This window comes from Antechinus flavipes, chromosome 4 (genome assembly GCF_016432865.1).
Source record: "Antechinus flavipes isolate AdamAnt ecotype Samford, QLD, Australia chromosome 4, AdamAnt_v2, whole genome shotgun sequence".
NCBI classification, from domain to species: domain Eukaryota; kingdom Metazoa; phylum Chordata; class Mammalia; order Dasyuromorphia; family Dasyuridae; genus Antechinus; species Antechinus flavipes.
The window spans coordinates 101,782,601-101,926,779 of NC_067401.1; the positions used below are offsets into that span (position 1 = coordinate 101,782,601).

Consider the following 144,179-nt stretch of genomic DNA (forward strand, 5'->3'; position numbering starts at 1 on the left):
ATCTCTTTGGGATATAAGTCCAGTAGAAACACTGATGGGTCAAAGGGTATGCACAGTTGGATAGCCCTTTGGGTATAGTTGCAGATTACTCTCCAGAATGGTTGGATCCATTCACAATTCCACCAACAATGTGTCAGTGTCCCAGTTTTCCCGCACTAACTTTTTTAGGGTGCTAAGTCCCTTTCAGGATTTAGCCTGTCAGCTAAGAGTCTTCCCCAACCTTTTCACTGGATAATTGTGAGTTCCATTGAGGAACTTGTCTTACATAAGTTCTCCCATCTCTATTCCATATTTACCATTCCAGGTGTCTATGGTATGCCTTCATTTTGTCTTTAATATCTTTTCTAAATAAATCTACCTTTTCCCAAAGAGAATACCATTGTGAATTCTTCACATGACTAAACCCCAGTTTTTGGTGCTTAACATTATCTGTCTACATCACCCATATCATTTTGGTCCTGAAATCCCATATCTTTTGAGAGGGCTTTAGTAACAATAACCGCTGACATTTATAGGTCACTTTAAACTTTGCAAACATCCTACATGCATTTCCTCATTTGCTCTTTAAAGCAGCCCTGTGAGGTAAATATTACTGGTGTGAGTATCCCAGTTATAGATGAGGAAACTAAGGCTGAGAGAGCTTAAGTGATCTGCCTGCATGACCACTGGCCCAGGCAAAGAATATGCTGAAGGACAGGGTGATATCTCATGTTATCTGATGTCAGGTGGCTGTGATCACAGATGGTGTCTGTGAAACCATTTTGGAAAGTTTCCATTTCTCCTCTTTTATTGCTAAACTTCTGGGAGAAGTAGCAATCAATGCCCTTACTTCCTCAACACCCACTTGTTCCTTAGCCCACTGCAATGACTTCTGACTTCTGTTGAAACTCCTCTCTCTAAGGTCTCCAAAGGCCCCTAACCTGAAAGGTAATGGCCACTTGTCACCGCTCATTCTCCTTGACTTTTCTTTAGTTGGACAGTTTCTGCTTCTCCCTTAGCTTCCACAGGACAGGATCATAGGACTTAGGTTTGGAAGGAACTTTGCAGATCATTTATTTCACCTAAGAGGAGACTGGGACCAAAGGTTAAAGGGATTTGTTTAGTTACAAAGATAACAAATAGCAAAGTATAACCTGAACCGGTTGTAGCTCTTTCATCTACAACATATCCATTAATATTCTTCTACCTCCTCTCTACTACAAAAAGAGAGCTGGCTCCTCTTCTTCTTCTAAGCTCCTACATCTGGACATTGAACAGGCCTCTTCTTTCCCTCTACCCTCCTTCTTTTGAAAATCTCATATACATCCATGGCTTCAATTATCATCTGGATTATAGATAGGTAATAATAGTAGGTAATTCCAAAATCTGCATTTCTAATCCTGACCTCTCCATTAAACTCTATCTCAACAGCCTGACACTTCAAATTCAACTTATAAAAATCTGAACTTATCATCCTGGAGAAAAAAACAAAAAACAAAACCCAGTGCTTCCTACTGACTTCCCTATTTCTGTTGATGACACTGCCATCCTCCTAGTCACTCCAGCTTGACTCTTTGTCATCTTTGACCGTTCCTTCTCCTTTACCATATTCAACCAGTTGCCCAATCCTTTCAAATTCATCTCTGAAATATCTCTTGCTTCTCCTTCCTTTCAAATCTTTCTACTACTACCACCGTGTTCCCCTATATTGTCTTTCTTTACTCCATTTTACCATCCATTCTTTGTATCAATTCCAAAATAATCTTCCTAATACACAAATCTGATTATGCCCTCAAAAAAAAAAAACACAAAATCAAAACAAACAACAAACCTTCAATGGTCCCCCGTTGCTTCCAGAATAAGTATAATGTTTTTAACCTTGTCATTTGAAGCCTCTCGTATTTACTCTAGCATTTTTTTTTTACATTATTTTCCTTTACATATATTTTATTCCAGGAAAAGTGATCTGTTTGCTATTCCCTAATCTCATTCTGTAATCTCCTACCTCTGTAGACTTATATATGTAGTCCTTTATGTTTGGATGTATTCCCCACATATATATATGTCTTACCTACTGAAATCCTTTTCATCTGTCATGAAATATATGACCTCTCAATCACTGATTTTATTCTCATTTAAATAATAATAATAATAACATATAGCTAATTATTATATATATATGAGACTATATGTCTCATCTTCCTACTTATAAGTTCTTTGGGGATAGGCAATATGCCATTTTTAATTGTTAAACTGAATTGTATTAATTTAAATTAAAATGCAGGAACAGGCATTAAGCAAATTACAATGTATGACATGATTTTTCAGTGACTCCCACCAGTCTAGGCAAAAATTACAAAGAAGGCAAAAACCGTGTAGAGCAGCTTCTCCCCTATCTTACTTCTCCACTTCTTCAGTTCCCTCTCCCCAAACTCTCCACCTCAACCTTTCAAGCTTTACTATAGACTATAAAGAGGGTATAGAGGGAAAGAAGAGGCCTGTGCAATGTCCAGATGTAGAAGCCTGGAAGAAGAAGAGACAGGTCTCTTTGTAGAAGTAGAAAGGAAGTAGAAGAATAGTAATGGGTATGTTGTAGATGAAAAAGCCACAACCTGTTCAAGTTACACTTTGCTATTTGTTATCTCTGTGACTAAGTAAATGCCTTTAACCTTTGGTCCCAGTCTCCTTTTAGGTGAAATAATGATCTGCAAAGTTCTTTCCAAACCTAAATCCTATGATCCTGTCCTGTGGAAGCTAAGGGAGGAGCAGAAACTGTCCAACTAAAGAAAAGTCAAGGAGGATGAGGAGTGACAAGTGGCCATTAGCTTTCAAGGTTAGGTCATATGCTGGAGCTCTATTATAACACTTCTAAAACTCCACAATTCTTTTAGGCATGCCCTCTCAAATCATGTCAAAAGTGTTTCAAATGCTTTAATGGCTACCCCAAATTAAATTCCCAAGTGCCTCATTCTCACCAAAATTCACAGTAGGGAGGAGATAACTACTAAGTTTAATATTCCTGTATTTTGTGACAGCATTTTTATTTATTTAATTTTGAATTTAACAAATAACAAAGAAAATGAGCCTTTCCACATGTATAGTTAAACAGAATAAAAAAGATTATATAGTGAAAGTGAACTACAGGTCTTTATTAGGTACAACTTCCATTTCTTTTTTAAATATAGTATATAATAAATTCCATGTGCAACTTTAAAGCTAATCTACTTGCCTGGGATTCTGTTGGGCTAGTATTTTTATAAATGAGCAATTCTTAACTCACATGAATGACTAATCTGAGAAATAAAGGGGGGAAACATATTATATGTAGGATAACCTTCTTCCTAAAGCTGAAACCTAAAGCTCTTCCACCCCACACTCTATGCAATTATACAGAACGACTTTAGGATGCTTTATATCATATCTTATTTCCACATTTAATGTGGGTGCTATCAAAGCTTATGTACATGAGATTACACATGTAATATGCCCAAAGAGGTGTCAGCACTCTGGTACCCCATTTTTTAAAGGTCACCAGTCTAGAGCATACAGATAAAAGATATTGCAGTATTACTGTTATTATCATTTGGTACTAATTTTTTTGGTACTAATTTTACTCAAGGGCACCAGGTTTGGATTACTACATAAAGTATTTTGTTTGGCAAGGATGAATGATTTAAATAAGAATCCTTAATGTCTTTAAGTTTCTATAAAATGAAGGAAATAGAGAAGATGACGTCTCAGGTTCCCTTTCAGCCCTAAATAATATTCTATTTCAGACACTGGGAGGTATAACAGAATGACTTAAAGCCAGAAGTGAGGCAAGGGATGAAGTATTTATCAAAGCAATCTTGCAAGGGGAAATTTCCACTCAATCTTTAAATGACAGTGGAAGATCAGTATGTAGGAAACAACACTTTTCTGCCAAATGAACTTGAAATCAACATATGAGAAAGAAGGTTGCTAGCCAAACACGAGAGAGTTTAGGTCAATGTCCAAAGAAAATTGAATCGTTTCTTTACAAATCATATTTCAACAAGGAAACCAAGCTAAAAACAAGTTATTACATTTTGTATTTAAAAGACAGTAAGAAAAAACGGAATAAGGAGATTTAAAAACCCATTTTGATAATTCTTTTAGAAGTAAAAGCAAAAATGTTAAAGGGAGATTTATTTGATCATCTCTGACTACACAGTTTGTTTTTCAACTTTAAAAAAGAAAGTAAAACCAGAAAATAAAATATATTAAAAACAGGATTAAAGGAAAATGTCTCAGATAAAATAATTCTTGAATATAAATGCTACTAAGTGCAGAGCTATTGAGAGAGACAGTCCTTATTAGAACCAAATGGAAAGGAGATTTACTGATAAATTTCAAATTTAAAAAGAAGATGGGCAATTACTGTGTCACCTATCTAAAAATCCATCCATAATGCTAGGCCTAATTTAATACAGAATATTATTACATCAAGTACATGTGGCTACTGTTAGACAAATCAATATGAATATGAGGAAGACACTCTCTTCTAGACATTGTAAATAAACTATAAAGATTGTCATTTGATATTGAAGTACTTCCTACAATTGTTACTACTCTTTTTCATGATAGAACTACAACAGAGTTTATTTTTAACTTGTAGATGGTGCCATATAAACAATCACTCCAACAAATATTTTCTCATCAATGGCTTTGTGGCCAGATTTCTCAAGCCTCTTTTTCACTTTTGTTCCAGATCCTCCTACCTCAAACTATTTCTCTAAGACCCTTTGATCATATAAGATACACCTTTACTTTCTGAACCTTGAGAAAACATATCTGACCATTTTTCTTCTCTCTCACATGCACTATAACATGCTTTATACTTTCCATTTATGGTAAGAGCCTTTCTACATTTTAAATTTTTGGTACAGTGGTATTAAAAAAGGTGAATATTTAAAATAGTATTTTAGCTCTCACCAAGAGCTAAATTTAGTGTGACTTCTACAAGAGGCACAAAACTTCTGGCTTTAATTTTATTGCTAATGACTTTGATACTCTATTCATTAATTTTTCCCCAAAACAGAAAAAGTGGTTAGCAGGACTCTTTAACCCAGTTGTATCAGGCAAGGTCCAAAGGGAAAGTAGAGGCAAAAGAATCAAAGGGTTATCTTTCTTCCCTTTCCACCCTCTCTCACAAAAGAGAGAAAGAGAGAAAAAAAGAGAAGGAGGAGAAAAAGGAAGACTAGGAGAGGAAGAAAGAGAAAAAGAGGGAGGGAAGGAAGGAGGGAAGGAGAAAGAGAGGAAAAAAGAGAGAGAGAAAGGTGTAGGTGAGAAGGAACTCCTTGGGTAAAAAGATGGCATATATTGCAGCAATGTGGTAAAATGCAAACAGTGCTAGAAGGGAAATCAATAAGTCTGTGTTTACATCCCAACTCCTACACTTAATAGCTCTGTGACAATGAGCATATCACTTAACACATCTGAAACTCAGTTTTCTCATCTGTAAAATGTTGATAGTAATACCTGCATTACTTTCTTCACAATGAGGCTGTTGGGCCGACTACACTTTGTAATCTAAAGCACTCTATAAATGAAGAAGCATTAAATAAATATGAATTTTGGAAAGTGGAAAACTATATAAATATTATTCTTACAAACAAAACAAGTTTGTCAGGAGTTTTTAAAAAAAGGAAAGAAATACCAAGTACTAATTCCCTACATTATTATTGTAATAAGTAAAATTCTCTCACTAGCCAAAGATGCACTTCTCATTTTCCCTACTTTAATTACAAAATGGGTATTGATAAAAAACCTGACTTGCTGTTAAATTATTTATATCCTGCTAAGTGGTTTGATTTCATTGGGACCAGGAGGTCCCAAAATCTACTTCCCAAACACCTTTTTGATGTTAAACATAAAAGCAATATATATAGGATGTGAGGCTCTGAGGGAGTTTACCTGAATTAAGTTTTGTGACTTAAGAAAGGCCTACAAAGAGCCAACAAGATAGCTCAGTGGATACTAGCACTGGGCCTGGAGTTAAGAAGACCTGAATTCAAATTTAATCTCAAGATACATACTAGCTATATGACTCTGGGCAAGTCACTTAACCCTGTTTGCCTCAGTTTCCTAAACAAATCAAATCTGTCAAATGGGTAGAAGGAAATGGCAAATCACTCCAATATCTTTGCCAAGAAAACCCCAAATGGGGTCACAAGAAGTTGGATATGAGTGAAACTACCTAAAAAAAAAAGGTAGTAGATGACAGTTTTCTTCCCCTCCCCCCTCGCCCCCTCACACACACCCCCTCCCCCAGTGAACTCTACCTAAGCTTACCCTCTTCTTCCTCCCTCTGCTCCCAAACTGAGTTTATCTTTTAAGGTTTATTTAAGATTCCCGACGCTTGTTTTTTCCAAGTTTCTCTTCCCTCCTTATCTTCATCCCTTTATCCCAAAAGAAAGAAGTTTGTAAAACTAATCATTAAGAGAGTAGCAGGAGGGACTTGGAGAATAGGCTGCTGTAGTAGGAGGATTTAAGGAGGAATTTCAGATAACTAGACAGAGCAAATTGAAATAAAGAAGAAAAACAAAGTTGATAAATTCATGAGAACAAAGAAAGGAAGTTTAGGATATACCAGATGAATTCTTAATCTTTTCTGGTATGAGGGACCTTTTTACCAGATGGAAAAGCTTAGAGATAGCAAACATAAATAAATGTTTAAAAAAAGATTCCAGAAGGTACTATAGAATTCAGGAAATTAAGATTTTATTTTTAGTGACACTGGGTTTTAATCACTCACCTAAGTATCAAAATAATCACACACCATCTTGCAAAAAGCTTTAGAAGACTGATTAAAATTTGATGTGTGAAAAAAGTCAACCACTTGAGAGGAAAAGGAATTAACAAAACTGAAAGAAACCTAACAATGACAGCTGTCCTTCAGTGATTATAAAGGACTGGTTAGATACAGTGAGGAAAAGCATTTAAGAACCTGGATGGACCTTCCTGTGATCTTAGTCAAATCACATAGCCTCTCTGATCTCCCTTCTCATTTGTGAAATGATGCAACCTGAATTAGATGGCCTCTGATCCTATGATCTTAAGACCTGGATCCAAACCGTCCAAATCACCTAATAGCCCCAGTGACCTTTGGTCAATAAGAGAAGATTGCCAAAACACACACACACACACACACACACACACACACACACACACACACACACACACGGAAACCAAGCTGTATCTTGTCAAAGACCCATAACAGGAGTATTTTTAATACCCAAGTATTTCATACTGCCATCAGTGATAGGTCATTCCGAAAAACTATATTTTAAGATATTAGAATGTAAGCTCTTTAAGGACAGGGACTATGTTTTATTTTTCTTTGTATCCCCCACCCTTAACACACTGTTTGGCACATAGAAAGCATGCAATAAATCCTCTGCAGCCTGTCCAAAGCACCATATAAACATTAACTATTATTATCTGCTCATGCTCATCTCTATTCTGTCTGTCTCCGCTTCTGCTAACGATAAGGATATCAGATCGGATAGTCCAACCCTCTTATTTTCTAGATGAAGTAAGTAAGTAAGGGAGTTTATAAGGCTTGCCCAAAGAGAGAATCAGGCTTCAGATCATCATCTTCTATCTAGAATCTAATCTACTTTTCACTATACTACACTTCCTCACAAGTCTAACCTCCCCAATCCAATCAATTAGTTTTTAATTACACATTTCCTATGTGCTAGATTCTAATACAGACCCCAGTAGCATCCACAGTTACCACTTCACCCCAGACTAATTGCTCTGAGGCATCATAACCTTTTCATATTTTTTATCTATTTCTTTTTCTTGTGACTTCCTAGAAAAGTAATTCTCCTATCAGTTTCCTCACTAAGTTGCCAGCTTCTTGTTGAAGACTTCCCATCTACTAAATACTATCTTTCCTGAGTATAAAAGAGCTAAGATTTATTCCTATTACAGTGTCTACTTCATATACACAGTGACAGTATAAATAACAAGTAAATATCTTGTTATTCATCCTTTGTTTTCTAAGAGGACCAATGACATCACTTGTGATAAACTGGATTTAAATGAGGCAGAGTTCACAAAGTTATCAGCTTTATTCCCTCTACATGAGCTATCAAAGTCCAGTGGCAAGACAAAAGTTAGAAAAACTTGTGATGGCTCAAGATGCAGTGGATAACCTCAGCAGTAGTTGGGACAAATTGTTTTTATCCTCTCATTGCACCAGAGGAAGTCTTCACATTCTTGGAGTAGACATCTCCTAACTCACTGATGATTCCAAGCTCTTAGATTATCTTCAACCTGGTTTAGCTCCTCTGCCCAGACAGTTTTACTGTACATGCTACAGCTTCTTGGAGACAGTAAGTGTCTATTCTACGATGAAACATAAAGTTACACAACTTGATTTTGGATATATTTCATATTTATATATCAATATCTATTTGGCCAGATTTAAACTGTAAATACTTAGAGAAGACAAAATGGACCTGCTTCATCTTGCTGTTATAGTAAATGTTAAACAAATATTATCTCATAGTGGTGACAATGACAAAGAAAAAACTGTCCTATGTCCTGCAGGAATAATTCTTGTTTTCTTATAATAAGATTCCAAGGATTTAATTATCTTATCTATACAGATGATTCTGATCTCTATATAGTCAGCCCTAATATTTCTCCTGAGAGAGGTAGTGGTCCCACACTACTAAACTAATCATATTCAAAACAGAACTTAGTATCTTTCCCTTTAAACTTATTCTTCATTCTAACTTTCTTACATCTGTCCAAAGAACCACCATCTTTCCAGTCACTCAAGCCTAGGATGTATGTGTGCTACTAAGTATGTTAAGTTGATGAGGTTTCAAATGAGTTGAGAAAAACTGAGCATAAAGCTTCAGATCAAAGAAAGAGAATTATTGAATTGATTCCTGTCACTTTTGGAAGAGATACTTGAACAGAAGACACTCCAGAGAAGGAAAGCATCTTTGGAATAGATGCTCTTGTTATTTGACCTTCATTCTCAAAGATCAGGGAAGTGATGCCATGACAGGCAAGTGAACTGGATTTGAGTGAGAAAGGTCACCAGGCTTACTCTCTCCTCCTGAGCCATCTGGGTCCAGTGGCCAGACATAGATCAGAACGATTGGTCTTTTCTTTCTAAGGTCTTTAACAGGTCTCAAACTTTGGAAGGGCAGCTTATATGGGAAGCTAGCCCATGCATGCCTCTGGTCTTGCTTGAAATTTTAGGGACTGATAGAATGGACCTTATTTGGTGAGATTGTTCTTGCTTTCCTGGTTTAAAGTGAGTTTTCCAAATGAAGAGTTTATTCACACATATATTCTTTGCCATATTTTTTCCAATTTCTACTTGGATAAGTAGATTTACTCACCTTTTGCTATTTGTGATGAGTATTTGGTAAAAAGCTGGTACATATGTCAATGCTGTAAAATTACCCATACATATAACTTGTAAATAAAAGGCTATAAAAAAAAAAAAAGCTAGTAAATATAAGGTAAGGGCTATGGGGGGGGGAGGGCGACAACCAGAAAAGTGACTTTCTTTTAAACCCACACCCATATGCCTGATATTTGAGAGGATAGCAGATTAAGATGATTCTAGCCAGATCTTTCACTTGGAGGCTAAAGGAGAAATTTGTCTCAGACTTTGCCTGTCCCTTTCTCCAGCTAGCTTTGGGATGTTGCGGACATAACCTTCTGCAGAGGAAGGCTAGCCCACAGATCACATCTCTTCTACGTGCGGACATAGATTACATCAGTAAACTCCAATAGCTCCCTAAACAACTTAGCCCCAACCTAACATTCTAGCCTTACACATGGTGGCCTCCAAGTCATTCTAAACTGGATAGCTTTTGTTACACACACATCACTCTACTTTTGCGCTTGCCAAAACTTCCTCTTCGCAGTTGCCTCTTGGAATCCCTAATTTACCCTATTATTCAGTTTAAGTTCAGTAAAACAGAAGAAAACCTTCTAGGACAGGTTTCTCTGGATTCCTTTCCCCATTGGCTAGGTCCTTTTCCACCAAAATCATTTTGTATCTCTACGATTTTAATATAACCATATACGAACATGTTGCTTCTCCTCCATTACCCCCTTTTCCCCCCAATATAAAATCCTTGATAGGAGCTTTTTTATTTGTTATCTTTTTTATTCCCAATGCAGAACATGGTGCCCGGCTCACTGTAGACAATACTAGCGTGTATCTTTCTGCTACAAACGAAGCGCAGCTGCATGACTTCCAGAGCAGCACGTTAAAGGCCAAAATGAGAAAAAAATTTGAGTGCCCCCCGTCAATGCAAAATATACGGGATAGAAAGTGGAAGCAGACGGGGTCCCTACCCTGATACTTGCAAGTATTTTTTGAGTACCTCAGTCAATGGAAAATAAACAGGAAATTGTGGATCACGGTAGGATTCCTGACCTCATCTTGCACATTTTTTTTTAAGTTTCCCCCAAAAAACAAAGCATACGGGATACAAAGTGGGCCAAGGCGACATCTCTGCCTTCACCTAGCACAAGCCTTCTCACCCAAGCATTTTCCCAAGAGGAGGCTGGTAATTCTTCCTAGTCTCCGCGTCCGTCACCCACTTAAGGGTGTCCCTCTCTCTTAGGACTCCACCTCTAACTTCACACACCTGGAGCTTCCGCCCGGGGCTCAAGGCGGGTGCAACCCGCTCCCCCCTCCCGGGTCTCCCACAGACTGCCGGCCCCGGATGGAGTTCCGCGCACGTGCTCTTTGTTTTGGTGATCCTAAGCTTTCGCGCGCCGCCTCCTGGCTCGCCTGCTCCTGGTGCGCAGGCGCTAGAGAGGGTGGGAGGTCGGGTTCCCCCAGCTCAAGGGCTCCGAGTACTACCTTCCTTCCACCCGCCCTCTCCTTTCCTCCTCTTCTCCTCCCCTCCTCCCCGCCCCAACCAGTCCCCTCCCCTCCCCGCTCGCTCTCTCTAGGGGAGGGAGGGCGGAGAGGTAGGTGGGTGGGCAGTGTGCGCCTGCGCGGAACCCCGCGGTCCGGTCCTGAGCAGGAGCGGCTCTGGGGTGGCTGGCGGTTGCCGTGGGGACCCGGCCGCGCCCCTCCTTCCCCGCCCACCCCACTCCACCCTACCAGTTCCTCCCCAGCCCCGGGTAGATCTTGCTCTCGCTGACTGACCCCTGCTCCTCCTCTCTCTTTCCTCCCCCCACCCCCCGGCCCCCGAGCTGCAGCCGGAGACCGGGGGAAGAGGCGGCGCCCGCTTCCCAAGATGTCGCAGACGGCCATGTCCGAGACCTACGGTACGGGGAGGCCGGGGGAGCGAGGGGCGCATCCTTAGCCCGGGCCGGGGCCTCCGCGTCGTTGGGGACGTTAACGGCCGCTACAGGAACCGTCCCCCCACTCCTAGATCGGCTCTGTTGCGAGGGTTAGGCAGGGGCGGCGGGTGGCTGTGCTGAGGGAGCCCTGGGCCTGGGGGCGTCGGAGGGGACCCTCCCGGACTGCACAGCGTCTTGCGGGGCGGGAGAGGCTCTCCCCAGAGAAGCTCCGGAGTCGAGGCGAGAGACTGGGAGCCCGGGGCTTAAGAAGGGGTGGGCTGTCCACCCACAGCGGCGCTCCCCGATTTTGCATCCCCGGGCGCGAGCGGTTTTCCCGAATTTCCCTGATGAGGAGTTTTTAAGTTTACCTCTAGTTTTGCTCTTGGCCTCGTGGCTCCCCCAGGTGTTGAAAAGCCAGTCTAGGATTCATATTCTCAACTGGTGCTGTTAGTTTGCCCAGCAGGATACCTGCGGGGGACTTAATGGGCCGGGAATCCTGTACCCTCGGCTAGTCAGGAAGAATGAATCTACCTACCTCCCCCCATTTGTACAATGGCTTGCATCCTCATCCTTGTGAACAGTCTTTCCTTACTCATAAACTTTGATCTGTTTTCTCCAAGTCTCTAAGGTCAGCCAACAATGTTCTATTTCAATTGTGCATCTTGAATGAATCGATCTCTTGGGTTTTAGCCACCTGTTCTGGTAGATCGTTATACTTTGGGATTCGGATTTTGGTCACCATAGAGAAAAAGATGTTTAAAAGTGAAGAATTTGCTACGATAAATTAGTCGGGGGGGGGGGGAATCTGTTCTGGAATGAGTATATTGTTTCATAGGATTATTAGGTTAATCTTGATGAAATGGCAGCTTTCCTAGTTATCGAGATGTTTTTAATTTGCTACATGATGTTTGATATAGGCATTCTTCCTTAAATCCAATAGTTCTCCGTATTAGTTTCTGCAGTTAGAGGTTGTGACTGGGTGATCCACTTTTGTCTTGATGACAGACTGGTTGTAGATTCCACAAGTAAGCTCTGGCTTTTTTTTTTTTTTTTTTTTTTTTTTTTTTTGCCAACTAGCATTGATTGGTTCTGTAATTTTTACCACCCTTTCTGTGGAACTATAGGACTGAGAGCCCTTTGGTATTTTTATGTTTTGTGGATCATAAGATTTAGACCTGGAAACCTAACATCTACTCCAAATCCCTCTTTTTACAGAAGAGGGAACTGAAGCCCAGAGAATTTTAAGTAAATTGCCCAAGTTCACGTGTTAAGCCTCAGAAGTGGTATGTGAACTAAAGTCCTTTATCTGGTTTTTTTTTAACCTCGTAGCCAATCAAAATATTTTCTTCATTTAGAAACCCATCTCTTGATAATAGCTGGATTAGTTCTTTGCAGACACAGAGGAAAGAATTCACTATATTGGAGGGATCTTTTATGCAGGATTTACAGAAAAACATGGACAAGAATTGCAAGTGTAGGTTGTGTTTTTGAATGGACAAAATCTTTTCTCTCAGAATAGTCTTAGCTTAGTTCCCTTTAATTCTAAGTACTACATTTTTATTGAATTGGGTCAAAGGATTTTAGTAATAAGAAAGTCAACGTGAAATAATGTAAATTATGAATGATTTAGTGAAGCAAAGATGAAGGGAGTTTCCAGAGGAAATGCAAGGTTTATTTTTATCTTAAATAAAAATTGAATGCAGTACGTCAAATATAACTATTTTATATCTGTTCCTTTACACCAGTCACGTTTAATTGAATTCACACTTAATGTTTGCTGTTTAAATTATGTACAAATCTTTCATTTTATATTCATATTTTCCTTATCTACCAGTTCTTTATAATCTATAATTTATTATTCCTGTTTGCTTTTTTACATTAGAAAAATGAATTTTGAAAGGGAAAATAAGATGGTTGAAAATATTATCTGGAAAGTGGAAGTAAAAAATGTTTAAAATCCTGCCTTGATTTAATATTTCCCTTATTGCCATAGTTCTGAGCAATGAAAGTGGAGCTTATTATAGATCTAGAGATGGAAGAAACCCATCCTTTTATTTTACAGATAAGGAAACTGAGACTCTGAAGAGGTTAAATGATTTGCTTCAGGTTTCTAGAGGTTGTAAGCTTCAGAAGTGCTTACTAGGATCTAAGTGCATTTACTGTGTGCCAAACAGTATGCTAATTTCTGGGCATACAAAGAAAGGTTAAAAAAAAAAAAAAAAAAAACCAGTTCCTGCTCTCAAGAAGCTCATAATCTAATGAGGAAGTTACAGTATACAAACAGCTAGGTATATACAAGGATAAAACAGGATAAAATGGCAGTTTTCCCATAAGAAAGGCACCGAGGTTAAGGAGGATTGGAAAAGTTTCTGAGAGAAGCCAGGGAACCTGGAGGTGGAGTTGAGAAGGAAGAAAGTTCCAAATACTGGGAGTAGCCAGTGAAAGCACTCAGTTATATGGGAATGGAGAAAGTAATATGATCAAAATATGAATATTATCAATTTGACAGATGTGTGGGGATATAATGAAGTGGGGAGAGACTTGGGGCAGAGAGACCAACCAGCAGGCTATTGCAGTAGTTCAGGCATGAGATGATAAAGGCCTATATCAGGATAATGGTAGTGGTGGAAAATAAAACGGGGTATATATTATATTAGAGATGTTAGGAAAATAAAATGGACAAGCCTTGGTAATTGATTTCGGATATGGGGAGGGGTAGTGAGAGTGAATGAAGAGTTAAGGATAGCATCTTAGGTTGTGAACCTAGATGATGGTGATACATCACCTTCAGCAATAAGAAGAAAGTTAGGGAAAGGGGGTGCATTTGGGGGAAAAGACAGATGATAATTGAACCCAGGGGAATTAATGAGATCACTAAGTAAAACATTATGGAGGAAGAAGAGAAGAGGGCCCAGAACAGAACTTTGAGGGATGCCCACATGAGTTGGGGGAGTGGGGGGGGAGGGGGAAGGGACATGATGAAGAAATAGCTAAGGAAATTGAAAAGGAACTATAAGGTAAGAAGAAACTAGTAGAGAGTAAGATCACACAGCAACTTAAAAAAGAAGAGTCTCAAGGAGAAGAGGTTGACTGAGGTGTCAGAAGCTACAGAAGTCAGAAAAGATGAAGATGGAGAGAAAGATAAGGAAAAAGTTTCAGTTGATTGATGGAAGCCAAGTTACAAATAGTTCAGATGACAATTGTAAACAACATTCTCAAAGAATTCAGCCACAAGAGAGGAGAGAATATGGAATGGTAACTATCAGTGATCCATGGATCAAGTGAGTTTTTTTTGTTTTTGAGAATGAGGGGATAGCATGTTTGTAGGCAGGAAGAAAGCAATGAGTGGAGAGAAACCATTATTAGTAAGAGTGGGTACTGTTGGTTGGGCCAATCTGCTGGAGAAGATGGGACGGAATGGGAAGCATTTAAATGTAGAGAGCTTTGCCTTGGCAAGAAAAAGGACCACAGCTTCATTGTGAGATAGGGTGAAGGGGGAGGTATTGGCAGAAAGCATCCAAGTGACATAAGTTGCTGAACAGAGAAGAAGAGGATCTTTTGGCTAATGACCTCAGTTTTTTCACTGAAATACAAAAAAAGTATTCTCAGCTGAAAGGGTGAGGAAAGGAAAAGCCATGGGATTTTGAGGGGGGATGAAAAAATTGGAAAAAGCTGTTTTGGTGACTGATAGTGTAAATTGATTGAAGAGGGAGAGTCATCTTGACATAATGGATTATCTTCCCATAGTGACACCCAATTGAGATTATGCAACAAATTATAGATCACCCATTCAATATGGTTTCCTGATTTTCTCTGACTTTGTTCACTATCTTGTGAATGGGAGAGAAAGCAGTAGCCAGTAGGAAGAGTAATCCAAGTCTGAGAGTAAGCAGTAAAGATCTTCAATAGTATAAAGTACAAAATAGACAAAAGACTCAAAAAGAAAATATCAGAATACAGTGTAAAATGGTCAGAATGGGAAAGGGAAGAGTGTATAACTAGCGTAAGATGACTTGGGGAAAACTGAGGAAGGGGGAGATTGGAAGTCATGGTCAGGAAGAATAAGGTTTGGAGTTGCACAGTAAAGGCAGAGATATAATGACAACATGATCAAATAAGGAATTTCAAAATTCATGAATATGTATATGGCACATTTGTAGATGATAGCAAGATCAAAGGTGTGGCCATTTTTTTATGTAGCTGTAGTGGCATGAAAGAGTAAGTCCTAGGAATTAGTAAACTGAGGAATTTGGAAGTTTTGAATTGTTTGCTTTTTCTTTCTCCTGATTTTTCCTCTTTTGGTCTGAGTTTTCTTATACAACATGACAATAGAAATATGTTTAAAAGGATTGCACATATTTAACCTATATCAGATTTCTTGCTGTCTTGGGGAAAGGGAAGAAAAATTCGGACCACAAAATCTTACAAAAATTAATGTTGAAAGCTGTTTTTACATTTATAATATTACAGTGTTATGAAATATTTGGTACCAACATTATTGAGGGGGAAAAATAGTCCCTTCCCTCAAAGAGTTTACAATCTGCTGGAAAAAAAACAGCACATGAGGTTGCTAGAAAAGGGGATGGGAAAAGCCACTCTGTTTGGAGATGGCCTGGAAGTGGCATGGTAGCTTGATTCTTGCCCAGGTAAATTGAAAGCTCACCAATCTTTGTTCTACATCTTAGAAATAGTATTTAAAGTTCTGTGGAGAAATGAGGTTGATGCCAGAGTTTAGGCAGCATGGCATGGCCTTGGTCAAGAAGGATATATGTATGATGTAAGTGTATTGCAAATTATTTTAGCTAATATATTTATTTTCTCTTTTCTGTGAAATGAGAATATTCACAAACTTCATAATAGGATTTTTTGTGCAAAATAAAATAATTTTGTTTACAGTGTCTGTATTTAGATATATATTTCATTTTTCAATTTTACTCTTTTAGTAGCCTGCAATAGTGGTGATTGTTTTAGAAGTCAGTGCAATTACTGTTAATTAAAAGAGCAATAGTCAACAAGTATTAAATGCTCACTATGTAGAAAGTATTATATTAAGCACTGAGTATTCAAAAAAAGATTAAAAAAAGAGAAAAGGTCCCTGTCCTCAAGGAGCACATATTCCAATGGGAAGAGACTGTGTTCAGATATATGTACATATATAAAGTATATACATCAGAGTTGAAAGGCAATCTGATGGAAGGCCCTAGCAGTTTATGAAGGGAACAGAGAATGGATGACCATTGGATCTGTCTTGAAGGAAGGAGAACATTGAAAGAGCTGGGGAATAAACAGTGTAAAGGTATAGTCAGGAGATGGAATATAGTGAGAGAAGGATAGCAAGAAGGCAGGTATTGGTGGATTGTAAAGTATTGGAGGTGAGTGAAGTATAAGGATCCAGGAGGATAAGGAAGCCAGATTGTAAAGGGTTTAAAATGCCAAAGAGGTCATTTTCTATTTGATCCTAGAGGTAATTGGGAGCCACTCGATTTGATAAAGAGGGTGATGTAGTCTTGAAATGCTAGAGTTGATGTGTGACAGAACCTTGATCTGGATATTGGATTAAATCTGTGATTTAATTGGCGTAGAGCAGAAGTGTCAAACAGGCCACCACAGCCCAGCATTCCAGAGTGCTTTCTAGAACCAGATTACAACATAATTGGGAAATAACTAACAAAATAAATAAAAATACAATAAAACACAGATAACGTGTGACTTTCTAAGTCAATATGCTAGAGAAATCTGAAACTTTCGGAGCACCAAGAAGTAAAATAATATGCCCAGTCATACAACCAGGATGGAATTCCGATCATGCACTTTCAGAAACCAGTTCTCTATCAACTTTCATGTTGCCTCTCTGGTCTGAATATAATTAGCCTAAAATAAAGGTCATTAATTAACGTTAACCAACAGGGAAAAAAAAGTTGTGGAGTTTATGAGATTGTAGAGTTAAGAGTTAAAAAGGGATTTAGAGTTTATTCTAAACCAATCTCTTTATTTTGCAGATAAAGAGGGCTAATGATAGAAATAAAAGAGAATAAACATTTATATAGCATGGGCTTTGTGCCACATTCTGTGCTTTTTAATAATGATCTCATTTAGTCTTAACAATCCTGCAATGTAGGCACTCTTATTATCCCCATTTTATAGTTGAAGAAACAGAGGGAAGCAGGAGGTTATGAAACTTGTCCACAGTCAAATGTAGTTATGATAGCTGTCCAAGACCAGATATGAACTCAGGTCTTCTTGACTCCAGACCTAACATTTCATCCACTGCACAGTCAGCTGCCTAGATTTCCCATCATTAAGTGCTAGGATTTGAACATAGTTCTCAGAGTTCAAATCCAGTGTTCTTTCACTATATCATCATGATGTTAAGATTCAGCGGGTAAGTAGTCTTAATTTTGCCAAAAGCCTTGAGACGGGACTTTTTCTAGGAGCATTAATACTCTAGAGATCCAGAGGGATCCTGATTGTTGTTGGATAATCTTTGATCCCTACACCCAAAAGGCAAATAATAGAATCATAGATCTTAGATGTTGAAGAGATGTTATATGAGATCATCTGATTTTTATTGAGATAAAGTGTCTAGAAAGGAGCCAGTAAGAACAAGATTGGAGTAATTGGGGAATTTAAAAGTATCTAGGTATTTTGAGGCTTCTAGCAAACTCAGCTGTATAGTTATCCCTTCCACATCTGACTTACCCTGTTACCGTTTCAATATATCATGGATCATATAAGAAATTAAATAGGAATTTTTTGAGAGTTTTACAGAAGCTGCAGATAATGCAGATGACACAGGGCCTATGTCCAAAGACTTAACCCAAATTTTACAATAAGGTACTGTAAAAACACCCCTTAAAAGAAAAAAATTTAGACTTCTCTGGTACAAAGAGAGAGCCAAAAATGTTCAATGGATTTTCCAGATCGAGGGGGCCCAGTGCTCCTAATTCTTCTCTCTCCCCCCCTTCCCCAAGCAATGTGGAAGGGATAACTGTAGTTACACTTTATTTAGAGTTTGCTACTTATGGGAATGTGTGAAAGAAATGTTTGTTGCTACTATAGTTTCTGATCCTGATTTGTTTTTTGTGACCTGTTTTTATAATTGTTAAGTTTTACTAACATTTTGACTATTCTTGGGGATTTTACCAATTCATCTCAACAAACATTTATTGTCTATTGTGGAAGGGGGTCTATTGTTTTCCTCAATGTAAGAAACTTAATGTAGGTGCTTTCTGCAGAACCTTGATTGAACCTTCTCTGTGATTTAAGTCTTAGAGAATTGCTTGAAGCCTACAAAATTTAAGTTATTTGCCAAAAGTCACATAGCTAGTATCAAAGATGAGTTCTTCCTGTCTTCAAGCACAGCACTTTATCTACTATGCCACTGCAAAAAATTATCTTTTTAAAATGTGTGATTGAGTTGAGTATTAAATATGTAAGTCGGTGCATATTTGTTACAATTGTCCTGGGCCTTGAAAGCAGGGATTGAGGAAGGCACTTTATTTTGAAAAAATCACATAGGCATAGAGACCAACTTGAGCATATGTTATGTAGAATAACAAAAAGACTTGTTTGACTAGTGTGAAAGGTGTTATAGGAGAACGCTCCCTGGATGATTATGAAGATGATCATCTTCCTGAGACATGTTTCCAAAGCATAACAAAGAATCCTGAGGAAGAGCCTAGGTAACAGTTAAAGGAAACTCCTCTGCAGGAACTTCTCCCAACAGATCTAGAAAATGTACAACATTGAATCCAGGTGAGGGAATCCAGAAAAAGTCACAGTGCATTCTTTGTTCACTTCGGCATAGGGGACACAGAGACTTGCATACATTGGGAAGTGCATGCGACAAGAAGTATGCAACACCCAGGGCGAAAGAAGATATCAGACATCCAGACCTACACTGCGATTAGGATCAGGTACCAACTGGTAACTTTGTCGTTCACATCTTAGTCCCTAGTTGCAGATCAGTGACAAGAAGAGCTGTGTGTACCACAATGGCATTCCCAGCAGGGAGACCCTGGGCACCATACTTTGGGCAATGTAAAGGGAAAAGGATTAGTTCAAAAGCCAGTAAGTGTGCAGCAACAAAATAGCTCAGACCTTAGGCATAAAGTAAAGTCTAACTTCCAACTTCTAGGTTAACCTGCAGAGGAATAATCAGGTGAAGAATTCTGGTCCAAAAGGGAACCTATAGTTTTGCCACTATGAGGCAACAGAACTTTCTAGCTAGCAAATAGGAATAGACTACAGGAACTCAGACAAGTCCCCTGCCTGTCCCTGAGAGCCTAGAACAGTGTAACACTTAATACTGCAAGAAGGCAGCAACAGAACTAGCCCAAACTTCCCTCCAGAAATGAGACAACCCAGGTGCCCTAATATTAAGTCCAAATTCTGGAAGTAGGTTGGAAGAAGGATCAAGCAAACAAAACTACCATAAAGTGCTCACAATGGCAGGGATATTCAAAACATAAACACAGAAGAGAATGACTCCAAAACCTCTGTAAGTATTGCCTTAGAGAAAAAAATAGCTTGATCACAAAATAAGATAGGCAAAAGAAGGTCATAGCAGAATAGGATATATATTAGGAAGGTAGACTTTATAGGAAATCTAGGAACTATTGGAGGTGCAGCATGAGTATTAGAAGGTAGCTCAAAGGATGGAGAATTAGAAGTGACAGAGGAAATAGATAAAAATATATCACAAGCCTAGCACAGAGGTATGATATAGTAGTGATGGGTGAGGGTGGGGTGGTTGGTTATATAAACATTAGCTTGATCTTTCTGTCAGAAAAAGAGGAGCCTTAAGGATAAAATTTCATCCTTCAGTGTTGGAGGAAGTATCAAGAGGAATTCCATTCTGATTCTGATTTTCAGATGGAGTAACTGGATGCTGGGGTGGAACTTAGGAGAATCTTTAGAAAAAAGTGGCTGCTTCATCTTAAAAGTTCATGATAAAGTAGGAGAGGAAATCTGAACATGGTCTGGCATTCGTTCTAGCTTTAGGAAAAAATATTTCATAGGTACAGAGGAAAGACATGTACAATTTCATGAATAAAAGTACTTTAAGGGAAGTCAAATGAAGGTAGATTGGAGATGTTCAAGAATGACATTCTGAAGACATAAAAGGAAACAACTTCTTGGAAGAAAAATAAAATTTTTCCTAAGATACCAATGTTAATGAAGAAAGAACTCCTGAATCAATTTAGATATTTAAAAATATACAGAAAATGGGAAAAGGACAATTAAAATAGAAGATGAATATAACAATAGCATAATCCTGTAAAAATAGTGTCAAAAGTAGCTGGGACTAGCCAAAAAAAAAAAAATTCTAAGAATGAGAACAAGGTTTTGATGCTTTGGTTGTTAGTTAGGAAAAAACATAAAAAAAGAGGATCAGATGGGAATGAGGCCATGATAATTGACTATGAAGAGATTGCTGAGCTGCTACTCTTTGTTTTTCTATGTAAAGGAAAGTGACTTTTTCACTGCAAATGACAAAAATGACTAACAGTGAGTTGATACTCCAAGTAAAGAAACAACACATAGTTCCCCTAATGAATTTGTCACCTGGCAGTATAAACTACATTTTTTCAGGTCCTGTAAAAACTAATAGATATGATTGCTGACTCATCAGTTACTCTAGATAAATCTGGGAGAACATAAGAGTTAACAACATTAGAAAAGGGCAAATGTTCAGACTTAAAAAAAAAAAAAAGAAAGAATCAAACTTTAGAAGCAATGAGCTTAGCTTCTAGGAAAAATTCTTGAATAGATCATTGAGAAGGTTTTTGATAAAGGGAAACAGTGATTATGAAAAGCCAGCATGGCAGCATCATGCCAGGTTAAATTAATTTCATTTTTTGATAAAATTTCTAAACTAATAGATGAAGAAAATACTGTAGCAGCAGTATACCTATATCAAAAAAAAAAAAAAACTTTTGAAAAATTCACTAATACTATTCTCATGGAGAGATGGATTAAGTGATAATAATCAGATAGATTCTGTTCAGTGTCTACATGGTAAGAAAAATCCAGTACCCCAAGGATTTGTACTTGGACTTGTGCTGTTTAACATTTTTATCAATGATTTGCATAAAGGCATAGATGATATGCTTATCAAATTGCAAATGATATGTAACTTAGAATCATGGCTAATACACTAGATAACCCTGCCAGATTAAGCATCAGAGTGAATCAATTAAGATGAAATTCAAAAGGGATAAATGTAGAAATCTTGTACAGAAATCAGCTTGACAAGTACGAAATGGAAGAGGCATAGTTAAGAAGTATTTTTAAGAAGTATTTTTTCCTGAAAAAGATCCAAGAGTTCTGTTGAATTGCAAGGTCAATATGAGTCAGCAGTGTGATATGACAACCAAAAAGGCCACTGTGATATAAAACTGCATTAAAGGGAGCATAACTTCCTAGAATAGGGAATAAATAGTCTACTGTACTGGGCTCTTCAAACCTCATCTGGAATATTGTATTCAGTACTAAGTTTCGCAGTTTAATAAGGACATTAGCAACTGGAGAGAATTAAGGATTATAAAAGTTCTTGAGCTCAAGCTTTGAGAATTAAAAGAACTGGATATATTTAGCTTGGAGAAACAAAAAAGGGGCCAGAGCTGAGAGCACACAAATTTTTTCAAGTATTTGAAAGCTGTCATATGGAGAAGGAATGAAAGCTGTTCCTCTTAAGCCTATAGGACAGTATCAGAAACAATGGATGGAAGTTAGCAGAGATCAGTTTAGGCTTAATATCAGAAAAACTTCCTAACAATCAAAACAAACCTTACAATTGCCTAAATAGATCACATGGAAGAGCGGTGGGCCAGATCTGATCCCCAAGGATTCTGTAATTAGCTAGTCAGAATATGGAAAGATGGGTTTCATCCTACCCTCTTCAGGATAACCAATGGTATTGCTCATTTCCCTCACAACCATACCTACCCTCATTTATCAGCAGTACCTTTCATCCTTCTATTGCATAGTTCCCAACTTGTCTCTTCAGTGTGAAACACTGGCCCCTCAGAGCAATTATAACCTAACCCCAGTTTAGTACCATGCAGGTACCCATCATTGACAAAATTTGCCTTATACCCCAACCTCTCCCCTCCCTTTCAATCACCCCATGACTACAATAGGTGCTAAGTACAGAAGAGCCCCCTACATCCACTCTATTCATTTAGGATGAGCAGCAGCTTTCAGATCTCATTAAATTATCTTCCTTCTGCCCTCCGGTTGTCCCCTCTTGGAAATATGCCAGTTACCCATCATGGGGGAACACCAGTGTTCCAGTCACTCCAGTTCACAACCTTAATTTCATATGGAACTTTTTATATTTCAATAGCTCACATATCCTGTCAGTTGCCAAATTTTGTCTTTTCTACCTCCACATCTCTTTTTCTATTCAGTTCATACCTAAACTTTGCAATAGTTTCTTTAATGGTCTCTCTGCCTCAAGCTCTCTCCTCTCCTACACATAATGCTCACACAATCCTTCCAGCTGCCAAAGTGATTTTTCCTAATGCACATATATAACCTTGTTATTCCTTTACTCAAATTCCAGTTTCCTTATTTACTCTAGTATCATACAATATTTCCTCTTTATCTTATTTTTATGTTTGATAATATATATAAATATTAGTACAGTAGTATGTGTATATAATTTGTAAATATGTATATTTTAGGAGATGCATACTCTAGATTTTTTTTTTAACAGATAAGGTACTATCAAAAAAGTGGCAACCACTAGACTAAAAGACAAAAGACATAGTTCTATTCCTGACTCATCAATTGATTTGTTGAGCAATTACCTTTTCGAATCTTAGTATTTACAACTTTGAAAGAAAGTAATAACCAATACTTGACTGAGGTTTATATCACAACATTTATCACATATGCTGTCCCTGTCAAGCTTGGAAAGCGTCACTTTTCAGTGTCTAATGAGGATGGTTCTGAGAGTTGCAGACTGGAGAAAGTAGTGTGAACTCTTAGCAGGACTGTTGAAGAACAGTGGATTTTATCTTGTATTACTGTTTCTCATGGTGTGAAAATTAATTAGATTGTATTTTAGCAAAGAAAATGGTAGTGTCTTTTCAGTTAAAGGTAATGTTAGCTACTTTTTCTTTAGGAACACATCATATTTTATACTACCTGTTAAAAAGCTAAGGAGTTGAATTTGCCAAGATTCAACACTAATGGCTAGAACTGAGGCAATGTTTTGGAAAGCATGTGCTTGAGAAACTTTTGAAGTGAAGAAAACAGATGATGCTATTTGAATTGCTTCTTCTAGAATTAATTTACTGAACTTATTATGTATCTGATATCTATAGCAGAAAATGTAACATTGATAAGCTTCTATTAAAGATATAAAATCTGTCCTTTTTTTCCAACAGCACGTTATTTAAATGATACACTGAGTCAGACTAAGCCCAGAAATGAACTATGACCCAAGTGCTGGAAAAACACACAATATATTTGCTTTTAGAGAACTAAAAATAGAGGTTAAATATTAAAATATATGTGTGTATACATATACACATATATAACTAAATTATCAGTGTATTTTAGGAAATCTTAAAAGATAAACTGTTTTAATTTAATTATCCTATTAACAGAACATTTGGTGCAATAAATAATAAAATATAAAATAAAAGGCTAAAAGGATTCTAATTCCAAAATCATAAATTTAGCATGGAAAAGAATTTAAAGGACAGATTGTCTTAACCCCTTACCTTTGAAAGGAGAGAAAAGAGACAAATTTTTTCCTTTAAAGTCTCTCAAATAAATGAAGTTTTGGTTATTACAAATAAATCTATGATGTTACTGTTGTATTATTCTAAGTTTAGCTTGCCATTTGTTGTGGGCTAGATCTAGCACACCCAAAATTAAATCTAGACATTAGAATATAATGAGCCACTTCTGAACCATAAATTGGAGGTGGAGAAGGTGGCAAGTTTTGCCACAATTGGATTGGAAGTCATCCCTACAGAAGCAGTGGGAATTGCAAAACTTCTAGTATTTTGATTTCATAAAGGCTGAGTTTTTTCTAACGTCCTCTATTAACCAGGTCTTGAGGATGGCTTCCTTGTTTCCTCAAAGGGAAGCTACATAAATCACTAAGTATTTCTTAAGTACTAACTATATACCTAGCACTGTGATAAGTTCTGGGGATAAAAAGAAAGGCCAAAAAAAAAAAAATGTCCAAGTCAAATGGAGGAGACAATATGCAAACAACCATGTACAAACAAGATATAGATAGGATAAATTAGAATCTCAGAGGGAAGTCACTAAGATTAAGGAGGACTGAAAAAAGCTTCTTGCCAAAGGTGGAACTTTTAAGACTTGAAGGATGCTGGAGAAGCCAGGAGGCAGGGATGAAGAGGGAGACAGCTCCAGGAATGTAGGCAGTGAAACATTCAATTAAAAGATGAAATGTTGTATTCAGAGAACATCCAGGCTAGTGTCACTGAATCACAGAGAACATGGAGGGAAGTGAAGGTGTAGGAAGACTGGAAAGGTAAGGCCATATCATGAAATGCTTTAAAAGCCAAAAGATTTATATTTGATCTTGGAGGTAATGGGGACTCTGGCATTTAATTTGGGGGCAGAAGGGAGGGTGGCAGGTGATGCAGGGTCAGATCTGTGCTTTAGGAAGATCAATTTGACAATTGAGTGGAAGAAAGACTGAAGTGAAGAGAGACTTGAGGCAAGAAGATAAATCATAAAGCATTTGGAATAGTCCTGATGTAAAATGATGAACACCTACACCAGAGTCAGGATAGATAGCATCAGAGAACAGAAGGGAGCATGTATGAGAGATGTTACAAATGGGTGAAAAGAGAGTGAGAAATCAAGGATAGCACCTACGTTGTGAGCCTAAATGATGGTGCTGCTCAGTAATAGCGAAGTTAGGGAAGAGAGGAGTGTTGGAGGAAAAGCCCATGAGTTCAGTGGTAGAGATGTTTCTTCATATCATTCATATGATGTTCCACATTCCTCTCCTTGGTGGTAAGATCCCCTAAATACTTCAGAGGCACCCTTCTGCCATTAAAATGACTTGAGAATAACTCTAGTCTTGGGCAGAATCCTAGTATAGGTAACACTAAAAGAAGATTTTAATACAAATAAAAAGATTTTTTTAAAAGTCCTTTATAAGTATATACCTCACAGGATAGGTAATGTCAAATAAAATTCAGAATAGATGTCTTCATGTAAATACAACCAGAGTAAACAAGAACATCTGATCCGGTGACAATAACTGCAATGCTTTTGGAACAGCGGTGCTCTTCTCAGGTTTGAGTGATCTCTTAGCAATCTTGTGATAGCGATAGCAAGGTTGTTGCTATTGACAGCCTGTGCTACTACTCAGAGTTCCAGTATTCCCTGACCCAACAATCAGAACCTCCCCCTTGTGAAACCATCAGGGAGTATGGTACCAAATTTGGACCCTCTTTAAAGGCCTTTACCAAGAAACTATCTTATTAATGGAGCTTAGATAAAAATTTCCTTTATCTTCACCCAGGGACTTGATTACCCATTTTGAATTTGAATTCCCATTCACCATAATTATGTTAATTTTGCCTCTTTACCACTAAAAAGCAAAGCACCTCCCAATAATTCCATGCCTTGGTTCTCTAGACTTTTTTTTTAATACGAACTTTTTGAGAGGAAAGGAAGCTGCCAATAAAGGGGAACCTGAATAATTCCCCCACATTACATGTAGTGGGAAGAGAGGAAGGATACAAAGTGGAAAGTGAGTCAACAGAGAAAACTGAATAAAGAACAGATGGGGAAAGTTCTCTGGAATTGTATCCTTATTAGATGATGCTACCTGAAAGACCAGATTCAGGATACCCTAGTCAGGGAGCTGTTCTTATGCTAGCATTGGTCTATCAGAAACAGCTTCTAGAATATGACTCATTTCTTGATAACTGGGGTATAATGATGAAGCTTTCTTTTCCAGAGTTCAGCCTAGCACCTGAGTATGATACAAGAAATATAATGTCACTAAATGTAATAATGATACATCCAATCTCAGTCTTACTACACAGTAAAGGGAGTCCTAAGTAGAGGCAGCAGTGCATTGGGAATATGGTCTCTAGATATGTTCTGTAGAAGTTTTTGACAGTGGCTGATGTAGTAGTGGTAGATTTATCTAATTCTGATCTCACATCCTGAATAAAACCATCAACTAGAGTGAAGACAAACCTCTTGCCCTGAAATGGAAAAAAGGTCAGAGTAGTTAATTTGCCAGAGACAAACTGAGAAACGTATGAGATTATACCATACTGATTTTCAAAGGTGAATGCCCTGATTGACACAAAGAATATCATCCTTAGAGAGTGTATAGTTACTTGCCTATCAAAACATAACATCATAGCCCCCACATTCAGATTGATCCAGTTCCCAATCTCTGGCATTCTCATAAAAGCATTAGTCTTATCATTATATTCAGCAGGGAGACTTCCGGTTAAGATGGCGGAGAGGAGGCACAAAGCTGCATAAGCTCCACGCTTTCTCTCACTATCTACTTCATTACAAGCCTCTGAATCAATGCTTGACTGAAAAAAAACCCACAAATAGTTACTAAGAGAAGCCATCCTTGAGATCCGCCAAGAAAGGTCTGTCTTTACTGGAGGGCTGGGATGGTTTTAGATCGGGCGCAGGCGGCGGGCAGCGGCAGTGAGAGCACGGGAGCAGAGCTGAGAGGGGGTGGGGAGTGATCGTAGCCGTTTCTGCGGGGAGAGCTTCGCTACAGGTTTGGATACTTTACTCCAGCAGCAAGTCAGCAGCCCAGCAGAGAAGCTAAAAACACCAGGGGTGAAGAATACAACCCCAAACAGCTGGAGTCTCTCGGGACCTGGCCGCCCCGCCCTAACCCTAACCCTAAATGCTCAACACAGTCTTGCTAGTGCCTCACTGCTGCCCCCTGCAGTCTGTAGAGGAAGCTCGATAACACACCCAGCCCCTCCCCCAAAGAAAGACTCCAGTTTTTTCTGTTTTTCTTTGGTAGTTTGTCTCTGATTATTAGACAGAATGAGCAAGAAGCTGAAGAGGACTTTAACCCTTGACAGCTTCTATACAGATAGAGAGCAGACTCTAAATCCTGAGGAGACTAAAAACAGGCAGTCCCCAGGTGAATCCCCAAAGGAGGAGATCATCTGTTCCTCAGCACAGATGAACCTCATAGAAGTGATTAAAAAGGCTCTCACAAGGGAGCTAGAAGAAAAATGGGGAAAGCAGAGTGAGGCTTGGGAAAAGGAGAGGGAGGCTTGGCAAAAGAGCCTGGAGAAAGTTAAAGAGAGAGTGGATAAAGAAGTAAAATCCTTGAAAAATAGGATTAGTGAACTGGAAACAGAAAACAGCTCTCTAAAAAAACAAAATTGGCGAAATGGAAAAAAATTCCACAGAACAAAAGAACTCAATTGGACAATTAGAAAAAGATTTTAAAAAAGTGAGTGAAGAGAATACTTCACTGAAAATCAGAATTGAACAAGTGGAATTGAATGACTCGAGGAGACAAGAAGAATCAGTCAAGCAAATCCAAAAAAATCAAACAATGGAGAAAAATGTGAAATACCTTCTGGGGAAGACAACAGACCTGGAAAACAGATCCAGGAGAGACAATCTGAGAATCATTGGACTCCCAGAAAAACATGATGAAAAAAAGAGCCTGGACACTATTTTCCAGGAAATTATCAAAGAGAACTGCCCAGAAGTCATAGGAACAGAGGAAAAAATAAACATTGAAAGGATTCATCAATCACCCACTGAAAGGGATCCTAAAATCAAAACACCAAGGAATATAGTGGCCAAATGCCAGAACCCTCAGATGAAGGAAAAAATATTGCAAGTGGCAAGAAAAACCCAATTCAAGTATCAAGGAGCCACAATAAGGATCACCCAGGATCTGGCAACATCCACATTAAAAGATTGAAGGGCCTGGAATATGATATTCCGAAAGGCTAAGGAACTTGGTATGCAACCAAAAATAACTTACCCAGCGAGAATGAGCATCTTTTTCCAGGGAAGAAGATCGACATTCAACGAAGTAAGCGAATTTCATCTATTTCTGATGAAAAAACCAGAACTTAACAAAAAGTTTGATCTACAAATATAGAACTCAAGAGAAATCTAAAAAGGTAAAGATTAATCTTGGGAACTATATTTTGACTATATAGATGTATAAAGAATACATGTATACCTTGTTCTAGAAATTGATGTGGAAAGGACATTGTACCAGAAAAAGGGTAAAGTGGGGGTAGTACATCTCATGAAGAGGTATATTCAGCAGGGAGCATATGATGTCTTTGATGGGCATTAACAAGCCCTATTTTAAAATTATACCATGAGAGACATAAAATTTCTTGAATTGAGCCTCACTTTAACAAAGTGAGAGTTTAATTGTCCAGTACTGTTCTTTCTAAGATATAGCCACTCCATCCAAACCTATAACCATAGTCCAGAAATCAGTATAAATAAAAATCCAATGGAATTTATCCTCATTAGCCATTGTTATGATTCATTAGCTTGCTATTTAAACTTCTTATGCAACTCCCAAATTTCCTTAGTAATCAAAGCTCATACACCCTCTTAAATCCCCATGGAAGATGTCATTGCCTGGTAAATAGCATACTGAAAAGTAATAATGATTGACTAAACTTTCTTACCCACCCTGTCCTCTACTAGTTCCTAATCTTCATTTTTACTCCAATTCTTATTTTCTTCTCTTATATTCCTGATTTTAGCAAAATATAAGGCATTCTCTCCTAAATCTCTGCATCAGATAATCTGGATTCCTATATGCATCCTATCAATCACTGCCCCCCCATTAGCATTGCCCTTTTCACCTGTACTGTTACTAGATCTTTAAGCATTTCCTCTGCCTTAAAACATGGTCATTAAAAATGAAAACATTCACTTCTACGAATTCTAATCACCAAATATTTGAAGATATTTTATCTTAATATTCCTTGTTGGAGATCCAGATTTTGTAAAACTGTTTATAAGAGCCATGGGATGCTAAATGTTGTTTCCCCTTTTACCTATTAAGGGAGCTACATCTACTAGGCATTTTGGAGTTGTTATATCTACTAAGAGGGTTTCCCCTTAATGACATTAGCCACAAAGTATAGGCACTTCCTTACCTAGGAATCCAATCACCCTAGATTCCTTCTCCATTATCCTTTCTCCACCCCCACCCCCCACCTTATTCAGTGAATTTAACCATGGGTAATTAAGAACTATCTCCACAAACACCAGATATTTTGGGTCAGGCCTGCCTTAGGCCAAGTATGAAGCATAAAATACATTGAAAATAGTTGCATTTATGATAGGGATAAAAAGAATACAATTCTTAGTTAAATATAATTAAAACACTACCTCCTTCAATGATTTTCTAGCAATCAGTGCAATCAGTAATACTAGGAAAGAGTTCCCTCCCTTTAAGAGCAACTAGAATTCTAACATTTCTAGAATCTTGATTGCACATAGACTGTTTTTTTGTTTGTTTTGTTTTGGTTTGGGTTTTTGGTTTGGGTTTTTTTTTTTTTTTTTTTTTTTTTAATGCCCCTGGCTCCCTAGAGCAAGTCCCAAAGATGGCCTTCTTCCTTACAGGAAGCTATCCCATCTTATGTAAAAATGTGTTTTTATCATACCGTTATTATTAGAAGCAATGTTGCTTTAGTTCTTACTATGGTAAAAGGAACTTTGGTCTTGAATTCAAAAAACTGCATTAAAATCTTAAATAACTCTGGTCACAACTTTTATGAGCCTCACTTTCCTATTTTTTTTAAAAGGATAGTAATTATACTTTTTTCTTCATAGATGTGAGGGAAGTACTTTGTCAACTTGTAAATAGATGTGGGCATTGTGAAATTGCCAACCCCAGAATTCTTCCTTTCAGATGTTTTTAAATTCTTATCTATTCTGCTTTAAACAATTTTCTTGGTATAACCTAGATGGCTGTAAACTGACCTCCCCAATGCTACTGTAAACTGGCCACCCCATTGCAACCCAAAACAATTTAAATATAACTGAAAAATGTTTAACAAAATAAATAAAAATATTGTACAATAGATAGTTAATTGATGGTTTTCTAGGTAAATAGCCAACCTGCTGGAATCTATTTTAATGTTTCTTTTTTTAAGTTTGATATCACTGAATTAAGACTACCTTTCCCTTTTTAAGAAAATAATTGCCTGTAGAAAGCCAGAACTCTGGAGAAGTATACTTGAAACAAGGTGTTAACTTAGTGAAATTGAGGAGATCGTGGTTCTCTAGTTCACATATATATACTTAGTACTTAGCATGGTGATATAATGGTTCTCACATAAAAGATCACACATAATCAATATGTTTTAATGATGTAATTACACTAAGGCATATAAAGGGCTAACAAGGACTGGAAGATAGACATTCTATCTTTGACTATCCTCGTGGTGGCCTTCCTGCCTCCTGCCCTATGAGAGAGACTGGTTGAAACTGGCAGACTGGAAGAATGCTAGAAAAGCCTGGATCAGAATGAGACTGGGTCAGACTATGACAGACACAGACTATGTAAGAGACAATAAAGACTTTAGATTCTGTTCGGGTTCATTCTGGTGATGTTTATCCTGCTGAGACCAAGGCCTGTCCAGAGGACCTCCAGAAAGCTAGCTGGAACATTACAATTGTCTACTTAACCTCCCCTCCCCAAGGGGCTTGGTTATCAGAACAGTCCAATGTGGATTTCGTTGATCTTTTTCCTAATCTCCAAGGTAATTTGTTCTATTCCCAGTCTGGAAACTGGGATATGAAGGAGCAAGCCCTGTACCCTTAGAATTGCTAAAACAGCTTCTGGGGAGAGTAATTTTTTCCTTAGGAATAGAACAAGGGACTTTTTCTCTTTGTCTCTAAGGCTTTTAGCTTATTTTGCAATTGTTACAGAATCCTAATTTGAATCACCTTGCCCACTAAGCTTCTTGTGTACCTTGAAGTCAAAAATATGTCACACCTAATTCATAATAAACTTTATTCTTTTTTTGCTCGTTTCCAACAAAACTTGGTGCTCTGATCTGGCGACCAGTATCCATATCTTCATCTTAATCCTGTCACATATTAAAAACTGCAAGAATTCCATTTTTTATATTCAAGACAAAGAAAATGTACAAATTCAAGACTAATGTACCTTGTTAGGTATGGAAGTATGTAGTAAGGACAACCTAATCCCAGACCAAATGGTGCCTAAACTTTCTAACTTAAAAGATACTCATCTTCCCTTCCTCACTCCTACAACTACATGCCCCTCTTTCTTACAGTCAGAATGGCTCCCACCATTGGTCCTTTTGGGCACTTTCAGACAGGTTTCTTGATTCATACTACAATCTAAAACTTATTCTCAGCAAATGAGGAGGTCTGCTTTCTTCCTAACAACCACCGTCTAGCTTTTCTCTTTCCCTTGCCTTCCTCAATCATATATTTATAGCTAGAAGAGATATTAGAGATCTAGTTAAATCCCATCATTTTAGAAAAGAGGAAAATGAGATCCAAAAATATTGAGCAACTTGCCCAAGATCAAGCAGGTCATAAACAAAACCAAGATTAAAACCCAGTCCCTAAACTCCAGATTAATTTCCTTTCTCTTTAGGTGGGGGTGAGAGGGGCAGAGAAGTGGGAGAAATACTTGGGTGAAGACATGTACATGTCTATACACAAATGTATTTTTTCCTACCAGGAAGAAGTATGAATTTCAGAGATTCAAATGAGTTTGTATATTTATTTTAATGTATTATAATATATCCTGCCACTGCCTTCCAAGGTAGGTCACAGGCATGGCCACCTGCCCTTACTATACAGCCTCTCTTAGAGGAAGGCATAGTACAGCGCAGGAACAGTGACTTTGGAGTCAGTGGACATGGGTGCTTAACACCTTGTGACTGAAAGGTCAGTAATCTCCATGGAGCTGACTTCCATCTCTCAAATGGTCTGGTTTGCCCAGCTGACCTCTAAAGCCCCTTCTATCTCTAAGTCTGTGTTGTTGTTCTCTGTAATCCTGATTCCACAGCCAAGGTTGGAAAAAGGGAAAGAAGAGGAAGATCCAAGTGGGGCACATGTTTTTAGCATTCCAAGTCAGACCAAATGCAATTACTATAGAAACATTCTAAAGGGATTTAAAGGAATACTTTTCCATCTTCTCTTTTGGAGAAAATTACCACCTAAGTATCCCTCATGCTAAAAAAGTCGTGATATGAATAAAAATGGATGGTGATGCAGAGCCATAGGAAGAATGGAAAGTGGCTATGCCTGTATCTTTTTCTCTTTCTCCTGTCTTCCCTTCCTCCATATATGTGAGAAGTATAGGGCCTTGTAATTGAATAGGGAGACCCTAGACTTAACTGAATTAGCCTAGGTTTGATAGAGTTAAATTAAGGGAAAAGTGAGGTTTATACCTTCCAAATAGAACCTAGAACCTCAGTTCTCTTTTTCTCTGCTTTCTTCCCAGAAATCTAGAGCCCTCATTCTACCTTCTATTCTAAATCCCTCCACCATAGTCAGGGTTGTTCTCTTGTTCAACAGTTTCCCCTTTTTACCTGCCTTTTTAAATTGTATCTCCAGAATTTAGCATGGTGCTTGAAGGCACATAGTGAGTAATATGTAAATACTTTTTCATTTATTCGTAGCTGATCCCCAAAAGACCTCTTAAAATTGCTGTGGCTACATACATAGCCACAAATTAAAAATCCTAAGTGAAATGGATGGTTTAAAAAAATTGTTGAAAACTAGCATAATATAAAATTGATAATTTGCCCTATATTTACCTTTATTTCAGGCCTATTTTGATTTCTAAGATCCTACCTACAAAGTGAAGTTACGGGATAATTTTTTTTTTCTGATATACTATTTCATTTTCATCCCTTCCTTTCTCACATTGACCCTGATCCTAATTTATCTCATTATCTTTTTTCTAGACTATTGTAGCAACCTCCCAACTGCTATCCCTGTCTCTAGATTCTCCCCTTTTGAAACTGTCCTTTGTAGACCTTTCCAAATAATCTCCCTAATGCACACCTTTCACAATAATCTCCCTAGTTCACTTTTACTCAGCCCTTCAAAGCTTTTAGTGGCTCCCTATTGCCTAACTAATAAAATATGAATTCCTTACCCTATTGATAGAGCCCTTCTTACCCTAGTTGATAGCATTTCTAATAGTATGTTAAATAGAAGTGGTGACTGAGCACTCTTCTTTTGTTCCTATTCCTAGGTAGCATTTAAGGCTCTTTATAATAGTACTCCATCTTGATGTTTAGAATTTATTTCATACTACTCTCCTTCATTCTGTGCTCCACCCAAATTGTTCTCATCCTTTGCTGCCCCTGTACCTCTGTGCATTGGTTCTGGCCGTTCTATCCTTTACACTTAACACATTCTGTCTTATATTTCTCATATATATATATTTAAACCTCTTAAGTTGTACTCTTATGGAAGCTATGAATTTCATTTTTCATCTTTGTAACACTAAGATCTAGCACAATGCCTTGCATATAGTGATGCTTAATAAATGTTGAATAGAATTTTTAAAAACTTTCTAAGTATAATCTTTATATTCCATTAAATATTTCTAAACTTGGGGATAAGATATCCCCAATCATAAGGCAAGTATGATATTTATTTTTTAAATTTGACACAATACAAAAAAGTTTTAGATTTCATATAAATTAAATAATTTATATTTTTTGGATTCAAATTTAAAGGTTACTCATAAACAGATTTCACCTTATTTATATTGAAAAAAAAAGGCCCATGTAATGATTAAATCATATGAATGAATTGTTTTTAAGCTTTTAAATTTATTTATTTTACTCATTCCTAATGTTCCACTTACATGGGGTATCTTGAATAAAGTTTGACCCATTAATGTAGATAAAAAAGTCTAAAATGTTAGCAAATACAGAAATATTTTCTAAATATTTAAAAAGCAATAGTTCATAGGGACAAAGAATACTAATCAAATTCCCCCAAAGTATTTGATGGACATCATCTATTCACCGTTTAAAATCCTTTAAATATAATGATGAAAGCACTTCTTAACATAATAAAGACTAAGTTCAAACTAGCTTTGTTCTTGATAAAGATAGTGACATTTCCCTTTAAAACAGGAACAAAAACAAGAATGCTCAGCCATTTCTATTTAACATGCTATTGGAAATGCTATCAATTGGAATGAGAATTTTTTTTTTTTCAATGAGGGACATAGGAAAGAAAACTATTTAAAGCATCCTTAACCGGTTAACAGAAGGTATGCCAAGAAAATCTAAGGAAATCAATAGATTTTACTAGATAATGAATTCACCAAATTGTAGTTCATAAGATAAATAATCAGTTACCTTCCTACCAATTGAAAACTAACAGCTAGAAGATATAATTTTTAAACCCCCATTTATAATAGCAACAAGCACTAAAATCATTAATATTAGCATAAAATGTGAAGAAGAATATAAAAATTTCATGACAAAAATAAAGTTCAAATGGAGAGATTTAAATTTGCTCTATTTGTATTAAAGATATTCTTCAGGTTAGTTTATATATTTGATACAATATTAATTAAAATTTTCATTAGGATTATTTATAGAATTAGATAAAATAATAAAATGTATGTGTTATAATGAACAGGCAAGAATGTCAAAATGAAAAAAAAAGGTAACAGGAGTTTACTCTAATAGACCTTAACATTTATATAATAGAGCAATGATTTTCAAAAAATAGATGGACTAGGACAGAGTTTCCAATATTTGATCCAAGCATATGTAAAAACTTGGCCTGATAAAATATGTGAAACTCTCACTCCCCGCTGATTGCCTTACCTGCCATTTATTTCATCTTATTCTTAGTTTCCTCTCTAGCCACCTCTTAACACCACAGCAGGATTCTATTCCCACTGCCTGATACCCTGGGTCTACCCCAACTTGAGGCCAAACTTCTATATCATGAATTAATGTTTTCCCTCTCTGTTATACTTTCTATCCATCCCAGTAATTCTTAACCCACATCTGTCATCTTGTACATTCTATTCTCTATCCCCTTTGTCCTCAAAGCCACACCTACACAACAATAACAGTATTGTCCCCATCTAAAGCTACTGAACCTTCTTCTGCCCTGCTCCATAGGTAACAAACTTGCTTTCATTTTTCCTTTCCATCTTCTTGCACTCACTGAAATCTAGTTTCTTCCTTGTCATGACTTCTTTAGCCATTCTTTCCAGCATTGTTACCCTTTCATACCCTAAACAGTGGTCATAGTGGGGGAGTTGACTCTTATTATCACTTACAGATTCTTCCATTTACTACTCATCACTTAATAACTGCTCCTCTTTTAAAGTTCATTTACTCTCTACCATCAACTCAGAATTCTGGTAACTATTATCTGCTCATTCCAGGACACTATCCCTCCTTCCTCAGTGAATTAGGTGACAGGCTCACAGTCTTTCTCTCTTCTCCAGTTATTGGCCCTTCTTCAAGAACACTTCAGCATACATATTGATATTCCTTCCAGAAGTTCTTCAATTAATTCATTTTTCTGTGATTTATTTCTTCAGGCTACCTCAGCTACACAGAGATGATCATTGATGCCTTTTGATCTTACCATCTCTCACCAGTGTTCCACTGCCATGTTCATGAACTCTGAAATTCTTTATCTGATCATAATCTGTTACTATTCCAACTCTTCCTCTTTGCAAACCCAATCCTACTCTTTACCTTTACTTTGACCTCTAGGGACTCTTACCTTTCAGTTCTTTTCCACACTATCATCCTTGCACTGGCTATCCATTCTTCCTTTCCTCCTCATGCATTTGTTGATCTAATTCATCTGTCTGATGTCTTCTCTCCAGTCCCTTGCCTTGATATATCATTGATCTTTTCCTTCCAATCCTCAGCTCTAGATCACATGCACTATCTATTGCTTTCACTTTTTTACTGAATGAAACTGGAGAAAATAACAAAACCATGCAGGACCCACTACAAATTTTATTATTTATTATTAATTGTGTCATCACAGTAGCAAGGTAACCCTTTTGTATCTTCCCATTCAGTTAACCCACCTGTCATAATAGCTTTTCCAGACTTTTTCATCCCTTTGCCCATCAAGTGAGATAAGTAATGAAGCACTTAACACAGTATTTGGTATGTAGTAGGCACTATATTAATGCTTATTCCCTTCCCTCTTTTCAGACCTCCCATGACTATTCCTACCTACACTTTCTTAGCTGATAATCTTGCCTTGTATTTCACTGAAATAATTGAGGCCTTTTCACAAAAACTCCCTCTTCTCCCCTCCTATTCATTTAATATCATTCAGATACCTATTTCTTCTATCTCCTTTGATCAGTGGAATAGGTTAGGTTCAAAGGTCAAAACAATAACTTTAATAATCTAGTGTTTGACAAACAAGACCCCAGGTTTTGGGATAAGAATTTACTATTTGACAAAAATTGCTGGGAAAATTGGAAATTAGTATGAAGATGTGGCTCTTGTCCCTAGAAGAGAAAAATCTTCTGCATATACAAGTGATATCATTCCATCCTGTTCACACCAGCAGACTAAATCATCATTCCTACTCTTCCACTAATTTTCCCCATCTGTTGTCTACTTCTGTTCTGTCTGCAAACATGTCTCCTCATTCTCAGAAAACCTTTACTTGACCCATCCTCTCCAAACTGTCAAGCTATATTCTTTCCTCCTTTTTAAATAACTAAACTCCTTGAGAAGGCATTCTTCAATCAGTGCCTCTACTTGATGTCTCCTTCTCTTCTGAATACTCCAATCTGACTTCCAAGCTCATTAGTCACCTAAAACTTTCTCCAAAGTTACCATTGATCTTTTAACTGCCAATTCTAATGGCCCTTTTCAGTGCTCTTGTGTCTGTCCTATCTAACTACTTAGAGTAGAGTAACTACTTAGTCTTTGTAGGATCTTCATCTGAATCCTGCTTTCTAATAATAATGGTTTCCCCAAGGCTCTGTACTGGGCCTTCATCCTTTCTCTGTATACATTTTTGCTTGGTGATCTCTTTTAGTTCCCTTAGATTTACTGTTAATCTTTATGCAGAAGATTCTCAGATTTACTTCGCCTGCCCCAACCTTTTTCCTGACTTTCAGTCTCATATCACCAGTTGCCTATCAGACATATCAAATTGAATGTACTATAAATACTTAAAACTTAATGTGTCCAAATGTATTTGTGTCCATGATCTTCCTTCCCACCAATCCTTTTTATCGCTTCCTAATTTGCCTATTAATCTTGAATGTATGACCATTCTTTTTCTAGCATTTTATTTTCAAAATATATACAAGGATAATTTTCATCATTCATCCCTACAAAACCCTGTATGTACTCTTAATTTTTTCCCTCTCTTCCCCTACTTTCTCCCCCAATTGGCAAGTGATCCAATATATGTTGAACATGTGCAATTCCTCTGTACATATTTCCACAAATATCATGCTGCTCCAAAAAAATCAGCTCAAAAAGGGAAAAAAATGAGAAAGAAAACAAAATACAAGCAAATAACAACAAAAAGAGTGAAAATACCATGTTATGATCCACATTCAGTTCCTACAATCCTTTTTCTGAATGCAGATGGCTTTCATCACAAGACCATTGGAATTGGCCTGAATCATCTCATTGTTGACAAGAACCATGTCCATCAGAACTGATTGTTTAATCTTGCTATATTGCCAGCTCATTTCACTTAGCATCAGTTTATGTAAGTCTTCTGGGCCTTTCTGATATCATCCTGCTGATCATTTCTTATAGAACAATAATGTTCCATAACATTCATATATTATAACTTGTTCAGCCAACATCCAGCATCCTCTTAGTTTCCAGTTTTTTGCCACTACATAATGGGCTGTCACAAACATTTTTGTACATGTGGGTCCCTTTCCCTCCTTTAAGATCTCTTTAGGATATAAGCCCAGTAGAAACACGGCTAGATCAAAGGGTATGTAGAGTTTGATAGCCCTTTGGGCATAGTTCCAAATTGCTCTCCAGAATGATTGGATCCGTTCACAGTTCCACCAACAATGTCTCAGTGTTCATTTTTCCACATTCCTTCCAACATTCATCATTGTCTTTCCCTGTCGTTTTAGCCAATCTGAGAAGTATATATTGGTATCTTAAGAGTTGTCTTAATTTGCATTTTTCTGACCAATAATGATTTAGAGCTCTTTTTCATATAACTAGAAATGGTTTTAGTTTCTTCATCTGAAAATTGCCTGTTCATATCCTTTGACCATTTATCATTTAGAGAATGGCTTTGAATTCTTATAAATTTGAATCAATTCTCTACATATTTTAGAAATGAGGCCTTTATCAGAACCCTTGAATGTTAAATTTTTTCCAGTTTATTGCTTCCCTTCTAATTTTGTCTGCATTGGTTTTGTTTGTACAAAAACTTTTAACTTAATATAATCAAAATTATCCATTTTGCATTCAGTAATGATCTCTAGTTCTTCTTTGGCCACAAATTCCTTCCTTCTCCACAGATCTGAGAGGTAAACTATCCTTTGTTCTTCTAATATCACTCTTTATTTTTAAATCATGAATCCATTTTGATCTTATCTTGGTATAGGGTGTTAAATGTGGATCAATGCCTAGTTTCTGCCCACATATGACGATTCTTTTAGACAGGCAACCTGTCTTGACCCTCCCTCCCTATATTTAAACATTTGCCAAGTCTTGAACATTTGGTTTTCATGAAATCTTCTCAATGCATTCCCTTTCCTCCTCTGACATTGCCACTACTCTTGTTTAGGTCCTCATATCTTACATTAAATTACAATAAAGCCCTCTGGTGGGCTTCCCTTTCCATGGCTCTCCACTCCTAGCCATCTTTTACACAGCTCTTAAATGTTTTCCCTAAAGCAGAAATATGTCTATATCATCTTCCTATTCAATAAATTCCAATGGTTCCCAATTATTTCCAAGATCAAGGATAAAAATCCTCTGTTTGATTTTTAAAACCCTTTATAACATGTGGAGCCTACGGGATTATCCATTGATTATCTCTTGTTCTTGTTATGTGACAGCTTACCTCTTTTTTCTGATCTTATATCTTTTTAAAATTATTATATCTTTTATTTCTATTATTATAAATTCTTCACTGGTAGTGTGTTTTAGCCATGTGCTTCTCTATTATCTTGTGAATGACCTCCAGCTTTAGTTTTTTGGAGCTTGTGATATTATCTCATTTCTCATGTCTCTAGAAGAACATTGATTTTTTTTAAATGGGTGTTTATTTCAGGAAGAAGTATAAGGTCCTTAAGAGCATTGTAATTTTCCCAAGTGCTATCTAGCCCTGGGATCAGTTCCTTTTCCATTTGCATGATCCTTTTAAAATATGAATATTGATAGAATTGCCACTGTGTGGGTTATTTAAATGAATATCCAAAAGTATTAACTTCAGTTGATTGATCATTTCATACAAATAATTCTGGAAACTCAAAGGTTGTTAGTAGAGAGCAAAATATATATACCATGCTAAAAAAGCTTCAAGAGTGGTCCTGGCAACAGATTTTCTGCTTTCCAAGGACCAACATGTCTAAATATGTACATGTTGTTCACCAGTATGCAACTCTTTTAATTAATAAATTCTTAGGCCAAGACAACCCATAAAATTAAAAAAAATATATGATAGGATAGAAAATCTTTAAATTCCATTAGAATTATAGCCCTCTAAATAGGAGATACTTAATGACCACAAGTGGATTAATGCTAGTGGACCTGAGCCATATCAGTCTTGACCTTCTTGTTATACATGAAATAAGAAATATATGAAATAACTAAAATGTAGTTAAATGAAAGCATACTGATAGGATTTCTTTATAGACACCTATAAAGGAGTTGACAGGTTTATTTTTGGTTTTTTGTACAAACAAAAACAAGATTAAATATCACTTAACACATGGAGATTTGTTGTCATAAAGGATTTAAAATAAGCATTTATAAAAAGACCACCATGAAAATAATAATTGCAGCTTTTGCATCATCTGTTATAGAGAATGAGGAGGGAGAGAAATTTTATGATGAACTTAGATTACAATACATACCAATACATACTTTAATACTCAGAAATTTTGAGACAAAGATGAAATCAATGAGAAAAACATTGGAAAAATGGGTTAGGAGCAAGAAATGACTATAAAGATTTGTAAACTATATAAAAGCATGTGTGTATGTGTGTTTGTGTGTGTGTATGTGTATTTCATGAATACTTTCTTCAAGAAGAGAGATGGAGGTTCTAAGCATGATAAACACCAAAGAAATCACTAAAAATGAATGGTTATATATTTTTTTAACATTCTTTTTTAAAATTATTACAGATTTTTATTGACAAAACATATACATGGGTAATTTTTCCACATTGCCCCTTACAAACACTTCTGTTCCAGCTTTTCCCCTCCTTCCCGCCATCCCCATCTCTAGATGGCAAGCAGTCCCATACATGTTAAACATATTTGGTTGAATTCTTATAGACAAGAAATTTAATGGACACTGATAATGGGAATATGTGATCAGACCATTGATTTGTTTTTCTGAGGAGAAAGGTTAGTCTGGCATGGCCTGATCTTAACTTTTTGGATCTCTTTTTCCAATTGATTGACTTTTAATAATTTCTTGATTTATTTAAATTGCTCTTATTTCCCCCTAGTTTTTTTCAGTCTCTCTTAATTTGATTTTTGAAGTACTTTTTAAGGCCTTCCAAGAAGAGCTTTGGACTGTAAAAGCTTTCCACTGTAAAAGCTTGGTATTTCTTTTTCTTTTCTTTTTTTTAACATTTGTTTTTAAGATTTTTGAGTTAGGAGATCATTGTACACAGCAACAGCAATATTATACGAAGATCAATTCTGATGGCCATAGCTCTTTTCAACAATGAGATGATTCAGACCAGTTCCGATGATCTTGTGATGAAGAGAGCCCCCTGTACCCAAAGAGAGGACTGTGGGAACTGAGTGTGGATCCCAACATAGCATTTTCACTCTTTTTGTTGTTGTTTGCTTGCATTTTATTTTCTTTCTCATTTTTTTTCTTTTTGATTTGATTTTTCTTGTGCAGCAAGAGAATTGTATAAATACATATGCATATAATTGGATTTAACATTTTTTTTAACCATGTTTAACATATATTAGATTACTTGCTATCTAGGGGAAGAGGTGGAGGGAGGGGGAGGGCGGTATTGGAACACAAGGTTTTGCAAGGGTTAATGTTGGAAAATTAAAAAGCTTTCATTAAAAAAATAAAAGAGAGACAGAAGTAGAGAATGCTTTGATCTTTATTCAGACACAGTCAGTTCCTTCTCTGGATATGGATAGGATTACTCATCATAAGTCCTTCAGAGTAGTTGTGGATAATTGTACTCCTGCGAACAACAAAGTAATTTACAGCTGGTCATCCCAGTACATTGCTTTTTATATACAGTATATTTCTTTGTTTGTGGAGGACTTTCCACAGTTTTTTTTTTTTTTCCCGAGAGCATCCTTCTCATAATTTCCCAGAGAACAATAATATTCTATCAAAGAAACTTGCTTTGAAATTTTTTTTACAATTACTATTGCAAATGGTATCTCCCCTCCCATTTATTCTCTCTCTCCTTTCACCCTGTCCCTCCTTAAAAGTGATTTGCTATTGACCACTCCCTCCCCAATATGCTCTCTCTTTTATCACCTTCTCCCTCTTCCCAAATCCCATCCCCCTCCTATTTTCCTTCAGGCTAAGATAGATTTCTATACTTTTATTGAGTATGTATGTTATTTCCTATTTGAGCCAATTCTAATCAGAGTAAGGTTTACTCACTCCCTCTCTCCTTCCCTTCTTTTTTTCAATTTTTTAAATTTGAGTGGTAGAAGGGAGAATAATAATAATAATAATAATAAGTAATAGTCATCATAGTAATAATAGTAATAAAAAGATCAGAAAAAAAGGATAAGGAATTTAAAAAAATATGTAGAGAACAAAAAGAAGTTCAGAGGGATATAAATAGGACTTCTTTAAAACAAACATGTTAAATCTGTTATATGTTTTAATCAATCAACAAATATTCAGAGCAGATAATCTGCATTATTCTACTTATCCCTTTCTCTTTCTCCCTGTATATTCTTCTCTAACCTCTTAATTTTATCATCTTTTTTTTAAAAAGATATAATCCTTTCATATTCAACTTACACCCATATCTTATGTATATATTCCTGACATCATAACATGCTAATGAATTACAAGTATCATGCTTCCATATAGGAATATAAACAGATAAATCTTAAGTCCCTTACTGTATCACTTAACTGATTACTTTCTTATGCTTCTTCAGAGTTCTATATTTGAAAATCACATTTTCCATTCAGATCTGGTCTTTTCATCACAGATGCTTGAAAATCTTGTGTTTCATTGAATAACCATTTTTTTCTCTGATACTATACTCAGTTTTGCTGGGTAGGTGATTCTTGGTTGCAATCCCAGCTCCACTGCTCTCCAGAATATCTTATTCCAAGCCCTCCAGTCCTTTAATGTAGAAGTTGCTAAGTCTTGTGTTATCCTGACTGTGGCTCCATTATACTTGAATTGTTTCTAGATACTTGCAGTATTTTCTCTTTGAATTGGGAGTTGGCTATAATATTTGACTATAATATTCCTGGGAGTTTTTATTTTGGGATCTCTTTCAGAAGGTAATCGGTGAATTCTTTCAATTTCTATTTTACCTTCAGATTCTAGAACATCAGGACAAATTTCCTTGATAACTTCTTGAAAGATGAGATATCCAGGCTCTTTTTTTGATCATGATTTCATCTATTTTCAGGTCAGTTATTTTTCCAATGAGATATATCATCTTTTTTTCATTTTTCATTTTTTCAGTCTTGCTTTATTGTATCTTGATTTTCACAGAGTTATTAGTTTCCATTGGCTCTATTCTATTTTTAAGAAATTATTTTCCTCAGTGAGCTTTTGTAGCTCCTTTCCCAATTGACCAATTTTGCTTTTTAAAGCATTTTTCTCCTAATTAGCTTTTTGTATTTCCTTTTGTACCTATTTCAATTCTTTCCCTAATTTTACCTCTTATCTCTCTTGATTTTCAAAGTCCCTTTTGAGCTTTTTCATGGCCTAAGCCCAATTCTTATTTTTCTTGGAGGCTTTGGATATAGAAACTTTGACTTTGTTATCATTTTCTGAGTGTGTATTTTGATCCTCTTTATTACCATAATAACTTTCAATGGTCAGAAACTTTTTTTTTGTTTTCTGCTCATTTTCCTACCTATTAGTCAGCTTTTAACTCTTGGTTCACTTAGGACTCTGTTTCCAAGATGGAGGGGACACTATCCCAAGCTTTAGGGAGTTTATAGATCTGTTTTCAGAGGTCTTTGTAGTAATCTGACCACAAGCCCTTTTTTCTTCCCTGGAGCTCTTAGGTATATTCTTGCCCCACAGTAAGTGTAAGTTCTCGTGTGCTGGCCTAGCTTGGGGCTCTACTGACCTATCGAGTACTCCCTGGTGTTCCCAGGCTGAGAGGTACAGAAACTCCCAGCACTGCTGCTGATTCAGAGGTTCCCCCCTTTGCTGATGCTGGGGTCCAACCAGAGCTGGGACTGAGCCTGCGCCTACATGTCCTGCCCCAGGACACTCATAGACCTTTTCTGCTGAGCTTCTAATATGCCATCGACTGAAATATTCTGCTCTTGCCTTTCTGGGTGTTCTGATGTTCGAAAATTTGTTGTAGAGTCATTATTTAAAAGAATTTGGAGCAGTTTGAGGGAGAAGTTGGACAAATTCCTGCCTTTACTCCACCATCTTGACTCCGCCTCCCGATGGATATTTCTCTTTGAAGTTGTGACTTTTTTAGCTTCATTCTTTATCTAAATATGAGCTCAGATCTTTTCTATTCCTTTAGTACCGTCTATAACTGGGTTTCCTTTGCTTACTCATTTTTATTTTTATTTTGTTTAGTTTTTTCTTTTTAGCCCCTTGTTATCAGATTCTAGTTCTGAGGTATAGAGAATAGTGCCCAGGTCTCAGTTCCTCCATTCTGTTATTTTTTGAGCTTTGTCCTGGAGACCCAAACTCAGGCACTTCTCTCTACCCCTTAGCCACAGGCTGGAGCCCCCAGCTATGCAGTCTTGAAAATGTTCTTGCTCCCTGAAGCAAATTTCAGCTCTCTCCTCTGCTCTGGAGTAGAAACCAAAGACTGACTAACCTGTTGGACTCACCTGTCCAATCACACACACTATCTATGAGAGAGTTCCTGTGGCCAAGGCTGCAGCGCTACTTACCCTGCTGCTCTCAGGGCTACTTGTTTGTTGATTCAGTGGAATCCGCCTGGAGATTTTTGCCCATCAGGGAAGCCAAATCTCTCCCTCTGGAGATTGAGTCCTGGGGTTCTCTCAAGCTATATAGGAGGACAATTGCTTATCACTACTTTATTTCTGCCATTCTGTGACACTTTAAGGCAATATTCTGTCTTTCTTTGCGAAGAAAATTTGGAGAACCGGGAGTTTTCTGACCTATTCCACCATCTCTCCACACACCTTAGCAATGGGCCTGTCTTGTCTACACTTCTGTCCAAAAATCTGAGTAGGCTAGTAAATTCCAGGTGTGTCCATATTGTTCTCTTAAGAGAAATCTCATTTTTCTTGTTCATTGGAATTATTTTCTATTGTTTCTTCAGAATATGATCTACCATCCCTTTTGTGCGGACTTCTATATCACTTGGGTCATTGACTTTTACATATTTTTCCTCTAAACTCCTTATGATAAGCTTTTCCAGAGTTCAAGATGAATATCAGGCTATAACCAGATTTCGTCTCTTTTCTCACAAATTCCAAGAAGTAATGGTCACTTGAAGGAACTTAAATTGTATTGTATGCACTTATTACCCACATGTTCACAATAAGTTAAATATAAAGTAGATGCTAAGTTTTATTTTAAAAAATTTCAGGAAGAAAGCACCAGCAACTAGAAGGATCAGAAAAGGCCTCACTTAAACAGTGGCATCTGAATTTTGCTTTAAAGGATGCTAAAGACACTAAGAAGTGGAGGTGAGAAGGGGATACATTCCATACATGGAGTATCACCTGTGCAAAGGCATGTAGAAAAGCTACAAAATGTTAGAGGAGAGGGCAACAACCATCAAGCCAATTTGACAGGAATGAAGAATGAGTGAAAAAGAGTAATATGAATTGAAACTGGAACTTGTGTAAACCAGATTTAAAAGGACTAGAGATGCCACACTTAATATTGTATATTTTTTCCCTAGAAATATGTAGCTACAGAAAATTTTTAAGTAGAGGGCAAACCAAGTCAGATTTGTCATTTTAAGAGATAGTTTTAATTGAGTGGACTTTGGCAGGAATTCCTGTGTGGCCAAGAGAATGCTCTTGCACTGTTTTGATTTTTGTTTTTCATGATAGTTATGTTACCATGAATTCTTTGTTAACTTTTTTTTTTTTCTTTGTTAACTTTTTTTTGTTGTTTGTCCGTTCCATATAGAGTGTTAATTTGTTTGGAAGGTGGTTTTAGAGAGAAGTAGATTTATCTCGAAACTTCTTAGTTGCCAGCCTTACCAATAATGTGTAAAATTAACAAACAATGCAGTATATTAAAAAAAAAAAGTCATCTTGTGTGCTACATTTATTAAATTTTATTCAGATTTCATCATTTTCCACAATGTTTGAGTTTTAAAAAGTTAGAATTAAACCTCATTCACATTTTCCCCTTTTAATTTGATTTCATTCTATATAGTCATATCAAAAAAACAAATTGATAAAATAATTTTCTCATGTCATCCTTTTTGTCTTTTAGATTTTTTATTTAAGTTCCTGGTAATTGGAAATGCAGGAACTGGCAAATCGTGCTTACTTCATCAGTTTATTGAAAAGAAATGTAAGTGATTATCTTTATATCACCTGTTCACATATGTGCATAAGTTTGTGTTTTATGCTGTTTTCTGACAAGTATTTTATTCATATATATTGAAATTAGAACATTCAGAATATTTTCCTGGAACCATCGTTGTGATCTAAAAGGGATTGTGTTTTGATTTTCTTTTAAATTGCATGAAAAAAGAAATTTGATTTCTGATATTTGTTGTGACCTTTGATTTATGACTTACAAAGTAAATGTTATAATTCTCTAAGTAAAGATTCATAAGACAAAATTGTGTTGAACACATATAATAAGGTATTTATTTCATATGTATTGTAGATAATTACATTTTAGAGTTGGATTGAGATAAACAGATGTGGGAGAGAATATTGTATTTTGGCCCTATCTGGCTAAGTTTTATAGAAGAATGGAATTTTAGAAGATTGGAATCTTGTAATGGTGGTTTGGGGAGATAGGTAAAGATGTGATATATTTGGTAAAAATTGATGATAATTCAAAGAGAGAGAGGGTATGTATTAAAAAATTGGGTTCTGTTTTTTAAAATGAGTAGGAGTTGTAGGCTGACTGCAGCTTTGTTAAGTTGGTTTAGTCTTTGGGAAATAGCTTTGAAACTTAACATTAGAAAATTTTTTCCTTGATCTTGCCACTTAAAAAAAATAACAGAAAAATAATTTAATAGTAAACTTGATAGAAATGGCATCTCCAGTGAATATATCCAAAATTTCCTGAATTACCACAACTTCCTCTGCAAATCAAACAAACATCTCAAGATATATTTTTGCTTCCCAAACCATTAATTTTGGGAGCCCCTCAAGGCTCACTCATGAGCATCTAATTTTCTCCTTTTGTATTCATTTCAGAGCAGTTACTAGTTATGCTACTTCAGCTTTCATATGAGTATGGATTATTCTCAGATTTCTGATCTACAAAGGAGGTTTAAAAATATCTTTGCAAGATGTCACATCTTGTTGGTTCACATGCATGTTCAGTTTGAGAATATCTAAATAAATTGTTCAATAAACAAAGAATTGAGTTAGAGTCAGCTATCTCAAACCTAGACTTGCTAACAAGTAATGATTCAGTTTGGCCAAAATAATGTTAAGGAAAAGATAGATCAAATCTTTGAAGGAGTACCAACTGTATATTCTTTTTTAAAGCATAGCAGAACCTTGATAAATTTTATTGATTGTTTAATTTTATCAGCAATCCTGTTGCCTGATTTTTGATACTTAATTTAAAATGTGGGAACAGAACTTATTTTGAGAATAATGAATAAGTAACACCAATTTTGTGTACATGGAATGAACTTAATGAAATAATGTGAAATATTTCTTTTTTTGTGAAACCTGAAAAGTATGTTTTCTAAGTGTCCTAAATTTAATTTTTTTGTCTTTGTTCTCTTCTTTTTTTAGTCAAAGATGATTCAAATCACACTATAGGTGTGGAATTTGGTTCAAAAATAATAAATGTAGGTGGAAAATATGTAAAATTACAGATATGGGATACAGCAGGACAAGAACGATTCAGGTATTTAAAATTTTTATTTTAAAGTGATTTTTTTTTTTGGTTAGAATTAAAACCATTACTTTTCTTTACCAATCACAAATATATAATCAGCTGTATTCTTTGAATGCGTAGTTAACTTCCTTGAAACAAGTTTAGAAATTTCCATCTTAAAGAAACTATTTTAACTTTTAAAAAATTCCTGGGGTGGAAATCGCAAAAATACTGAAGTTATTTGCCTTTTCTTTCTCCAGCTTATTTTAGATGAGGATGAGAAATGAGGGTTAAGTGACTTGCCCAAGGTCACAGAGCTAGGAAGTATCTGAAATTAAATTTGAACTCAAGAAGAGTTTTTTTTGACACCAGGGCCGAGATTTAGAGAGCATCTAATTCAAATTCCTTATTTTATAAATAGCCCAAGTTCCATAGCGAGTAAATGTTAAAGCTGGGATTTTGAGGTCATATCCTTTAACTCTGAATTCAGCCCTTTCCCCAGTGTTCCATGTTATTACTTTCTTAATTCAAATAAAGTTTTATTTACTTTTATTATTAATCCTTTCTTCTTCTTTATTAGAATCATTGTTTTCTTATTTCCTCTTTTTTCAAAACGTGAACAAAAACTTGGGAAAAGTGGGTTGTCAATATTGAGACCATTAAGTTCATAGTTTCAACAAGTATTGAGCCAGAAAATTCAGCTAATTTTTAATTTTATTAAACAAAACTATCAATCAAATTATTTAATCAAGACACTGGTCTTGAAAGTGTTAGTCCAAGTCTGTGGGTTTTTTGTTTTTGTTTTTTGTTTGTTTATTTTTTTAGCCTCCACTAAAATCCTATTCTAGTGTTTCATCATGACAAATGATCTTCATTCTGGAAGATGTTAGTAAAATAAAATGTAACTTTTCTCACTTGCTGCCAAGCTGAAAAACTTTTGGGTACAGATTCATTAACAAAATATTCAATGGTAGACTATATCTCTACTGTCTGAGGACCAGAATTAGCCATGATGGAATCTCCTTAGTAATGAGTTCTTCAGCCATAACCACTCTTAAAGACCCCCTGTTAAGTTGTACTTGAGTTTCAGTCATCATCAATGAAGAGAATAACTCAGACTAATAAAACCACAGAATCTTGGAGCATTAAAGTAAGCTTTAAAAAAAAAACTGTCAAATTTAATATAGTATTTGAAGATGAAATATATTATTACTAAATAATTGCAACCTAACATGGCTATAATTGTATTGCTGAAATTGGGACATAGTATTTAAAAGTAATACTACTTATTTTTGACTAAAGAAACAATAGAAGATAGAAGTTTTCTAAAGTATTTCCAAGATAAATCTTTTAATATGGGTCAAATGATTTTAATCAAGGACATAACTAATACATTTGGTAAAAACGAATTATATGAAAAAACATAATAATCCAAATGGTTCTTTTCCCAGAAATCATTAATACATTAAAATACGACATCTTGGGGGCTTACATTTTTGCCATAATGTAATGCAGACTTATCAACTATAGATTATGGAATTTTTTAATGAAAATAATTTTAGTCATTAAAAGAAAAGTTTTTTAATGTTGAAGATATTGTCATTCTTTGTAGCATCTAATTTCAGCAGATATTATTCTTTTATTTCTAGAATATTTAAAATGTATTTTCTACTACTTAAAAGCATATCAAAAGTATCTTTTCTAACATTTCCTGGCATATATTTTGCCTAACTAACTATTTATATTAGTAGTTTATTAATCTATTGAGTTTTTAAAAAGTGTATTGTATCATTTGTCATTGCTGAACTTATATACCATATATATAATAATATACCATTTCTTCAAATTCTTTTTTATATGTTAGCATAAAAATAACTAACCAGACTTTCTAAACTAATGTCCTTTACAAGTTTAATAAATATTTTATTTATAAGTTAAAAATGTCATATAGAAACAGTTATCAGAAAAATGTTTATTTCCTTTATTGGAGCCTATTGATAATTAATCTTTTGATTTTCATATAAAGAGGTATAAGAAAATATGAGAAGGGAGAGATAACTTTCATCTGACATGATTTGTGGAAGGCTTTGTAGAGATGAAGATTTCTAGAGAAGTTTAAAGGAAGAGTACAATTTTAGGAAGCCAAGAGCTAAAGGGAGTATATTCCAGACATAATAAATAGCCACCTTGCAGCTATTGAGACAAAATAAGATTGGTGGAGATTAGGGAACAACTAAGTGTAAGAAAAGTCAAGAGATCTAGTAGAACAAAATAAAAATGTAAAAGTAAGGTTGTTTAGAGCCAGCCGAATTTTATTAGATCTCAAAAACCAGAAAAAGAAATGTTTATTTTAACCTATAGGCAGTAAGGAACCAGTGAATATTTTTTGAGAAGAGAAAAATAGTGATACTTGTGTGATATGGAAGTTTATTTTTGACAATTGTTTTAAGTATCGGATTAGAGTGTGAAAAGATTAGAGTTAGGAAGACCACTGGGAAGCTATTATAATGGGCCAATTGAGAAGTGAGGGCCTTTAGAATAATGGTGGCAAGGTGAGCAAAAAGGACAGAACAGATAAGACAGAAATTGTGCTGATAGAAAAGACAGTGATAATTGGATGTGACAAAAAGGGAAGAATCCAAGACAACTCTAAGGTTCCAATCTTAGGTGATGGGGAAAAAGGTGTCACCAACCAAAATAAGGAAGCTAGGGATAAGAAACAGCTTTTAATAAAGGAATGATGGGTAATACTCCTGCATGTGATTTAGTTTGTGTCTTTCCTTTTTGGAAAGTATTACAATTACAGATAAGGGACTTTTCCCTCTCTCTTCTTGTAAAAACAGCTTAATTCTTATGACATGCAGAAATAATGGGTACAAAGTTTAGCCTGTTTTTTTAATTGTCATAGCTCTGGTTATTTTAAGAGAAGCTTTGAATAAGATACTTTTTTCCTACCTTCCCACATCTCCATTTTCTACATTACTGTACTTTTTGGATGTGAGGAAGAAAAGTCACAGATAATTCTGAGGTATCAAGCCTAAATTAACTGAGATTGTGCTATCACCAAATAGAATTAGCGAAGATTGAAAAAGAAGAGGCTTTTGGGAGAAGATGGCCACTATTCTCAAATGTAATTTCTGGTCCTATATTGCTATGACTTCTGTAATTCACAGGCATCCCAGAACTAGTAATAGGGAAGACCAAAATCAAACATTGAATCAATCATTGGTCGTAGCCAATAATATGAGCTTTTCCAGTCCTAAATTAACATTAAAATCACTTTCTTTTGGATATGAGACAGATTTCTTTAAAAGAGATTGAGGAAGTGAGTCTTATTTTAGCTGATTAATTTGATTACTAATGTTCATCATAAGGCTAATCAAATTTTGAAAGTCTACAATTTACGTCTCTGCTTGAAGTTAAGAAACTAATATTTCTTGCTCTTTGCCTAAGTACAATGTCTTCTGCTCATTTTAGAAGGCATTTCAATCGATCTGACATAGTTTGTTTTTAACAAGAAAAACATCTTGGTTATTATTAATAATTCTCATGATGTTTTTAAAATTGGCATTATTTCCAGCACTTGCCATCATTAGAGTAAGGTTTCTTTCCCATTTTTCAAGGTATGCATTACTCTAGCTCTTTGTCTTCAAAAAACTTCAGAAGCTTAGATGTAGCTTCTTGAAATACCTAGCTGCTTTGAAGTAGCTTTCTATTTCATAAACTAGAGCGAATAGGGAGGCTAATTAGCTCTCCCAATGTAGATAACACATGCATTGATTCGCTTTTTGTAGTTTATATCTTTATAATTTATAGTTCCCAGAGGTAAAAGGGATACTTTTTTCTTTCATTAGAAACATCTTATTTAGAAGAATGTAGTGAAAAGGAGGGAGAATAGAATAAATGAAGGGAAATACAGTTAGCAATAGTAATTGTAAAAGGAATTTCAAAGCTAGCTTCTGATAAGGCCTCATTTCTTAAACAGAGAGAACTGAGTCAAATTTAATTAAAAAAAAAAAAAGCCATGCCTCAGTTCATAAAGAATCACAAAATATGATATATGCCCAAAGGGCTGTAAATTCATGCTAACCTTTTGATCTAACAATACCACTACCAAGCATGAATCCCAAAAGAGATTTTTTTTTAAAAGGAAAAGGACCTATATGTTTAAAAATATTTATAGCAGCTCTCTTCTCAGGGCAAAAAATTGGAAATTTAGGGGATGCCCATCAAATGGAGGAATGGCTGAATAAATTGTGGTATGTGATTATGATGGAATATTTGTGTTCTGTGGGAAATAATGAGCAGGATGCTCTCAGAAAAAAACCTTGCAAAGTCCTTTATGAACTCAAGAAAATTGTAATAGTAATGTTCTGGGATGATCAGCTGTAAATTAAGTTTGCTATTCTCAACAATACTCTGACTTCTCTGAGGGATTTAGGATGAAAAATCCTACCCACACTCAGAGAAGGAACTGATTGTGTCTGAATACAGATTAAGGCATTCTCTCCCTGTCTCTGTCTTTATCTCTGTTTCTCTCTCCTTCTCCCTCTCCCTCCCTTCCTCCTTCCTTCCTTCTCCCTCTCCCTTCCTCTTTTTCTTCTTCCCTCCCTCCCTCTCTCTTTTTGCAAGGTGGGAGAGCTATGTTTTCTTTGACAACATAACTTTTATGAAAATGTTTTGTATAGCTTCACACATGGTTTCTTAAGAGGAGTTGGAGGTGGAGATAAGGGAAAGAATCAGGAACTCAAAAGTTTTTTTAAAAAATAAATTTTGTTTTAAACATAACTAGGGGAAAATATTAAATTAATTGGTTAATTAATTAATTAAAAAAGAAGAGTAGTGAAAAATCTTTTGAATCTATTGATAAAGCCAATCTAATTTTTTCAGGTCTGTGACAAGAAGTTACTATAGAGGTGCAGCAGGAGCTCTATTGGTCTATGACATTACCAGGTAATACAAACTTTACTTATAGGAAAAAAAACTAATCTTCATGTTCTGCTTCCTGTAGTCTGAAATTATGCATTTTTAGTTTAAGGAATTTGTGATTCTTTTTTTTTTTTTCCACTTCAATTTGCATGATTTGGAGCTTAATAAGTATACTTGACTCTTCTCTGTGGTCTTTGGTAAGTTACATTACCTTTTGATATCTGTGCCGTCCTATGAAATATAACATTATTTCAGAATGCATAGTATTCTCTGAATTTCTATTCATAAAATGCATTTAGGTTCATATACATGTGCTTCTAGATGAGAAAAGTGAACAATTTAAAAAATTCATTTCTTAACATGCTATTTTATGGTTTCCATAAGTACTCAAAAAATTGACAAGTTATGCCTTATGAATAGTTTCCTAACAATAAATATCCTCCTTTGAGAATTGATTTATTGAGGGTGCTTATAGAACAGAATGGGTACTTGATTGCTGCAGGAAGTGGACTCTTGTCATTCACTTACCACAATTTGCTTTCTGAGTCAGGCACGCTGCAATAAAACAATTAATAATGTAGTTAAGACTCCTTACTTTTCAGTACCAATCAGAGAAGGTAGTATACCTGCCCAAATAACTGTACTTAAAAGGAGACAATTAAATATGATTGTTTAAATCAATTTTTAGCATAGAATTGATTATTTGTATGGAATTTTTTCGCCCAGACTGGGACTTATATTAGCATATTTGCAAAAAAAAAAAAAAAAAAAAAAAAAAAGCATTGAAATGAAAAAAAATCAGATCCTTAATGCTAAAAGGATCAGTTGCATTAATTGATACAAAAATCTTCTTGGGTTTTTTTAATTTTTCTTAAATTTCCAGTCTTTCTTTAAATCTAGTAACTTATGAACCAGATTCTCCCCTTAAATGCACAACTTCTTATTGTTTTATATTATTCTTGATAACGATTGAAACTGGTTAGTGATGACAAAATGTTAACATACCAGATTTTCTTTTTCCTTTTTGTTTTAACAAATTCTTGTTATGAGTTCACTGATTGTTTTGGGGATATTGTTGTGATAAGGATATTGAATAACTAAAACATTTCTAAATGAATAAACATTTTTAAAATTGTTAATAATTTGTTTGATTTAAACATTTAATAGTTTGATTTAAATTAAATTATATTTTACAGACTGTAATGTATTTTATCATCTTATATCTTGCAGCCGAGAAACCTATAATGCACTTACTAATTGGTTGACAGATGCAAGAATGCTAGCAAGTCAAAATATTGTTATAATACTCTGTGGGAACAAAAAAGATTTAGATGCAGATCGTGAAGTTACTTTCTTAGAAGCTTCCAGGTTTGCCCAAGAAAATGGTAGGGGAACTATTAAATCTCATTTCATTTCCATGTTATTTTTTTATTAATATGATATGTTTGAATACACTTTAATTATTTTATTATATTTTAACTATTTTTATTATATTTTATTATATATAAGTTTTTACTATATTATTGAAAATGTAAGAAAAGGAGACAAAATTCCTGACTCCAGTGCTTTACTGCATAGTATCAGAATCTAAAAGAAACTCATTAACAACTAGGAGGATGGAAAAAGGGAAATGCTCAACCAGCCTGTGTATTGCTGTTTGTGAACAAATCTGATAAAGTATTTGATGGGAAGATAATAATATAGAATGAGTGAAAAGATACCTTGAGTTTGGATATTCTGAGCCGAGTTTGAATGTTGAGATGGGGTTAAAGCTGATTTGCATCTACAATAAGTCTGACATTGATTTATATGGTAAGCCCTCAAGAGGGGGCTATCACCAGACTACCTACCTAAGAAAGGGTAAACTGGCTCAGATATAGAATGGAGCAGGTCAGAGCTTTCATCCCAGTCATCAGGGAGTTGGACCTCTGGATGGTCTCTCTGTACTTCCAGCCTGTGAGATATAGGAAGCCCTAGTCTTAAAAACAGACAAAAATCCTAAGCACTGGAGACAGAAATGGAAAAGACAGTTCCTGCTCTTAAGGAGTTCATATTCTAATAGGGAAAATCAACACACAGAAGGGATGTCAGCTGTAAATCAAATGAGAGGGCCCCATGATCTTTTATGGTGCAGCAGCAAAACAGGTGGTAATGCATCTTCCTCAGTGTTATTTTCAGTAATAAACCATATCCATTCCTGGTGCTAAACCATTAAACAGGAGCTTCATTAGCTTTCTTTTTTTGTCTTTAGTAGTTGTGGCTATTGAGAAGGCAGGAACTGAAACCCAGACTGAAGCTGCTATTTTGTCACATCTCCAAAAGGGTTAATTTCCTGGATGATAGTTGTAGGACATGGGACTGGAAGTACAGCCAGTGGTTTGGGGGACAGCTATTTCCAAGTCTCTTTGACATATCTGCTAGTCCCTGGCAATTAATCAGCAAATGATATTGGTAGTAACAAGAATGATGTTCTCAACAAAGACTGTTCTCAGTGGTAACTGCACAAGGCTGGTGGCCTGTTTTTCCCAGGTTTCTTGTACTAGGTAGGGTACTAGACTTTCTCCATTGAGATTTAAAAGGAGGTGTGGTAATCAAGGTGGTGATTATATAACCTTCCCTGACAAGGTTAAGAAAAGAACAGGAAGGAACAGGAGAAGAGGAATCAGATGTCCAATCTAGCCCTCTTAGATCTGGATTCTATACATTGATTTATAAAAAGGATATGCTTCAGGACCTCAATTTACTCATTTCCAGGTTATACTAAAAACCCCTCCTCACTCTTTCTGCTGCACATCTCTTCCTGAAACCCTTTAATATTTGAATTGTGAAATATATTCTACATCACTGAAGTAAATATTGAAATCAGTGGTGACTGACTGATGAAGAAGGAAAAAATCTCACTCTTCTCAACCACTGAGTTAGGTGCTAGATTATCTAGCCTAACAATGGGATCTTTATCAGAAAGTATAGGGATATATGAAGCAGGTTGATGATGATAAATAATAAAGTAAAAAATAAGTAAAAAGTAAAGCAGTATTTTAGGTAATTATTTCTTACTAATTGAAGTCATAGGGTGATAGCTTGAGAAGTGGAAGAGACCTTAGAAATTAGCCCAGCTCCATCTTGCAGATATGAAAACAAGGTCACACTAGGTAATATAATGGCAGAGTAGAAATTTAAATCTTGATCCTTTGACTCCAAATCCATTCATGGTTTTCAGTACACCAAGAATGACTTTTGGCACTCTATTGACTACAAATATAATAAGTGAATACCATGTTTGAAACAACCATTAATGGTGAGATAAGGAATCTATGCTATCTTGAGAAATAAAAACTGTTGTACTATATGTACTAAATTCTCTATTTTCAGGATTTTCTTACACAAGACCTAAAAGAAAAATAAGTTTATTATTAAAGTTATTTGATAATTTTGACTATGTTGTTGCTTACTTCAGGTCAACTAGATTGTGAAATTAGTATAATTTGTTGGTTAATTTTGTCACCAAATTCTTATGTGTTAACCAGAGGTGATAGGGGCTTCTTTTTTATTATGTTCATAATACAATAGCAAAAAAAAAAATTGCACTAAAATATTTTTATGCTTGGATAATTTTAAATATTAGATCAGAAATTACCTTTCTGTTGTTCTTTTTAAGAGTATATCATATCTATTTGATAGTAGCTCAGCAAGTACCACTATTCTAATTTAGAGCTTATATTTTGTTTTTGTTACATCAAATATAGAGCTTATGTTTTTGGAAACAAGCGCACTAACAGGGGAGAATGTAGAAGAAGCCTTTGTTCAATGTGCAAGAAAAATACTCAATAAAATTGAATCAGGTAAAAACTTTTCTGTTAATATTGTTTGACAAATTTTGCTCTGTGACTCTCTTATTACAAAGTTACATATTATGTAGACATGTGTATATGTAAAATACATGTACATCATTATATATATGATATGAAAGCATTGCTTATCAATATTTTCAGGAGAAATTTAGGCAAACTGTACTCACATAGGATGTTAAAGAAAAATTGATATTAATTAGTTAAATGTATAGGATTTTGATCCTAATTCCTTTTTTGTTCTTATAAGAGGTGCTTTAACTTTCAGCTGTAGTAAAGAGGGAATAAGCCTCCTCAATTGTGGAGAAAAGTAATAGCATTATACTCCGTATCTCCATACAGATGATAGATTCAGGATATGGGATGAAATCTGTTTTGGACATGACTAATAAGAGACATTTGTTCATTTGACTATGCAGATGTCTGTTATAAGGATTTTCTTTTTTTTTTTTTAATAGGTAATGGGGAGATAGAAAATAAAATTTTATCACGTTTCTTTAATTTTAAATTTTTAAAAATAAAATATTGGCATTAAGTCAAAAATCTTTGAGGTTTTGTTTTTTGGATTGGTTGGTTGGTGGGGTTTTTTTTGCTTTTCTTTTGTTTTTTTACTTCAGAGCTTTCTCTATACTTGTTGGATAGAAGAAGAAAATAATTTGGTATATTCTTTCATCAAGACTGATTCTATTAAAACTAGTTAAACTAGTTAAAATTGGTTAACTCTATTAAAACTATTCTGTTAAACTATATGGCAGTTTTATGTCAGGGAACAATTTCAGGAAAATCATTTTGTGATCGTCAAGAAGTTGCACATTATATATGATGAAAGCTGTTTCTAACTGGGAGGCCATGCTTGTATGTATGTGTGAATGTGAATGTGTGTGGCTGGGTAGAGATGTAGATAGATAAAGATACAGATAGATAGCTATCATATTAGGTCTAACTTCTGACCTATGAGGCTACCCTACCTGTATTTCAGACTTAACTTATTGATCATTATTTATTGCTTCATTCAAATCAAACTAAAAATAACTCAGATTTAGCCTACTGAATCTGTATTCATTTTCCATAAAACCATGATCTCTTTTAAACTGGTACTTTTGAATAGATGTCCTATTCAACCTTTGTAATTAAAACTACCCATAGTTGTCCATTCAGCTTTTGTAATTAAATCTTAAAACCAGAAATTTTATCTGGAGTTAGTGATATTAGTGTATACATGTAATTTTAATCTTACTCATTCATATTATAAAAATAAGCACTTACATTAGTTTAATGCTAAATGACTTTGAACACAAAATATGAAATTTTGTATAGGATATTTTATTGCTTTACTAGTCCATTCTTAGATCAAATCACTTTGTTATTTTATGATATCTTTGAAAATTAATTCCTTCTGGATGATTAAATAGAATCTTAATATCATCTTTGTATATAAATATGTAAAGAGAAAATCGGGGATTCTTAAGTGTTATTGATAAGATGTTAAGTGAATAAATAAGTCATTACAGAAATATAATTAGTGTTATTCCTTTTATGTCAGAGACTTTGCTTTATCAAAATCATTCTCTTTCTCCTCCCTTCCTCTTTCTTTCTTCTCAGTCTGTCTCCATTTCTCCTTGCTTTCCTTCTCCCTTCTCTTTGACCCCTGTCTAATCAATTGCCGTAGAATCCTATTGGTTTAGTTTCCACAGTAATTCTTATATCGGCACTTCTTTCCACACCCAGTGTCAATACCATAAGTATTTCAAGACCGTATTACTTTTCATCTGGTTTTTTGCAATTGTAATTGCAATTGCAATTAACTGGTTTCTTTGCCTCCAATTCCTTCCCTCTCCAATTCATCCTTGTTATATTTGCCAGTATAATCTTTTTAATACACAGATTTCGTAATTTCAGCTTCCTCAAAAATCTTCAATAGCTCTCTATTGACTAGGAAACAAAATAGAGACTTCTTAAAAACTAGCATTCAAAGTCTCCACGATTTGCCTCCAATTTTCTCTTCCAGTGTTATTTCAAAGTAGCCCTCTAGCAAAATTGGGCCACTTGTCATTTTTAAATTTCATTCTACCCTCTCCCCACCTCCATTGGTTTCTACATATTACTTCCCATGCTTGGAATGCGCTCCCCTCACATCTCTTCCAGTTGAAATCTTTCTTAAATTGTTCTCCCTTCTCCCCAAGCTAGAAAGAATTCCTTCCTCCTGAACTCTTTTATGCCATTATATTTGATCCTGCTCTTAAGCATTTAGTAATATTATAATTTGTATAATAATTATTTGTGTACATGTTTTCTCCCAATTCTTCATAGTTTATAGAAAGTATATGAGGGATTGTGTTGCTTTATCACTTTTGAATCTGCAAGATTAAAATACGATTGCGTTTTAAAAATTTTTTACAACAAATATTGGTTGATCCTCAGGTGAACTGGATCCAGAAAGAATGGGCTCAGGTATTCAGTATGGTGATGCTGCCTTAAGACAGCTCAGATCACCACGTCGTGCACAAGCCCAAAGTGCTCAAGAGTGTGGCTGTTAAAATTTTTGACAATATAGAAAACTAAGGTAAGCTTTGGCAAGAAAATAACTTTACTCATGCTTTTGATGTTTTAACTTTAATCTATTTACAAGCTATATATCTCTATATAGTTGACTGCTTATGAGTATGTTATGACTTCTACAGCTAAAATGTGAAAAAGAAGTCACATAGTAGAGAGCTTAGAGAGTCTCACCTCTGCCACTCAGCTACATTCAGCCAATCTTTCCACCTGTTTGTGCCTCAGCTATTAAAGAGGAGGTTAAACTAAGTAACCTCCAAGATTTCTTCCAGCTCTGTCTCTGTGATCTTGTGCTCCTATTCTGGTAGAAATATATCTTAAATGTGTGGGAAATTTATTTGCCTATTTCTATTTCCCCAAGTTAAAAAAGGGGGGGGGGGGGGGGAAATCTTCCCTGATGCTTTGTCCTAGAAATTTAGCATCAACATTTTATATTTTTTAAAATAAGCATTTTTAAACATTTTTGATTTACATACTATACAAAAACTTTGGGGTTTTTTGTGATTTTCACTAAATAGTGAATCTTATATTTTAATTTCAAGTCATAAATTGTTCTGAAAAATCTACTTAAGCCAATTGATATCTTTGTCGTAAAACACAAATTTATTTTATGTCTCATGGGCTAATGAAAATCTGGTAAGATCAAATATCTTCAGCAAAAAGAAACCTTGTGTATATAGTGTTAAATGGAAATCACATAATTTTTTTTATCAAAAACTTTCCCTTTTTCTTTCCTATTGGCCACAATTTCTTCATATTTAGTTCTTGCTATGGGACACATGCTAATCAAAATCTGTTTTAAATGCATAGTCATGATTTGTTTTGTTCTTAATGTTTTCTAGCTCTATATACAAATGATATTTGGGAAGCAACTGATGAAGCTTCAAGGTTCTGCCGTTTTTATCACGATCTTTCCACTCTGTGTCTGAAGTAGACCATTGCTGGGGGAAAAATAAAAGTACTTCAAGGTGTTATGCAAGATAGTCAATATGGCACAGCAGATTATATAATAAATCTAATTCAATGGACAATACAATTAGATGTATACATAGATGTAAAAATTTTCTGTTCTACATTTTCCCTTTCACTTTTCATTTAAACATTGCTGTATCCTGCCTGTATATACTGTAGTGCAGTAAGTTTCCAAAGCATGGTGTATGATGTACGATATAATAGAATGTTGCACTAAATGCAGTTTAATATTTTTTTTAATCATATGAGCTAAAATTTGTTAATTGTGAGGAGTGCTTTTTATCATCATGTTTGTGTTGTATTGCACATTTGGTTATATTTATGACCTGAAATACAAGCTATTGGCATTAATGGCCAGTGCATTTCCTATTTAATTTTTTTGCCACATGCTACACAATGTTTACGTGATTTACACTTGAAATACAAGGTCATTACTTTAAAGTTCACTAATATAAAACAATAAAATTGGAAAATGATTTTTCCATTGAAAATGTACCTGTACAGGTTTCTGTTGGTTTTTGAAGTATTTTCCACTTAGCCAAACAAAAATATCATACTCCTTTGAACTCTTCATTTATGTTTCCAGACTGCTCTTTTTTTTCCATCTAGCTTAATGACTAAAATCTGAATCATTTTCTTGGTTTGGGAGTTGGTTGGTTTGTTTAATTAATACCATAGCATCAGTGTCCCTACTTTGTTATGTTATTATATCTTTATAAAACTATTACACTGGGCTAATTTAAAGAAATTTTTATAGTTTCCCCAGATATTTAAGCTTATACTCTCCTTTTTTTTTTTCTTTCATGGCATGCATTTAAAATCATAGTGAATGGTATATGATGAGTTATCTGTGTATCTCAGGTATGAGTCAAAAACTACATCATACAAACATACATGAGTTCAAGCTAAGATGCCTTATTGCAATTATCACATTTCTGTGGTTTTTATCCATAGCATTATCAAAGTGTAAATTATATTTTTATTTTCAAAAAAAATAGTTCTAACATTTTAATATATAATTTTAAAGGAATCTGCATATATATGTTTATATAGGTATATATTCATTGGAATATTTCTTTATAGTTAAATGGAATATTATTTAAATCTGGTACTAAAGTACAAAAAGTATTCATCTTATATACTTCTTGTTCTTAATTTCTCAGGTGACTTTTCCTTCTTGTTAAGTTATTGATAGTAGCCACTCAGTTAATCTCAGTTGATCTTTGTCACCCACCATGCTGATTTAATAAGGAATAGAGATTGAGGATGTTTAACTTAACAAAGCAGTAGTGGTTTAAGTGAAGGAATCATTGTGTATTTTTTTAGGCATTTTTGCTTTTAGTGCCTTCATAATCTTGTTTTGAATAATCCATAAACTGAATAAGATTCTCAGTTTAATATATTTCTTGACAATTTAAGTGAAATAAATTTCAAAAGTATTCTTTTCCTTTCACCCCTCACTTTTGAAGGATCTGTCAACTTGGATTCACTAATTTTTAGGTAGCTGTTTGCATGGAATTATAAATGTATTTGACAAGATCTTAAGTGGGGGGAAGAGGAACAAGAACTTTTGGTTTTGATTAAACTTAAAACTTTGGGGTGGAAAGTAGACTGTATTGCTAAACCTTGGCTACTACGTGCCTCATTGCAACAATAAGTGTTTCTAGCAAACTAAGCCAGGGTGATTTTCATTAAGAACTTTTGCTACTGAGAAGCAGGAATAGGAGAGAGAAATTGTTCTGAGTTACTTTATTCCAGTTATTGAATACTGGTTATGAAACTATCAAGAAGCATTTGCTTCTGGATTATTTAAATGGTAGCAGGATTAAAATCTTAAGAATTCTTGGGGAAAAAATTCTGAGATCTGTTTGGAATTCAAATTGTGGATTAATTTTTTAAATTTACTTTTTCATTGGTAAAATAAATCTTAATACAGGAATCTTATAATTTTGCTTCAAAGAAATGTATAGTTGTCATGTAGGATAAATTTGGACTCTTAGAAACTTTGCTAAGAAACCACTATTTTTATATAATGGTATTCCAGCATTCAAATAATGGAATTAGAAACTCAGATCATGTACTTCATACAGCAGTATACTGCATCTATTTTCTGTCTAGGTCAAAAGATTCATGTGAATTCTGAACTCATTCTGTATCAACAAGTATTTTATTTTATTTTTTTGCTAATATAACTATTCTCATAAACAGCTAAATGTTCTCCTTGGTTACTCTGTAACTTTTCCTTTGGATTAACATGTAGTGAAGGAATTCATGCCAATAGTGGTCCTGCCACAATTACAATGAAGCACTCAGCATCCTCCCTCTAAGGCTAGAAAACACTTCTCAGTGATGTAAATGTAGATAGGAATATTTTCTAATACAATTGTTACAAAACTAAGAACTAAAATACTTCTCCTCCCTTATCTTGCTATTAAAAAAGGCTAATTTTTCAGTCACAGAACTGAAGGAAAATTTGTCTTTTTAAAAAGTAAGACATTAGTATTGGTGGCCCAGTAATTAAATAGTAATGGCATTTCATGAAAACCTACATGGTTCAAATGTTTTGTATTTAAGTCATTTATATTCTTAGTGAATGCCATTTTTGCCTAATTTTCCCTTGACCCCTGTATAATAAGTAATAACTTGTTAGAATATTGTCTTGTGTTTCTTGTCTCTTGTAATTACTATATTTTGTATTTTATTTATAAAGGAATTTTGTAATGGTATTGCATGTATCTTGAACATGTGCTTGTTCAGCCAGTTTTAAGAGTTCAGTCGTAATGAGTCGTAAACTCATTAGATTCACCAGAACATTTGGTCAGATTCTAGGATTACCACTCTATGGATACTCATAATATAGTTTATTATTTTCCAGGCTTAAATGCACAAATGATTCCTCTTTATGCTGATCAACACTAAAACATTTGTGGAGAATATGCCATATTTTTCAGTCCTAGAAAGTTTTTATGAATTTTGAATAGTACTGGAACAGTCATTCATATACTTTGTACTGGACCCACTGCAAGAAAAACAGAACATCTGAGGCATCTTAAGTGTTTCCACTGAGTTAAAAAAAAAAAAAGTCTCCTGAAATAAGGCAGGCACAAAGAAAGACAGCACGAGAGAGCCACATTTCACCCAAATAATAGAGACGCCTTTTTAAAAATAATTTCAGTTTATCTTCTTTCCACAAGTTAAGGCTCTGAGATATAAACTTCAAAATAAAGTTGGTATTTGCAGTTAGGATATCTTATAAGAGAGGGAAAATCAAGCTGTTCATCTAATTAGTTCAGTGCTCCAAATAGTCTGAGAAGTTAGATCCAAAAAAGTTTGATTCTTCACTTGGCAATTTTCATATCATCATTTAAAAAGAACTGACAAAAAAAATTGCATCTGCTTATAGCCCTAAATCATTTAAAAAATATTTTATTGCTATCTTTTTGCTTCATATCACCTTGAGTACTTCCATCAATGGGGATTCACTACCTCACACAGAAGGCTTGCCTCCCTTAGATTAGGGCTTTTAACATTTAGAATGAAGTTTCATATAAAATATGAAATGAGATAGCCTTAATTTCACATTTGTACATTTTAAATTTGTTTTTAATTTAATTGGGCCATATCTATGAAGCTATCAATATAAGAAGCTCTATGTGGGGTACTTGACCTGACCAGGCCTGAGAGACTGAGTGACTTGCCCAGGGTCTCATTGCCAATGTACCAAAGGCAGAATTATTCCAAGACTAGCTCCCTGTCCACCACACATCTGCTGGATCTTAATTGAATCATATGCACTATCCTGATAGTTTATGGCACTTTTTGAATGATATTAATCCAGCTCTTAAATAAAGGATATTTTATAGACTTGTTAGAAATGACGGGCTTATTGAGACAGAGGCCAAAAATGTCACTGACATCATAGGATTTAGAGCTGGAAGTGACCATAGAGGTAATATGGAACTCAACTACCAATGATTAAAGAAAAATGAGGGAACTGAGGTGCATAGAAGTTAATTGACTGTGGTAAAGTTCTAAATGTCCTGCTTCCAGACTACCTTATAGATCATCTTATTGGGAGGATAATCTTAAAGAGAAACAGATTCCTCCTGACCTACATATTGACTTTGGAAACCATATCTAGGTTCTGTGGAATTTGTTTATTTTGTTACTGTTTCCCAGGTGTTCATGCCAGTCATGTGTTTGACACATTTCATCTCATTTAATCCCTTCATTGTATAAATGAGGAAACTGATACCCAGACAAGTGAAATGACTTCTGCCAAAGTCAGAGAGCTTGTTCTCACGTCCCCTGGGCTAGATCCAGGCACAAGGACTCGCTGTTCAGGACTCTGAACATATACTAGATTGCCTGTACCACATCAGAGAGATGCTGTCTCTTCAAGCTACCACAAGGAAAGTCAAATGAGCGCTTTCTTACTCATATTTTGATGAAATTGTTTCACTAAGTAATTTAAAAAATAAAATCAAGTTAATCATGTTTTTTTAATCATTCTTTTCAGCTTTGACCCATATGCGGTCATAATTGTTCTTTTACCTTTAAAGCAATCTTAGTTTGAGACTTTTCATGGTTATGAAATATAGAAACTTTTTTCAATTCAATAAGTTTTCTAGCAAGTTTCTGACCCAGTATGAAAGTATAAACATCCTTTTCTCCAGATTATTTTTTTATTCTTATAAAACAATTCATTATTCTTTTAACATGGAAGTTTATGAATAGATCAACTAAAGATAATCTTTTAGATTCTGAATAAACCAAATCATCTTAAAGGTTTTTAAATTAGCTTCTAGTTTCAGAATTATCTCTAATTGAGATGCCAAAGCCATCATAGGCAGTTGTGTAGGTATCAACTTAAAAAAAAAAAAAAAGCTGGTTGTTTTTAAAAGAATTTTAAGAGTGATTCATTAACCAGTCTTACACACTGGAATTTGTATATAAACCATTTGTCACACACACAAACACACACACATGCACGCTACATTAACTGTGTTAACTTGGGCGACAATACTCTTGTATGATGTCTTGCCAATAAAGGTATTGCTATGGACCCATTCCTGCTTGTACTACTTTGTCACCCCAAGCTTTAAGGGGGGGGGGGGAATATGGTAGGAATTGTCATGTTGTTTACCCTTTGAATACAAAGAAAATTTGCATTAGGGTAAATTTTTTAAATTTTAAGTTTTTTAGAAACTTTGCAATATTTCAAAAGATACTTTTTTCTTGCCCCTATTCAAATTGTGTTCTTAGGATTATAAATCTAGAATTAGAAGGACCTCTGACACTTGGCCCATTCATTTTATAGATGAGGAAACTGAAGCCAAAATACAAAGGAAGCATCAGAGATGGGATTTGAATTCAGGACCTCTGACTGCAAACCCCTATCCCCTTATCTTTTGGGCACACAGCTGCTATTTTCATTTTTAAAGTTTAAAAGCATTTATTTAGCTACTTCAATTTAATTTTTAATAGTACTAAAGAACAGTTAGTGATTGATAGAGAAAAAGACAAGCATGCTGCTGTGGTCCATTGCTAGAAGCTAAGCAATGTAGTCAATACTGGAAACTGTAGAATCATTTATTCTTCTCATTGAAGAAAAGACCTCATGGTTTAACTAGAGAATCCCAAGGGAGAGCATCAAAGGAATATATTACCAATATTATCAAGGGAAGGAATATTCTTGGATATTCGTTTTGGAATACCTCCAAAGTGGGGAAGCAACTGAATCTTTTTTAAACTAGGGAAAGCTATTAAGCTCTCTTCCCTTGCTAACACATTCACATTGGACCTAGTATGGATAACTCTTGAGAGTAATATAATCAGAGATTCTGGGTCACAAGGCACAATGGACTTGAAGCCATGAAAGGGAGGAGTCCGTTTTCAGGGTTTGGTCCATAATTGCACTAAGCCAAAAATCCTCACACTTAATGGTTTCATTGGATCCTTGAGTTTAAATAATTTTTTCAAGACCTTTTTAGGCAAAAGGAAGCCCTAACAGTTCTGTTTATTAGGTATTTAGGGCCAAACAATATTTATGTCCTGACAGCTTGGCTATTTAGGAAAAAATAATATACTTAATATGAAAGAAATGCTTTATTTCATTCTTAACCATAATTAAGGCATGTGTGTATACCTATTGGGCACTGCAGAGTTTCTCAAAGCTTAGAATACCACCAATCCTCATTTGCTGTTCCACGTTCGATTTTCACATGGTACTTTTTATCTCAACAGCCCCATTTAGCAAAGCTACAACTTCACAAATGAGAAAGTTCAAGAAGTTAATAGCCTAGGCAAAAGTGCAAGAAAACAAAAATAAATGAAACATTTGAGAATGTAGAATGTAGTATGATCTAATATTGAAGCTATGAACCACTTAAGAGTTAGTAGTTCACATTCAGCTGCCAAGAATAATTTGGGAAGTGAAGCACTAAACTCTTACTAGGAGACAGAAGCCTATATTTAATCCATGCTTCAGGGCAGTTTAGATATTCTGTAGAGAGAAGTATAGGTGAAGCTCTTTGGTTTTCCATGGGCAGGAAGGTATTAAATTAGTGAAGAAACAGAAAGCTTTGACTGGCAGTTTCCAAATGTAAATGATAGAAATTTAGGGGGTTTCAGAAAAGGATTATGTCAAAAGGGAAGGGATTCACAACCACTCAGCTTCAGTTTCAACTATAAAAAAGGATAGCAGCACCTATATCACAGAGTTGTTATAAAGACCAAATGAAATAAAATGTAAAAGGCTCTTTGCAAACTTTAAAGCAATTAATAAATGAAAATTACTATTATCATCATCATGATCATCATTACTATTACTGTTAACAAAACAGGAGGAAGAAAAGTGTCTAGGCTGATTGTTGGAAGAGAAAGACTAAGCTTGAAACACCTACATTTTTCAAGACCATGACATCAACCTTAAAGATAAACGTATCTGGCTTTTGATATATTCAGTTTAATTTTAGAGACTATGATAGCACCTGCAGTAAACTGTGTAACTAGATATTGTACATAGTACATTTCTACTTTCATCATGTGGGAGGAAAGTATGCATTGTTATCACTCAATTAAAAGGAGCATGTTTTATGTAGAGCAATATGGCACAGGACCTTATTTCTCTTCAGTTCTCATAGCTTAGATTGTTCTAAAGAATGAGGACCAGATACCTAACTTATGTATGTTCTGTTTTTCACAATATACTGTAAAAATATCCATATAAAGCTATTGCCATCCTTTGTGTTCAGGAAGGCAATCTCAGATATGCTATCACTCAATTGGAAAAAAATAAAAGTAACCATTGACAAATTGCTACTCTATGTATTATAGCAAATATGCTAATAATGCAAAATTGTGGTGGAAGTGAATTCTGCAAAATGAATTATTTCAAAAGAGGAAATACCAAAGGGAGAAAGGTGATTTATTGGGTATTAAAGCAAAATTCACTTGCGAAAATATTTTTAATGGGGGAGAAGGGGTCCAAAAAAAAGTGGTGAGGGAGTTAATAGACCTAGTGGCAAAAGTATAGTTTATTTGAACTTTTCACCTTCTCCTACAACAGTTTAGAACATTTAAGTATAGGAATTCCCTTTTTCTATCTTTTGTCAATTTGAGAATCCCAAATAGAATATAGTTTTTAAATTTTTTTCTTAGACTATACATGGACATTTTTTACCTATTTCCATATGAATCATGTTGGGAAAGAAAAATCAGAACAAAGGGCAAAAACCATGAGGAGGGAAAAAAAGGGGCAAATAGTGAATGTTGATCCATATTCCATAGATCTCTCCCTAGATGTAGGTGTTTTCATTTTTTTTTTAATACACATTGCTTTATAAATCATTTTGGAAGAGAAAAATCAAGAGCAAGAGAAAAAAATTATGGGAGAGATAAAAAATAGTAGTGAACCTTCTATCTCCATAGTTCTTTTTCTGAATGCAGATGACATTTTCTATTCAAAGTCTATTGGGATTGTTTTGGATCACTGAACCACTGAGAAGAACTAAGTCTTTCATAACTGATCACACATTCTTGTTATTGTGTACAATGTATTCTGCTTGTTTTGCTCAGCATCAGTTCATGTAAATCTTTCCAGGCCTTTCTAAAACCAGCTTGTTCACCATTTTTTATAGAACAATAATATTCCATTATCTCCATATACCACAACTTGTTCAGTCATTCCCCAATTGATGGACATCTACTCATTTTCCAATTCTTTGCTACCACAAAAAGAACTGCTACAAACATTTTTGCACATGTGGGTCTTTTTCCCTCCATTATGATCTCCTTGTGATACAGGCCCAGTAGTGGCACAGTTAACTCAAAGGGTATGCCGTTTTATAGCCCTTTGGGCATAATTCCAGATTGCTCTCCAGAATGGCTGGATCACTTCACAATTCCACCAACAGTGCATCAGTGTCCCAGTTTTCCCACATCCCCAACGTTCATCATCTTTTCCTGTCATCTTAGCCAATCTGAGAGGTGTGAGGTGGTACCTCAGAATTGTTTTAATTTGCATTTCTCTAATAGTGACTTAAGAACATTTTTTCATATGACTATAAATGACTTTAATTTCATCATCTGAAAATTGTCTACTCATATCCTTTGACCATTTATCTTTTGGTGAACGACTTGTATTCTTATAAATTTGACACAATTCTTTATATATTTTAGAAATGAGACCTTTATCAGAAACACTGGCTGTAAAGATTAAGGGGCAGGCAGAGGGAAGTATCACATGAATTGAGAGTGCAGTTGGGAGACTGATGTGATATCAAAGAAAAACATTAAGCGTGGAAAAAGAGGAAAGAGGAGGTGTATAATGGGACAATTAGATCACATGAAGAGGCATAAAAGACCTTATTACAAAGAAGGGAGGAGGATGAGCATTGTCTGAAGCTTGATCTCATCAGTTTTGGCTCTAAGAGGGAATAATAATCATTCAGTTGGGTATAGAAATTTCCCCAACCCTATAAAGAAGTAGGAAGAGAAAGAGAAAAGAAAAGGGGGAGGGAGCAGGATAGAAGGAAGGAGAGAAACAATAGGGGAAAAAGAGAAAGAGGGAAGGAATAAGAAGATAAGGTAGTGGGTGGTGTGGGTTAAAAACCACTAAGGACAGTGTAGAAAGAAAGAACAAAACTATACAGGAGAAAATAGGATGGAGAGAAATATAGAACTGGTAATCATAATTGAGTGTAAATAGGATGAACTCTCCCATAAAACAGAAGCAAATAGTAGAGTGGATTAAAAAACAGTCCTCCAATATGTTGTTTACAAGAAACACATTTGACACAGACACATAGAGAAAAGTAAAAGGCTGGAAAGGAATTTATTATGCTTCTGCTCAAGTAAAAGCAAGAATAGCAATTCTCAATATAAAGCAAAAGTAAAAAATAGATCTTATTAAGAGAGATTTTGGTAAAAGATAATGTAAAAAAATGAGGTAACAATACTAAATGTGTATGCACCAAGTGGGTAGAGCACTCATATTCCTAGAGAAGATTTTAAGCTGATTACAGGAAGAAAGAACTAAACTAGTTGGGGACCCTCAACTTTCCCCTTTCAGAATCAGACAAATCTAACCACAAAATAAACCTACGGAGGTTAATAGAGTCCTAGAAAACCTAGATATAATAGATCTCTGGAGAAAATTGAATAGGGACAGAAAGCAATACACCTTTTTTCTTGGCAGTACATGGCACACAAAAATTGATCATTAGGGCATAAAATCCTCACAAGAAATTCTGATAAAAATATAGTAAATGCTTCTTTTTCAGACCATGATACAATAAAAATTATTTTCAATAAAGAGGCAGGGAAAGATAAAATAATCTAATTCTAAATGAGTAGACACAAAAACCATAATTTCCTCCAAAAAAATGACAATAATGAGACAATATACCGAAATCTGTAGGATGCAACTAAAGCAGTTCTTAGGGGAAATTTTATATTTTTAAATAGCTATATGAATAAAAAAGATCAATGAATTGTGCATGCAACTAAAAAAGACTAGAAAAAAATTAATCCCCCCCAACTGAATACCAAATAAGAAATTCTGAAACTCAAAGAGATTAATAAAATAGAAAACATTGAACTAATAAAACTTGAGTTGGTTTTATGAAAAGCATCACAGACTCAGAGAGGGTGCAACTGGAGTCTAATAAGAGGATTGATTGAGAAAATTAGAAATATTTAGCCAGGTTGCAGGTGGGATTTGGTACATCCCTACATCCCTTCACACCTCTTTCCCTTGCCCTCTGCTTGTTTCTGCGGGTTCCCTTCTGTTCTAGAGCATTGTACTCCTCTTTTCTTAACATTCCTCCCCACCATTCTCTTCTAGCACATGACCTCTGGACAATGTTTAGCAGATCTTGGAGAAGGTATATTCTAATTATATCTCCTCTATTAGGATGGAGGGTATATGAGAGATTTTTTCCTTGACAATTCATTTCCCAATAGATTACCATTTTCAAACCACCCAAAGTTGTATTTGCACCAATAATTTATCATCCAAATATTAATAGTAATAACATTTGTCTGGATATTCTATAGCACTCATCCTATTTTTTTTTAATCTTGTTTTCTGTTGGGTGATTTCAATCTGGATGATCTTTTAGTGTTTGAGACTCCATAGGTCCACACAAAAGGAAAACAAAAAAGTACAACAGAAAAATTCAGGAATGGACTTAGAAGTATGCTAAGCTCAATTTAAAGAAATTGGGGGGTAATTTATATAAATAAAGATAAGGGAAGTCCTTTGGATTTCTGTTTGTCTTCTAAGTTTATACCTTATCTTTCCCTGCCCATATCTTTACCTTATTAGGTAATAAAACCTTGCTGCTTTCTATAGCAATACTTGGAACAATGAAACAAATATACTGAACTTCCAGTACCAACGTGAACTCCCAACAAAATTGGAGGGTAAGGGAGTGAAGGCCAGTTCTTCTGTCATAACCTAGTTACGAGAATAAAAGTTTTACTTAATGACTTATTGGATAATAACACAAGGTCAGGGTGGGTGATTATGTGGTTTATGATGATATGGGACAGGGAAAAACAGTTCACTGAACTATGGGAAGATTTTTTAAGTTGAATCATTTCAAACTCAAAATAATCATGAAAGCAACATGAAGTATGTCAAACTTACTGCGTTAATTTTATTCTAAAACTCCTTAGATAATTGTTTAAACCAACAAGATTGAACAGTAGCCTTATATGTAAAGTCTGCAGTGTTGTGGACAATTAGAGGATAGAGCTTAGAGTTAGGAAGATATGAGTTAAAATTCAACTTTAAACACTTAGTAGCTGTATGACTCTTGACAAGTAAACTTACTGAATTGCCTCAATTTCCTCATCTGTAAAGAAGACTGAAGAAGAAAATGGCAAATCCTACAGTATCTGCCAAGAAAACCTCAAGTGGAACCACCAAGAATCAAACATGACCAAAAGACAACTGAAAAAAGAGTTAATCTTCTAAATCAACACCACTCCCAATATTTTGTTTAGATATAACTTCTCAATGCATAATAACTCTTTGTATTTCTTTTTTAAATTTCTTAGGAGCAAAAATTTATTTGACAGAAATCTTTGAGTATCTAAAGAGTATCCAACTGCTGCTAGCTCCCTCTGGAGTTTGTTCAAGAATTCTAGTCTTAGAATAAGTTGGACCTATTCTGAGTAATGATCATCAGTTAAGAAATGAACAAAAATAGTGTTAACATCTATTGTAGAATATTAGTTCTTCAATTAATTTTAAAGTAGTCACACAAACATGGGGGGAAATAGTTGTCGATTTTAGAAAGTGGTTCTTCATCCTTAAGTTTGAATATCCTTTAGGATAGTCAATCCAAACATCATGGCTACTGTGAAGACTTAGCAGCATGGTTCTAGCACAGGAATTGGAAGTAGTTTACTTGAAGCTTTCCTAAAAAATCATTAATTTGTTCATCTGGATTGATGTCATTGAACTTCCACTCCTACTTTGCTTTCCATAGAATTTCAATTCACCTTTTCAAATGTATGTAGCTTATAGGTATTTATGATGATTTAATTATGTGATACTTTATTCACATTCAAAAACCTGCTTTCAAGGCATATAACTCACTAAAAGAAAAATTTGATAAAGTGGAAAAAGAACTGAAATGTGAATTGAAAAAGGTAAAAAACTCCCAAGAAGTGCAGGGAAAACAGAATTTGTGAATTGGGAAAAGAAAATAACTCACTAAAAAAAAAAAAAAAAAAGTAAAATGGAAAAAAATTCCACAGAGCAAAACAAACTCAATTGGACATATACAAAAAGAAGTAAAAAAAAAAAAAAAAAAGAAAAGCTAATGAAGAAAATAACTCACTAAAAATCAGAACTGAACTAAAAGAGAAATGACTGATTCATTGAGACATCAAGAATCAGTCAAGCAAAACCAAAAAATGAAAGATTAGAAAAAAAATGTCAAATATTTACTTGGAAAAACAACAGACTTGGAAAATAGATCTAAGAGAGATAACCTGAGGATCATTGGACTACCCGAAAATTATGATGAAAAAAAGAGCCTAGATACTATTTTATAGGAAATCATCAAAGAGAACTGCCCAGAAGTAATAGAACCGGAAGGTAAAATAGACATTGAAAGAATTCATCGAACACCTTCTAAAAAAGACTCTAAAATAAAGACTCCGAGGAATATTGTGGCCAAACTTCAGAATTTTCAGACTAAAGAAAAAATTTTACAAGCAGCCAGGAAAAAACAGTTCAAATACCGAGATGCCACAATAAGGGTCATGCAAGATCTGGCTGCCTCAACATTAAAGGATCGAAGGGCCTGGAATCAGATATTCCGAAAGGCAAAAGAACTTGGAATGCAGCCAAGAATAAACTACCCAGCTAAGCTGAGTATTTTTTTCCATGGAAGAAGATGAACATTTAATGAAATAGAGGAATTCCATTTGTTTCTAAGGAAAAAACAGACTTAAACAAAAAATTTGATCTCCAACAAGAGAACTCAAGAGAAGTAGAAAAAGGTAAAAGGAACTCTTGAGAACTGTATTTCTGTTGTGGATATACATAAAAACCATATGTATAATATAATATTTTTTTACCGATATAACATAAAAAAGGAAGTAGAAATGGAAAGGGGATAGTGTCAAAAACCTGCTTTCAGTCTTAAAATCAATTTAAGTGCTTTGGGTAATTAAATCAAGGGTAGAAGGGCTTAAGTGATGTACCCTTGTTAAGTGCACAGGTGAATAACAAAGTCCCAGCAAGAAAAAGGAGTTATAGGAGAGCAGAAGAGGTAGTAGAATATAGGGCTGAAAACTAGAGTCATGAAAGAGAGGGGTCTTACCTAAACAAGAGAAAGAAAGTCCCAGTGAAGAGCACCTCTCATGGGGGAAATCTGTGCTTCCAATGGGAAAAGGGGGTCTTTAAGATGAGCTTAATAGTTGTATTCAAAAGGGGGGAAATGGTTTTCTCTTGGCAGGATGAACTTTCCACTGCTCTTGCAATTTTTTAGTCTGTTATTCAGAAGGAAAGCTGGGAGTGCATAAGGGAAGCAGAAAAAGAGCTGTACAAGAGTAGTCTGGGAAATAAAGAAGCTGCTGCAGCCAGTTTCCTGAACAGATTCTGAGACAAGGACTTGTTCTTAGTAATCCTTTTGAGACAATCAAAAAGATACAAAAACTTTTCATTCCTAATTGAAGTTTGAAGACATTTAAGCAATTTCTAATTTTGGATCATGTTTCTATATTTGGAAAAAAAAACTTTGATCAATCATAAGTGCCTTTTGATGCATGTTTATATACATTGTGTGCAGGAGGATGGCAATGGAAGACACTAGGATTAAGAGGGATATACAAATCTTAATTAAAACAAGAGGGGTTGATTTTTCCCAGACTTAAAGGCTCTGAGCTGCCGATATGAGACCTCCCCACCCAAGCAAGTTTCCTCTTACTCAGGCTAAATATTCTGTTCTTTCACCTAATTCTCATGGCATGACTTTAAGGCTTCTCTTAGAAACCTTAGTTCAAATCCTACCTTAGAAACTTACAAGCTATGTTATGAAACAAGTCACTTAACCTCTCTATTCCTCAATTTCCTCATGTACAAAATGATGATGTTGAAAAAAGAAAGGCATTTTATGGACACCAAAATATGGATAGCAGGCATTTTTTTGTCAGTTGTAGCAAAGAATAAAAAACAAATGTAGCTATGAATTAGGAAATGGCTAAACACAAATTGTATTACGTCAATGGAAGGTAATGTTACAGTGAAACAATGAATATGATGAATAGAAAAGCATAGAAATACAGTGAAATAGGCAGAGCCAAGAACACATTATACATGACAACAATATAAATGGAAAACACCACCAAAACCATTGAAACAGAACATTGTAAAATTAAAAAGGCCACATGAAAGATATACAAGATATCTTCTTCTCCCATCTCCACTCTTCTGTAGAGAAAGGATCCACGGATGTGAAATTTTTCAATGTGTTGATTGGTTTTACTGAATTATTTTCTTTTTTAAAAAGTTATAAAGTATAATGCTGTGGAGGGTGGGGTGATAGAGGAATACAGAAGGAACTATAGACCATGTAATAACAAAAAAAAATTTCTCCCAAAAAATATTTTATTTTTTAAAATGAGAGTATCAGATTTGATGGCAGCTAAGATCCCTTCTAGTTCTGAACTTAAGATTATACTTTTCTGAGTTCATCAATATTTTTCTAAGATGTAGAACCAAGAGCTAAAATATAATCTTTTATATATCTAAGTAGGGTAAAGGATCATAAGAATATCATCATCATTCTAACCTATGCATTCTCTAAATAGAATATAGGATTGTATTTGTTTTTGACTGCTATTTCATCTTGTGGATTCATACTGAGTTTATAATCTACAACCTGAATTTTTTTTTTTAAGAATTTTGTTTTGTTTTTCAGATAATGTGCTGGGCATGCTTCTCTTGATTTATAAAGGGTTTTATAATGGATTTTAATTTGTGCAAGACTTTGTATTTTTCCTTACTGAATATTTTATTATTTTAGTCTTAGATTGAGATCATTTTGGCTCCTGACTTTTCATCCAATGGGTTAGCTATCTGTCCCAGCTTTATGTGACCTGTAAATGTGATGAGAGCATGCCAACTATATGTTTAATCAAAGCATCACTAAAAATATTAAAGAGTACAAGAACAACTACAGATCCCTGAGCCTCTAACTGGAGACTTCCTTCCAAGGTGACATCAAACCGTTGATGGCTACTATGTATTATCCTGCCATCCAGTCATTCCAAACTTACTTCTCTTTCACATTCCCAAGAATAGTATAAATCATATTAGATCCTCACCAAAACTAGGTTAGCTATATTTGGAATATTCCACTGATTACTAGTTTTGTACATTTTTAAATGAAAAAGGAAATTAATTTAGCCTGGCTTGACCTGTTTTCTTGATGAAGGCTTCTTGGAATAATCTTCCTAATGCAATATTACAGTGTTCCAGCCACTCTTCCTTTCCTCAAAAACAATAAAGTATACAAATTATCCTATATGTAAAACATTAAAGATATCCCTATTCTGATCCAACCTGCTTTTTGTTATATACTCTTCTTCAGTTACTCTGCTGTTAACTAAACTCTACCCAGTATTCTTACATTCTTTTCCTGTCTTCTCCCATGTCTAGGTATGTTTATGTTGCCTCCCATATCTGAAAGAGGTTTCCTATGTACAAATCCATCCCCAATCTATGATAACATCTCACTTTCTAATTTAGGCAAAATGTAGATTGCTATGAGCTTTCCACACAAATTTTTCACTAGCTCAATTCTTCCTATGCCAAAAGTAATCTCTCTTCAATTTCTCACAGTCCTTTTTCTGGATTTCCCACTTGTCATCACATTTCATCCTATTAACAGCTTTCTCTTATCTTTCTCTTGATATAGCCCCCTTGAGAATAGTCTTTTGTCTTGATTTTATGCATTCCCAATTTCTATCTTAATGCCCTGTAAATAAGTATTCACTATCTGCTGCCTTGTTACTTGTGTTTTTAAAATAATGGCAAGAAACAGTATGTAAAAACTTGGACTGTCTAGAACAATTTGGAACTATGCCCCCAAAGTTATACAATTATGCATACCCTTTGACCCAGCAATGCTAGTAGAAAGATAGTAGTATCAAAGAAATCCTCCAAAGAGATGAAAGAGGAATAGGACCTGTGTATACAAAAATATTTATAGAAATTTTTAAAGGTATAGCAAAGATTTGGTAACTAAGGGATTTCCAATTAAAGAGTGCCCATCAATTGAGGAATGAATGTATATGAATGTAATGGAAAGAGGAAAGTTTCAGAAAACCTGGGAAGATTTGTATGACCAATGCATAAAGTGAGGAGAACCTGGAAAACACTAAAAACAAATTTGGATGCCATATTCTAAAGAGATAATAATGGCCAGCTGTCATTCCAGAAGACCAGTGATTAAACATGCTCTTACATCCTGAGGGAGATAATGGAATTAAAGGGTTAAGAAAGAGACATGTATTTTTTGGACATGACCAATGGGGGAAATGTTTTTTTTTGTTTGTTTTGCTTAATTGAATATATGTTACTTGATTTTTTCCTATTTCCTTCATTCCCCTGCCACTGGTAAGAGAAAAATCAATTTTTGTTAATTGGAGAAAAAGTTTAAATTTGAAATTATTTTAAAATTTATCCAGGAAAGGGATGGGGTGAAGGATGGGGTGAATAAGAGAAGCAAATCAAAGGGAACTAAAGAAATGAAAAACAAATGTGTAACCCATATACAATTAGCTCACACCTAAAAGAAAAATAAATACATTAATTAGTTCCTCTGTAAAATTCATGTGAGAAGTTGGATAAAAATTATTCAAATAGGAAGACAGAGGTGGGTAGATTTTTAAAAAAATCTTTCTATATATAGTTTAATGAAGCCTTCATGGACAAACAGCCCTATTATACAGATTCAAGTTGGGGAGGAGAAAGATGAAAGCTTAGAAGACTGGAGAAAAAACAGTCAAGGACTGTATTGTATAAAAAAATAATGCATCAATAAACAAACTTTACCCTTAAAATAAAAAAAAAATTCTGATCCTTTTTAATGATGTTTTTTACACCAACTCAGAATTATTTTTCACAAAATTATAATTTCTTTACCTGTAGTATTTTATTCACATTTATACAAGTAAATACAACATTGGAGAAGCTAAAAACAATACATACTATACATACTATTCTCTTATAAAAGTAAAACCTGAAATTCACATTGCCAGAACCATGTCTAGCCTATACTTCTTAAAATTTAAAGTGAATGCAGTGCTAAAATAAATGTATACATCAACATTTGGCAATTTTCCCCAACCCTGGTTTTGTTCATTAAAAGACCACATCTGATGCATGGCCTACTGAAATTGAAATGGGAAATTATGCTCATAAATATTATTTGAATGCCCTTAAAATAGTTAAGAGCTTTTTGTCACTATTACCAATAATAAAATTATCATTCAAAAGGCCTCTTGTTTAAGTATGTAGAAGCATTTCTTTTTTCTTTCCTAGAAAGAGTATTGGGACTTAGAATGTTTTCATTTCTTGAACAAATTCCAAGATGTATAGATTATGGAAAAATTATAATTTGGAATCAAAAACTGCCTACATTCCTCTTCAAGTGTCAAGTGGTTGGTCTTAAATCTAGATAGGGTACTACCCATATATAGTTTAATATTGAGCATAATCATGCATTTAAATGTCCCATCTTGTGGCATTTTAAGAACAAATAAAGCAATTTTCAAAAGCACAAGTTTGAAGCAAGCATGCTCATTTCTTCTACAGAGTTTATCTGGTACCAGAGACAAATTGTAACAGTGTCTTTATACAGGTCACATAAGATTGGCAGTATGATACCAAGCAAACTAGAGATTTAAGTTATGTAAACACACTTATCTCACTCTGTGTGGTGTTAAATCTAATAAAGTGTAAAAACTTTATTTTTCACTGAAATATTCAACTAAACAAGATTTTCACTTCTGATATGTACTTTGTGTGTCTCTATATTTGTCCATTAACACTTTGGGTATTTATAAATATGACTGTATCACAACACTTCACTAGAAATTTTTGTTCTTCGCTATCCAAGAGTTTGAATTGGTTTAGCTCAGAAGTTGAAAGGAAATAACATAGTAAGAAATCAAATAATAAATAATAACATTTGTAAAGAAGTCATAATTTGCAGTAGCCAGGCTATCACTTCAAACCTTTCCTTGACATTACTTAGCTGTCCATGACAGGAAAGGAGCCCCAGTGCAAAGACACTCTACTACTATCTCCCTTCCAGTTTGTGCAACTGATTTTGAATCTAACCCAAGCACATATAATCTAAATAGATTCAATATGGAGTATCCAAAGTCCTTAATTCTACCTTTAAGCAAGTTATAAACCTGATTTGAGTCTTCTATTCATTATTTTCATTTTTAAAAGGGCATCAAATTTCATTTCATCAATACTGAATAAGAAAAATAAAATCATTAAGGAAAATAGTACACAAACATTTCTAGAAAGAACCAGAAGCACAACCAACTAAATGAGAGGTTTGTTCCTATTGTTTTTAATATGTTACTGAGTTGTTCTTTTAAATAAGTGTTAAGGAACATGGAAAGAAGGAAATAGTCATTTTTATTTACACAAACAGCTGCCAACTTTGAAAATTCTGTTACTACTTTGAAGGTGAAGGAAAAAGGAGCTTGACAAAAGGATCATATTCATGATTTTAACTATGATATTAAAGCTAAAATTGGAGAAGGAAAATCTCAGCCACATTTCATCATTTTAAATGCCTTTTCAGTCTAGATTTTAAAAGATCACATTCTCAGTCTCAGACTTCATTATAAATAATTTATACTACACCTTATTTTCTAATAAGTTATCACAGACAACTTGTAACAGCATTATGAGAAATTATATATGCTCACAAGAAAGGAAAAAAAATTAAGTGATCACAGAACTGTTTCACAGCCTAAGAAGTTTCATAAGTTATAATCTTATAAAAGGAGGATTGAATCAGTGTCCTCAACTTTAAAAATAATTGACAAGATTATCACAGTCACTTTTAAAGAAATCGATGCAAATTATCAGTACATATTAGAAATAGGATTAAAATCTTATTTATGTTATACTTCTGGTTGTTTTTAAACAAAATTATTTTGATCATTTTCAGCCTTTAGCTTTCTTTGAGGTTATATGGATTTTCAGTGGCAAGTTAGTTACATGCAAGTTTTCTAATCTAGAAAAAGATTGGCTTTTTAAAAATATTGAATTGAAAAGAAATTTTCTAAGGCTATTTTAGACATTATAAGTATAGACATTTAAAACCTACCTTATTTCACAGTGCAACTTTCTGATTGTCAGCTGCAATATGAAAAAAATCTAACAAGGTGAGAATTTGTCTGGAACACTGAATTTTGTATCCATTTTTATAACTATCATTCTGCCAACATTCATATGGTACTTCCTGTGTCTACAGCTTAACTAATGATGACTTTAAAGGATTATCACTAGAAGTGGTAGCATGCATTGGTGATTTGCTTTTGGTGATGATATATGGAATAAAGATATTTCATTTAACTCACGTGGGTTAACGGTTCAATGACTAGCACAGACAGCTTTTGAACAAAAGAATAAACTTAAAAACCATATAAAGGTTAAATCAAAAATCACAGTTAAATAGAAAGGCTATTACTATTTAAGAAATCAGTTTTCAAGCTTAACATTTATAATTAAACAAGTAGAATATACTTAAAATCCAAATGAGGAGGGGGTATAAAAGTAGTATGAAGAGTGGATATATACACTACAATTCTTTCCACAAACTAAAAATAAAAACTTGGAAATGCAAAAGCACCTGTTATAATAACACATAATTTTTGTTCCAATAGTTGCTAGAGTTACATATGCAAGATTTCCCTTTTTCTCTTAAAGATCTTTAGAATAAGATTCCACAATTAAATCCCCATCCCTAAATAATGGAGAAAATAAAGTTACAGACTCAGCTGGAAACCATGGTAAGGACATTTTCGAGCCCAAAGGAAAGATAATTGCCCCATAATTCTTAAAACAAATTAGGGAAACATTCATTCATTCCCTGAGACTATGTCCTGCCATAATAATATCAAATAAGGAATGCCAGTGAATTAGGAAGTCTGCTGAACACTGCATAAAGCCAAGATTTGCTTTGTAAATTAATTCTGGGGAAAAAAAGCAATGACAAGTGAAAATGAGACCACCATTCCACTGATGTCTGCCATACCTGGTAAGTCCTAGAACCTCAATACTTACAAATTAATTCTAAGTTTGAGTACAAATTCTAAAATTTACTGCTCTGAAGCTCATTTAATCTTAAAAACCAACTGGTACATTACAAAATGACAAAATACATAATTAAATAGGACCAGCAAGTCTAAGTCACTTGGAATATGCTCTGAGAGGAAAAGTTCCACAGTAGAAAACTTGTGACAGTCTTTGATTCAAAAGAAACGTCAGTCTTACCCTAAAAATATTTATTGCATGGATCTCTCTCAATTGGAATGTACTTGGATTATTAAATAGTAAGTCCCCAGACCAGCCAGGAGAAAAAGTGAAATTCATCCCTAGAAAAATTGTAAATGTTTCTCATGAAATGGATTTTAAAGAAACTGAGTAAATTTAACTTTTACCAGAATTCATTCCCAAATTGGTAGGGATTAGAAGAATGGCTATCAGAAATGACTTCTCTTTTGCTATTCTTCCACTTGGTAAAATTTCACATAATTGAAAAAAATTTAGGTACAAAATGGAACCATCTTACTTTCTACAGGGTTTGCTAATTTCAAGAGACAAAAAAATGGGACTGCATCTATGATTATGAAATATTGATTATTAAGCATCTTATAAAAGTTGTCACTTAAAAGTCATTTGGTGTCATTTTCTCCAAAGATTAAGATGCTTCAAAAAATTCAAGAATACCAAAGACTTAGGGAATTATCATCATGAATAATTTCCAATGTCTATTGCTTCAACTATCTGTATCTGCCCCTACTACAGAGGTAGGTTACCAGAATATATTTAAAAAGCACTCTTTTGGAAACTCCCTAAACAAACCCTTATATAACCATTTGGTTTCCTAAACCAATGTCCTGTTGTTTTTAATGAGGTTATCTAAGCACATTTTTCTTTCATCAAGCTCTTGCTGAGTAGCATCTCATGTACTCTGTCATCCATGGATTATCTGCAGAGGAAGGCTTGATCCTTCTGGGTTTCTGAACATCTGCAGAAGAGGCTCTCTGCCTCAGAGTGACCAGTTTCCTTTTTTCCACTTGTCTTCTATTCTTGGCTCGTAATGCTGACTCATGAATCTGTGAAGGTTTAAAAAAATTGAGTATCATAAATCAAATTGTCCTGGCATTGACAAGGTACTATTTTAGTCGAGACTATTTTTTTCTTGAATCCAGCCTGCTGATTCAAATAAGGGTTTAAATGTGTTAACACATTATAAAATAGTGGACAGTTGCCAAAATACTCCATTACTAAGGGAAATCACAGATTTAAAACCAAACAAAAAATAGTTAATGAATTAATGAAAGAAATTTGGAGGCATTAAAAAAAAAGAAGGCTGCTTCAGGGTCACAAATATTTGGGCTAACCTCTTTAATATCTAACATTAGGCAAGTCACTTAATCTTGTAACACTCCAGAAAATTCTGGAGTTAAAAGTTGAAAGGAGGTGCCTACCTGCTTTGATAGATGGAGTTTCTCTCATTGATAGTTCCCTATATTCATAAAATTTTAGGTCCACTCCAAAAAAAAACCAAAAGAATTTTTATTTTTACACATCCAAGTTTGTAGAGATACAGCTAACAACATGACTTTGGTGGACTTATGATAGAATTACTAGCATTTATCACGCCCATTTGTCTGACCTTAAATGAATTCAGAGAATTTCAGAACTGAAAGGAATCCTATTAAAACTGGTTCATGAAATTATTTACATGAAGTTTTAGTGGGAATAGTATTGAAAATATTTTTACTATGATAATTTATATACCTGTGTATCAGACTACATATAAAGTGGCACAACAGTATTAAATATATAGGGAAAATCTGTTCTCTGAATCTTCTTCTGACTGCCTTAGTCCCAAGAGATCTAGCTATATATGTGTGCTTTTATTGGAAATGCTACTCTAAAATAACCTAAAAATTGTTTGCCACTTTATGGCGAGATATGAGATCAGATACTTGCTACTATCACTATAAGTCTTAAAGCAAAATTTCCTGAGATTCAAAGTGGGTTCAAATAACCTGCAAACAAAATCTGACACTTTGGATGGATTATATTCAGAACTTTGCCTACTCCTCTTTCCAAGTCAATTTATATTTATTTTAGACACAGTGTAAGTTGACCAACCAAATGATTATTTCATAGACTATAAAACATAAGTGCAATAAATTAGCAAGAAACATCAAAATACTAATTAAAATCTTGTTGCATTATTAAGTACTCTCCAAATTATTTGCCAAAAGGCCCAAATATTACTTTTAAAGCAATAGTTTATAGTTTGAAAGCATTTTGTTAAGCCAAGACTCTTGTTGCTGCCAATGAAATTTAACCTAAATTAAGAATTTGCCTTTTCATGCTAAAAAGAAAAAAAAGTTATGAACTTTGTTGTGAGCTATTATTATTAACAAATAATATTGTTTCCCAGAAAATTACTTAGAAACCTGGACATTCAAAAATCAGTCTTCATGACCCACTTACATGGTGAATAAGGTACTAAAGTATAAGGGGATAATGAATTTAGTTAGGAATGTCTAAAAGGAAATGTGATTATGGTTTGGAGAAACAAGTTAAGTGCATGATAGAATGGATAAGGAAAAAATAAATGTATTAACTAGACATTTGGGCAAAAACTAAAAAGCATTATATGAGTTTCAGTAACTACTAATATGAGATTTATAAAAAATATATTACTAGTTATTTTGACACAAAGATTCCACATACAAAATAACTAGCTTAGCAAAGCTGAAGAAGAGAATATCCTAGGAGGTTCTGTTCCCAGTGTCTACAATAACAACTGCTGTTTTGTAAGAAACAAAGTATAAACACATACACACAAAATTCACCTTCTCATCTTCCACCCTTTTAGTAAAAAAAATTGGACAAAGAGAGATAAAGAAAATCTAGCATTTTTTGTGACACCAAAGACAGCTTCATAGCATGCTTTTCCTACTTGTAACTGAATCCTTAGAAAGTCTGTATCTCATACCATACTCTAATAAGGAGCTCTTGGAACCAACAAAGGTGTCTCTATTTTTGTATACAGACACTTGTGGCCTGCCCCTGGACTATCCACATTCAGCAAGGAAAATAAAATCAGAGAATTTCACAGTCGCTGTTCTGAAATCAACATTACTCTTCTCTACTCATTCCAATTTACTTGTCCCTTTTCTCATGGTACTGCAAATTCTAATTGGGTCTTACCATCAGGAATCTATTACCTGTTTGTTTTCTTTGTTTTTCTGTACCCCCAAAAGTCCCTTCTTTCCTGGATTTATGATATTGCTATATCCTTTTCCTATGCTAATTACATAGGGAAAGGAAAAGAAATAATGTCGATAGAGCAGAAAGAAAATGGACTCAAACTCAGGAGTCCTAGCAGTGCTGACTATAGGCAAGTCATCTTATCTCTTAGGAGCCTTAGTTTCCTACCTCTCAAAAGTGGGAAAAACAATTCTCGTTCTGCCTTACTCCACAGAGTTATTGAGAAGAAACTACAAACCTTAAAGCACTGCATAAAACTGAATTATTAAATTATTAGCTGACCTTCTTGACTATGAACCTTTTCTGTATAGACCTTATGCACACATACACATCCTTTGGAGCCCTGGACGTTGCTGACCCACTTCGTCCAACTGCATCCCAAGAGGCAGAACTATTAATATGGAAATGTCCCAGCATGCTGGATGGAAAGTAGTGCTTTTTGGTATAAATGTCAACCTCATATCTCTTTCAGATGAGGTAGAAAGTGAGCTGAACTCCTAAGGGAACTTACCTGTTGGGCCGAAGCGGAAGCACATACATTATGTGTTTTTTGGCTCCCAGTATCTGTCTGTCTTTCTCCCCAGCCATAAAGAGCAAATGGATGTTTGATTTCTTTTGTTTTACTGGGTCTTTGAGGACTTTTAGCTGGTTTCTTATCTGCTTTAGCAAGCAAGGCACGTTGTTGAGGATGCTCAGTAGTATCCAGTAACTTATCTTTCACTTCTCTCTGTTGTTCTTTTGCTTCCCTCTGCTGTTTATTTTTTTCTTGTATATCTTTCCCAGGTGTTTCTTTAAAAAAAAAAAGGAAAAAAACCATTATTCACAATTAGGGATTTAAAGAAAAAGGAAAATAGCTAGCATTTGTATAGTGCCTGTTATGTGCCAGGCACCATACCAGGCACTTTACAAATTTTATGTCATGCTATTTGATCCCAGTTTTACAATGATAGAAACTGAGGTAAATAAGTTAAGTGACTTGTGAAAGATCTTACAGCTAAATATCTGAGGCTGGCTTTGAATTTAGGTCTTCCTAAATTCCAGACCCAGTACTCTATTCACTGTGTCAAGTGTATGTGTGTGTGTGTTATATTGTGTGTATCTATACTTTCACTAAAGAAAAAAATAGGCACTATTGATTTTACAAATAACTGAGTTTACTGTAGCTAGATTCACACCTCCTCTTAGAAAAAGAAATTTAGTAATACAAAATGAAATGAGACCAAAAGAATCATGATTACAATGTCATAAACAAAAGTAACTTTGAAAAATTTTAGAACTCTAATTGATACATGACAAACCACAAGTCTAGAGGACTGAAGATAAAGCACGGTATCATCTCCTGACATACATATGACAGAGACACTCAAAATACAGAATAATGAGACTTGTATTTTTGGACAAGACCAATGATGGAATAAGTTTTACTTGACCAAACATATTTGTTATGATGATTTTAGTTTTCTTTTTGTTGTTGTTTCTTAGAAGAAAAGAAATATGTTAATTGGGAAAAGAAATACAATATTTAGAATCTAAAAAATTTTTTAACACAAGCTTATTTCACTTTTAAAAGAAACACCTGAAGAATGCACTAAAGTAGAATAGTATGTTCAAATAATCTAAGTTGGATATGTTATAATCTCTCTGCATAAAATGCAGGGAACTGGCAAGAATGAATGCTGAAGGAGAATCAGACTTCCCAAGGCTGAAAATGAAATCAACAACTAAAACAAGTATTTATTTATTTATTATGCATCATTCACTTATACCAGAAGATTTAGGAGATATATAGAAAAACAAGACAGCTCTCTCTGTCTTCATGGAGCTCACAATCAAACAGGAAACAGAAAACAGCACATACACAGATCCCGAGAATACCAAATGGTACATAAAGTACATCAAGGATCAGTAAAGACTTCTAGAGGAAGCAGTATTTGTTTTGGATCTTAAAAGGAGGATAGGATTTCAACTGACATAGATAATAGGAAGGATGTGACAGATTTAGGGAACACACAAAGCCAAGGCAGAATGATGAATGGAACAAGCCTAGTTTGTCTGGAACATACATCTATCTATTGGGGGATAAATAATCTGAAAGACCAGATAGATAGAATAATATATACCACAATCATGGAGAACACCTTGCCAGGCTATGGATTTAAGGCAATGAGAGTTTTAAGCAGAGGGGACATGATCAAATCTATGCAGAAGATGAAGCTGGAACTTATGTGAAGAATGAATTAGAAATGAGAGAAAATTGAGACATTTCACCTGTTGGAAAACTACAGAGAACTGAAGATAGTTTAAATTAAGGTTGTAGCAATGAAAATGGATGAGAAAGATAATGGTAAAATTAGAAGTATAATTAGGGGAAAGGGTTAGTGGTGAAAAGAAAACAAAAAACCTCTATAACATGTTTCTAACATGAAAGACTGGCTAAATAGCAGCACTCAAGGTAAAAATAAGAGAAATCTGAGTCCAGTACATAACAATCATAACCCCCATTTAGATAGATACCACTTGCAGTGTACAAAAACACTTAATAACTACCCCTGTGCAGTAGTAGATGGTATATTACAGAATCCTAATTTTACAGATGAGGAAGCTGGAGCTTAGAAAAAGGTTCTGGCAAATTTCCCATGGTTACACATCAGGGCTAGAATTGATATCCAGGGTTTCTGACTCCAATTGGGTCTGTGCTTTTTTCTTTGAAGCAGCCCACTTCTCCTCCCTTTGCAAATACAAACAAAACAAAATACAACCAGAGAGGAATTACTTCATATTCAATATTGATATTGCTCAAGGAGAAGCATGTCCTATCTTAGTGCCTTATTTTAGAGAAAATTTCATATCTAAAAATATTAAAAACTATATTTTGCAGTTTCAGTCCTCCCCCTGAAAGATTGCTGAATGAAATTTACATAGCTTTGTTAGCTCCTTAGTTTTACAACTGTTCAAATCATAATAATGGATGCATTTCCATGGTTACTTACCTCAGCTAACCAGCTGTGAATTCCCAAAATAAAGAAACCAGGTTGGAAGTTTATCCTGTTATCTAAATGCTAGTAAGCTATACAACAGAGCATTTTCCAATAGATGATTATGAGGGATTGAGTCCATGGTCTATCCAAATGAGTATTCAGTCTCTAACAGTGGTATAAAGGAACACTCTTTATAGACATCATTCCCACTGCAATCACCACAGTTGAGTCCTTAAGCTCTTCTCACCTAGACTCCTGGAATAGTATCCTAACTGGTCTTTCTTCCTAGAGTCCATCCTCCATGTGTGCCTGGGTAATCTTCCTAATGCACCACTATGATCTTCTTACTCCCCTACTTAAATACCTCCAGTGACTCCCCCTTATGCCTACCATATTTGGTATTAATACCATATTTGGTTTAAACTACTGATGCTGATAATTCAAAGTCCTCTACAATATGACTCAAACCTACCTCAGTGCAAGCTGATTTCAAATTGACTACTCTCCATCTCTCATCCTCACCATTTTTTTATCTTTGAAAACAAGACTCCCTTCATCTCCATCTCTGGACTTTGGTGGTTTGGTTTGGTTTTTGTTTTTGTTTTTTTAAATCTTTCCCTTCAAGGTCAATGACAAAGACATGTACACTTTTCAATTAGAGTTAATAGATACGAGTCTATTTAACCTTGGTAAGTTCGTACTGACCAAAGTTAGATTGTGAATATATGATGTGAAGTCCCACTCAGATGATTTAATAAATGTGGTGTTCAGAATTTAGCACAAAAGCTCATTCTTGCCTAAAACCTCCACCTGCCTCACATGTCACTTACTACCTGCTGGTTTTATACCTGCTGCTTTTTTTCTTCCTTCTAAAGCCATTTTGTAGTTGATAGGCTGTATTTTTTTTTAAGTTTTGCCGCTTTTATGGTTTATTACATTGTGTTAACACTATTTATAGATTTTTAAGTCTAATAGGTATGCTATGCCTCAAAAATTTTTGGGGTGACCTCTAAACTTCAAAAAGTCACCTGTGCAATTACTATTGTTGCTGCTGCTGTGAGATAGGGTTAAGTTATAATCTAAACTTGAGGAGCCACCAAATCCATAAAGGAGAAGGTTGGGACTCTGCCCAGGAGGGAGGAGAGTGAGAGTGAATTAGATGGTAATGAGTGAAGGGTAGATGTGGTTGTGTTGCAAACAAAGCCCATAACTATCTGTTGCAGAAAGGGTGAGATATAAACTAACTTTGACTCTTTTCCCCTTGGCGGGTGACACACCCCTTGGTGGGTGACACACCCCTTGGTGGATGACACACCCCTTGGTTTCAAGCTGACTCCTACTTAGGAGAACTAGACTAATACTGTTATACAGATAAAGTTATGGTCTAAAGAAAATGACTTGCCCAAAGTCACAAAGTTAGCATAATTTGGAATAGAAACTAGGTATCTTGACATTTAGACTAATGTTCTTTGTATTACACCAAGAACTGCTTTATATTAAATATAATTTTGCAAAATTACCTATAATTCAGATTTCCCAAAACGTGTTCCTCAAGATCAAAGGTGATTTTAAGCTAATCTATATTCTTTTAGATTATTAGCAATAAAAACAAAGTCAATCCAAAATAAATGCCATTTAATCAGCTTTTGACGTGTCACAAACTTCCAGCTTTCTGCCCAAGGATATGAGAAGGGATAAGGCATTGACCTTAAGGAGTTTAAAAATCTGATTGAGCTCTAGGTAGAACACAAAGAATATGAGTTTAAATGCAAGAGCTAGTTTCTAACACAAGCAATGCTAACTGTGACTTTGGACAAGTCACTTATATTTTTTAGACATGAATATTCTCATCTGTAATTATGTAGAAAATTATGTAGAGAAAAATACAAAAAAAAAAAAAACCCAAAGCAAGAATGATGATTCAAACTATTAATAAATAAGACAAGATGAAGTAGAGAAGCCTTTCTTCCTCTCTTCAATTAACGCTAAAATAAGCAAATGGGGTGAAAATGTCATTTAGTATTTCCTTCCAACAACATTGGTGAACTGAGCAAATTAGAAGAGTAAAAAGGAAGAAGAGAGGAAGAGAAAAAGGAAGAAACATAAAGAGTACTATAAGTAAATTTTTGAGCTAACCTCCCTATTTCTGTGCATTGTACACCTCCATTCAGGAAAGCAACCTTACTTTTTACTCCCCCCTCCAGCCGTAAATCTAATAAATTACAAAATCTTGCAGATTCTTTCTCCACAACAATTCTCCTGACCCTTCTCCATCCATCATCGCTATCCAGATTATTTCAATATCCTCCTAAGAAGGTCTCCCTAACCTCCAGGCCATTCCCTCCCTCTCTCCAAGGTGCTAAGTTATTGCTAAAACATAGGTCACTCCCCTTCTCAGCAAATTTCAGTGACTACCTCTTTACCTTTAGAGTAAAGAACAATTTTTGATTAGCACTTAAATCTTCACACAAAATGATAAATGCCAGTCTATTGGGGAGGACTAAATAAATCCGTGGTATCTTAATGTGAGGAAATATTCCAGGGCTAAAGAAACACAAATATGAAGGATTCAGAAGCATAGGAAAACATATGAGCTAATGTAAAACAAAGAAAGCAAAACCAGGGGAAAAAATTACGACTATAAAAATTTAAATGTGCCGAATAACAAAAATAAACTAAATTCTGTGTAGTTTTTTCAATGATCAAGCTTAAGCTGAAGAAATGAGGCATCGAACTCTTCAACTCCACCCTCCTTCCCTTTGAAGAGATGGAGATTTATGGATGTGGAACACTACAGTTATATTTAGTGGTGTGTTGTTTTGTTCTCTTCCTCCACCCCCACGCCGCCTCGCACCCTTTTATTTTGTATTCTTTGCTACTGAGTGAGTAGGGGAAGATGAAGAGACGTATTTGGAAAAGAGGCGATGTAGAAAATAGGAGATAAAGAAAAATATTTTTTTGATAATCAGGCTTCAGAAACATTATCAGAGATCAAGGAACAAAATGCCTGTTCTAAACAAACTTGTTATTGTTCTTTAGGACATAACAGCTGAAGAGTTTGAAGGAGGTAACCAAGCAACAGCCAAATTAATAAGATGCAAAGCAGCCTTACTAGGGCAACAGGAGGGGAGGAGGTTGACCCCCTATTTTGCTCAAGAAGAGTGCATTCTAGTTAACAGAAGTGTGAGGCGGGGACTTGACTGGGGGCGGGGGAAGGTAAGTCCTGCGTGCAGGGGGTGACTGGGTATGGGGGCGGGGAGACAGTAAAGGGTGGAAGAGTCCCTCTCTCACCCTCCAGACCCGACCTCGGACAGCAACTTGCTAAATAAGAGCGTACCCAACCAAACTTCCAGGACAAGGGCTGGCCCGCAAATCCGGCGCGAGCCCGCATACACTTACCTGGGAGGCTGGCAGCGTCTTCGTCTTCAGAGACCTCGGACCCCTTATCCTCCACTCCCGGCTCCGCTCCCTCTCTTAGGGACTTGGGTGGGGACGGAGGTGGAGACAAGGCCGAAGCTCCAGGGGGACACAGGGGCGAGGAGGCCCCGCCACCCCCGGAAGACGAAGAATCGTCCGAGTTGGTAGACGGTCCCCAGCCGTCCCATAACCAGGGGTTGTGCGTCTGCTCCAGCAGCCGCCGGCTCAGGCGATAGTGCAGCAGCTCCCGGTAGCACGAGCCCCACGTGTCCCACTTGGGATCTTTGTAGCGCTTCATATATTCGCTCTTCACCTTGCTCCCGGAATGCATGGTCCTGGCCCGACCCAAGCCGGCGGGGCGGGGCAGGGCAGGCCGGCCCGGACCGCGGCTTTCCTTTTTCCTTTTCCGCCTCCTCCCTCCTCTTCCTCTTCGTCAGCTTTATTCCAAGGTGAACTCTTCGCGGCAGCTGCTTCCTAGCCCTCTTAGTCCACCTGCGACGCACCCCCGCCCCAGGACCCAAGATGAAGCTCCAGTCACTATTGGGCACAAATCGGCCCCTCCCCCAAGTCAACTCACCACCATCTCCCGCCGCTACATTTAAAAGTGCGGGACCCCGCCCCCGAGAGGCGGGGACCAGGGCTGGACTGGGCCGGGGCCCGGGCCTGGGGGAGGAGGACATGGCGGAGTAGGCCCGGGGGAGGAGCCTCGGAGTGGAAGGAGAGGGACGAAAAGACATTCGCCACCCAGGACTGTATGTAGCTGGCTGCTGGGCCTTCTTGGAGCCGGGTAAAGGAGCAGCTGGGGAGGATGGAGCCACGGAAGCAGGGGAAAAGGAAGGGAATTGCAATGGCAAAGGACATGTCTACGGAAGGGGAGGAAAAGGTCAGGGTATCGGTATGGAGGAGGAAGCCAGGAAAGGGAAGAGGGGGAAGAGAAGGGGAGGAGAAGAAGCGACTGGCTGTCACTTGAGCACGAGAGGAGAGGTTTCTTGGGTAAGGCACAATCTACAGTGAACAAGATGCCTGGAGGGAAGATCCGAGGGGTGATGCCCCAGGAGCTGGGGAGGGGTGACAAACCGGGGGGAGGGGAGGAGGGGTGAAGAGGTGGAGGGAATGGGCGGAGGGAACTGGGAGGCGGTGACATCTCTGGGAGACAGGTGTCCGGCAGGATTCTGAGAGAATCTGGTTTAGAGACCAGATGGGGTCTTGGATATAAGGAGCATTCCATAGTGGAAGATATGGGGCATGGTTATTTGGCTGAGGATGGGGGGATGGGATTGGGGGTTTGAGGGTTTTGTTGTTTTGGGTTGTTTTTTTTTTTTTTTTGAGGGGAGGGTGCATTTTACCTTCTCCACCCGAACCTTCCTGGATCTTCTCCCTTCCTGCGACTCGAGCTTAGCCCCTTAGGCCAAAGGCAGAGCGAAGTGGATGGTACCAGCGGCGGATGCCCGCAGCAGCCAGTCCTCCAAACCTTTCCACCATAGCAAGATGTCACCGACAAATGGAGCGGCGGCAGATGTTCTCGAAGCAGATTAGAAGCGAAAGCGCCGCCTAAATCCCTCCCGGAACAAACGCCTCCCTCCACACGTTTCCCCCAACCTCCTCCAACACCCCCCCCCCTTGCGGTCCTCCTTGGGGGTGGCAGTGAATCCATAGCTGGTTTGCATAGGGAAGATGAAGAGACGAGGATATTTCTATCGTATTCCGGGGAGCCCCAGCTCTAAAGCCACTAGTCTCTTCTTCCAGGGCACCCCATAAAGAGTTTCCAGCTCTCCCCATACCCTTGCTAGAACCTCTTCCCTTAATCTCTTAGATGTTGCTGGCTGAGTGAATAACAAGAGGGTCTCATTTCCTGAGCTCCCATGCAAGTACTCGGTGGTCCTCATTTGAGTTGGGTAACCCCCTAAACTAGGATCAATCTGGTGCACTATAGCTGCTACTCCATTCTCGTCGATTTACGCTAGTCTAGTGACAGAGAATAAACCTGAAAGTGAACATTTCTCTGTCCCAGTCTTGGCTCCGCCACTTAACCTATTGTGGGAACTTGAGCAAGTCACTGACCTGAGGTCTCTGAATTTTCTTAGCAGTAAGATAATTAACAGGCACCTCACAGGAGATAGAAAAGACCTTAGAGCTCATCCAGTCATTATAATAAATTAGATTTTAATCCAGTTCCTTCAATTTACAGATTGTATTCTGGCCCATAATGTCATCATTAATGTGACACTATTTAATGTAATTAAAATAGGTTTCTCCTGCCTTCAGGTTCAGCAGGTTTTTCCTAGCTTAAGTCAACACTGATTGAAGATCCGTTCTAGAACTCTAATATTTCTTCTCTATTACCATTCATGATACCTGTTCCAAATTGAACCTGCTCTCTCCAAAGTTATTCTTAATCTCTTAATTGATGAACCTAATGAACTTTTCTCAACTTTCACCTTTCTTGACTTCTTCCATTTTTGTGACACTGTCAACTACTCCCTTCTCTCTAGGATTTCCATACCCATACTGACACCTTCTGGTCCTCTTCCTTCCTTTCTCACCACTTCCTTCTCAGACTCCTTTGCTAGATCATTATCCAGGGGTCCTCAAACTTTTTAAATAGGGGGCCTCTGTCCCTCAGACTGTTGGAGGGCCGGATTATAGTAAAAAGCAAAACTTTATTTTGTGGGCCTTTAAATAAAGAAACTTCATAGTCCTGGGTGAAGGGGATAAACATCCTCAGCTGCCGCATCTGGCCCTCTGCCATAGTTTGAGGACTCCTGAGTCTAGACCATGGAGGATAAGCAAAGCTCTATCCTTAACTCACTTTTCTCCCTTTATATTATTTAACTTGGTGGTCTCAGAACTTATGGATTCAATTATCATCTCTAGGTAAATGATTTTTATTGAGTTCTATTTATTGAGCACCAAATCTTCTCACCACCTTTAATTTCATACCCAACTGCCTATTATACCACTCCAACAGAATACCCTTTATATATTTCAAACTCAGCATTTACAAGGCAGAATGTATTATCTTTCAAAACCCTCATCTCTTTTTAACTTCCATATTATTGTGGATAACATTTTTATACTTCCAGGTATCCAAGCTTAACAACCAAGATGTCACCCTCAACTCTCCCTTTTCTCTCATCCTACATATCTAATCTGTTCTGTCAATTCTATCTTCTTAACATCCCTCATGTACATGTCCTTCTCTCTAAAACACACAACCACCACTGGCTCTTATTATCTCATTTCTGGGCTATTGAAATAGCTTACTGGTAGGTCTCTCTGCTTAAGGCTCTCCCTTCTCCAATCCATCCTCCATTCAATAATCAAAATGACCTTCCCAAAGTGCAGATCTGATCATATCACTCAACCCACTCTATTCATTTTCTTCCTAATACCTCCAAGAAAAAAAATATATAATCCTGTGTTTGGGCTTTTAAATCTCCTCATACCCTGACCCTTTCCAATTTTTTCACTCTTCTTATACTTTATCAAGTAATCTATGATCCAATCACATTTCCCTTCTTGATGTTCTTAGCATATTTTGTTTCATTTTCCAACTCTGGGCCTTTTTCACCCTTTACCTGGATTGCTGTCCTTTCTCATGTTTGCCTCACGCCTCCCCTTGCTTTCTTCAAATCTCAGCTAAAATCCCACCTCCTGCAGAAAGTTTTTCTTGATCAAACAAGTGACTTCTCTTTGAGAATATTTTTATTTTATTCAGATTTTCTTCTCATGCTTCCTTCCCCAAAGCCCCCACTGGAATTTGACTACTCCTTAAGGGACTATTTTTGCTTTTCTTTGTATCTCCAATACTTAACACTGTACTTGGCACACAGGAGACAATAAAATGCTAGTTAACCCAAGACAATTAGTCTTTTTTATTTTGTTTTAGTACCACATTCAAAATTACCTGTTTTCTCTATTCCCAAGTCAAGGGTATCATCATTATCATTTTAGTAAGAAATTCAAAGATAACTAAAGAAATAATATTAGACTAAGTGGGTTAAAAACCCACTTTTCTATTCCTTGGGTGTTAAACAAGGAAACCCAGGGAAGTTTGGTACTGTATAGTTTCAATAGTTACATACAAGTATACAAAGTTACTTTATCTTAACAGTTTCAAAGCTCAAGGCTGACTTTTTTTTTTTTTTTTAAACTCAAAACACTATGCAAGCATAAAGTACCTGGAAACAGTATGCAAGCAACTGTTACAAAGAAAGCTATAAAAAAAGATTTCCATGTAATGTTACACTGTCAATTTGATATAGGTCCCTTTTTTCTAAAATATGGATGGTTATGCTGATCCCTCCTTTTTAGGATAAAAACATTTAATATTTTAAAGAAAAAATGTAGTTCTATATTTTGTCCTTAGAAATGATATAGTTCTGTTTTAATTATTGGATAATGAAACTGAGGCCCTGAGAGATCAAGTAATGAACCTGGAATGACACAGGGAGTAAATAGCAGATCCTGATTTAGAATTCCAAGTCCAATGATTCCAAATTCCACATTCTTTCCACTGTCATCTTACCAAGTTGTTAGAAGGTCTCATTATAGAATGCTTTAATTCTATTCACAGTTGTTATTGATTATGACTATAGTTATGCTTTTTAATCATACTTATATGTAATTGTGCCTCCACTACTACTTGAATAAAATTCTGAGAGAGAAGTGACTAGATGATCTTTCAGGTCTTTTGTGTCTCAAGAAACGTGTGTGTGTGGTAGAGGGGAGGTAGTTAGTTTTTAGGATCCCATAGAATTCTAAGCAGAGTGGCGTCTCCCCTCCCCCCAATAAATGGACCAGGTAAACAATATACTTCCACTCAGGGCTTTAATTTCTAGATACTTAATCACTTGAGCTACTGATTATATCAATTCTTCTACAGACATTTAATAAATGTTTATTGATTGAAGCTAGACTGGAAATGGTTAAGTGTTCCAGTTTTTTTAAATGGGTAAATGTATTTAACAAACTACAGTAACAATTATAAATTAGAAACATAAGTAAACGTGTCATTGATCAACAGGAAAACTCTAAAATATATTATTTATGAGCATTTAGAAAAGGTTGTAGCAAGAGCTGAAACTCAGCATAAGTTCACCAAAACCAAATCATGTCAGGCTGATTTAATGATTTATCTTTTGATAGGGTTACTGATACATCTACTTCTCCAAATTGTACTACTACAGAACAAAGCTTCTTAAATTGTGGATCACAATCCCATATGGGGTCTCATAACTAAATGTGGAGGTTGTGAAATTACGATTTATTGTCAATAAATGTTTGATTTGTATACCTATTTTATAAAGGCTATATATCTAGGATTGCATAAACATTTCTTAGGTGAAAAGGGATAATGAAAGTATAAGAAACCCTGGTATAGAATTTTGGGTTCTTAGAGACATAATTAGTTCAAAAGAAAAGTATGAGATTTAAAACAAGGTGATAAAGTTAACAGAAATTAATGGAAATTCATACTTTCAGGCTCAAAATCTAAATTGAAGAAACACAAAAGAGAAGGCCTCAATTGACAAAAATATTATAGGATCATAGATTTTGAAATGGAATGCACTTTCTAACTCAACTCCAATTTACAATTGAGAAAACTTAGAGGGGCTATGTGATTTGCCTAGTTTCTAACAGAATGAAATACCTAAAATTATTATTTAAAGCAAGGTGTTCTAATTTTAAATCTATCACTGTTTCAACAAAGTTGTATTTAGCAGCATGGAATAAAAACACTTAAAAAAAAAAAAAAAACTCCTAACTTGGAGCCAGGAAACAGATTTGTATCACAGGTTCCAAGTTTACTGGCTATGGTCAAGTCATTTAATGCCTGAGAGTCATCTGAACAATGTGGCTAATAATTATACCCTCTTAGGATTATTACCTTAAACAACTACATAAATGTAAGTTATTCTCATTAGCTATGAATGTATGGCATATAAACTCCACTGCCTCCTTGTAGCTACTGACTGATTTTTCTGCTCTTCCTTATTCACTCCCTATCTCATTCCCTAGAGAGCCTATTCCAACTTTTTTTTTCTCCTTGTCACCCTGAATTTTGTCTTTACCATACATGCAGTAGATGAAAGCCTATTTCACTAGAACAATATGAAAAGAGCAAAATAATTTTTAAATAGTAGTAATAATTGACCTTTCTACATACATGCAGTATTTTCATTTAATAAGAGAAAAATCACCCAGTATGATCTCCCTCGGCTCCTCATTCCTCAAAATATTTTTGCATTTTCACTTTTTCCTCTCTGAATATTATTCTCTCTCACAGAATAAAAGATTTCCCTACTTCTCACTAAAATGAATGCTATACCAGCATCCTTAATCCCATTGCTTCTTGCCTCTTTCAGGATCTGATTTCAACAATTATCACATTTCTCATACAACTTTTATTAATTCCTTTCTGATTTTTTTTTTAATCTGCCTATAAGCACGTTCAGGTTTTTCAGTTCTAAAAACAAACAAAAATCTTTCTCCAGATTTCTATCCAACTTGACTATTACCTTCCCTTCCCCCAGTATCCTTTATGATGCCTGAAACAATAAGAAATGCAAATGATTCATCCAAAAAGGATCCCTACTCTCCTATTATCTACTCTTTCCCTAGCTTCTTGCAATCTAGCCTCTAATTCATCCCCACTCACCACTCTACCTCCTATACTCCATTATAACTACTAAAATAACTATAATAATTATTATTAATGGCCTCTCTGTAAAGGGCTGAAATTCTGAATAGGTGCACTGGAATCAGACAACGAAGCACTTAAGGCTAATTACCTATTGGACAATACTCTATTAGCATATGCTTGGAAAAATGGCCCTTCTCATTAATCCCTGCTAGCTTGATCTTTTGGTGTATACAGATAATTGTAGAAGGGATTAGGGGATGGAGTCAGACAAGCCAGAGTCAATTTGGAGGAGAACAAGAAGAGAGGTCAGTAGGTGAAGAGCTTGTGGCAGTTTCCTCCATCTCCTTTACTTTTCCCCCTAAAGACCAAGGACTTTTGCTGATCCTGACTCTGGCTGATCCTGAGGTCAACAGGGGACTTCACACCTCTCAATCAGGAAATTCAGTATATTTTTTATGGTTCTTATTCTCTGTATAGCATTTGATAATGCTACTGCCGCCTCCACCACCATACCTCCCCACCTTACCCCCATCCTCACACTTAACTGGATACTATAGTTTCCTAGGTAGGGAAGCATTACTTTCTCTTTTGCTGGATCCTTGACCACTTGGCACTTCATTGCCAACCCAAATTCAACATACTAAATCTATCTTTATCCTTAAAACTTTATCCAATCCTTTAAATTTCATTATTTCCATCATTGGTATCACCATTTTAAATCATAATTACAGAATTTTGAGGTTGGGAAGGACTTCATTGGCTGTCTACTCCAAAGTATTCCTGAAAAGGAATTCCCTCTATATCATGTTTGAGTAATCATCTAACCTGGAAGACTTTCAGGGAGGGAAAACTCTATTAGGAAACTTGCTCATTACCTAACCTCTGCTGGAAGATTATTAGGGAGGGAAAGCTCTAATTAGTGGTAAACTTGCAAATGAGTTTAAACTTACCTTTTTGTATTTGCCACCCATTGTTCTTTCTGCCTTCTGAAAGAACTTGGTATTATTTCTTACTACTCTCTCCCCTCCTCCATTCATACTAAATCTGTGATCAATTCCTGTCAAATACTCCTTTGCAATATTTCTTGCATTAGAATCCTCTCACTTTTCACTAGCCTTATACATACCCTAATACCTGGAAAGAATATTTCAATAATGTTCTAACAGGTTGTCCCACCTCCACAGTCAGCTTTGATCCATCTTCGATAGTGCTGTCAATAAAAAGGGGACAATAACTTTATCTACCTTGAATGGTTGTAGTGATGATCAATAATATATGTGAAGTGTTTTTGCAAACTTAAAAACGCTACATAAATTTTAGCTATTATTATGCTACATATTCTGTGCTCCATCAAAACTGAATAGCTGGTCTGGTCAAATATGGGAGCCTACGAAAAAGGTAGTACCTCTGACAGAAATAATGGAGCTGAGCTTAGTACCCTTCAGTTTCCTACCTCTTTACTTTGGCTCATGCTGATCCCTGTGTTTGGATTCTTTCCTTCCTCTTACTTTTTTCTTTCCTCATCCCACTTGCCTCTTAAAATCCTAACCATCCCATAGAATCTAACTCAAAAGTTACATTCTCCAGTAGCCTTCTTGGATCTTTTTTGTCATTAATGATCTCCCTTCACCCCTTAACTAACAATAGTTCTCTATTTTACAAATTTCATATCAACTAATTAACTTATAAGGTGATCTATTGCAATTAACAGTGTTTCTCTTGCCTTTACTAGTCTTCTACTATGAAAGCAATAAAAGCTGAATGATTCTATTAAGTAAATTTGTTTACTTAATCCTTTACTTTGTAACTCCTCCTAAACTTTGTAACCACTTCTCCCAACTATAAAGTATTAATACCTAGTGCTTAACATAGTAGACCAGAAAATGTCAAGGGACAGAAGGAGTTTTGGTGGAAAAGTATATTCTACCAACATCCAACAATGGCATTCGTTTCCTTGTAAGGAATGAGCTTCCCATTACTGGGAGTGTTCAGAAAATCACTAGATGTTTACCTACAAGAGACACTATATTAGGGATTTCTATTCTGACTGAGACTTTGGACTAGATAAGACCAAGACTTTGGACTAGATAAGACCAAGTGTTTGGACTAGATAAGACCAATGCAGCCTGACTTTTCAACCTTTAGTGGCAACAATTTACTCCTAGCCTTCACCTACCTCCATTCTATTATAGGTGCTGGTGTCCGCCAGGTGGGCCACTCCCCAACAAATTCTACTATAGGCAGAATGTCTAAGACATTAATTATCAGGTTCATCTATAGAACATGCCAAAAATTAATCTTAGGGGAACTTGCCAAGTACATAGTATGTACTCAATATAAATTTGTTGTTGATAATGAATTAACCACAATTAAGAAAGAAAATTTAAAAACAAATCTCATTGGATACCTTTGAGGATACTCGTGTCAATAAGAACTATCCTGATAAATAAGATATTCGTAAAGTGCTTAGGTTAGCACATAGTAGGAGCTTAATAAATGCTTGTTCCCCTCTCTTCCCTGTTTAAATGCATAAGATCATAATTTTAGAACTGGGAGAAATAGTCTACTCCAACCTAATCATTTTTATAGATGAGATAACTGAAGCTCATAGAGGTTTATTAACTCATTCAAGCTCACAGATGCAAATAACAAATCTAGGACTTCATATCTACATCCTCTAATGCCAAATCCAGTGTTCTTTTCAATGTTTTGACCTGCTTTGACCAAGACTACAATGGCAGTGTTAAGTAATACCTATACCTTGAAATCAGTGGTATAACTTTTAATTCCGGTGTCTTAAAAACTTTTACAAATTCAATATAAGATCTGCAACAGAGAGGACTTTGCCATAATTCAGAGGTTGTTTGGACATTATCTGTACTTCATATCCATCTGGCAATGATATCCAATGCTAAGAAACTCATATAAACACAGCATTTCCTTTTTCCTTTTTTTTTTTTTGGACAAAGTCACAACACTAATGGAAAAGGGAAATACCATAACTAGCAATATTTAGAATCTAGCAAGGCATTTCACAAAAATCTCCCTGATTTCTTGATGGATAAGATGTAATGATGAAAACTATATAATTGGTTGTTGTTGTTGTTGTTTAGTTATTTCAGATATGCCCGATTCTCTGTGACCCTATTTTGAATTTTTCTTGACAAAGATACTGGAGTAGTTTGCTATTTCCTTCTCCGGCCATTTGACAGGTGAGGAAATCAAGGCAAACCAGGTTTAGTGCCTTTGCCAGAGTCACATAGTAAATGTCTTAGGCTAGATTTGAACTCAGTCCTCCTGACTCCAGGCCCAATGCTCTATTCACTGAGTCAGTATCATTTTTTGGATATTGCACTGCACCTATCCTTTCTTTGTATTACTAAGTAATATCCCATAAGATTCTAACAGATTGGAAGAGTGAGCTGATGCCATAAGAGTATATTTACTTACACTAATACCCATTTAAAGTCCTATGAATTCCTCATTATAGGTTCTCCCTCTGTTCAAATAGATCATGGTAATTCCATGTGAGGTCCTTTAACAAATATTTCTATAAATACCCTATAATGGATTTCCCTAATGGATTTCCCCAACATCCTGGAGGCCTTTCTCTGATTTTTGAAAGTGCTTCAAAGTTACTAGCACAGCTCTACCTGTCCATCAGTCTCACAACTTGACTATACCTTTTTTATGTATGCCTTCTTCTCCAGATATACATGGTCTGGTTGATGTTTGCAGATTCATTTCTTGCACACAAGTTGTGGTAGAATCAATAACCTGTGGTTTGGGGGAACTTCTGATACCCATAAGACTCATAAATAATTTACCTGTTCCTTTGCCTGGCTCACCCTCTCTATTCCTTTTCTGAAATCTTCCCTCCTGGAACTATTCATACTATAATCTTCCATACTGGAAACTTCTAGCCCCATGCTATATTTAATGAGGCCTACCTAAGGATCCTGGTTAGCCTGTGTTCCTGTAAACTTTTTTGCTTATGACATCAGAAATAGGTAACCAATGGTCATGCCTGAGTGAGAAACTACCCCTCCCCCCTATAAAACCCATGACCCTCAATAATATAGCTGTCTTTAAGGGCTAACTTTCAAGTTCTCTCAGATTCCTTCCAACTGTGAAATGCTGTTATTCTATGATTCACATTTACAAATTTCAGTGCTTTCTGTTCCTACCTATAAAGATAAAAAAATCAGATCAGAAATCTAAGAGGTAATACCCAATATATAATCATAGAGAAAATTCTGTAGATTATTCATCAATAGCATATTATCATAACAGAATAGGAAAGCCTAGGTTCAAATCACTTCTCTGATACTTATTTTATGGGGAAAGTTATAGTCTTTTTTTAACCTCAGTTTGCTGACCTATAAAACAGGGAAAATAATACTATTGTTTGTGTCAGGTTGAAGAGAGGCTCAAATGAGATTTGAAGAGAGGCTCAAATGAGATTATATGTGTAAAGCACTTTTCAGACTTTCGAGCTCCATATAAATGTCAGTTATTATCATTAATCCTGGAAGACCTAGAATAAAGTGTTATCTTCGAAAATAAGAATAGGGGCAAGTCACTGAACCCCTCAGGCTTTTTTATAAGACTCTCTCCTTACTTATAGAGATACAATCCCTGTTCTTTGAGTGGGGTTTTTGAGAGGCAAAAGCTTCAGTTCTCAGCTAGTCTCCTTTTGGGGAACTCTTTGGGCCCTTGTCAACTTCAAGTTTTCTTTGAGTATTGAGTTGGTTTTTAGTTCTGAGAAAGAAGATGATAGAGACCAATCCTACTTCAAATTGCTTAAAGAAAATATTCTGGAGACATGATTTGAGTTGTTTTCTTTCTTCCTTCCTTTCTTTTTTTAAAAGAAAGTCTGGGGATGTGAATGGATGTGAAAAAGCAGCACATTCCAGATAGGGAGGAAAAACAGTACAAAAGCAGAGTCAGAAGAGTGTCAAGTTCAAAAAAAAAAAAAAAAAAAAAGCAAGGCATCATGTGTGGAGCTTTAAGAAGTGGTCTTTGAAGATCTTTGAGAGAATAGTTTCTGATAGAGTGGGACAACTGGGATCCAAATTGCAAGCATTTAGGGAGAGGATGAGATAGTAACATATCAGAGGCCATGAGGTACTTTACTACTTATAGGAGTTTAATGATGAAAAGGAATTTTATTGTAGGACTATAGCTTATGAAATGATTGACCATAAAGGGAAAAGTAAGTATAAGTAAGATGTAAAAATGTTTGCAGACAAACAAGTGTAAGACCCAGTAGAAATTGCTTGGAGATGAGAAAACAAAAGAGACATGCAAGTCAGCAGCATTCATTTAGAAAGATGGCAATAACTGCATAATATATGTATATATATACATATATATATATAAATGTATATACAGAGAAAATGCTTTTGTATTTTATGTGTACCTATATATATATATTCATATATACATATAAATTCATGTACCTAAACTGATGCTAAGTGAAGCAAGCAGAACTAAGAGAACATTGTACACAGTAACAAGATTATGAGATGACTAACTGTGATAGGCTTGGCTCTTTTCAACAATGAAGTGATTCAAGGCAATTCCAATAGACTTGTGACAGAAAGTAACATCTACATCCAGAGAGAGAATTATGAAGACACTTTCTTTATAGTGGTGGTGTTTGCTTGGTTTTTTTTTTTTCTTTTCTCATTTTTTTCCCTTTTGATCTGTTTTTTTTTTTTTTACACAGAATGACTAATATGGAAAAATGTTTAGAAGAATTACACGTTTCACCTATATTGGATTGCTTGGTGTCTTGGTGAGGGGAGAGAGGGAAGGAGAGGGAGAAAAAATTGGAATGCAAGGTTTTGTGAAGATGAATGTTTAAAAAACAGTTTTTCCATATATTTGGAAAAATAAAATAATATTAAAAAAGAAAGAAAATATTCTGGGACAACATGTGATGAGCAGGAGGTCTCCATCATGAACCTATCCCCACTTTGTTACTCTAGAGACTTTGAGTAGTTTCCGCTAGGATGAGATCCAGAACTTACTCTTACTTAAGTTGAGTTATCTTGTTCCAAAAGGAAAAGCCCCTTAACTCTATATTGTCTGCTATATATTCTCCTATGTATTTGTTGTTATTATTCAGTTATTTCAGTTCCATCTAATTTTTTTGACAGATATCAGAGTGATGTGTTATTTCCCTCTCCAGCTCATTTTAGAGATGAGGAAACTGAGGCAAACAGGTTAAGTAACTTGGTCAGGGTCACACAGCTAGTAAGCATCTGGGACCAGATTTGAACTCAGAAAGATGAGTCTTACTCATTCCAAGCCTAGGACTTTATCTACTGTGTCACCTAGCTGCCCATTCTTCTATGTATATCTTCTCCAATTTCTGAATTGCTGTGCTTTGGTATCCCTATGTGTGTTCATTAGGGAACTGATATTAGATGGAGAAAGGATTAAGCCTCAGTTACAAAACTTGTTCCCCTTCCTCCAAAAATGATAAAGTATTCAAAAGTTAGATAGAATCTGATCATATTCCTTAAATGAACAATATTTAAGGGAGCAGATAGCTATGCTTTTCTACTAATACACCTTCTATCTGAGGACAGCAAAGTGATAGCCTCTAGCCCCAATTTCCTGATTTTTCTCTTAACAGGAATAATAGTATTCCTGGGAGAAGATGGGGAAAGAAGAGATTAAAGATGTCTTTTGTGCTGTGGAGACAAAAATTGTCTTACCTACAATGAAAGAGACTGAGGCAATGTGCTGAGCCAATGGTACTTTAATAAAGGTCCATGGTCCCCTCTAAATAAGCGGACCCCATATTTTCCTCACAATCTGAGATGCTCCCTTCTTTCACAGCCTTGTATTTATAAAGTTTGATACCCCAATATACCCAAAAGAGGCATGGTGAAATACAGAATCTCATTGATTAATAGACCTTGCTTTTGAGGGACATGTTAGCAGGAGGGAGTGGGTCACAGATTGGGTGAAGTATGGGGCATCTCTCCTGACTAAGGACTCATGAGATGGTTTGCCATTGGGTCATGTTGGACAAGAAAGAAAGGTCTGAAGATATGCAAATAAATTGAAGAATTTTCCACTTCATTAAATCACCTCCACCACACTGAACTTGGTTACTATGACAAGGAAAAACAACGGTGGAGGATCTCTCATTAACTCCCTATGATTAAGCAAGTAAACTTAGAAGCTGCAGGTCACAACTCTGGGACCTAGTAGGCAGAACTGATAATTGCTACCCCTATAGAATTCTATCAAATTGATTAATACTGATTGAAATAGAGTAGGGTTCCAAATTAATTATTTCTCACCCTGCCTCCCTTGGAGCCCCACACATAAGGCAGCAACCCTCACTACAGATGGATTTCAATATATATGTGTGTGTGTGTGTGTGTGTGTGTGTGTGTGTGTGTGTGTGTGTAGAACCCTCTCCTCTTTCCTCTCTACATATGTATGTGTTATGTGTGTATATGCATATACATATGATATATGTAGTTCATATATGTGTGTTATATGTGCATACATTTGGCTACATACATGTGTATGTATAAAGTTTCTTTGAAAGGGATCTAAGTTTCAGAGAAAATCCTGACCTGCATATAAAAGGAGTTTCCTCACACAAGAATTCCCTGTACCAACAAACCAATGAAATCATTCAGGAAGGTGGGGGAGGGAGAAGGAGGAGGAGTGGTTTAAGAAGGAGAAAGGAAAAGGGCTAAGTCCTCAGATATATTGCCATCGTCTGAGCAATAGAAAAATGGATCAACAAAACCATTCAATGGAAATAGTGCTGCTACTGAAAAGAGAAATGCTAAAACGATGGCAAGCGTGCAAAACTGAGGGCTGGTGATGGATCATGCAAACTGGGCTAATGCTAATCTTTTCTTTTCCACTATCTTCTGGGGCAGAGCTGTGCTGTTCTACAAGAATCTCTGCTTCTATGTAATCTCTCTGCAGGAGAGGAGAAAATGAGGATTAAATGATCACTTGGAGGCTGGTTAGTGACATAGTCTTTTTAAAATGGAACAAATACAATATAATAGAATCTCATTTTAGAACTGGTGTGGGAAAGGGAAAATGTAATTAAATTCAATTTAGTACTGACTTGTTAAGCACTTAGTGCAATGCTTAAGACTGAGATAAAATTTGTCTCATAGACTTTTGTCTTATAGTGAGAAATGACTCCTATTGAACAAAGTACCTGAGGGAACATGCTTTGAAGTTTTCAATAGCAACAATCCTTTTTTAAAATGAGGCTGTTTATAAAAGTTTAGGTATATTGTTTATAAGAGGTAGGATTGATCAGAGGTGAAATCAGCTTGATGAGATTATGAATATGAACTTTTGTTTGGAAACACCTGAGGGACATCTTTTTTTTTTGAGGGTAGTGTGTATGCTGATGCTTTGCCAAAAAGCTATCAGAACTCCTCTGACTAGCACCCAGTAACTGTGGTCCTCTCCAATATTATTTGGTGATTGACAGGTTGATAAATCCTTCATTAAGGAGTCACAATTCTGCTTGTATTCTATATAAAATTCAGGACTACCCTTCTTCTTTCTCCTTGCACCTTCTTCTGGACTAGATGGGGATGGGAGGGGAAGCAGTTAATGATAACAAAGTGGCCTGATAGGAGTTTCTAGACTGCTTTTCCTGGCTGCCTTTAGCTGAAACTTCCTTGTTTAAATATCTAGAGTCTAGATTGATTAAAAGTTCAGTCTAGATTGTTGAGAACAAACTTCTCGGATATGGTGAAAGTAGAATTGACAAGATTTAACAACTAATTGATTATATAGGGCAAATGAGAGTGTGGAGACAATGATGACAATAGGATTGCAAACTTGGGTGACTAAAAGGATGATCATGGCCTAAGTAGTAATAGAGAAGTTATTCAGTTAGTTAATAGACTTTTCTTATGTGTCAGGAACTTTACTAAGAGCTAGAGATACAAAGAAAGGTAAAAGCTAAGCCTTGCTCTCAAGGAACTTACAGTCTACTGGAGTAGACAACATTCATACAACTATGTAGAAAAATGCTACATACAAAAGAAATGAGAAATTGTCAACTAATGGAAGACACTAGAATTAAGGAGGATTTTAAAAAAGCTTCCTATAGAATCAAATTTCTTAAATTGTAGATTGTGATCCTATATGGGATCATAGAATTGCAGGTGGAGACTGCAAAATTATGATTTATTATCAGTAAATGTCTGATTTGTGTGTTTTTTTTTATATACCTATATACATGGGATCACATAAAATTTTCTCAGATAAAAAGATATCACAAATGGGAAAAGTTTAAGAAGTCCTACTATAGAAAGTAGGATTTAGGTATTGAAGGAAGTCAGGGAAGCTAGGATATAGATATGAGAAGAGAGCACTTTCCAGGCATGGGAGACAGTCCATGAATATAACCAGATCAAAAAAGAGGTGGGGAGGTTTTAAAGGGGGGGGAGTGAAATGGGGGAGGTTAAAGAGTTCTGTTCTAGGTAAATTTGAGATGTTTATATGATGTTCTATTCAAATTGTTCACTAGGCAAGTTGGTGGTGTGGGTCTGTAGCTCAGAAAAGATCCTTGGGCTTGATATGTAAATCTAGAAATTACAAGCATGAAATTACAATCCATGAGAGCTGACAGGATTCACAAATGAGAGAGTATAAAGCAGAGATATGAAATTCAAATAAAAATGAATGTCATTAAAATGTACATAAGAATCCTTGTGGTTTGCATATGAAATTTGTTTTTTAAAGTATTTTTATCTGTTTAATTATATTTTAATTCATTTTGTCAAATATTTCCCAATTAAATTTTAATTTGGTTTGGGCCATACTCACCATGAGTGTTGCGGGCAGTATATTGGACACATCTGGTATAGAGGGCAAATAAGAAGTACACAGAGAAGTGTTTGTACATGGCCTAAAAGAAAAGATCCCAAAACTATATTTTTCCAGACTTGGGAGAAACCAGATGGCTAATCAAAAGTTTAAAAATTCAGACATCCATCTCCTAAAGGGAATAAACATCTTTAATGTTTGATTTCCTGTTTCTCCAAGAAAATCATGACATCAGGGAGATGTCATAACTTGCAATTGAATTGGATTTAAAATGAGGGAAGTCTGTGCAAAGTTACCAGCTTCACTTTCTCCTCTGATCATCTGGGTCTGTTGGAAAGATATAGATCAGCAACACTGGATGCAGTGGGAGATCTTGGCATTTTTAAGTTAAGGTCTTTAACAAATCTTAGTTTGACTGAGGCAACACCCAATTTGTGTTTAAGATTAAGGTGAGAAACGAAGCAGAGAATGGCCTTTTACCTCGTCCACATACATACACACACATAAAATTGGGAGAAGACTCTCAGGGTTTCTGGCCAAAACAGAAACAATTGCTATTTGCATTTACTCTGAGCCAACCAGGATCCAAAAAATAACCAAGTCAGGCTTGACCTATGACCTATTGGTCAATTAATAAGAGCCAGAATGATTTGGATTTAAGGCAGGGTCCTAGACAAAAATCCCCATATTATCTCACTAGGTTTTTGTGATCAAATAGATAAAAGAGGTTCATTAATGGGAGAATTCATTGTCTCCTCTTCTGAACAGAATTAAGGGTGGTTTTCAAGTCAAAGAGAAAGTCATACCAAAATATCACATTAATCACTTGCTATATATGGATGATAACAAGTTATAGTCACCACTAAAATCATATTCAATAGATATTTCATCTCATGGAAGCTTTCTGCAGTGATATCATTTGGAGTTCTCTTCACAGCTGTAAAATTGGAGACATCAATGGAAGGCTAAATATCAAGACATTACCACCCTTCCCCCCTTTTTCAGTGAGCTATTCAAACTTGGCAGATCCAACAGGAAGGGAGTTAATTGCTTATTGAACCCTGTTGCCAAAGTTTGTTTACTTTCTAGGACTCTAAATGAGTTATTTGAGTGCCTTAAATTTTTCTGTATCTCTTTATGGGGGTTCTATAAATCTTCTACATCTTATGTCCTTTTTGTTGAAAAGAAAAGCTGTCTCATATGTGATATGCGGGAGTTGAAGACATTGTTACCCACATTTAGAGAAACACATACATAAGATATACTATGAGCATAATTAAAAATAATCCTAAAGTTGTGAGCAATGAACAAGAGAGAAAAAATGACTTGTTTCAGTCCCCAGAATCAGATCTGGTTCGTGTGAATCAAGGGCCATTGGAGAACCTTGGTCCTCAGATTAGGCCTTTCATTTTTTTTTTCATCTTTTAAAGGCCTTTGTAAACTTTTTCAACCTCAAGGACAAATTTACAAATTCAAATCAATCATATTCTTTTGAAAAATCAAAGCAGCAAGTCTCTAATTCATTTGTCCTTGGGATGTAGCTTTATTATACACCAGAGCACAAAACACAACTTCTGGCATACAAACATATGACAAAACACTAAAGACTTTTACGTTCACATAGAAAAACTTTCAAGTAAAAAGAGTACCTGCCTCCTGCACTCCTCTCCAAATAATTCCATTTAAGGTGTGTTGTTTGGATGACCACACCTTCTTTCTATAGATTTCAGGTTAATTGATAGAACCTATTAAGCTTTTAAAGCCCTTAAAGCCCTGGCCCTTCCTACCTTTCCAGTCCTTTTACATTTTATTCTTCTACATGTAGTCACTGATCCAATGCCCTCATCTACTTGTTCTTCCTCACACAAAAAACCCCCATCTCTCATCTCCTACCTCTGTATCTTTGCTCTCTCTCCCATGCTTCAAATGTTCCTTGTCCTTCACTCTGCCTCTTACCTTCCCTAGCTTTCTTCAAGATAGAATTTAAAACTCAATGTCTGCAGTAGGCCTTTCCCCAACTATCACTGCCCACTGATGGTTCCTTCCCTCTGAGATTATTGTTCAAATATCCTGCATATAACTTTAATGTACCTGGTTATTTGCATGTCTCTCCTTTGTATCTCCAGCATTTAGCACAATATCTGGAATATACTTTGTTTTTGATTTGTAAGTTTGTTTATATTTGCCCTGTTAAAACAAAATGTGTCAGGAAAAATAACAGTAACAACTGTCATCTTCAACCCATATATGTAAAAGGTTGTCTGGATCCCTAATAATAAACAAACTCAAAATCAAAAGACCTCTGAGATTTCATCTCATACCCTGCAAACTGACAAAGAGAATAAAAGATAGGAATCAGCAGTATTAGAAGCACTGTAGAAAGATAATAGACTAAGCTGGAATTTTTTCCTCCAATAGGACCCCCGCTGGGAAAGCAATTAGGAATAATGTTTAGAATAAGACACATGGGAAGACTTTTTTGAACTGATACAGAGTAAAGTAAACAGAACTATGAATACAAAATGCACAAATGACTACGATGATAGAAATGGAAAGAGCAATAGTAAATGAAATCAAAATTGAATGTTATGTAATTATAATGATCGTGATTGGCATAAAAAAATTAAAAAGTGAATTATTGTCCTTTCCTTTTAGAGATAGGGAATTATAGATGTGGAACACAGGATAAAATATCAGATTTGGTGGATGTTTTAAGTTAGTTTTCCTGAAATACTTTTCTTTCTCTCTTTTATTCTTTATTATAAGAACCTGAACTCTGGAGAAGTATACTTGAAACAAGAATACTTACAACAAGGTGTTAACTCAGTGGAATTGATGAGATAATGATTCTTTAGTATATATATACTTCATAGTTAGCATGGTGATATAATGATTCTCTAGTTCACATATAATCAGTATGCTGTAATGATGTAATTACAATAAGATATATAAGAGCTAAGAAGGACAGGAAGAGAGAGATTCCATTTTTGACAGTCCTCCTGGTGGCTCTCTTGCCTTCTGCACTCCTCCACTAAGATCAAGGTTGGTCCTGAGGTCCTCTAGAAAACTAGTCTGAACATTATAAGGGATAAGCTCCTGGGAGAGCAAGAGGATTGATGTATGATGAAGATATAACTGTATGATGAAGTAAACTTTTTTTAAAAACTCATAACACAATTTGAAACATAAATACAGTCTTCCAAAAGCAGACAATAGTCTAAAAAATCCTCTTTTATTACAATAGAATGTGTCTGTAGTTTTTCTATTGTAAGTCACAAAGAAATTTCAGTCTGTCTCTCGTACCAGATAAATATGAGGGGGGGGGATGGGGAAATTTTTTTTTATAATAATTCTCACATTAACTGAAAGGATAATCAATGCATTAATACAGTTGTTGCAAACATGTGACTGATCCCCATCAATATTTTGCTAGTTATTCAACATTTTCCAAAAGATTTTTTTGATTTGAATCATTGAAGTTACTATTCAAGCTATTAGCAGATAGGCAATTTTACAAATAAATTTGAAACATCTAAACAAATAAAAAGCACACTCTGATAATTGGTTACTTCTCTCATTTGGCAGTACACCAAGTTCAAGACTCTAACCATTAGTTCCATGAAATTATCCATGAAGATAATAGTAACCTTTTTCTTCCTTCCTCCCTTTTTTTCTTTCTTTTGTGGTTAAAAGAAACAATCTTTTCTTTTGTAATCATCTATACCTTTTTTGTTCATGAGCTCTTTTATTGTTGTTGTTCAGTATTTTCCAACTCTCTGTGACCCCATTGATCACACTGTACATGGAATTTTGTTGGCAAAGATACTGAAATGCTTTGGCATTTCCTTTTCCAGTGGATTAAGGTATACAAATGTTAAATGACTTGCTCAGTGTCACATAGCTAGTAGTGTCTGAGACCAAATGTGAACTCAGGTCTTTCTGACTCCAGAATTAGGTATAGATGATTACAAAAGAAAAGATGGATAATTTTGATTATATAAAATTTAAAAGGTTTTGCATAAACAAAATTAATGGAGCTAAAATTAAAGAGAAATGAGTAACTAGAGAAAAAAATCTTTGGATCATTTCTTTGATAAAAATCTTATATCCAAAAAACATATATTATTCACTTAAGTTTATAAGAATAAGAACCATTTCCCAACAGATAAATGATCAAAGAATATGAATAAGTAATTTCAAAGGAAGTTATCTAATCTATCAGTGATCACATTAAAATGATCCAAATTATTAATTATTAGAGAAATGCAAATTAAAGGAACTCTGAAGTTTCATTTCATAGCTATCATATTGGAAAGATGACGCCCAAAAATGGGATATAACATCACGTATATTAGTGACACACACAAAAATATAGAAGATCCAGGTATATGGAGACTCCTGGACTTTGAATAAGAAGACTAAAGTAGGAAGCCAAGAATCTATGAGAAACTGTTTGCATTTATTAATAGAGGACTTACTGGCAGTAAGCCTCATTATCCCATACATAAACTAGAATTACATAGTATCATAGATTTAGAGGTTAAAGACTTTAAGATTGTCTAACTTGATCTTATTTTACAGTTAAGGAAACTAAGCCCAAGAAAGGTTGTAACTTGGTGAGATTTCATAGTAAGTGACAAAAATTCTCCAAGCAACAGATTTGTCTTTTACCGTTTTTTTCTTTTTCTGCCAAATCTAGCTTAAAAAACAAATGCAAACCTTTTTAATTAAGAACTCATGATCAGAAAAGTCTCTTCTGATGTAGGAGTGGGATAGTCCCTTGCTTTGTTTTCTTAGTCTCTCAGTTATCCCAAAAGTATAAAATGGCCATAAGAAAGTAAGCTTTATTTTACCATTATTTTCCAAAATAAAACATATAGTCTTCTTTGGGGAGGAAACATAATATGCAAAGAAAAGAGAGAAGTTTCTCTGTTTCTATGTTTCTCTCAATTTTTCTATCTCTCTGTGTCTGTTTTTCTCTTTCTCTAAATCTATGTCTCTGTCTGTCTCTCCCCTCCTTTTCCCCCACTAATTTGCCATTGCAAAGCCAGGTGTTTCCAAATTCACCCAGCTGGGGTCCTCAGGGACCTAATTTTCCAACTAACACCATCATTGCTCCCAGTTTGCTTCAGAAGGAATCCTTTGGGCTATTGGCCCACTGGGATTATAGTGTAAATGATACAGACACTGGGCAGGAGAACTGGGTATCTATTTCCTCTTCACTGAATTTATAGTAGTGTATTATCTACCTAGCAAGGCCATTAGGACATCATTTATCATGTTTATAAATAGATTAAGCATCTGTGTATATCAAGTACTCTTCAGAATGGAAAATACAATCATAATAAAATAAAAAGGGAGAGAATTATTGGGGGTTTGGTTTTTTTTAGTATTTGGTTTACATAACAGGAGAGGGGCTTTTCAGATGCACTTTGGAGAGGGGTTAAAAGTTTGGGATTTCATGATATCAAAATCTTAAGAGCCAAAATATAAGACTTTTTTGGGGAAAAAAAGAATGTACAGATCCATTAAAACACTAAAGCACATGGACTGCATTTAAAGTATAACAAGTACCTTTCTCTAATAGATAAGCAAACAAAAGAAAGGAATAGTTCTTTGGAAGAGTTGCTCCTAATCACTAATATTAAGAAGAATAAATCAAAACAACTAGAGGCTTCACATCATATTTAGTAAATTGCAAAAATGAAGATGAAAGTTTGAAATAGTTGGTAATAGAGGGTTTATGAGAAGACAAGTTACCATATTCATAAACTGGTGAATTAGTGCAGCTATTTTAGAATAAATGTAGAATTGTCTGAGAAGAGTGGTTAAATTGTTCATGCCTTTTGACTTAATAATTCCTGCTATTTGAGTCTATTGCTTCCCATGTGGTCAGTGACAGACAGAGAAATAATTATTTTAAAGAAGAACAAGAACTCCAACAGGCACCAGAATTAAATATGTGTTCAAAAGGGTCTTGAAGAGGAACTTAACTTCTTTCTGTGTCTAAATAGTAAGACAATAATTGCTGTAAGCCTCTGGAGGGGAAAAGAGTCTCAGTGCCATACCCTCCATACCCAGGCTGCATGGGGCCTTGAAGGCATGGTATTGCTATTTCTTTTAGTCTTTTATGTTTCTTCTATTCTATTCTTAAATAAATGAGCTTTTGGGGATGGAACATGCCAATCTATGATCTGGTGAACTTCAAAAAGTGAGAACAGTTAGTGTTGAAAAGGACCCAAATGTGCAAAAATGTTTGCAGCAGCTCTTTTTGTGGTAGCAAAGAATTGGAAAAGAAGTGGATGCCCATCAATTGGGGAATAGATGAACAAGTTGTGGTACATGAAGGTAATGGAATATTATTCTTCTATAAAAAATGAAAAAATGATTTTAGAAAGGCCTGGACAGATTTACATAAACTGATGCTTAGTGAAACAAGCAGAATCAGGAATACATTGTACATAATAAAAGCAAAATTAGGTGATAATCAACAATGAAAGATTTAGTTCTTCTCAGTAGTTCGGTGATCCAAAGGAATCCCAATAGACTTTAGATAGAAAATGCCATCTGCAACCAGAGAAAGAACTAAGGAGACTGGATGTAAATCGACACATGCTATGTTCACTTTTTTTTCCTTTTTTTTTTTTTTATCTCTGCCATGGTTTTTCCCTTTTCCTCTAATTTTTCTCTCCCAACATAATTCATAAAATAATGTGTATGAAAAATAAACTTAAAAGGAAATTCTACCTGTCAGTAAAATAGTAGTAGCCAAGCATAGGAATGAGCTAGCTTTGAAGAGCAATGTCAGCCCAGCAAGATATCAAACCAGTAGCCAAGATACCTACCACAACCTAGAAGCACATCCACACCTATAAGTGAACCTGGTGGTAGTCATGTTTTGAAATCACTACTTTAAAAGTTTAAATCTACATTGTCCAGGGCCTGAAAGAGATACTTAATAAATATTTATTGACTGGTGTAAAAAGCCCTAACCAAGACCTACTGAGCATTATTACTACCAATCTTATTTTTTTTAAAACGAGGGGGCAAAATTTTATACATATTTCCCAGATTACAGTAGCATCATGTCTCAGGATATAGACAGGATAACTAATAACCTTCTGTTTTACCTCTATGGTAAAGAAATAACATAAACATTTGAGGAACCAAATTAAGATAAAATAATCATATGGACACATCCTGGTCTGGATGCTGTACTTCAGTTACATTAGTTTACAATTCTATTAACCAAAGTTTGAATGGCCACATTTTATTCAATATGGCTTTTGTTGAACAAAGCAATTTTATTATGTCTCTTATAGTTTTTAAAACTTTCATAGTTCCTTAGGATTATAAGATTATAGACTTGTGATGTGGAAAGTGACTTCAGATCCTATCTAGTCTAACACCATCATTTTACTACCAATCTTCTTGATAAGGAAACTGAGGTAAAAAGGGTTAAGTGACTTGCCCTGGAATCACACAGCTAGTAAGTGACTATTCACTGGAGCACCAAGCTGCTTGGAGCTAGGCAAAACTGAGTTCAACTCCTGCCATAAATGTTACTAGTTATGTGACCGTAGGACCCTTCTTCAGCCTCAGTTTTCTCTTCTGTATAATGAGTTAAAAATAATAGCACTTATCTCACAGGTTCTTGTGATTTTGTTAGCTATTATTATTATTTAAGATAAAACAGACATTTTGAAAGCAAGGATCTCATAGTACATCTAGATATGCTCATAAAATAATACTTTGCTATAATTTGCATACACAAACATTTGTAAATGAGGTTGTAATTCTTTCATTCTAAGATACTTTGTGCTATTCCTGGGTTCAGTAGGGGCAGGAGAGGGCGGAGAGAAGAGGAAGGAAAAATATTCTGTTCATTCCCTTATTTCAGTTCCTACTTTCTGTTCAAACATATCACCAGGAATCAAGCATATAATTGAAGAACACTAGTGAAACATAATTATCAAGGAAGGACATCATAAAATATATCTTAAAACTTTGATAAATGAATAGAAAATACTGCCTTTCCCCATACACTCTTTTGTGAATGGACAAAAAGAAAAAACACTTTGACTTGATTTCTCCTTTGAGCCTATCCTTTTATAGTCCTGTATTATAGTTATTTTCAGAAAGTTCAATCTTTTTAATAATCACCCTATTCTCCTTGATATTCTTCTCTCTAGGCTTTTGGAATGCTTTATTTCTGGTTCTCCTCCTATCTATCTGACCACTCTTCAATCTACTTTCCGGTATTTTCATCCCAGTTATGCCTATTAACTGTGGGTATCCCACAGGGCTCTGTTCTGGACTCTTTTATCTTCTCCCTCTATAATACTTTTTCTGTAGATCTCATCATCTCAGGATTCATCTCTATGTTGATGATTTTCAAATGTATTAACCAATCCAAACCTCTCTGCTGATCTTCAATCACATATCACCAAGTGCCATGTCTAAGACTAGATGGCCTGTACATACCTTAAAAGTACCATCTCCAAAACAAAACTCTGTTTTTCTCCCTAAATTATCCCTTCTTCTAAACTTCCATGTTACTGTGAAGGGCATCTCCATTCTCCCACTCCCCCAGGCTCTATATCTTTGACTCTTCACTAACTCTTACTCCCCATATCCAAACTGTTGCTAAGATCTGTTGATTTTACCTTTGCAATACCTCTCTTCTGACATCTTGGAGCAGCTTTTCATCTCCTCATACCTGAACTATTGCAATCACCTACTAGTTGATCTATCTGACTCCAGTCCATCTTGCATTCAACTGTCAATCATTTTTCTAAAGTGTAATTTGTCTATATCTCTCTCTCTCCTTCCTTCCCTCTCTCCCTTCATTCTTCCTCTCTCTTTCTGCTTTCCTCCCTCCCTCTCTTCCCCTCTGTGTGTGTGTTCTATCTGTCACACACACACAAACATACACAGCACTCAATAAACTCTAATGACTCCCTAGCACTTACAGAATCAAACATAAAATCGTCTATCATTTAAAACCCTTCATAACTTAGTCCCACCTCTTACCCTTTTCATTTTTCCAACACATTACCCATTGCCATGTACTTTGTCATCCAGTCTTGCCTCCTTTGTGCTCCTCAAACAAGTCTTTGGACTCCTGGGCCTTTCCTCTGACTCTCTCCCATGCATGGAATTCTCTCCCTTCTCAACTATGTCTCCTAGCTCTTCTGGCTTCCTTCCAGATAAAATCCTATCTTCTTTAAGAAGCTGGTCTGAATCACTTTTCATGTTAGTGCCTTTATTGAAAGCTTCTAATCTATCCTGTCCATAGCTCATTGATATGTAGTTATTTGCCTATCATCCTTCCTATCCAAGGATAAGCTCCTCATAGGCTAAGATTGGTTTTTGCCTGTTTTTTCCCCCTATTCCCAGCACTTAGCACAGTACCTGACAAAAAGTAGAAAATAAATGTGTTGTTGAATTTAACTGGTCTTCATACTAGCAGTTCTTTGGGGCAGGTTACTGAGAGGTGCATGAGTGGATTTTCAAATCCCTATTGAGAAACTCCTCTAAAGGTACTGGAGGAATGGTTACTTTGTGTTGCTAACACACCTCCAGGAAAATCAAAACAAGGGATGCTTTGAGAAACTGCCAGAAGACTCCCTCTTCCAAGACCTCTCCTCGGTCTTCCCTTTTCACTTTTCATGTGTTCCAATTCAGTTCTATATCACAATAAATCACAATCACAGCTAGTTCTACATTCACAGTCACAGACCTTTTTTTTTATTTTATTTTATTAAAGCCTTTCATTTTCAAAATATATACATGGATAATTTTTGACATTCATTCCTACAAAACCCCTGTATTCTAATTTTTCCCTTCCTTTCTCCTATTCCTTCCCCCAGTTGGCAAGTGATCCAATATATGTTAAAACTGTGTAATTCCACTATACATATTTCCACAAATATCATGCTGCACAAGAAAAGTCAGGTCAAATGAGGGGGCGGGGAGGCGGGGAATGAGAAAGAAAATAAAATGCAAGCAAACAACAACAAAAAGAGTGAAAATACTATATTTTGGTCCACATTCAATTCCCACTGTCCTCTCTCTGGATGTAGATGACTTTCTTCATCACAAGACCATTGGAACAAGACCTTGTTGATGAGAGCCACATCCATCAAAAATGATCATCATTATCTTGTTGTTGCCATGTAAAATAATCTTCTGGTTCTGCTCATTTCACTTAGCATCAGTTCTTGTAAGTCTCTCCAAATCTCTCTGAAATCATCCTGCTGGGATTCAATATTAGGAAAACTACTAGTGTAATTGACTATATGAATAACTAAACTAACAAAAATCATATGATTATCTCAATAGATGTAGAAAAAGCATTTGATAAAATCTAATGCTCATTCCTATTAGAAACACTAGAGAGTATATAAATAAATGGACTTTTCCTTAAAATGATCAGTAGCATCTATTTAAAACCAAGCATCAGCAAGCATCATATGTAATGGAGACAAATTAGAACCATTCCTAATAAGATCAGGAGTGAAACAAGGTTGTCCACTATCACCATTACTATTCAATATTGTGTTAAAAATGTTAGCATTGGCAATAAGAAAAGAAAGAGATTAAAGGTAGAATAGGTAATGAGAAAATCAAACTATCACTCTTTGCAGATGATATGATGATATACTTAGAAAACCCTAGAGAACCAATTAAAAACTACTAGAAACAATTCACAACTTTAACAAAGTTGCAGGACACAAAATAAATCCACGTAAAGTATCAGCATTTTTATATATTACCAACAAAGTCCAACAGCAAGAAATACAAAAAGAAATTCCATTCAAAATAACTGTCAATACTATAAAATATTTGGGAATCTATCTGCCAAGGAAAATTCAGGAACTATATGAACACAACTATAAAACACTTTCCACACAAATAAAGTCAGATCTAATCAGTTGGAAAAGTATCAAGCGCTCATGGGTAGGCTGAGCAAATGTAATTCTTTTTTTTTTTTATTTAATAATAACTTTATATTGACAGAATCCATGCCAGGGTAATTTTTTACAACATTATCCCTTGCACTCGTTTCTGTTCCGATTTTTCCCCTCCCTCCCTCCACCCTCTCCCCTAGATGGCAAGCAGTCCTATATATGTTAGATATGTTGCAGTATATCCTAGATACAATATATGTTGCAGAACCGAACAGTTCTCTTGTTGCACAGGGAGAATTGGATTCAGAAGGTAAAAATAACCCGGGAAAAAAAACAAAGATGCAGATAGTTCACATTCGTTTCCCAGTGTTCTTTCTTTGGGTGTAGCTGCTTCTGTCCTTCATTTATCAATTGAAACTCAGGTCTCTTTGTCAAAGAAGTCCACTTCCATCAGAGTACGAGCAAATATAATTCTAATAAAGGCCTCATTTCTAAAATATAGAGAAGATTGTCTCAAATTTATAAGAATTCAAGCCATTATTTTTTAACATGTATAACATGTTGGATTACTTGCCATTTAGGGAAGGAGATGGGGGGAAGGAGGGGAAAATCTAATACACAAGGCTATGCAAGGGTCAATATTGAAAAATTATTTGCGCATATGTTTTTTTTTAAAAGCTTTAAAAGAAATAAGAAAGAAAGAAATCATCCTGTGTTGATCATTTCTTATAGAACAATAATATTCTACAACATTTATATACCATAACTTACTCAGTTATTCTCCAACTGATGGGCATCCACTCAGTTTCCAATTTCTTGCCACCACAAAAAGAGCTACCACAAACATTTTTGCCTTCAAGAAGCCTATGTTCTATTGAGAAAATGCAACATATACACAAATTAGAATTACATAGTTTAAAGATTAGGGAAGGTTTCACAGTCAAAACAAGCATTCATTAAGCACTTACTATGTGTATTAGCTGCTGGATGAAAAAGAAAGACCTAATTTCTGCCCTCAAGGGGTTTACATTTTTATAGGGAGACTATAAATCACTAAGTAATCAGAGAGTTTATACAAAGTATTCAGTGTAAATGGGGATTAATCTGAGAACAGAAGGCATTAGCAGCTAGGAAGATCAGGAGAAGATGTAACTTGAACTGAGTCATAAAGGAAGCCAGGAAAAGATAGGGGCAAAGGTGATGGGACAGTCAATGCAAAGGCATTGACATGAAAGATGGCGGGTGTGTTCCAGGAATAGCAAATTGGCCAGTGTAGTTAGGTCCTAGATTACATGGAAGATAGTGCAATGTAAGAAGAGTGGAAAGAGAGAAAGGAATCAATTACGAAAAGCTTTGCTTGCCAAACAAAGATGTTTATATTTGATCCTGGAAGTAATAGGGAGCCACTGGAACTCATTGAGCAAGGGAGTATTGGGGCCATGCCTCTACTTTTAGAAAACTCATCTTTAGCAGGTAAATGGTAGATGGATAGAGTGGGGAGAGACTTGAAGCAGAGAGACTAATGAAATAGCGGAATGCCTGGCTCATAGTAAGTCCTTGATAAATGTTTATTGAGTCATTCATTAATAATCCAAGTGAGAAGTGATGAAAGAATGAATTAAGGCTGTGGTTTTGTGAATAGGGGAAGGATATGAGAGAGAATTAAAATGTCTCAGAATTCTGTAATTAAATTAATGGAGGCAGAAGTGAAATATCCACCTTTACATATATTTACTCAACAATCAACAAACGTTAAGGAGAGCCCACCGAGGGCCAGGCACTATGGTAGGTGGAGAGGAAGACTGACAAGCAATTAAGTGCCACCCAATTTCTGCTCACAATAAGCTTGTGATTTAATCAAGGATACAAGATATGTACAGAGAGGCAGCATTGCATAATGGGGAGTGTCAAACTGTGAGATGTGAAAACGTGGGTTCAAATCCCAACTCAGACACTCCCGACTCTGTAATCACCAAAAAATCATTTCCCTTTTCAGTGTCTTGGGCAATTTTCCCTATGAATTACATGATACAGAATTTCCTTGCTGGAATTCAGTATAACAAGTTAAAGATATATATATGTTTCAAGTACATAAAATCAATTATTAAAGTAGAATGTGATAGGTGCATATGTGAATTAGAAACAGAATTAAGAGAATGCTGAAAAGGGAAACAAAGCCCTCCATTTTGGGGTAAATCTTGATTGAGAATTTATCCCTCTCAGTATTACCTAAGAATGACAGGGTCTCAGCTGAACCCTATTGATGAGAGTGATTCAGCTGAACTTTCATGTGATCTGAAACTTGAAAGGTAAGCTAAAAAACAGAATTGCAGGTGAAGAGGGACTTCAGAATTGCCAAAACTCTTTTGGATGGAAGGGTAAAGTACTGACTGATTAAAATTGGAGGATGGAAGGCAAAGACAATATGATCAAATGTGATCTCAACTCATAAAGAATAATGCTAAATCATTCTTTAGGTGCTTTTAACTCTGAGCTCTGAGTGTTTGAATGCAGAGGTCAAGCTAGAGAAGGTGTTTTTTTTTTTTAATTAATAAATGCCTAAAGGTACTTTCCTTCAGTCAAAAATGATAGATTACTATATATCTACTAATTGGATATTCTGCTAATGAGCCAGAGCTTTATAAAATAATGGGAAGCAAATTGGATGTATGACTTAGGTTTCATTGAGGGATAACTTCTTTATCTCTCCAAACCTCATTATAATTTGAAGAATAAGTTACTATTTAGCCATGATCTTGGTAGATCTGATGCAATGACCCCCTCCCCCACCTCCATAGTTAATGACTGATTATTCAATGGGGTACAGTAACAAGATCCCTCAGATCTTGCAGTGATCAGACAAGTGATTTACCCACAGGCAGCATGCCTGAAGAGAGATAATGATCCTTTTCCTTAAAACAATTACACCTTTGACTAGCTTGTTGAAATCTGGGCAACTGAGGTACTTTATCTTTAAGTACAAATATTGCTAAGAGGGGACTAATTAAACCTCAGCTTCAAGCTCTGTAGCTAACCTCAGGAAAGTGCTTAATAGGTATTAAGTTAGCCCATTTGTGTTTTACACCTGAGTAAGTACAAGTTCAATTAGCCCACTTTCAGCTGTGACAGTTGCCTGAAGTCTGAAGGAGAGCAAAGGAGGTGGGTTGGGGGGAGCTAGATTGACCTCATGGACATGATAGTTCTGGCTGCTATATCCCTATAGGAACCTTGACTTAGATGTTCACATAAAGGCCCAAATGAGCTCAATTATAGGTTGCTGTTGTTGTTCAGTCATTTTTCAGTCATTTCTGACTTTTTGTGACCCCCATTTGGGCTTTTCTTGGCAAAGATACTGGAGTAACTGGCTATTTCTTCCTCCAGTTCTTTTTATAGATAAAGCAATCAAGGCCAATAGAGTTGTGACTTATTCAGGGTCACACAACTAGTAAAGGTGGGAAGCCAGATTTGAGCTCCCTAAGATAAGACTGCCTGACTCCAGCTCCAGAACTCTATCCGATTCACCACCTACTGCCCAAGTCTGAGGGTAAAGGAAATGTAAAAGGTGGAAATGGAATTCAGAAAGAGAAGATGGGAGGGTGTCAAATGTGAAGGTGATTTGATTTCACTTAGATCAATCTCTTTCACTAAGGAAGAGAAGAACCACTTTTCCCTACCCTCCCAGAACAAAATTTTGTCAGTTCTGACAGTACTTACTGAGGAAGAAATGGACCCCCATCATATAACACTCCCATCACCTCCTATGTTGAGCCTGCATCCACCTGTTATACCATCTGCCTTATCATAAAATCACCCATCCATGTTTCCATGCAGTAGACACCCTTCTTTGTCCTGCTAATCTATGCTTACTGTTTCCCTTTTTTCTTCTAAGAGTCCTTGCAGGTACTGTGAAAGTTTGTGTGTGGTGCAAGTTGGAAGAGAATGTTCCTACAGACTCAGTGAAATGAATAATTTCCTCCCATCACTACCCACAATCCTGTTCCGTTTCATTTAGGAGCAAACTAAAAGGGGACCCTCCATCAACTATCCTTAATAAATTGCCTAACAGAGGGTGGGACATTATGCTATTCAGGGCATACAGACATTAAAAAAATTAAACTTTAAACCCTTAGGGTGTTATAAGCTACTGGAGGAGACAACAGAATAAATACAGGATCAATACAGTGTAAGGTAGTTAAATGTGAGGTTTTAATAGGATTCAGATGTTTTTGTTCAGAGGTACTTTGAAGGGAAACCTTGTAGAGAGAATCCAGATTATTCTGCATTTTGGTGGGTGAGAAGTTCTGGATGTGTGATATCACCCATCTAGGGAACTCCCAGTGAAGGAAGGGACTATTTTCACCTGGGGTGAGTCAGAAGATTCCCTGCAATTTAAGTCCTGGAGAGTTGGCTGATGTACTGAGAGGTCAAACAACTTGCCCCTGGGTATGACAGAATTGAGATTTGAACTCAGGTCTTCATGATTCTGACACTAACCTCTCCATTGTGTCAAACTGATCCTTGTAAACCCACTGTGCCAAATGTGAGTCTCAATCTTCTACTTCTTTGAACAATAAGTCAATTAATCAACAAGGACTTCTTCAGTAACTACCATGTGTCCACTGTGGGAGATGAAAGTATAAGTAAGGCATAATCTCTGCCACATATAAAATAATCATCGAGCAATTTAACACAGTATACACTAAAAGGAAATTGGGCCGCAAAGTGATGCAGTAGATAGAGAGCTGACTTTCCAATCAGGAGGTCCTGCATTCAAATCCAATCCTGGATGCTTACTTTGGGCAAATACTATTTTCCTCAGATTCCTCATCTGTCAAATGAGCTGGAGAAGGAAATGGAAAACCCCAAATGGGGTCACAGAAATTTAGGCACAACTGAATTGACTCAACAACAAGATAAGTAAGCCTTCCCTTCATTGTCCTGTCTACCCCCGCCTCTTTTTTAAATCTCTTTCTCCTCAAGATCCTCTCAGCACAGATAAGCCAGGTCCACAACAAACTAGTGAATCCACAAAGTAAAATTTCCCCTAAGGTAAATTTCTGTTTCTTCAGTGCCCCAATCTTAACACCTACCAGTCAAGGAAAACTAAGCTTATATGTTGATTCATATCAATTTGTGAATGGCTTCCAATAGCATTTCTCTCTTCCTCCAGAGATATTTGCAATTTAAAAGAAGATACAAACCCAAAGGAATAAAATCTTTTTTGGTAGAATATTGTGACAAAGGATTAGAGAAATTTTGGTGGTGGTGGTGGTTAGGTTAGAAGAGATACTTCATTGTTGATCCTCAAATCATATGAAGTAGGTGCTATATAAAAGGTGCTATAAAAAGATGTAAATGTAGTATCACACCTCTGATACTACTTATGTGATCTTGAAAAAATCACTTAACTTTCCTGGACCAGTTTTCTCCTCTGTAAAATGAGGGAATTCGACTAGATAACTTCTGAACGGTTCAGTTCTATGATCCGCTGGTAAGATAAATATTAAAAGGTTGAGAAGAAGACATCCTATAATTTGGATGTCTTTTATGGAAATTTTACAGAAGGACATGAAGGAGAATTGCACAGAATTATAGAAGGGTTTGTGATTCACTGATGAGATCATTCATTTTAGCAGGATCATAGATTCAGACATAGAAGAAACCCTCTAGGTTAGAGGTTCTTGTTTTGGGGTTCATAGACCTCTAAAGAGTCTATAGAGTTTAGGTACTCTCACTAGCTTCTAACTGAAATTTAGTACCTACCCAGAAGACATAATAAAAGTCCTCCCAAAATACCTCATCCTTTAACTTTATTGGGCTGACTGGGATCTCTAGTTACACTCTTTAAAGATATTATTACTCTTTATAGTACAGAAGTATTATAGAAGGCACATCAAAATCATTTAATTATGAATGTAGATAACAAAGTATTATGAACAGTATCTGTGATTTTGTCATCAATAGTAATCATAAATATTTTCTTTCTTTTTTTCTTAATGCATTTTATTTTATTTTCAAAAACTCTGAACTTAAATACCTCAAATGAACATTTTCATACACAAAACAGAACACAAAAGGGGGGTTGTATATAAAACTGAGTCTCCATTTTATGCTGTTTGATTTTTTTAAGTGTATAATAAATTCTACATGTTACTTTCAATATGGTACTGCTTATTTGTGCTTTCTCCTTTTATGTATTTTAAATTCAATTTTTTATTTTTGTTAATTATAAATATTTTCATATCACATTGCAGTTACTGAATATATTTCAAAATATCATTTACATTCACCACTATATAGAGATTGCCAATTTCCTTCTTGAGCAGAAAACATATATTACTATGTCTTAAGTTTATATTCAATATCTTAAGATAACTGTGTTTCAATATAGTTCATTTTCTTTGCAATCCTATTATTTTATTTTATGCATTTAAAAACATTATTCTTATATGGATTTATGGATTGTCAAAAGGGTTCATGAGAGAGAAAAAAGTAAGAACCCCTGATCTGATTCATATCCCTTCTTTTATGATCAAGAAAACTGAGATCCAAAGACATTACGGGACTTGTCCAATGGCCAAATGGCCAAGTTAAATTTGAATTCAGTACCCCTAACTCCAGATCCGGTACTCTTTATATTATATAATGCTTTGTAAGAATTATTATTATTTTTATAATTTTTCTCAGTCCCATCAAATTTTTAGTCCTGGTTAATCTGTAGAGGTTTACATGGCTCTTTCAGACAAACTTTTAATGAAAGGTAAAACCAAAGACGTTCTGGGAGGGTAGAATTTCTTATCTGTCAGGAGAAAAAATGCTTTATTATCTAATTACACCACTTTCTAGGGTTTCTGTAACCACCATGTGTGAGTATCAAGGGAACTAGACCATCTGCTCAATAATTCACCATGGTGGGGTGGGGGTAGGTTTCTACCTGGAAAATAACTTGTCATTTCATTTTCTAGCACACAGGATTAAACGTGTACAGGATTAGTCTCACAGTTGAATGTCACACTGAACGCTAGGACATGAGAACTATATTCTATATTTAGCCTTAGTTCCCTGCAGATCTAAAAGCTGTGAATCTAGAAAAGTTGTAGCAATCAGAAATGATTGAAATTAACTTGGAAAGGTCATGAAATGCATAACCAACACCTACAGAGATTTATCCTTTGGCCCACCTGACGTTTTTTCATAGGATGAGGTTTCAAGGTTCCTATCATCAGTCCTAGGATCATCAGCTAGGATCACTATTCTCCATCTGCTTTCTCCCAGGTGGGATTGTTATTATTTGTCTCCTGCTAGGAATAGATTGTGTCCTTTCTGAAATAAAACAAGGTTATGGTAAGTTACTTGACTTCTCCCCAAAGAAATTGCTAACTACAATTCATCTCCAAATGCTTCCCAGGTTCTTTTTCATTGTCAATGGTCCCCAAAAGGAATCCTTTTACAAAATTTTATGTTAGGTATGGCAGCAATGCCTGTAATCCCTGCTTCAGGGAAGGCTGAGATTGGCATTTCTTTCAAGTTCTAGCATTCTGAACTGAAGTGGGCTAAGCTGTTTGAATACCTGAACTAAGTCCAGCACTAATATGGTGAGCTCCTAGGAAAAATCCTGTTGCCCACAGAGGAGCAAATCCTCCTGGTTAAAAAAGTAAAAAACAAACAACAACAACAACAACAACAACCAAAAAAAAAAAAAACAGAGAAAAAGAAGAGATCAAATTGGCTCCTTTGATGATCAGTAATGGGATCTGACTTAGAGTGACCACTGGCTTTCAACCTGAGTGAGAGCCGAGACTGAATCTCAAAACAAACAAATAAAAACAGAAAAGCCCAGATTTGCTAAACTAAAACAATGAAACCGATCATCCAAGCATTCTGATAAGAATCCTGAGACCAAATCCTGGCTGTTGTGGAGTAGGTGTAGAACCAGAAGTAGAATCCTAAAAGAATATGAAGAGCCTAGTTCTATTTTGGGCATATTCACTTATTTGTTGTTGTCTAAAACCCAGCCATAGAACAGGGAGTGGCAGAGGAGGGGAGATCACTGGGAGTTATACCTCAACGGAACCTTCAAGAAAAGGTACAAAAACTTCTTATTCAAGCATGAATTCAACTAAATGGCCTCTGAAGGCTTTTCATCTCTTAGTAAGGGGATAAGGAAGAAGGAGACAAGGGAAGGTTTTTTTTTTCCACCATTCATCACGAAATATGAGTCACAGGAGAAAAAAGCTTGAGGTTTCAAGGATTAATTTGTTTTGTAGCAGTTTGCCAAATGGAAGAGATAAGGAGTGGCTTCAATGTACCATCTTAAACATGAAGACTAATTTATAGAAACTGGAATACAAAGCCATACCAGAGTCCATGAATCTTGAAATACACACACACACACACACACACACACACACACACACACACATATATGTATGTGTGTATATATATATATATATATGGAGAGAGAGAGAGAGAGAGAGAGAGAGAGAGAGAGAGAGAGAGAGAGAGAGAGAGAGAGAAAGAGAGCTCTCTAAAAGGAACATCAACAATTTCTATTTGATTTCGCCTTTCTTCATTTCCAAATCAGTTTATTTTTTGTAAACGCATGGCTTCTTATCACTATAGTCCAGGGCTTCTTAAACTTTTCCCAATCACAATCCCTTTTCACTTTTCTGGTGTCAGTATTTCAGTTCATTTAGTTCCTTGAAGAAGTCAGTCACATGAATATCCACACTGTTACCTCCAAGAAATTGGACTTGTATATTTTCTTTCTATTTATTGTCTCCTGTATTCTCAGCTTTCCAGTCTGTCATGGGTAACTCTGTGTCCATTTTTAAAGAACAAGTTCAGGGGTATGGTCACTGTCTATGTATGAATCAGTCATCAATCATCAAGCAATCCTTACAAATATAGTAACACTAAGATAAAAGTATGTAGGACAAGTCAAGGCAATATACTTCATCAAAGAGATATCATCAATACCAGAAAAAAAATTTAATAGTGAAATAAGGACTTTATGTTTTATTGAGGTGATTTCATTAACACCAGAAATAAGTAGACAAGAAGTATCAAGGAAAATACTTGGATAAATCTAACAAAAGAGAACACCTCTTCTTAGGAAGTCAGAAAAGATGTCATGGAAGTAGCATTGAATAGTAATCACATGGTCCAGTGGTTAGAGCACCAGCCTTGTTATCAGAAGGAAAAAAGTTCACATCCCGCTTTAGATGCTTACAATTCCTACCTATGTAATGTTGTGTGATGCCTCCAATTGCCTGACAAAAAAAAAAGTTCTTAATCTGAGAGTAGCCTGGAGACTTGGGTCCACGTTTCAGCTCTGCCACTTACTAGTTGTGAAACCTTGACATCTAGTAGCTGTGCAGCTGAGGGGCAAATCATCTCATCTTTTTAGGACTCAATTTCCCAGTCCATAAAAGGAAAAGTTTCTTCCAGGTCTGAACTATATGGACCATGCAATGCAGATGCCTTCAAGTAAACATTTCACTTCCAAGCCCTTCTCAAATGGCCCTCGCCTGTTGGAATCCTTACAAAGTGTTAAGTCATTAGAATTGATAGAGACAATAATTATCTAATTTAGCATGGTTCAGTATGATTGATTTGATCCTACAAGATGTTATGGGCCAGAACTTGAAACAAGATACTAAGTGAAATTGAGGAGACAATGTTTAAATCTAATTTAGAATTGATTTAATCCTACAACAAATAATGGTTTCCCAGTGATATAATGATTAGTGTGTACTCAGTGTACAGCATATAAGCAAGAAGCTCTCAGGGCCAGGCACAGAAGCCCACTCTCTGAGGTGGAGACAGAGTCATTCCATATTCCACCTTTGTGCTGGCTGGAGCCATTCGGAGGGAGCTAGAAGCTGAAACTCAAGACTGTGAAGAACACAATAAAGGACTGGATTTTAGCTCCTGGCTGTATTTGGGGTGATTATTGATTTGAACTGAAACTAAGGCTGCCTCCAGGAAACCTCCCCTGAGAAACTTGCTCTCTCAGAGAACCATCATATTTTAAAAAAAGAAGAACACCACATTTGCCCACCAAAATTTGTGAGAACAATGTAAATAAAAAAGTTGAAAACATTTATTGAACAGTTGCTATATGCCAAGTACTGTTATAATTCTGAGCTTGGTCAGATTTGTTCATCAGAGATTTTCTCTGATTCCACTCAATAGGGGAGGAGAGAAGAGGCTATTCTCTCTCCATGTATGGGGCTATTTTGCAGGAGTAGAGCTCCTTCAGCCATCTTTTTACCATTACCTACTGCACAGGTTTTGTGAATAAAGTGATTTGTAAAATAAAAAAGCAATATGAAAATGTGAATCATCAGCATGCTAATTATGGTCATTATTATTATGCCAGGAACCACTGCCTCCCAGCTGAAAGCTCCTTCTTCAGTAATGCATCATGCAAAAGCAATCTTCTGTCTCTCTTCACCCAGGAATCCCATGAGGTTTCTGAAAACCAGGACTAATTGTTCTTGAAATTTCTAAGTGTTGTAGACTACAGATCTACAACTCTGCTCCTGCAATCCTTAATTATAGAAACAGCAGATGATTGTTCCCCAAGATGAATAGCTTTTAGTGGCTGTCATCTCCCTGGGACAACTTTGTGCAAATAATTAGAGTTCCCACACCCCCTGGAATTCTTGAGAAAAATACCGAGATTCTGTTTTCTCAACCAGAGAGGAGCAGGGGAGGATTGGCAAAATTTCAAGACCCTATCTTGATTGACATTCTGTTATGCTGGGATGGCTGTGAAAAGAGCCAACTCTTGGAATGGAGAAACTAAGCTGGGAAGAGATATTCCCTTCTTCATTTCTGGCTCCAGAGCACAGAGCTGTTTTTAGTTAATAACCAGGGAGAGAGCATCTGTTTTCCCTTCCCCCATCCCCATGCAGGATCTGAAAGTCATGGCTCAATAGCAATACAGCATCAATGCATTACCAGGTGGCTATTTATAACAGCTGTGAGAGGAGCTAAACAGTGCTTCTGAAGCATGTATTTTCTGTGTTCACAAAAGGCAAATACTCAGGTGATAGAATGTGAGTGAGCTGCCATGGGACAAGTTACATGAAGAAAGACCATATATGAGTGCATTGCATAAGTCTAAATATAGGGCAAATCCTTTGGAAGTAATATAAGCTGCCATCTATGTGCTTCAATTTGAGTGCCCATATAGAAGCAATTTCCCTGCTGGCTTTCCATTGCTCCCCCTTCTCCTCCTAACGTCTGAAATCCTCTCCACGGGAGTCCTCTTACTGGGGTAGACAACATAGAGGGAGCCTGCAATGTGAATATATATTTTTATAGCTTTTTATTTACAAGATATATGCATGGATAATTTTACAGCATTGGTAATTGCAAAACTTTTGTTCCAATTTTTCCCCTCCTTCCTCCTATCCTCTCCCCACAATGGCAGCTTGACCAATACATGTTAAATATGTTAAAGTATAAGTTAAATACAATATAAGTATACATGCCCTAACAGTTATTTTGCTGTACAAAAAGAATCGGACTTTGAAATAGTGTACAATTAGCCTGTGAAGGAAATCAAAAATGCAGGTGGACAAAAACAGAGGGATTGGGAATTCTAGGTAATGGTTCTTAGTCATCTCCCAGAGTTCTTTTGCTGGGTGTAGCTGGTTCAATTCATTACTGCTCTATTGGAACTGATTTGGTTCATCTCATTGCTGGAGAAGGCCACGTCCATCAGAATTGATCATCATATAGTATTGTTGTTGAAATATATAATGATTTCCTGGTCTTGCTCATTTCACTCAGCATGTATTCTGAAGCATGTATTTTCTGTGTTCACAAAAGGCAAATACTCAGGTGACAGAATGGGAGTGAGCTGCCATGGGACAAGTTACATGAAGAAGGACCATATATGAGTGCTCTCCAGGCCTTTCTGAAATCATCCTGCTGGTCATTTCTTACAGAACAATAATATTCCATAATATTCATATACCACAATTTATTCAGCCATTCTCCAATTGATGGGCATCCACTCAGTTTCCAGTTTCTGGCCACTACAGAGACCTGCCACAAACATTTGTGCACATACAGGTCCCTTTCCCTAATATGAATACATTTCTTAGAAAGGAGGGTATAGCTTTAGTATTTGAGAGTGGGGAAAGGGGAAACTACATAGCTTCTCAACTATCCTGAAGGCCATTTCTTGGGGCTTCTATGCTTAGCTGATTGCAAAATCTGAGATGGATTCCACCTCTACAACTCTGGTGACTTGCTCTCCTGGCCTTTCACAGATTGCAAAGTCGTAGCTATTTCTAATTTCCTTTAATTAAAACAAGAAAAAATAAACATACAGAAGCAAAGAATAGAAACTCATATTCATAGGTTACATATTAGCCTTTGCCCTTACAGGGGAAGGCCCAAGACCTGATCCTTTATAGAATTAAATGTTTCATCAGAATTCAAGCAGGAAAGAAAGAATCAGATCAAGAACTTGCCTCTTTCTGCCTAGTCCTTTAGTACCCCAGTTCTGTGATATACTTGTCTAACAGAATGTCTAATATGCTCAACTTGGGGAGTATTCCATTACATATTATAGTGCCTTTCTAGAACCAGGCCCCCCAATATCTTCTAGCTGGGGATTGTACCAGTCCTTATACTCTAACAGAAAGATTTTTAATCCAAATGATAAAAGAGACCTGCTTCATGCATGTTGAACTGTAAGTCATTATAAGCTGAACTATGGATTTGAAAGCTATAAGGTTCTTATTATCATCCTTTTTAGGAAAATAGTAAAAAGTGGCCTCAGAGACCTTGGCAGCTTTTCTCTCTCAGTGTCACTATGGCACTAAAAAAGATTCTCATTTCAAAGGCATATCTCTCTTGTGTGGAAAAACCTATAAGAATCATTCTTTTAATTCCATAACCGAAGAACAGAAATATGGAACTTCCAACATATTCAGTCAACTTTATTTGATTCTTGAAAAGTTTCAAAAAATTATATTGAATTTAATAAATATAGTCAAGAAGTACATCATATGTAGAACGTTATAGTTAGAAGGGAAACTGTAGATAAGCCAGGATTTCTGCTTTTGTAAATTTTGTAAATTTGGGAGACAAAACTAGGTAACTATAATACATGATAATTACATTAGAGAGATGTAAAATAAAGATTCATGTGAAGTCCAAAGTAGGGGAAGATCTGAATAGTGGAGATTTGGGAAAACCTTGTGAAAAGGATGTATTTGTGTTGGATCCTGAAAGGGTATGAGGAAGTCAATGAAGGAAAAGAAGGGGAGACTTTCTAGGAATAGGAAATGGCAAATACAGGGTATTGGGGTTGGAATGGGGGGTTAGTTAGGGAGCAAGCAGATAGGAAAGTGAAGGGCATGATCAGGAACTCCCCTCATATCCCCCCACCAGATATCTCTTATCCTTTCAAATAAAACAAAACAAAGGAGTTCAATTATCTTCTTTCTTCCTTACCTTTACATTTAACTCCTTTGACCCTCAATTTCTCTATCAATAAACTGAAAATAATAATTGTTGCATTATCTTCCACACATGGCTGTTGTGTACATTAAATCAAATAATATATGCAAAATCCTACAAGATTAAAAGTTATATGTATCAGTTATTATTAGATAGAGAGGCTGGACTAGTATCTTATAGGAAAGGTTTTTTTTGGTTTTTGTTTTTAGTTTTTTACAATTTTTTATTAAAGCTTTTTATTTTCAAAACATATACATGGATAATTTTTCAACATTGACTCTTGCAAAACTTTGTGTTTCAATTTCTCCCCTTAATCCTCCTTTCCCTAGATGTCAAGTAATCGATATATTTTAAAGATGGAAAATATATATATGTTAAATCTAATAATTTATACAATTATCTTGTTGCATAAGAAAAATCTGATCAAAAAGGGGGAAAAAAAGAAAGAAAAGAAAATGCAAGCAAACAAAAAAAGAGTGAAAATGCTATGTTTTGATTCACACTCAGTTCCCACAGTCTTTTCTCTGAATGCAGATGGCTCTTTTCATTACAAGATCATTGGAATTGCTCTGAATTACCTTATTGTTGAAAAAAGCCACGTCCATCAGAATTGATCGTCATGTTGCCATGTTGTTGCCATGTACACTGATCTCCTGGTTCTGCTCATTTCATTTAGCATCAGTTCATGTAAATCTCTCCAGACCTCTCTAAAATCATCTTCAATGACTGTTTCTCATAGAACAATAATATTCCATAACATTCATATATCATAATTTGGTCAGCCATTCTCCAACTGATGGGCAACAACTTACTTTCCAGTTTCTTGCTACTATCAGAAGGGTTGCCACAAACATTTTTGCACATGAGGGTCCCTTTCCCCTCCTTTAAGATCTCTTTGGGATATAAGCCCACTGCTCGATCAAAGAGTATGCATAGTTTGATAGCCCTTTGGGTATAGTTCCAAATTACTCTCCAGAATGATAGGATCAATTCACAACTCCACCAACAATGTATCAGTGTCCCAGTTTTCCCACCTCCCCTCCAATATTTGCCATTATCTTTTCCTGTCATCTTAGTCAATCTGAGAGGTATGTAGTGGTATCTCAGAATTGTCTTAATTTTCATTTCTCTTATCAAAAGTGATTTAAAGCACCTTTTCATATGATTAGAAATGGTTTCAATTTTTTCATCTGAAAATTGTCTGTTCATATCCTTTGACCATTTATCAATTGGAGAATGGCTTGAATTCTTATAAATTCCTTGAATATAAAAATGTTAGTCCAGTTTATTTTTTCCCTTCTAATCTTGTCTGCATTAGTTTTGTTTGTATAAAAACTTTTTAAGTTAATATAATCAAAATTATCTATTTGTTGTTCAATTATGAATTGCAGTTCTTTGGTCACAAATTCCTTCCTTCTCCACAGATCTGAGAGGCAAACTATCTTTTGCTTGAAAGGGAAAGTTTTTATAGGCCTTTGCCCTTATGAATATAAGTCAAACTCTCTTCCTTCCCCTAGTCTGGGCTTCCATGAATGGGACTTTCATATCTTCTTCATGATATGAGATATCCTTTTCCTCTAGAGCCTTATTTTTATAGTACTTTTTTCTTTTTTTCTTCCTTTCTTCCCACTCTCTATTCTTTCTTTCTTTCCTTCCTTCCTTTCTTCCTTCCTTCCTTCCTTCCTTCCTTTCTTCCTTTCTTCCTTCCTTCCTTCCTTCCTTCCTTCCTTCTTCCTTTCCTCCCTCTGTCTCTGTCTCTTTCTCTGTCTGTCTCTGTCTCTCTCTTTTTCTCTTTCTCTCTTTCTAATCTTTCCTTTCACAGATTATAGAGATTCCCTCTTCCATCTTCTTTAATGTATTCCTAACTATGCCTAAAGGGCTATCATACTCTTTGTATGATACTGTATCTACTGGGTCTGGATCCCAAAGAGATCATCAAAAATGGAAAAGGACCCATATGTGCAAAAATGTTTGTGGCAGCCCTTTTTGTAGCGACAAGGAACTGGAAAGTGAGTGAGTGCCTCTCAATTGGGAAATGGCTGAATAAGTTTTGGTATATAAATGTTATGGAATATTATTGTTCTGTAAGAAATGAGCAGCAGGATAATTTCAGAGAGGCCTGAAGAGATTTACATGAACTGATGTTAAGTGAAGTGAGAACATTGTATACAGCAACAGCAAGATTATGTGATGATCAGCTGTGATGGACTTGGCTCTTTGAGGTGATTCCAGCAATTCCAATAGACTTGTGATGGACAGAGCCATATGCATCTAGAAAGAGAAGTGTGAGGACTGAATATGTATAATAGCAAACCACCTTTTTGGTGATGTTTGCTTGCTTTTTGTTTTCTTTCTCATTTTTTTTTCTTTTTGATCTGATTTTTCTTGTGCAGCATGATAGCTGTGGAAATATATATAGAAGTATTGTACATGTTTAACATATATCGGATTGCTTGATGTCTAGAGGAGGGGATGAGGGAAGAAAGGGAGAAAATTTGGATCACAAGGTTGTGCAAGAGTGAATACTGAAAATTATCTGCATATATTTTGAAAATAAAAAGCTTTTTTTAAAAAGTTTTCCTAAATTATTACTAAGTCATCAGCATAGAATCTAGTTGTAGAAACCAGAAGGAGTAGCTAAAGGTGGCAGAGCACTGGAGTAAAATGTGAAACTTGGAAAAATGATCTGTACCTATATATAAGAAGAGAAATGTGCTTTCCCTATACATAGTGAATGGGTAGGTATTTTTTTATTGTAACTTTTTATTGACAGAACATATGCCTGGGTAATTTTTTTGACAACATTATCCCTTGCGCTCACTTCCATTCTGACTTTTCCCTTCCCTCCCTCCACCCCTTCCCCTAGATGGCAAGCAGTTTTATACATGTTAAATGTGTTATAGTATATCCTAGATACAATATATGTGTGCAGAACCAAACAGTTCTCTTGTTGCATAGGGAGAATTGGATTCAGAAGGTAAAAATAACCTGGGAAGAAAAACAAAAATGCAAACAGTTTACATTAATTTCCCAGTGTTCTTTTTTTTTGGGTGTAGCTGCTTCTGTCCATCATTGATCAAGTGGAACTGAATCAGATCTTCTCTTTGTCAAAGATATCCATCTCCATCAGAATACATCCTCATATAGCATCATTTTGAGGTATATAATGATCTCCTGGTTCTGCTCATTTCACTTAGCATCAGTTCATGTAAGTCTCCAAGCCTCTCTGTATTCATCTTGCTGGTCATTTCTTACAGAACAATAATATTCCATAACATTCATATACCACAATTTACAATGGGTAGATATTTTAAAACTCTAGCAACTAATATTTATTAAGATCAGCTATAGCCCCAGTATTTCTCAGACTTTGGCATGATGATTGAAGCTTGGACAGGGTTGGCTCCCCAAACCATTCCAATCCTTTTCCTCACCCTTAAGCCATGGGATTCAGGTGTGCTTTGTTTAATAGATGTTTCTTTAATTGTAAATGTTATTTATAAAATCCAAGGCTGATCGCTTATTCATCTGATTGAAACAACTTAATAATATCATGTGATAGAAGCTCATCAGCTGGAAGACCCATTTGATGTATTAGAAAACCATCTCTTCAAATGGCTGTGTAGCAATTCTCAAACAACGGTGGGTTTGGGAATGGTGGCTCTAGGCCCCAGTGGCTGTCATGTACCTGAATCTTTTGGACTATGGTCTTTTCACCATAAACTCATGAGTGATACCTGAAAAACACAGCAAGATCTGCTGGTTGAAGAGCAAAGTCCAGGAGTGAAGAATGTTGACCAGACAGTCACATGAATCTAACTCTCCAAAACTTTCTTGATAAAAGTAATCTTCCCCCATCCTCATGAAATTCCTACCACTAGGCACATTTTAAGGACTAAGGTTTTAGGGATTAAGGCATTGTTGACTAAGAAAAGTTGCCCATTAGGTAGCTTAGTTATATTAGCTCAACTGATTAAATCTTTACCAACTAACATTTAGAGAAATTTAGTTTGCAGGCTTTTCCCCATCACAACTCTATGAGTAAGGTATTACATTTTAACAAATCTTAATAGCCACCTCTGGCAAGAGACCTTTCAAGACCCCACTTTGCCCCCTAACTGTAAGTGCTATCTCTTCCAAAGTTACTTTATTTTCCACACAAACCCAGGAACTATATAAACACAATTAATTATAAAACGATTATCAGGAAAATCAAGTCAAATCTAAACAATTGGAAAAATATCAATTGTTCATGGCGAGGCCGAGGTAATATTATAAAAATGACAATTCTGCCTAAATTGCTCTACTTGTTCAGTGTCGTACCAATCAAACTGCCAAAAAAATTATTTTGTAGAACTAGAAAAAATAATAACAAAATTCATCCAGAAAAACAAATGGATATCAAGGGAATTCATGAAAAAAGTACAAATGAAGGTGGCTTAATGGTACCGGACCTAAAACTATATTATAAAACAACAATCTTCAAAACCATTTGGTACTGGCTAAGAAATAGAGTGGTAGGTCACTGAAATAAATTAGATATATATGACACAATAATCAAGGTTTATAGTAATCTAGTATTTGATAACCCCCCCCAAACTCCAGCTTCTAGGATAAGAACTCAGTATTTGACAAAAATTGCTGGGAAAAATGGAAAAAAATATGTTAAAAACTTGTCATAGACCTACATCTCATACTCCACACTCAATTAAAGTCAAAATGGGTACATGATTTGGATATAAGGCATGATACCATAAACAAATTAAAAGAAAAAGGATAATTTATCTATCAGATCTTTGGCGAAGGGAGGAATTTATGACCAAAAAAGAACTAGAGGACATTATGAAATATAAAATGGACAACTTTGATTACATTAAATTAAAAAGGTTTTGCACAAACAAAACCAACAGAAGCAAAATTAAAAGGGAAGTACAATAGTGGGTAAATTGTTTACAGCCAGTGTTTCTGATAAAAGTCTCATTTCTAAAATATATAAAGAAATGTGTCAAATATATAAGAATACAAATCATTCCCCAATAGATAAGTGGTCAAAGGATATGAACAGACAATTTTCGGAGGAAGAAATTAAAGCCATCTATATTCATATGAAAAAATGCTTTAAATCATTATTGAATAGAGAACTGCAAATTAAAACAACTCTGAAGTACCACCTCACACCTCTAAGATTGGCTAAGATGACAGGAAAAGATAATGATAAATATTGGAAGAGATGTGGAAAAACTGGGACACTGATGCATTGTTGATGGAGTTGTAAAATGATCCATCCATTCTGGAGAGCAATTTGGAACTATGCCCAAAGGGCTATCAAATGGTATATATCCTTTTATCCAACAGTGTTTCTACTGGGCTTATATCTCAAAGAAATCTTAAAGGAGGGAAAGGAACCTGCATGTGCAAAAATGTTTGTGGAAGCTCTTTTTGTAGTGGAAACTGAATGGATGTCATCAATTGGAGAATGGCTGAATAAGTTGTGGTATATAAAGGTAATGGAATATTGTTGTTTCATAAAAAAAAAAGTGATGAACAGGCTCATTTTAAAAAGCCTGGAAAGATTTACATGAACTGATGATGAGTAAAACAAGCAAAACTAGTAATATATTGTACACAGTAATAGCAAGAATATGTGATGATTAGGGGCAGCTAGGTGGCTCAGTAGATAGATAACTAGCCCTGAAGTCAGGAGGACCTGAATTCAAATCTGGACTCAGACACTTAACACTTCCTGGCTGTGTGACCCTGGACAAGTCACTTAACCCCAATTGCTTCAGCAAAAAAAAAAAAATGTAATCATCAACTATGAAAGATTTGGTTCTTCTCAGTGGTTCAGTGATTCAAGGCAATCCCAAAAGACTTTGGATAAAAAATGCTATCTGCATCCAGAGAAAGTACTATGGAGATTGAGTGTAAATCAAAAATGCTATGTTCACTTCTTTTTTCTGTTTTTTTCCCCCATGGTTTTTCCCCTTTGTTCTGATTTTTCTCTCCTAACATGATTCATAAAACAATGTATATTTAAAATAAATTAATTAATTAAAAAAAGAACCAGAAGTACTCTTTCAAGATCATCATGTCCAATTCCTCTTTTTATAGATGATGCAACTGAATCCAAAGGGGTTAAGTGATTTGCCCAAAGATATATTTGGCAGAAATAGGATTCAAATTTAGGTCCAGGCTTCTTTATTGAGTCATTTGGCTTTCTTTTTCTGATATGTATGTATATACATATGTGATATTAAATACACATATCTAGATAGGTAGAAGATAGAAGGAGAGAAGATAAATAAGTAGAAGAAAGAGAGATAGAGAGATATAGACATAGATAGGTTGTTGTCCTTCTTTCTCAAAGAAGACCAAAATGACATCACTACATTAAAATTGAGTTACAGTGTGTCCAACTGTGGCTGATCAGACAATAGGAGCTTGAAATGTTCTGTCACAGGTCAGATACAAATAGACCCCATGAACATTTTGGGTGGCTTCTCTAACTTTGTGCATCTCGCATTTTTTTCTGAGTTAATTCAATTCTGCTTTGGTACAGAGCACAGCACCTTTTTTGATGAGGACATGCCATACTGGGCAGTCCTGTGCCAATGTCTCCCATGTGATACAATCAGTTCTGAAATTCTTTTTTTTTTAAGTTTCTTTCTTTATTTTTTTAATTCAATAGTATTTTATTTTTCCCAAGTATGTATAAAGATAGTTTTCAACTTTCATAAGACTCTGTATTCCAAATTTTTTTCCCCTTTTTCTTTACCTCCCCCTTTATGAGACAGCAAGCAATGTGATATAGGCTAAACATGCTTAGCCCGGTTTTTCATTTATTTATTTATTTATTTTCTCTCTCTCTCTCTCTCTCTCTCTCTCTCTCTCTCTCTTTTAAATAACTTTTTATTGACAGAACCTATGCCAGGGTAATTTTTTACAACATTATCCCTTGCACTCACTACTGTTCCGATTTTCCCCCTCCTTTCCTTTACCCCCTCCCCCAAATGGCAAGCAGTCCTATACATGTTATATAGGTTACAATATATCCTAGATACAATATATGTACAGAACCAAACAGTTCTCTTGTTGCACAGGGAGAATTGGATTCAGAAGGTATAAATAACCTGGGAAGAAAAACAAAAATGCAAGCAGTTTATATTCATTTCCCAGTGTTCTTTCTTTGGGTGTAGCTGCTTCTGTCCATCCTTGATCAATTGGAACTGAGTTAGATCTCTTTGTCGAAGAAATCCACTTCCATCAGAATACATCCTCAAACAGTATCGAAATTCTTAAGAGAAACCTTGAGAATGTGTTTGTGTCGCCTTTTCTGACTACCTTGTCAACACTTGCCCTATGTGAGTTCTCCATAAAATATTCTTTTTGGCAAGTACACATTTCGCATTCAAACAATGTAGCCAACCCAAAGGAGTTGTGCTTTCTGCAATGGAGTTTGAATGCTTGGCAGTTTAATTCAACAAAGGACTTCAATATCTGGTATCTTATTCTGCCAGATAATCTTCAGAATCTTTCTAAGACAATTCAAAGGGAAATGATTCAGTTTGCTGAAATGGTATTGGTATACTGTCCATTTTCATAGGATAGATAGATAGAACCATTTAAGTGCTTACTATTGTTATTGTACTTATTAAATGTTTTTATTGGTTATATACAAGGTATTGGGAATAAAAAGTTAATTCATAATTCTAGGACTTACATTTGATTCCATAAGGAGAGGTGGATTACCACTCAGAAAGATCAGGAATGACCTCATAGTTGCCTCAGAGGCAACTGATTATGCCTTAAAAGGAAGCTAGGTATTGCTGTTTCTCTTTCCTTCACAAAGAAGACTAATGATGTCACAAGAATGATGTCTTGACTTGCTCCTGAATTGAATTTCTAGTAAGGTAAAGTCGTAAAAAGTCATCAGCCTCACTGTGTCCTGCAGAGTCATCAAAGTCCTGGGGAAAGACAAAAGTCAACATGACAAGTGATGACCTGGAATGCAGCATGTGACCTTCACCTTTTAAAAATTAAGATCTTTCTCAAATCTCAGTTTTTCTGAGGCAACTCTCATTCAATGACTAGAAAAAAGATAGCTTAATTTGCTACCCAAAATATATCAGTCTGGGAGGAAAAAATCCTCAAAGTTTCTGGCCAGAACATAAAACAATGACTATACTCATTCTAAACTTTCAAAACCTAAACAATGAGCCACTGAGACTTAGGATATGGAGACGATTATAAAGCCAGAATGATTTGATTTTAAAGGTATAGTTAAGTAGCTCCATTTGAAATACAATTGACTTTTTTAAAGCCTGATTTTTTCACAGCTATTTTTCAAGAAATTATAAATAAAGGTGCACAGGGCAAAAAAAAATTGTCCCAGCTTTTTGAAAAAAATTATAATAATATAAATAAATAAAAGGTGGTTTTTTAAAAATATGTGATCAAAATTATATTCCTATGGACAGAACACTCACATTTTAGGATATGGCACTCCAAGTAGAGAGAACACATATGGTAAAGCAGGAAGGGAGAGAGAAGGAGCAGAAGAAAAAGAAGGAGGAGGAGACATAAGAAAAGCAAAAAGAAAAGGAGGAAATGGTGATGATGATAATGAGGAAGAAAAAGAAGAACAGAACAGGAATTAGAAGAAGAAAAGAAGAATAGAAGAAGAAGAAGAAGAAAAGAAATAGTAGAAGAAGAAGAAGAAGAAGAAGAAGAAGAAGAAGAAGAAGAAGAAGAAGAAGAAGAAGAAGAAGAGAAGGAGGAGGAGGAGAAGGAGGAGGAGGTGGTGGTGGTGGTGGTGGTGGTGGTGTTATGGGGATTAAATTACTAAAATTTAGCATCTGAGTGGGTAAAAGATGAGGAAGAAAGTAGAGTCAATAATGAATCTCACTTTGTGGATTTGGATGACCAGAAGGATGGTGATGTCATTTAGTGAAATTAGGGAAGTTTAAAAAATCAAGAAAAAAGAAAATAGGGAAGTTTGGAGAAAATATAATGTACCCCATTTTGAATATATTGAAATTTAGAAGTCTACAGAACATTTGGTATTGAAGTCTACCTAAGAAGAGAATGTGGGACTGGAATTTTGGAGGGAGGTTAGGACTGAATATACAAATTTAAGAGTCAGGAACTGTTTCAAGATGGTAACTGTATCCATGGTGCCAGGGGGAAAAGGCATCTGATGAAATCATTAAAAAAAGAGTATGAAGATGAGCCTTAGGATAGAGCCTCAGGGAATTCTCTCACTTAATGGACAGGAGAATGATAATGAATCGAAAGAGAGCCAAGAAGGAATGGTAGAAAGAGAATTTTAAAAACCATATTGTAGAAGACATATGGGAGAATAGAGGGTAGAAAGTACCCAAGAAGAGAGGATGGTTGACAGTTTCAAGAGCTACAGAGAGGGCAAATAGAATGAGGAATGAGAAAAGACCATTATATTTAGCATTTAAGAGAGCATTGGTAACCTTGGAGACAGTTTCAGATGAGCAATTGCCGGAGAAGGAACACTTAAGAAGTTAAGATGGGAATGAAGGTGGGTGGAAAGGGAGGAAATCAATGCCATGAGAGCAGATGATGCTTCTTAGGAAATGTGAAATGATAACTTGAGAGAATCTCTGGTTCAAGGGAAGGGTTTTTTAAGGATTGGAAAAACCCATAGGCATGTTTATAAGTGGCAGAAAAAGAGCTAGTAAGTTAGGAGGATGAATATGAGAGAAAGGGAATGATTAAGGAACAAGATCCTATAGGAGATGGGGAAGATGGGAATTGAGAAGAAGGGAATAATCAATTGTATTGTGGCCACTGTGTGCTAGGCACTGTACTAAGCATTAATCTGATGGCTCTGTTCTTGCTAAGTGACAATGACATGGCCATAGCTATGGGCTAAGAATTCATCAAGTGGGCAATTTGCCACTGCCAATCTTCTCCAGACTCAGGTAGGTTGTTTCTCAGAAAGCAGATGCAGTATGTCATTAGAACCCTAATCAATGTACTTCAAGCATAGTAGAAACTACTTGCCCTCTGCTGGCATAACCTTTGAGAATAGGTTCCCATCTGTACCCAAATGTAGCAGACTTGGGGTCTCCCAGACATATACTGGAAATAGAATTAGACTCAACACAAGAAAGAAACCTGAATTTGAATCTCAGGACCTACACTCAGTTATGTGACTTCGTGGATAATTTTGTAACAACTTTGAGCTTTACTTTCTCATTTTCTCATTCTTTGATATAGTTGGGGTCAAAATGAATTATTTCTCATACAGCTCAATTCTTTATTTTACAGATAAGCAAACTAAGTTCCAGAGAAGTTGGGTCTTACTCATGGTCACAAAGCAAAGTGAAACAGTCCAGGACTAGCATTGGGCTAAATGCAATATATATAAAACCATAAAAAAATAACTAGCAATCCCTGCTCTCAAGGAAATCCCCTAGGACTCATATATGTCTATATATCTAGATAGATATAGACTTTTATATATTAAATTTAACCTATCCTGGGCCCATCTCATTATTACCTTACAATTTCTAAGTGAGCTCTGTAATCGGTCAAGGCATTTTGATCTATATATCCACATAGATAGAAAAGACCAATGAATCTCTATTGTCCAGATTTTTCAGAAGATTATTATACATTTGAATTAATACCATATAGAATTTATCCAACAGTCTGCACATCTTGACTAGACATGGGACCATGAGCAGGGCTCAGCACTGAAAAGAACCAATAAATCTAGATGGATGCTTTCAGGAAACTTAGAGATAATCCCCAAATCCCCATAATATTTTCAATATATGGACTTCACCAGCATTAATATATGACAAAAATACTTAGGACAACACTGCTTACAAGAAAAAAAACCTAAGATTATAATGGGGATGAGACCTAGATTTTAGTGATCTGTGGTGGGAGATAGGACCTATTTAAGAATATGCAAAGAGGAAGAACCCAGTATTGTCATAAAGTTCCATCTCAGAACCAAAGATGAAGACATGAATAAAAAGAGACACTGTGTGTATAGAAGGACCTAAGAGAGCCCAGATTGTCCAGACTTGCTGGAAGGAAGTGAGAAAAGGTCCAAGAGTCTTTTAGTTTTCCCTAACTAGTACAGTACAATAGTATATTACTATTTTTATAGAAAAGAAAAATTGATATTGGGAAAAAGATTTGTTCCTGAATTCTCACTCAGCTATTTTTTTGTTGGATAAAGTAGACCTCAGGAGTTATTTCTCTCAGTAAAGAGAGTATAATAACACCTGAGAACAAAGATGGACTTCTAACAGAAGCTAGTTGACAATTGAACTGATAGGGAAGACAATAAAGAACAAACTTCAGAAGGAACACCTCTATGAAAATTGAAGAATCAATCAAAAAAGTTCAAAGATCAGGAGAGTTCAGAGAGTAAATCTGATCTTAGCTGGGACTCCTGTAGTTTTAAAGACTTCTTATTGTATCTGGAATTTTTTAAAAAAATATTCTATTTTGACATTTAAAACCCTCAATGAACCTCAACTTCTGGCTAGGGGATATTGAGAAAGTTTAAAACACAAAGGAAGTTTAAAGAGAGACTTGAAAGACAATGAGCTAAGGGGTCTATTTGGGTCAGGGGAACGATGTCATCCTCAACAGTCAGGGAACTGACATCCAAACCCTCCTCAAAAGTCAGCGAACTGACATCCAAACCCTCCTGAATAATCAATTAACAAGCATTTATTAACCACTTCTATATTCCAAACACTATACTGACACCAGAGAAACAAAAATAAGACAGTTTCTCCTGTCAAGGGGCACAATGGATAGAAGATTCCAGTTCAAATACAGACTCAGATACTTATTCACTGTGTAATGCCTGGACAAATCACTTTACCTTGTTTGCCTCATCTGTAAAATGAAATAGATAAAGAAATAGCAAACCAAGAAAACCTCAAATAGGATCACAAAGACTTAGTCACAACAGAACATCATTTTTTCCCTCAAATAGCTAGGTGGTACAGTGGGCAATACATCAGGCCTGGAATAAAGCAAGACTCATCTCCCTGAGTTCAAATCTGGCTTCAGATACTTACTAATATGACGTTTTCAGCCATGTTTCAATGAGGAAGACCATGGCATCAAAGTCACCTACAGCACCTATGGTAAATTCTTCACTTTGGAAAGGCTACAAGACAAACTAAAGTAGAGGGAGTGTTGGTGCACAATTTTTATTTGCGGATGATTATGCATTCATTGAAACTGAGATGTAGCAAACTGTGTGAATCAACTCTCTGCTGATTGTGCTAATTTTGGCCTAAAACAACAAAAAAACATAGGTTCTCCATCAGCTAGAACCTCATCATGCATGTGTGGGACCATTGGTTACAGCAAAGGGAGAAGCTTTGAATGCCGGGTATATGTTCACTCTCTTGGCAATGTACTTTCCAGGGATGTCCACCTTGGTAATGAGGTTGACACATGCATTGCCAGAGCTGGCTCAGTGTTTGGGAAGCTCCAAAAGAAAGTGTGGGACAGGAGGGATATTAGACTGACCACTAAGCTGGTCTACAGAGTCATTGTGCTGACTTGGATACTATACCAGCACCATACCCAAATTGATTGAAATAGGCCATTTGAGTAATATGGACCTGGAAATAGACACTTGGAGGATACATTACAAGGGCTCAGTGCAACACATGGATAATTTGAAGCTTTGTATGTCATTTTATTTTTGCATTTTCCAAGACACTTACGTCATAGGATTTAGGAAAGCATCTAATCCAAATGCTTTGTCTTACAAATGAAGAAACTGAGACCAGTAACCTGACCTGATCCTCAAGTTGAAAGTTGCAATAGGAGGAAAGAAGAGAAACATGAATCCAAGATGACTCAAATAGTCCACATAATTACAGTTCCATCCCAAATTCACCTCTCTTAAAGCTAATGACCATCTGCCTCTTGTCACTCTGACAATACTTTTACCTGATATAAAATGGTTCCTCTCCTGCTGAGAGAAGGTCCACCTTGAAAATGGCTATAGCTTTCCAGGATGCTCCATTTGTCAAGTAATCCTGTGTTTTATAGTTGTCTGGGATTGAGTCTTATCCACCTGTTGGATTGTAAGACCCTGCAGTGCTTTGTATCTTTAATTGCCTAGCACATGGCAGAGCTTAGCGCAGTAGGCACTAAAGAAATGTTTGTTTAGCAAATGAATGATGGTGAAAAGTCCTCTGAATCCTAGTTTAGTGTTCCATTCAGCAGCTAAAATGAAATAAAGATCATAGGGCTATATTCTAAATATAATTTGATAAAAACTAATATATCTTTTGTGGCAGAA

General features: G+C 35.6%; 2 protein-coding genes across 2 annotated transcripts; one reads left to right on the forward strand and one right to left on the reverse strand.

The window, feature by feature from the left end:
- The first annotated feature begins 10,812 nt into the window (after window positions 1–10,812).
- Window positions 10,813–65,055, forward strand: RAB4A (RAB4A, member RAS oncogene family). Its single transcript, XM_051993619.1, has 8 exons — window positions 10,813–11,265; window positions 46,101–46,181; window positions 47,597–47,711; window positions 52,572–52,634; window positions 53,841–53,995; window positions 56,357–56,452; window positions 58,880–59,021; window positions 59,857–65,055. The coding sequence occupies exons 1-7, from the start codon at window positions 11,235–11,237 to the stop codon at window positions 58,993–58,995; spliced, it is 657 nt and encodes a 218-aa protein (XP_051849579.1). The 5' UTR covers window positions 10,813–11,234; the 3' UTR covers window positions 58,996–59,021; window positions 59,857–65,055.
- Window positions 65,056–77,144: 12,089 nt separating this feature from the next.
- Window positions 77,145–94,930, reverse strand: CCSAP (centriole, cilia and spindle associated protein). The gene is made up of 4 exons (XM_051993618.1): window positions 91,309–94,930; window positions 89,945–90,454; window positions 84,079–84,356; window positions 77,145–81,385 (listed from the first exon to the last, which is right to left on the reverse strand). The coding sequence occupies exons 2-4, from the start codon at window positions 90,291–90,293 to the stop codon at window positions 81,209–81,211; spliced, it is 804 nt and encodes a 267-aa protein (XP_051849578.1). The 5' UTR covers window positions 90,294–90,454; window positions 91,309–94,930; the 3' UTR covers window positions 77,145–81,208.
- Window positions 94,931–144,179: the final 49,249 nt, after the last annotated feature.

What these genes read in the sequence shown, in the direction of transcription:
- CCSAP (XM_051993618.1), bottom strand. Translation starts at nt 90,293, where the DNA reads ATGCATTCCGGGAGCAAGGTGAAGAGCGAATATATGAAGCGCTACAAA. An exon ending in AGACGCTGCCAGCCTCCCAG is followed by an intron (nt 84,357 to 89,944) that starts GTAAGTGTATGC and finishes TTTTTTTTAAAG; the next exon opens with AAACACCTGGGAAAGATATA. An exon ending in CTTCCGCTTCGGCCCAACAG is followed by an intron (nt 81,386 to 84,078) that starts GTAAGTTCCCTT and finishes AAACCTTCACAG; the next exon opens with ATTCATGAGTCAGCATTACG.
- RAB4A (XM_051993619.1), top strand. Translation starts at nt 11,235, where the DNA reads ATGTCGCAGACGGCCATGTCCGAGACCTACG. An exon ending in GGCCATGTCCGAGACCTACG is followed by an intron (nt 11,266 to 46,100) that starts GTACGGGGAGGC and finishes TTTGTCTTTTAG; the next exon opens with ATTTTTTATTTAAGTTCCTG. An exon ending in CAGGTTTGCCCAAGAAAATG is followed by an intron (nt 53,996 to 56,356) that starts GTAGGGGAACTA and finishes CATCAAATATAG; the next exon opens with AGCTTATGTTTTTGGAAACA.